The 144,179-nt window shown below is 36.3% G+C and overlaps 1 protein-coding gene across 3 annotated transcripts; it reads left to right on the forward strand.

Annotated features, from left to right (window-relative positions):
• Nucleotides 1-25,490: 25,490 nt before the first annotated feature.
• On the forward strand, nucleotides 25,491-83,288 carry PIWIL4 (piwi like RNA-mediated gene silencing 4). 3 transcript variants are annotated; one of them, XM_031961024.1, is made up of 21 exons: nucleotides 25,491-25,603; nucleotides 26,261-26,353; nucleotides 30,446-30,500; nucleotides 32,456-32,590; nucleotides 33,301-33,515; nucleotides 35,798-35,919; nucleotides 36,971-37,051; nucleotides 39,503-39,700; nucleotides 41,507-41,618; nucleotides 47,892-48,015; nucleotides 54,197-54,314; nucleotides 56,265-56,376; nucleotides 59,946-60,130; nucleotides 63,637-63,709; nucleotides 65,573-65,773; nucleotides 67,804-67,907; nucleotides 71,051-71,121; nucleotides 74,402-74,555; nucleotides 77,260-77,385; nucleotides 78,238-78,385; nucleotides 82,804-83,288. In XM_031961024.1, the coding sequence occupies exons 2-21, from the start codon at nucleotides 26,267-26,269 to the stop codon at nucleotides 82,918-82,920; spliced, it is 2,538 nt and encodes an 845-aa protein (XP_031816884.1). In that variant the 5' UTR covers nucleotides 25,491-25,603; nucleotides 26,261-26,266; the 3' UTR covers nucleotides 82,921-83,288. The 3 variants fall into 3 exon arrangements, with proteins under 3 accessions (XP_031816884.1, XP_031816885.1, XP_023355268.1); XM_031961025.1 differs by having other exon boundaries at nucleotides 25,491-25,582; XM_023499500.2 differs by lacking the exon at nucleotides 25,491-25,603 and adding an exon at nucleotides 25,624-26,054.
• The last annotated feature ends 60,891 nt before the right edge of the window (nucleotides 83,289-144,179 follow it).

Below are 144,179 nucleotides of genomic sequence, written 5' to 3' on the forward strand. Positions count from 1 at the left end.
AAGGTGAGAAATAATAATAATAAAAAATTATTGGGGTTCAGTATAATGAGTGAAAGCAAGTAAAGTTTTCTCAAAAACTCTATGAAAGTAGGCCTAAGTCACATGATCCCTATTCCCAGAGGTCTGCAGAGCAGAAGATCAGGCCTTGGGCCCGGGTTGCAGGAAGTCACAAGGTCTAGGCCTAGAGGTCTCTAAAGGTCAGACCCTAGATCAGCTTCAGGAAGTGACGTGACCCACAGAAAGCAGACAACATTGGTGACCGTTGATCAGTGATGGTTACTTCCTTTTAGTCTATCCAATGAAAAGACTTGGGTCTTTTGCAATTTAACCGGCCTTCCTGCTTCTGGCCTGTCAAGTCAGTCACATGTTGGGAGCTGAGATGCTTCCTGGCTGTGCAGGGACTAAATAAACGCTTCCTCTTTGTGCCTGAAGATGTCTTTGTTTAGTTAATTTAGGGGAGGGGGTCTAGCACCCATCCCACACAATAACTCCTTGGGAATAGGGATCTGGGTTATTTTTAAGTAAGCTTATATGTCACTTGGCACAGTTTTATATATATATCTCTATCTATCTATCTATCTATAGTTAATCAGGAGAACATTAGTGCTTCAAATGCCATGTAGCATTCCTAATAAAAAGCTGTCCATTTGCTCCTTTTGAATAATGTTTTTTGGTGGCTTTCATTTTTTAGAAGTTATGAAGATTAATCTACACATTTTTATCTCAGGTACCACATACTCGATCTTTGATTCAAAAATACTTTTCATTTCCTCCACAATGGGGAAACTTTTAACACTTGGCTGGTTGCCTCCACTCTCTTAAACTCCCCTCCCAGGTTACCATTTTCTGATTAAAATTTTCCACACTTGAGTTCAAAAACTTGGGGTCTAGTTATTCTTGGTGCTCTATTGTTGTCCCTGGCTGTAGTCATCTCTAAAGCCATTGTCTTCCCATGGCTGTCAGCTCTGGGGCTGAAGGAGTTTTATGTTACTTCAATGGAAGAAGTATAGTGTGGGGATTAAAACTGTCCAACCTATAATAAAAGAGATTGAGGCAGAACAAATAGTACTTGATTAAAGTGTTCATGGTCTCCCTAATGAAGTGGACCTCAGATCTTCCTCACAATCTGAGATGGCTCTTCTTCCAATATCTTGTTTTTATATGGTTTGATACCAAAATGTGCAAAAGAGACATGGCAAAAAAACAATCTCATTAATTGATGGACCTTGTTTTTGAGACCAAAAATGATATATTAGCAGGGGAGTCCCAGGTTAGGAGAAGCATGTGGCATCTCCCCTGACTAAGTGGTCGTAAAATGATCACCTGCTCATATTGAACAAGAAACAATGGTTTGGAAGTACAAAGACAAATTGAGGGACTTTCCAAAAGCATCAAGGTATCCCATCCAGGCTGGGTTTGGATATGGAATTTGAATAAAAGAGGATGGAGGTATCTTTGTCAGCATTCTGGTGGTTGTACAAGTGAGCCTCATAACTTGGTAAACAAATAGTAGTTTGAGGCCCACTATAAGAACCTTTTTATTCCTATATGATTTATGTAGAATATCAAACTGATGAATACTTATTGGAATAGAGTAGGGTCCAAATGAATTATTTCTCACAAGTATAACCTTAGATTAAACCATAGAGATGTTTCCATTTGCATTAGTGGGAGGAAAATTCACTTGAAAATACTTTAACACATATTGTTGTGATAAGGGAGCCACCTGTCAGTGGCTGTTGGAGGTCTAACTCCGACCGGGAGAATGATCCCTTCATGTAAGAGGATGAGGATGATAAGGATGATGATGGTACAAGGAGACTGAGAGGCAGTTGCTGTTCTCTGACCTCCCCACTGAGAGGCAGTTGTGGCCTCTCTCCTCTTCCCTCTGCCTCCAGTTTATCTCATTCCCAGTCCACAAGCAACACCTGTGTCAGTAAATGTTGCTTTGCAACTCGTTTAGATGTTCACAGCTGTGGAGGCTCTTGGAGAATTGACCTGCCCCTTAACAACATATAACTATTTTAACTCCCATTTTTTTCAAAATTTATTCATTGTGAGGTGATTCGGGTCAATTCCAAAAGATTTGTATTGGAGAGAACAATCTGTATTCAGAAAGAGGACTTTAGGGACTGAATGTAGACCACAACATAGTATTTTCACCTTTTTTGTTGTTGTTTGCTTGCTTTTTCTTTCTCTTTTTATAAAAATTTTTTGATCTGATTTTTCTTGTGCAGCATGATAAATGTAGAAATATGTTTAAAAGAATTGTACATGTTGAACCTATATTGCATTACTTGCTATCTGGGGGGGGGGGGTTGAATGTTTAAAACTATCTTACCATGTATTTTGAAAATAAAAAGCTATTATTAAAAAAATTATTCATTGAGTCATTTGTCAAAAATAATGAGAAAATTGGATAATGAGTCTCACAGGGAAAGCTTTAGACCTCAAGGTCGAAGATCTTCAAACATTACAAAGTAATTTAACAATTAAAAATGTTATACATTATAACATATATATATAAACATTAGACATTAAAACTTTAACATTATAAAGTATCTTCAAACATTATAAAGTAATTTAACAATTAAAAAACATATATTTGGTGTCCTACCAAAAATTAATTCATTATTTTTTTAGCTTTCTTTTGAATCCATTTTTAATATTTTTGGTTTTTACATCCATCTACATTTCTCAACATACTCTCTCTTCTACTATAGAGCCACCCCTTATAACAAAAGTAAAAGGAAACAAAAAAAAAGAACTCTATTTAGAACAAACCTAAACTGCATGTCAACAAAGTTCAATATCAATAATAATGGCTAACGTCTATATATTGTCTACAACAGGCCAGGAACTGTGCTGAGTACTTTATAAATATTGTCTCATTTGATCCTCACAAAAACCTTTCGAATTAAATGCTATTATTATTCTAATTTTATAGATAAGGAATCTTAAGACAAACAGACTTATCCAGGATCACATAACTAGAAAGTGTTTGGCTCTTGATTTTAACTCAAGTCTTCCTGATTCCTGGACCAGAACTCTGTCTACTGCATCATCCTATCATTTAACCTCTAAACACTAGTTTCCTCATTTGTAAAATGGTGATATTGATAGGACGTACTTTATAGAATTGTGAGGATCAAATGAAATAATACATAAACTATTTTTTCAAATCTTAAAAGCTATATATAAATGTTAGCCATTATGATTAGAGGCAATGTTTTGCATCAATAATCCCCAATCTTTTCAAAGCAGGAAATTGTGTACTCTTACATCTCTTTTTTTGAGGTTGAGATCTCAGCATCGATTTTGGTAATTTCACTATTTTTTCAATTTATGTTGTGGAGTTATTGTATATGTTATTTTTCTTATCCTAGTTAGTTTACTTAACCCCAGTCCCTATAAGTCTTTCCATATTTTTCTCTGCATTTGTTATATTTATCATTTCTTACGACACAGTAGGATTCTATCACTTCATGTGCCACAGTTTGTTTAGTCATTTTCCAATTGATGAGTACCTACTGATCTTATATATATATATATATATATATATATATATATATATATACTATATATATATATATATACATATATATATATGTATATATGTATACATATATATATATGTATATATATATATATAGTTACAAGATAACATATGTGTTGTACATGTCCTCAGCAAGATTATGTTCTATGTAGGACAGTATCACACACACACGTGTGTGTGTGTGTGTGTGTGTATGTGTGTGTTTGTGTGTGTAACTAATGATGAGGGTGAAGTTGACATCTAAAAAAAGTATTCTAAGAAACTTAAATTCAAGGTGAGGGAAAGATACTTGCAGTTGGTGGAGATTAGTGAAGGCTTCTTGGATGGGACAGCTACTGATTTCAGTCTTAAAGAAAGGCAAGTATTCTGAGAGAAAAGAGATGAGGTAATGAATTCCAGTAAAAGGATTAAGGAGATAAGTAAAGATAATTTTTTTCCCCAGAAGTCTGGATATTTTTAATATATTAGTGTATTATATATTATTAATATAATATTGTAGTATATTATGTAAATAATATAATTTAAACATATATCCTAGTAGTTTTATTTTATTCTAGTATTTAAGATTTTTGAAATATTACATATACATATTATATAATTTGATCCTTATAATAAAAGAGAGATATAGGGCTTAGAATTAAAGGGATTTATAGAATCAAAAATTTTTTTTAAGAATAGGGGAAACCCAAACATATTTAGAGGCAGGGGAGAAAGAGCCAGCAGATAGACATTAAATTACTAACTGGCAAAGGAAGGATATAAAGTAAAGAGGTCAAGATAGAGACAGGAATGGATGGGAAAGGCTCTGGTCAGTCTTGGCAATAAAAAGAATAATTTCACCCACTAAAATTGGAGCAAAGAGGGAAAGGATAGAGGAAGATGTTGAAAGGTTTTAAGGTGCATCTTAAATGAGAAATAAAGGAATTTGAGATAGTCTCAATCTTTTCAGTAAAACAGAAAGTGAGCTCATCTGCTGAGAAAAGAAGGAGATGGGAATTAAGTTGGTGGTTAAAAAAAAAGGATTTGGAATACTACTGAAGGAAGTGTGATGGATGGTTAATCAGAGAGGTAGTCTAATGGATTTCCACGCAGCAGTGATATAACCCAATGGAAGGGAAGGAACATGTATGAAGAATGCTTTTGACCAAGGAATATACAGGTTCAGGAAATGCAGGTGTCTATGGCACATATTTTCCCCTACGTAACTCATGCTTCTGACATTTCAGAGCTGCTTTCCTTAGCAGCTGGAGTACTCTGGTTCTGCTATTGACGCTGCTGTGATCTGCTGGGCATTTCATTATTACTACTCCTCTGCTACCATCTGCTGGTCTTTCTTTAATGATTATGTTTCCCTTTCTCCCATAAGAAGGACTGGGGGGTTTTAGTTTGATACTCCCAAAGGACAACTTTTAGAGCTCTTTTATATTGCAGCCATAACTAACCAGATAGTTGGGAAAGAGCATAGATATCTCTGAGATCATCTTTTTGTGACTTTTTGGTGAGTTTTCTTCTCTCATCCTAGGTAGCAAAGTGGACAGAATGTTGGACCTAGAGCCAGAGAAATCCCAGTTCAAATCACACACTTTACTGGCTGGGTGACTTAGGGCAAGTAGTGAGCCTGTCCTTGGGGATGCACTGGATCAGATGTTTTCTTTGTATTTCACAATTCTTAAGATTCTGTAATTTCTCAATGTCCCTCTTTATATCCACAATTTCTGAATTGTCTCAGTTAGTTGGGAGGTCAGACTTTTGACAGCTCTCATCATTCCATGAATAACTGAGAGCCCATAAGGAAATTAAAAAGAGCTTTGTAGCAAACTCTCTCACAATAGCCTATAGAGCCTCCTGATTTTTATTATAATTCTTATTACTTTAATATCTTAAGAAAGGCTCTCTGAGATTGTCTTCAACTCCTTCATTTTAAAAATGAAGAAATAGATCAAATTACTTTTTCAAAGTCAAACACATTGAGAGCAGCAAAGCTGACATTGAAACCTAAATCCTGTGACACCAGATAAAAAGTTCTTTACAACACACAATACTGTTTCACCACTTAATTTCCCTCAGTCTTAGTTTCTTCATCTGTAAAATGGAAAGCACGACAGTGTCATTTATCAAATAAGGTTATTATAAGGATCAAATTATATAATATATATAAACTATTTCAAAAAATTTAAATACTAGAATAAAATAAAACTACTAGGATATATGTTTAAATTATATTATTTACATAATATACTACAATATTATGTTAATAAACATAATACATTAATATATTAAATATATATTTATAAAATAAAATACTAGGATAAAATAAAACTGCCCATATTCAATAAATAGAAATGCATTTAGGCCGCTATAAACAAAAAAGAAAAGAAAAAAAAGAAAAGCATTTGCATCAAAGGCTTCAGACCAATTTCCCTAGTTGTCTTTCTGCAATTATCTATGAGAATTAGATGGGGATTTAGTTTCCACATAGTTATGAAACTTAAATTAGAGAAATGCAGAGAAATGAAACTGAAATCTAAGAAATGAAAGCTAAAGGTTAGGCTGCTGAAGAACAAAGGAAACAATATTTATAGAGGAAGTCATAAATTAGATTAGGAAACATACTATTAGATATAATCAGGGGTGGGAACTCACACTCTTATAGGGGAATTAAGAACTCAGATAAGCTTAACCTTTGTAGTACCCAGCCAATGGCAGAATAAGGGGAGGGAATTGTATGGAAGGGAGAAAGACTAGGAATAAAAAAAATTATGCTTTGGCAATTTAAAAATGTGCCTTCCAGACCTTCAGTCTTATAAGTTCATGAATAAAAATCTTTTCCTTGCTTCATCAGCGAGTCTGTAGAATTCTTGGGTCTTACATTAACCAAGTTACAGAGGAGCAGATTAAAGAACACCATTCTGTTTCTTTACCCCAAATCCTCCAGTGGCAGAAGGAACTGATGATTAAGGCAAAAGTCATGTCCACATGGAAACTTGGATGGAGGACTGGATAAGAATTCCAGCACAAGAGTTGAAGGCAGAGAGGAGTTTTCCTTTACAACCCTCAAACTCATATCCCTATCCAGTATTAGATTTCATTTTGGAGATCTTTGGCTAGCTTTAACAGCTGCTAGTGAAGAGGGGACCCCAAACTCTAAAAATCCTTGAAGGAGAAAAATCTCCTTCAACCCTGCCTCAGTGAGAGACCACCCCAGGGAATCAGATAAAGTGGTTTACCTAGGGGGGCTGGTTGAATCTTGAGCTTGAGAATTCCAACCCTATTCAAATGTAGATCTTCCATTCAATTCAACTCAAGCTGTCCCCATCAAGAGCAATCCCCAGCTCCCACTAAGACATTCAATATAAAAGAGCCAAACTAAAACCCTCTCTTTGCAGAGGTTCCAAACATGTCAGCTCTATGCTTGGAATGTCAAGGAGCCTCTGCCCACTGGAATACTCTTTCCAGTGCCATCCTCTCTTTACCCTCACCTATTTCCCTAACCAGACTTTATCCTTCTCTGTCAGGATTTCTAACCTTAATTCCAATCCCCATAATAAACCTCTTTTATCAATCTAGGTTTTCGGGTCTGTAAATTCTTTTACAGAGAACCTCTGCGCCTCCAGAAGGGAGTTCCCAAAACTCCCTATCCTTGTGCCGAATCCCAAGGGAATGCAGGGGAACAAACCTCTCCTTTTGGTTCCCTGAACCCCAAACCTGCCCCTAGACCTTATCATTTAACTCCCTGACTACCAGAAACCCTAATCTAATTTTGGTTCCCTAAATCTAAACCTTATCACTAGGGTAGTGCAGGAGTCAAGTGTTTGAGCTTCAATTTTCTGTAAAATGGGTATAAGAATATCTGGTTTGCCAATTCCAATTGACCTGAGATGGAAAGTGCCATCCACATCCCAAGAAAGAACCATGGAGACTGAATGTAGATCAAAGTGATGTAATATAGCATTTGAGGTCTCCTGATTTTAGGGGGGGCTTCTGTTCTAACAATAAGTTAGTAATCCTCAGGGACTTCCCACACTCCCAATCTAAGAACAACAATCTGTCTGATTCTGAATAGATCACTCCTCAATTCCTTGCTGACTGATAATCTGGTCAGTGAGAGCCAAATTCCAGAGACCACTCCCTGACCCTTACCCTGGGCTATAGAATTAGCATGTCAGTGCTAGAAAGCTGGATAAATGTATCTCTTTGCTTCTATTGCCTTTGCTAATTTGTTTGTTTGTTTTCTTTTTCTTTTCTTTTTTTATTATTATAGCTTTTTATTTACAAGATATAAGCATGGGTAATTTCTCAGCATTGACAATTGCAAAACCTTTTGTTCCAATTTTTCCCTCCTTCCCCCTACTGTCTCCCCCAGATAGCAGGGTGACCAATACTTGTTAAATATGTTAAAATATATATTAAATACAACATATGTATACATGTCCATACAATTATTTTGCTGTACAAAAAGAATCAGACTTTGAAATAGTGTACAATTAGCCTGTGAAGGAAATCAAAAATGCAGGTGGACAAAAAAGAGAGGGATTGGAAATTCTATGTAGTCGTTCATACTCATTTCCCAGAGTTCTTTTACTGGGTGTAGCTGGTTCAGTTCATTACTGCTCTATTGCAACTGATTTGGCTCATCTCATTGTTGAAGAGGGCTTGGCCCACTTGTAATGGCATTATAATTATAATAACACTTTGCCCTTTGACCAGGAAATGGGTTCAAGCCTGAAAATTCTTTTGAGATATCTCATGACACTGGTCTATGACCCCAAACTTGTGGGGTCCCCTTTCCCAACCTCAACAAAAACATGGTATTTTTACCTTTTATTGTTGTTTATTTGCTTGATTTTTTTTCTTTCTTGTGTTTTTTTTTAATCCCCTTTTGATTTGATTTTTCTTGTGCAGAATGATGAATCCAGAAATGTTTAGTAGAATTGCATATATTTAACCTATATTGAATTGCTTGTTGTTTTGGGGACAAGGAAGAGGGAAAGGAGGGAGAAAAATTTGCAACACAAGGTTTTGCAAAGGTGAATGTTGAAAACTACCTTTTCACATATTTAGAAAAATAAATAAAATATTATATAAAAAAAAAGAATATCTGACCTGCTTCTTTCCCATGATTTGTAGGAAGATGAAATGAGATAAGGAAAGGGCTTTGAAAAGTGTGAGGGACTATATTTCACTATATAGTATTATTCAATCAATTATTATTAAATCATCAAAATTCATTCAAGCAATCAGTAAACATTTCTTAAATGCCTACCACATACCAGGCATTGTGCTAAGCACTGGGGATACAAAAAGAGACAAAAGACATTCACTTTCAAGGAGGAAGTCCAGAAGATCTGAGTTAAAATTGACATCAGATGCTTACTAGCTGTGTGATCTTGGGCAAATCACTTAACCTTTCTTGCCTCATCTGTAAAATGAGCTAGAGAAGGAAATCGAAAAATCACTCCAGTCTTTGTCAAAAAAAAAAAAAAAAAATCCCTAACAGGGTCATGAAGAGTCAGATGTTTCTGAAATGACTGTACAACAAACCCTCAAAAAGTTTATTAATAATTTACTGAAGGGGATAACATACAAATAAATATGTAGAAAGCAAACTGTGTACAGGATAACTAGGAAATAATTAACAGAAGGCACTTAAATTAAAAAGGATTGGCTGAGGCTTCCTGTATGTGGGGCTTACAGGAAGCTAGAGAGGTCAGTAGTCAGAATGAAAGAGATAGAATATTTCAGGCATGGGGCTAGAGGAACATGGAAACTATAACTAATTGATCAGTACAAGGCCATTTTTCAGATAAGACTTATGGGTTGCTTGAGATGTACAACTATGAGAAAACTTAGTTTGGATTTGACTGGGTTTCTGGTTAGAACTGGTTAAGCAGTAGGTCAATGTACAATACAATAAGGTTTTCTTCTAACCCACAATTGAATAAAAGTTTTCTTCCAAGACACAAGTTGGACTAAATAATTAAATAGAAAGGGAACTGAACTAACTCCAGAGTTAAGTCAGCTGATGGAGTCAGTGAGATTCACTCAATTCCTGCAATTAACCATTTTCTGTCCTAATCTCCTCAGTTCCCTCAGTGAAATGAATACTTATTAACTGACTGATTAAAATAGACAATGTTGGATGCTGAGACAGGAAGAACTAGCTTCAATACCTGCCTTTGAAACTAATTAATAGTAATAATAATAGCTAGCAATTATGTAATGCTTTAAGATTTAGAAAATATTTCACATCAATTATCTCCTTTTATTCTTCCAGAAACAGGTTTCTGGATGCACTCACTATTATTATCTCCATCTTACAGATAAAGTGATTGAGATTGAAAGAAGGTATATGAATTGCCCAGAGTGATCAATATTAGAATCCAAATTCCAATTCTAATACTCTTCCCATTGTAATACCTAGTTGTGGGACCAAAGTTATGAGTAGGTGATAACCTCAATAATTGTTAATATATATCTCTGCTAGAAGCAGACATTATTTTAAAAGTAAGTTGCAATCTTATATATGATATTACTTTTAGTGTATCAAAGAGAATCTGCTCTTTGTGCTTTTAGTATCTTGAACACAAGAAAATTACATATATATTTTTGCAAATGTCAATCAATCAAATAATCAATAACCATTTAAAATGCCTGCTTTGAGCCAAACACTGTGCTAATAGCTGGGGATACAAAAATAGGCAAAAGACAGCTCCTGCGCTCAAAGAACTTACAATCTAAGGAGACAGCTTGAAAACAAATATACAAAACAAGCTACAAACAGGAAAAATGGGAACTAATTAACAGGAGGAAGATATTAGAAGGAATTAAGAAGAGTTGGGGAAAAGGAAGTTTACACAGTCACTAAGTGGAGCATAGGAGGGAGAGAATTCAAGGCATGGGGCAAAGACAGAGAAAATACCCAAATACTACTAAGAGATGGAGTGTTTTGTTTGTAGAACAATCAGTCCAGTGTTAATATAGGAAAGAGTACATGTGGAAGTAAGGTATAAGAAAACTGGAAACACTAGGATTTAATTTAAATTTAAAAAATTTTAAATTTAAATTTAAATTAAAAAAAAAAAAAAGACTTTGAATGACAGTATTTCCTATTTGATCACTAGAGTCTGTTGTTTAGGGGGCTAACACCACCAGAGCTGTGCTGCTTAGTGGCTGAAGGATGAATTGGAGGAGGGAAAGGCTTGGGGTGGGCAGACCTACCAGTGGATTATTGCAATAATCCAAGTAGAAGGGCAATGTCAGAGGAGAGAAGGGGCATATTGGAGAGATATTACAATGGTGAAATCGACAGACCTTGGCCATAGATTGGACATGAGGACTGAGAGACAGTGAGGAATCTAGGGTGACTCCTAAAGAACTGGGAGAATGGTGTTGCCCTCAACAGTAACAGAAAAGGTAGGAGGTGGTAAGGTGGGACTTAGGAGGAAAGATAATTGGTTCTGTTTTGGACATACTGAGTTTAAGACGTATAATTGACCTTCATTTTGAGATGTACTAAAGGCAATTGGAGATGTGAGATTGGAAATCAGCAGAAATGCTGGGGTAGAATAGATAGATTTAAGAATCATCACTATAGATGATAATTAATACATGGAAGTCACATGCTATATCTACTGAGTCCTGTAACTAATATAAAATTCCCAAATAGTGTCATGACTCTAGGCCACAAAGCCAATTAGAAGAAGAACCAGGTCAAGAATCCAGACAGAGTAGAGTGAATGAATGAAGTGTTAACCTGGTTCAAATCCTACCTCAGACTGTCCTAGACTGTCCTAGACCACATAACTGTGATCTAGGTAAATCACAACAATCCCTCAGATTTTCCTTATTTGTCAGAAAATGTGTGTAAATTGCCTTGAGTATCTTAAAAACTGTACAAATGCCAGTTAGTATTACTACCATGGAGGTTTTCAATTTTAAAAAATCATTTGATAGTTTCTCTCCCCACCTTCATAATATTTTAGATTATTTATAATAACATAACTAGCTTTTATATTGTGTCTACTATGTGTCAGGCACTGTGTGCTAAATAAACACTTTTACAAATATCTCATTTGATCCTCATAATAACCCTTTTTTAATGCACATCAACATTCAAGGACCCCTTTTATTCAATATCTGAATGCACCCTTACAAAGCCAAGTACCCCTCAGTCTTAGCAAACAGGGATGGAGTGGGATGAGTGAGTCTAGGAATTCCACAACTCAGCTTTGCTCCTCATCATTCCTTAAAAGTCACAGATTTATAGATTCTCAGAGCTGGAAGGAATGACAGGGATCTTCTAATCTTTAATGTTATTCAGTCATTTCAGTCAGTTCAATGCTTCATGACCTTATTTGGGATTTTCTTGGCAAGGATACTGGATTTTATTTTCCAATTCATTTTACAGATGAGGAAACTGAGGCAAGCAAGCATTACACAGCTAAGTGTCTGAAGCCACATTTGAACTAGTCTTCCTGGTTCACTGAACCACCTATCCACCTATCCACTCTATGTTTTAATTTAATTTCCTCATTTTTATGGATGAGAAAACTTGAATTCTCAATAAACAACAAGATTAATCAGATTAATCTTAGTAAAAAGTGACAGACCTAGGGTCATAGAATGAGTTGTAGAGTCATTTACTCAGGTCCAGACTTCCTCACTGCTAAGCTAATGTCTTTATGCTATTCATATTGATTCCCATGATCCTCAGCAACTGACGGAAAGAGCATTAGAAACCTGAGGTCTGGTTTGGTTCTAGATCTGCCACAAATTAGTTGTGTGATATTGAACAGATCACTAAACTTCTATTGTTAGCATTAGATGTTAAAAATCTTCCTCCTCCTTAAAGGGAGAATTGATTGAGAACATCTTTATTTTTTAAAAATAATAATAGCTTTTTATTTTTTTAAATACATGCAAAAATAGTTTTCAACATTCACCCTCACAAAACCTTTTATTCCAAATTTTCTCCTTCCTTCCCCATTTCCCCTAGATAGCAAGTAATCCAATATAGGTCAAACATGTGCAGTTCTTCTAAAAATATTCCTACATTTATCATGCTGTACAAGAAAAAATAGGTCAAAAGAGGAAAAAAATAAAAAAAAAAACAAGCAAGCCAACAACAACAACAAAAAAGGTGAAAATACCATGTTGTGATCGACATTCAGTCTTCATAGTTGTTTTTCTGGATGCAGATGGCTCTCTCCATCACAAGTCTGTTGAAATTGATCTGAATCACCTCATTGTTGAAAAAAGCCAAGTCCATCAAAATTGATCATTGTATACTCTTCTAGTTGCCATATACAATGGTCTCCTGGTTCTGCTCACTTCATTTTGCATCAGTTCATGGAAGTTTCTCCAGGCCTCTCTAAAGTCATCCTGCTGATCATTTCTTACAGAACAATAATATTCCATAATATTCATATACCATCACTTATTCAGCCATTCTCCAACTGATGGGCATCCACTCCGGTTCTAGTTTCTTGCCACTACAAAAAAAGGGCTGTTACAAACATTTTTGCATATGTGGGTTCCTTTCCCTCCTTTAAAAACTCTTTGGGATATAAGCCCAGTAGAAACACTGCTGGATCAAAGGGTATGCACAGTTTGATAGCTCTTTGGGCATAGGAGAACATTTTTTAAAGTCCTTTTTAGTGCTAATATTTTCTATGAGAAAAACTGCACATTTCAAAATTAAAACTTTGTTTTTAAAAAAAGGCAAAAGAGTTAACATCCTATATCTGAGATAACCTGACAATTTGACACTCCATTTGGGTAACTGAATATTTATACATTTAACACAGGAGTCAGAAATGTCACTAAAGGTCAGCTTTAGTTGTCTTTGAACGGGATGATGGATAATTTGCAATTTTTTACCTTCTTCTCCAAGATTTCACTTATTCACAATTTGAAACGGAGAGGGCCTCAAGGAAGAAAGTCTGCGTTGATGTAAGCCCCAAAGATATAAATATGATTGATGTAGAGTTCACAGATGTTTCATCCATTCTTATATATATCTAGGGAATTAATTTTATGTCAGCCAGTACCATAGACAACAAACAAAACAAGTTACCTAAGGGGACATGTCTCTACTTGCAGATCTCCATCAATTTGCACCTTAGTAGCAAGAGTTGTGGTTCTAAAAAAAAAAAAAAAAATTAAAAACCTCTGGGGGACAAGCCAAGTATGAAGCGATTAACCACAGGGCTAACGATCTTGTTTCTGTGGAAAGGGTCCTGGATTTTGGGTGTGGCAACCTTAATTTAATTCAGTTCAACAAATATTTATTTAAAAAAACTACTGTGTGTAACAGTCCTATTCTAAACTCTGGAGATGGATACAAATGGGAAGCAGTTTCTCCTTTCAAGGAGTTTGCATTATATCTTGAAGGGGGAGGATGGAATACAAGTATATACAAATACATTTCATAAAAAGAAAATTTAGGAGGAAGAAGGCATTGATAATTTGTGTTGGGGTAGGGTGAGAGGATCAGGGAAGGCCTGAAGGAAAAAGCAGCACCTGAACTGAGCTTTTATAGAAGACAAGGATTCTGAAAATCAGAGGTGAGCACCGAGTATACAAGAACAAGTAGCAAGAACAACTTATGCAAATACATTGGGATGAGAAATGAATTAGAGAAACTTGGATTTCAAATAGCAGGAATCTAGAGTTCAGTTTTTAGACAGCAAGTGGTATGGAATAAACCTGGAATGGTGGTTGTTATTATTTTGTTGTTTGACCTTCGTTCGTGAAGAAGACCATGAGGTTAGGGAAGTGATACCATGACATGCAAATGAATTGGATTTAAGTGAGGAAGGGCTGTGCAAGGTCACCTGCCTCACTTTCTCATCCAGAACCATCTGGGTCTACTAGCAAAATATAGATCAAGGCGATTACAGATGATCCTGCATGCAATAGGAGACCTTAGCCTTTTAAAATTAAATCAGATTTATTTTAACTCCAGATGAAAGATTTAGTACTCCATCCATTAGGCAATGGGGAGCCACAGAAAGTTTTTGAGCAAAAGAGTTACATAGTTAGATCTGTGCCTAAAAATTATTTTACAATTATGTGGAAAATAGAGTTAGAGACACTATAGGGCTGATAAATATTTACAAGGGAAGGGGAAACCAAACACATTTAAAAATCTAACCTGGATTATTATTAGGATTTTAGCATTTTTCTCCTTCACTTTCTTAAGTCTATACTATCAATAAAAAGCCGTAGTGGTTCTAAGGTATAAACATTCACACTGAACTTTTTACTATAGGCTCTCTCATTGACTCTGGTAAGTCCCTGTTAAGAGCCTGGAAAAGAAAACAATTAGAAAATAGAAATGAGAGCCAATTTGTGATGAAGATTTTGAACTCAACTCTTCCATTTGTACTTTTTATTGCAGATATACTATGTATATTAGTGATGAATAAATTCTATAGTTGCATATCACCTTCTTGTCACATTCTGAGCATTAGATATTTTTCATCCAGCTACTATTTCATATGTGGTTAGTCCAAACTTTGTTTTCCAGGGTTTGTAGAAATCAGAGCCTCTTGAAGACTCTACAAGGTTTCAGAGCTTGATGCAAACAGCACAATATCATCTCCAAAGAGGAGGAGAGAGAGGGTTGCATCATTTAAAAGGAACTGCTTTTCAACTTGGGCTTTGCATTGGCTATTTGGTCAATTTACACATTTATTATCTTTAGTTTTCCCAGAGACAGCTATGTGGTATAGAGATTAGAGTGTTAGACACAAAATCTTGAATTTAAATTTGACCTTAGACTCTTTCTAGGGGTAGGACCCTAGCAAATCACTTCTTAAAGTCTTACTTTTCTCATCTGTAAAAGAGAATAATAATAGGATTTATCTCCCAGGGCTTTTGTGAGGATAAAGTGAAATGATATTTGTAAAGTGCTTTATAAACCTTAAATCAATACATATAATTGTATGTATATATTTTGTTATTATTATTATTAATGATCATATTAAATTGTAAGGCTCTTAGCACATTAAGTGCTTTGTAAATGTTAGCTGCTATCATTATCATCATCATTATTACTATTATTATTATTATTCCTCAAAGTCTTCACAATTGCATTATCACCATCACTGATTTCCTTAAAAAAAAACTTGGTTCAATTCAGCTTCTTTTCCCTTCATTGCTTTCTTTAATGACAAATCTTCTGGCTATTTCCAATCCCTGAAATGGTCTTCCTCTTCTTCTTTGGATGCTGTCTTCTCTGGATTCCTTTAAGTCTTAACTAAAATCTCATCTTCTACAGGAAGCATTTCCTGGCCTTTGTTAATTTTAAGGCCTTCCTTCTTTTAATTATTTCTTATACATTATGTATAAAGCTCATAATCATTTGTTGTCTCCCCCATTCAATTATGAGCTAGTGGAAGGCATGGACTATTTTTTGTCTCTTTTCATATTTCCTTTTTTTTATTAAGTGTTTTATTTTTTCTAGTTATACATGCATATTAACTTTTTAAAATTCACATTTCTTTATGAAATATGTTGGGAAAGAAAAATCAGAATAAAAGGAAAAACCAGGGAAAGAAAAGGAAAAACCAGGGAAAGAAAAAAAAGAAAAAAGAAGTGGACATAGCATGTGTTGATTTACATTCAATCTCTATAGTTCTTTCTCTGGATGTAGATGGCATTTTCTATCCAAAGTTCATTGGGATTGCTTTGAATCTTTTCATATTTTCAATATTTAGGTTAGTAACCTGGAACAAAGTAGGTATTTAATAAGTGTTTACTGACTAACTGGCAATGATGAAGAAACTGAGGCAGATGGGGCTAAGTGACTTGCCTAGAGTCTCAAAGGATTGGACCTCACCTGGACTATCAGTCTTGTACTCTATTCACTGAATTGTCTAACTGCACCAGATTAAAGTTCATGTAAAAATAACAATGAAAAGTCTTTTTTCTGGACTAGCAACATAATATAAATAAAAACAATAGCTCGTTTTAATATAGAACTTTACAATTGATGAAGTAATTTTCTCCTAATGACCCAAGGAGATAAGCAATATTATTTTTATTCCAATTGAGAAGTCTCAGGCTAAACTCAAATAACTTTCTCATGGCCATGTAGCTTCTAAGTGGCAGAAATGTCACTAAAATACGAGTCATAGTAATGATGATAAATGCCACATTTATATAGCATTTTGTAATTTTCCTGGTAGTACAAGTATTCTTATACTACAAATGAGGAAACAGATAAAAGGGCTAAGTCATTGGCCCATATCTCTATTAATAATTATAATTTTAACAATAGCTTACATTGATGTGGCCTTTATAAATGTTTTTACAAATATTACCTCATTATCATTTCATAATAGAAGATTGAGGCAAGGACTGTTAGTGCTATTCGTTCCATTTTGCAAATAAGAAAAATAACTTTTAGAGAGATTAAATTCTCAATTTGTGGTCATGTGGCTATCAAATGCTGAAGTCAGGATTCAGACTCAGTTAAGCTGTCTTTCCAGTATGAGTCCTTGGTGAAAAGGCTTGTCACCTGGGATGCTGAAAAGTGTCAAGCCCATGTCAGAAGAGTTCAGTTGCTGATAAATAGTTGGCACTTCAGATGCTTCTAGACTGTAAGGACTTGAAGGAATAAGGGATAATTAGTCTGGAAAAGAGAAGACTTAGAGATGAAGGAAAGATGGAAAGAATACATCTTAAGGAAAAGAGGCATAATTATGGTTTTCAAATATTTAAGGGTCTTCATATAAAGGAAGGATTTAGATTTATTTTGTTTGCTCCCAGAATAGTGACCTAGAATGGAAGCTACAAAGAGGCAAATTTAGACTTGATGTCCAGGAAAATTTCCTAATAATTAGAATTTTACAAATGGAAAGAGCTGTCACAGGAAATAATAGGTTCACTCTTTGGAGGCTGAATACCCTCTTGTGTATATGATAGTAAGGATTCTTTTTTGAATAGATTGCTTCCAAGGTTCATTTCAATTTTAAAACTCTGTGCTTCCTATACAAAGCTTAGGCTACATACAATACAATCATAAGCCAGACCTCCCATTCACATTACACCACTTAAAAGTCATTTGCCTTAAGAAAACATCAATGATAATTTAATTAAGGAAAAAAAAAACCCTCTTATTTTGGAATGCTTCCTTAGAAGCAAAGCTCTGTTTTAAAACACTATATATTCTTGAAACCTTTGGATTTTGCATCTTGCAAGCAGTGTTAGCAAAGATAAGGAAGCAGTTAAAGACTTATATCTGCAGCTTTCCCATTGCAGGAGGTATATTTTATGACAGGATGAAGAAAAGTGAGAGTTATCATGGAATAATTCTAATCCTAAACTGAATTTTTTCCCCAGGAGTTTTCAGGAACTATTAGATGATTGAGTTCATCTCTTTCATTTTGTAGATGGGGATGGGAAAGAAAAGGAAATAAGTATTTATATAGAACTTATTTTGTACCAGATATTGTGCTAGGGACTTTTTATGGCATCATTTTATTTGATTTAGGTAAGGATAGGATGCTTACTGAAGTTTCTTCCCACTGAGATTTTGTGATTTACTAACAAATAAATCCCAATGAACTCTAGAGAGTGACATTTTCTGGCACTCAAAATGTGCGTATTTATTAAAAAATTATATTAAATTAAATTAAAATCTATTTTTCATTGTGTCTTATTGCATCTTGAGTATTAGGCAGCTGTCTGCTTTGTGTGCATTCATCCTGAGCTCTTCTGATTTGCATGCACATTACTATAGTCATCATGTACCACATAGAGGAGAAGGAAAAGTCACGATTGCAAATAGTCATCATTTCTATTTTTGTCTTGTGGGACACATTTTCTACACCAGAGTTGGATAGATTGGCAATGAAACCCTACTGCAGAGACACACTTAAGCATGTTTTAAGCCTTTATGGTCACACTGAAATGATAAGTCAAGTTGAAAGGAATGTAAAGAATGGAGAAGACAAATTTGATGAGTTGGAGATATAAGCAAACCCATTTCTGGGTGAAATGTAAGTTTGATAGAAGGAAAAAAAATGAGGTATCTTGACCAATTTTTATCTTTTTTGAGGGGGACAATTTCATAATTTTATTAACAAGGCCAACAGGTCATTATTAACAAGGCCATCTCTTTTAGATCAAGGACCAATACTTCATCAAGGATTTCTAACCATAGGACTTATGAAGGGAGACAATGTGAAAGGAAAAATGGAAAAATGGATGGCACTTAACAAAAATCAGAGTGGGCAATTCTCTTTGATAACAGACCAATTTTTATCTTCCCTGTGCTCTTCATTTTGGCATAGGTTTACCATGGTTCTGCATAGCTCCTTTTGAATGAAATGTATTTATTAATGGCTACTGAACAAAATTCCAGAATGGCCATGTTTCCTAGAAATCACTATAATAATGTAACCCTGAACCTCTATAAAGAATTGTATCATGTGACCTTTAGCAAATCAACTAAATTCTTAATACTTCCATTTCCTCATCTGTAGAATGAAAGGGTTGTATTTTGCATAGTGGATAGGGTAGTGGACCGGAAGGCAAGAAGATTTAGTTTCAAATCTCATGATACTTATTAGTCTTGGGTCTGCTGGCAAATCATTTAACTTTTGTGAGTCTTAGTTTTCTCATTTGTCAAATGAGGGTATTGGGTTGGAATCGAGACCTATAATCTATAGTCTGTATACATATAATTTGATAACTTTGAGTCCCTTCCATCTAAATGAATGAATGAAATATCATGTATTAAATATGTATTAACTCCATGCCAGGCCCCATGCTATGATTTAATTATTTTTCTACAAACCTGTGGAACAAGTAGTGCAAGTATTTCTATTTCCATTTTATAGATGAGGAAATTTAGATTTAACATGGGTAAGTTACTTGCTTGACATCCAACAACTAGTGTCTTATCTAGTAGCAGAACTTGAATCCAGATCTTGTGACTCTAAGTGCCATGTTTTTTTGGTTGTTGTTGTTGGTTTTTTTGCTGAGGCAATTGGATTAAATGACTTGCCCAAGGTCACACAGCTAGGAAGCGTTAAGTGTTTGAACTCAGGTGCTCCTGACTTCAGGGCTCTGCCCACTGCACCACCTACCTCCCCCTAAGTCCCATGTTCTAATAGGAGTTCATGTTTTAATATAGACTTTGGTTACAGGAAGGGCATGTGATCTTTTAGGAAGCAGCCCAGCTACCTGCTAGTACAGCTAACCATGTACCCGGACTTGCCAGTCTGTGAAGTGCTTGTCAGTCTGATTGCTGCCTTTCTTTTGATACTTCCTATTCTTCTTTTCCCTTTTAAGATCACTTGGTATCATCATCACCAACAGATTTCACTTCCACTGCATTTGGGAAAGAGCATACAGTTTTATGGATTCAGAACTGTTTGTTGCTGCAAAAGTTCACTCCTTAGTCCAAATCCTAACCATGGTGAGAATCCTGAAGCACAAAGATTCCATAAGAATTCATTTATTGAATAAATGAGTCAATCAAAGAGCATCTATTTTATCCTTATATGCTAGACACTGTATTAGATGCTAGGGACATTAATTAGGGACATTAATGAAAGAAAGAATGAAAACTAAAAAGAATACAAAACACAATGAGAACATGTAAAGTGGCTCTAAGTAGGTTATATCATGTCACTAACAATTGAAGTGCAAGAAGTGGCTTAAATCACTGAGATTTACCTCACTGAGAACATGACTAACTAGAAGAGCCACTGCAAAAGGGCCAGTGGTGAATTAGGAATGAAATATAATAAACTGATGGATAACTTGAATGATATCCAGTAATTATAACTGGTATTTATATATAAGCCTTTAATGTTTAAAGCCTTTTATATGTATTATTTCATTTAAGCCTTGTGGCAACTCTATGAAGTAGGTACAATAAGTAGTATACCTATTTTACAGGCTGGACAATTGAGCTTCAAAAAGCACTTTTTAAAGTGCTTTACCTCAACCATATAGTAAGTACTATATGGGACAGGATATGAAGCCAAATCTTCCTGATTCCAAATTTACCAGTCTATTTTCTATTACACTTCCTCTCCAAAAATTAAATAAGCATTTATGAAGTTCTTTAAAATTCACAAATTGTTTTCTTTTATATTTGAGCTTTTTAGCACCCTTGTGTAGTAGATAGTACAAATGAGGAAACTTTTACATATATGGGAACTAAGTTCAGAGAGATTAACTGACTGTTGCAAGAACTTAAAAAACCTTGAATGGATAGGAAGGCCATCAGCTAGTTAAGGATGTAGGGAAATCAGTGAGGTTAAGGTCAGGGATTTTGCTGCTGGCAGGTATGCATAGTAATGGCATAGATAAAGAATTCTTTTAAAAATAATTGTATTTAGAATAAAATATACTTTATATGATATTTAGAATTTTTCTCAGTCTAGCTTCAGCCTTCCACCATTACAATTCATTTCTGTCATTTAGGTACTTCATTACATTCCAGCTTAAGTGACCTATTTGCTCATCCTGTTAAAAAACATTCCATCTTCTTTCTCCATGTCTTTCTATTGGTTCCCATGCTTGGAATGAATTCCTTTCTAACCTCTGCCTCAAAGAATTCCTGGTTTCCTTCCAGGTTCAGTTTAAAGGTCACCTCCTGTATGAGGTCAATCCTGATTTCCCCCTAGTTGCTAGGGTCCTCTCCCATTCCCAACACACACACACTTCACACATATTTATTTGTGTTCATATTGTTTCCCTTCTGTGAGAACTGGATGAGAATTTAGTTTCCACAGTTACATAAAGAAATCAAAATCTGAGAAATGAAACTGAAATCTAAAAAATAAAACCTAAAGGTTTGGCTGAAATCTAAGGAAATGAAACCCACAGAGGAAAACCATGAATCAGACTGAGAAGCACACTATTAGTAGATGCAGAAGGGAAATATGCAAATCCCAAAATAAGGGATACGGTTGCTGAAATGTGGGGAATGGGAATTGTAATTAGGGGAGGGACTGCCAATATAGTCACTAGATAGGAAGTATGACCAAATAAGGTGGACATCAGTGGGAGATGTAATAGGAGTGGGGGGTGGGGACTTATGCTTAGGTAAGGGAATTAGGTTCTACTGTAACCTCTGTAGTATCCAGCCAATGGAGGAATAAGGGGAAGAACTTGAATTGCATGGGGAGGGGGAACAGAGAATAAAAGGCCATGCTTTTGCACTTCTAGAGTGTAGCTACTAGTTTAAATACCCACTCTTGCATAAAATGAAATCTTCCTTGGACTCATCAGTGAGTCAGTGGAGTTCTTGGTAAGATGCTTGTTTCTTACACCTCTCATAAAAATAAACTCCCTGAGGGCAGGAATTTTTTGTTTTCATCTTTGTATTCCTATGCTATAGCCAAGTATAGCTATAATATAGCATATAGTAATTACTAAATAAATACTTGTTGTTTGACTGAATTTTTTGAGATCATGATTTTCCAGAATGAAAGAATAAAGTCCTTTGAGCATCGCTTAGCTGTTTTGTTCTTCCTCTTAGGTTTATTCATATGCCAATTGGAAAGCATCATGATAGCTAGGGAAGCCTCATCATACCAATTCCCACAGCTTTCTACATTGGAGATGGGCCTTTAGATGGAAGGATTCACCTGCTTGGTGAACATATGCACATCCCAAAATAAGGGATTCGGTTACCAAACCATACTCAGTTCCCATAGTCCTCTCTGGTGTAAGATTCATAGATATAATACTACATAGAAAAAGAGTATAAATTGATTTTAGAGAGTTACACATAAGAAATCCTGTCCTGCTCATTTCACTCAGCATCATCCTGCTGAGCATTTCTTACAGAACAATAATATTTCATAACATTTATATGCCACAATTTATTCGGTCACTCTCCAATTGATGGGTATCCATGCAGTTTCTAGTTTCTTGCCACTCCAACAAGGGCTGCCACAAATATTTTTGCACATGTGGGTCCTTTCCTTTAAGAAATCTTGGGATATAAGCAAGTAAACTTGGACAAAGGGTATGCACAGTTTGATAACTTTAAGATATAATGGAAAACAAAAGTTAGAAAGAAAAACAAAAGAAAGAAAAAGAAAAAAACAAAGAAAGTTAAGAAAAGAAAAGAAAACAAAGAAAGAAAGAAAAGAAAAAAAAAAAAAAAAAAAAAAAAAAAAAAAAGAAAAGAAAAACAAAGAAAGTTAAGAAAGAAAAACAGAAAGAAAGAAAAACAAAGAAAGAAAAAACAAAGAAAGTTAAGAAAAAAGAAAGAAAAACAAAGAAAGAAAAGAAAGAAAGAAAAACAAAGTTAAGAAAGAAAAACAAAGAAAGAAAGAAAAACAAAGAAAGAAAAAAAGAAAGAAAACAAAGAAAGTTAAGAAGAAAGAAAAACAAAGAAAGTTAAGAAAGAAAAAAAAAGAAAGAAAAAGAAAGAAAAACAAAGAAAGTTAAGAAAGAAAGAAAAACAAAGAAAGTTAAGAAAGAAAGAAAAACAAAGTTAAGAAAGAAAGAAAAACAAAGAAAGTTAAAAAAGAAAGAAAAACAAAGAAAGTTAAGAAAGAAAAACAAAGAAAGTTAAGAAAAAAGAAAGAAAAACAAAGAAAGTTAAGAAAGAAAGAAAAACAAAGAAATTAAAGAAAAAGAAAAACAAAGAAAGTTAAGAAAGAAAAACAAAGAAAAAAAAAAGAAAGAAAAACAAAGAAAGTTAAGAAAGAAAGAAAAACAAAGAAAGTTAAGAAAGAAAGAAAAACAAAGAAAGAAAAAACAAAGAAAGTTAAAAAAGAAAGAAAAACAAAGAAAGTTAAGAAAGAAAAACAAGGAAAGAAAAAAGAAAGAAAAACAAAGAAAGTTACAAAAGAAAGAAAACAAAGAAAAGAAAAACAAAGAAAGTTAAGAAAAAGAAAGAAAACAAAGTTAAGAAAGAAAACAAAGAAAGTTAAAAGAGAAAACAAAGAAAGAAAAAAGAAAGAAAAACAAAGAAAGTTAAGAAAGAAAGAAAACAAAGAAAGTTAAGAAAAAAGAAAGAAAAACAAAGAAAGTTAAGAAAGAAAGAAAAACAAAGAAAGTTAAGAAAGAAAGAAAAACAAAGTTAAGAAAGAAAGAAAAACAAAGAAAGTTAAGAAAGAAAAACAAAGAAGGAAAGAAAAACAAAGAAAGAAAAACAAAGAAAGTTAAGAAAAAAGAAAGAAAAACAAAGAAAGTTAAGAAAGAAAGAAAAACAAAGAAAAAAAAAAAAAAAAGAAAAACAAAGAAAGTTAAGAAAGAAAAACAAAGAAAGAAAAAAGAAAGAAAAACAAAGAAAGTTAAGAAAGAAAGAAAAACAAAGAAAGTTAAGAAAGAAAGAAAAACAAAGAAAGAAAAAAAATAAAGAAAGTTAAAAAAGAAAGAAAAACAAAGAAAGTTAAGAAAGAAAAACAAGGAAAGTTAAGAAAGAAAAACAAAGAAAGTTACAAAAGAAAGAAAAACAAAGAAAGAAAAACAAAGAAAGTTAAGAAAAAAAGAAAGAAAAACAAAGAAAGTTAAGAAAGAAAAACAAAGAAAGTTAAAAAAGAAAAACAAAGAAAGAAAAAAAGAAAGAAAAACAAAGAAAGTTAAGAAAGAAAGAAAAACAAAGAAAGTTAAGAAAGAAAGAAAAACAAAGAAAGTTAAGAAAGAAAGAAAAACAAAGAAAGTTAAGAAAGAAAGAAAAACAAAGTTAAGAAAGAAAGAAAAACAAAGAAAGTTAAGAAAAGAAAGAAAAACAAAGTTAAGAAAAAAGAAAGAAAAACAAAGAAAGTTAAGAAAGAAAGAAAAAGAAAGTTAAAAAAGAAAAACAAAGAAAAAAAAAAAGAAAAAAAAACAAAGAAAGTTAAGAAAGAAAAGCAAAGAAAGTTAAAGAAAAACAAAGAAAGAAAAAAGAAAGAAAAACAAAGAAAGTTAAGAAAGAAAGAAAAAAAAACAAAGAAAGTTAAGAAAGAAAAACAAAGAAAGAAAAAGAAAGAAAGTTAAGAAAGAAAAACAAAGTTAAGAAAGAAAAACAAAGAAAGTTAAGAAAAAAAGAAAGAAAAACAAAGAAAGTTAAGAAAGAAAGAAAAACAAAGAAAGAAAAAAGAGAAAAATAAAGTTAAGAAAAAAAGAAAGAAAAACAAAGAAAGTTAAGAAAAAAACAAAGAAAGTTAAGAAAAAAAGAAAGAAAAAGAAAGTTAAGAAAGAAAAACAAAGAAAGTTAAAAAAGAAAAACAGAGAAAAAAAGAAAGAAAAACAAAGAAAGTTAAGAAAAAAAAACAAAGAAAGTTAAAAAAGAAAAACAAAGAAAGTTAAGAAAGAAAAACAAAGAAAGTTAAGAAAGAAAAACAAAGAAAGTTAAGAAAGAAAGAAAGAAAGAAAGAAAGAAAGAAAGAAAGAAAGAAAGAAAGAAAGAAAGAACTGAATGTACAGTCTGAGCATGGCTCTCTTCAATGAGATGATTCAAACCGATTCCAAGCGTTCAGTGATGAGCCATCTCCCCCCAGAGAGAGGATACGCGGACCGCCACATAGCACCCTCACTCTTTCTGTTGTTCGCTTGCACTTTGTTTCCTTTCCCATTTTTTTCTCCTTGATCCAATTTTTCTTGTGCAACAAGATAACTGTATAAACATGTCTACATATATTGGATTAGACAAAACTTTCAACACATTTAACATGTACTGGACTCCCTGCCGTCTGGGGGAGGAAGTGGGGGGAAGAGGGGAAAAGTTGGAACACAAGGTTCTGCAAGGGTCAAAGTTGAAAAATTACCCATGCATGTGTTTTGCAAATAAAAAGCTTTAATTAAAAAAAAAAAGGGATGCACAAGCTAAAGCCTCTGAGCAGGTGCTGGGACGCTCTGGCCGGGAATCGGAGAAAGGCTTCCCGACTGGCGCAGGGCTGGGTGGGGCCGGGCCCCGAGGCTCCCAAGGGGCGGGGTTGGGGTTCGGGGCGGAATCGAGCAGGAGGTGGGGTCTGGCTTGGGCCGGAATCCACGTGAGGCGGAGGAAAGCTGCTCCCAACCCCGCGCCGCTGCCGCTGCGCCTGGAGGAGGACGTTTGAGGTGGCCGCTCTCCCGCCCCGGGTAGGGTCTGCCCACAGCCTTGCTAAGGGATCAGAAGGGCCACCGCGGCTTCCTGCTCCGCTTGGAGGAGCCCTTGGGACTTTGGCGCCTCCGGGAGGGGGTGCGCCCCCACCCTCGCCTGTCCCCCGCCCTTACCAGGCCTGGGTGCGCCCTTGGGCATCCTTTGGCCAAGCTTCCCTGCAGCCCCGTGCGCCCGGCCACAAGTCCCTGGGTAGACTCCCCCTTATCTCCTCTGGGACCACCCCTTCCCCGCTCCCATTTGCGCTCGGCCTCTTTCTCGCCCCCCTCCCCCCAAGCACCTTCCCTTTTTAAATGGCCATAATCATGTATTCTGGGGTCACTGTATTAATTACGCTTTGATGATTTGCCCTTTTTCTACCTTTGCATGCCCAGATGCCCATTTTTCGGGCGAGCAAACAAAGGCCTAGAGAAGCCTGGATGCACGCGGGAGGTGTGTGAGACTCCCTCCCCTCTCCCCCTTTTAGAATCTCTCCCTCCTCTCTGCTTCTCTCCCGTACCCCCTCCCCTTCTTCTCCAGGACAGAGCTTGGAAGCCTCAGTACCGGGCGCCTTTATTCATTGTGGGGTCGTCAGCTCTTAGGAAAAAAAAGCCAGGGTGCCAGATGCAGATCTGACTCCTCATTAAATTGCCTTCCAGACCACCATGACCGGGAGAGCCAGAGTTAAAGCCCGCGGGTCCTGCCGGGGTCAGGAACCCCACCCGCTGGAACCGCCACAGTCTTCCTCCGGGGTCTGTATCAGCTTTATTGGAGATGTGTTTGCTTTCTGACTTTTCCGCCCAGATTTCTCTCCAGAAACTATTCCCTTTTTGATTCCATCTTCCCCTTCCTTTTTACTGATGTATTAACCGTTTTTTAAAGTGCACTAAACCGTCGAGCTAAATTATAAAAAAATTAGTATTCAGGATCCTCATAGCAATCCCACATGGAGAACTAGAGAGGGACCTTAAAAGTCGTCCTGTCCGACAAGATCATTTTGCAGAAGAGGACCTGAGAGGTGCAGGCACTTGATTAGGATCACCCAGTTAGTAAGTGGCAGAACCACTATTTAGAATAGGGACGCTAACTTCTCCAGTTGCAGATCTGGCACTCTTCTTATTACCTCTCCCAATGGGGCTGTCATTACTAAGCTGAAGAATCTGCCTTTTATCTTTGAGCAGGAGTTTTTAACCGTTTTTTGTCATGGGCCTCTTGCAATCTGAAGAAACCCAAAGAGCCCTTCTCAGAGAAAGGGCTTTAAATGCTTAAAATAACATATACAAGAATGCAAAGGATAATCATATTATTGAAACATTTGTGAACTTATTTTTGTATATAAAGCAAAACCTTGTGATGAACATATTGTTTAATTAATAGCTTTTTTATTTCCAAAATACATGCAAAGAAAGCTTTTGCTCTTGCACAATCTTGAGTTCCAAAATTTTCTCCCTTCCTTCTGCCCTCTCCCCTAGATTGCAAGGAATCCAATATAGTTAAACATGTGCATGATTTGTTAATTTTTATTATCTGAATGAAGGAATGCATGTGTTTATTTTAAGGAGTCACTTAGACTAGACAGTGGGGCTTGGATTTTTAGTTTGTGTCTCACAGAGTTTTAATGTTATGTTTAAGTATCAGTTACAAAATATAAGAAAATACAATTATGGGTACTTAGAATTTCAGAGCAGTTGGGTGTGTATTGGAAAGAGTGCTGGGCTTCAAACATTCCCTGGTAGTGTGAATCTGGGCAAATCCTTATTCCCATTTAGCTCAGTTTCCTCATCTGTAAAATGAGATGGAGAAAGAAATGGCAAGCCATTCCAGTATCTTTGCCAAGAAAACCCTAAATGGGGTCATGAAGAATTGGGCAGGACTGAAATAGCATAAAATGATTTATCGGAGTTAGGTCCTGCAGGAGGAGATAGAAAATTCAGATAAAACAACCCTTGTCTCCATAAACCTTATAGGGTGCCGCTTTTACAGTGACTCACACGGCAACTTAATGTTTACAAAGCAATTTTCCTTGCAGTAATTGTCAGACAGATAACAAAAACATAATTATCCCCATCTTGAGATCTAGGGAGTAGAAGGGCCAGAGAGCTGTGTTTTTTTTTCATATATCCTGAAGGCGTCCCAGAGGTTATAGAATAATAATTTTGGAGCTAGAGGAGACTTCAGTGATCATAGAGTTCAAACCCTTCATTTTACAGATGAAGAATACAGATGAACAGCGCTTTTCCCCTTTCTTCCTAATCCTCCCCTCTCTGGAAGCAGAAGAGATTTGCTTATTGCTATAAGCAGTAAGTAATGGATTTGAGATTATAACTGATAGCCTCTTTTAAATCAAATTTTCTGCTTTCCCCACTACAATAGCCCATTTAGTCTAACCCAAATTCAGTAATAATTTTCTACAACTTATCTAGCAGCTAGTCTAAGTTGAAATGCTTTCAGAAATTTGCCTATTGTCCCACAGGTCTCCTTGGCTCATGCTTCTTGACTCCAGTGTACCTTCCTATTCAGTTCTTCACCCCCTTCTTATTCCTTTTTCCCCCTTTCTATGTTAGCAGAGAATCAGCATGGGGTAGAGTGGTGAAAGCCAATCTTGGAATTTCAAAAAGATTTAGTTCAAGTACTAACACAAATAGTGCCTCTTGTGCCTCTGACACATTATCCTGTGATTCTTGGCAAATTTTAGTACTTTAGGAAATTATTATTACTAAGTTGCAGAGAGAAGGTACCAACCTACATTGATAGATGATTGATAGAAGATTGGTAATAACTTGCAGGGAGTTACCTGCTCCAGTGAGATCACATTTCTTATCTTGTCCTTTACATATGTGTGTGTATATGTTTGTGTTTTCACCAAGTCCTATATGAACCCTGAAATCACATCTGCTGAAATGTGAATGTTATCTTAGGTTCATTAAGGACATGTTTAGTCTTCGTGATAACTTTTCCTTGTCCTATTGGTTAAAGTCAGCAAGATCATCTTCCATCATGGAGGTTGGTTATGTTTCCTGTATCCTTTTCTTCTATTTCTTCCCTTTTGGACAAGCCTGGGATCATCTTTCCTCATCTTTTTTTCCCCTTCCCCAATCATTTAACAAATACTAATAACCTGCTGTTTGTTAAGCACTGTGTTAGTTTCTGGGAATACAAATACCAAGAATAAAATAGTCCTTATAGTAAGGAGCTCACATTCTAATGAGAGATAAAGCAGCAAGAACATATATATGTATTGGATTGCTTGCTGTCTAGGGGAGAGATGGGAGAGAAGGGAAGGAGAAAAATTTGGAACACAAGGTTTTTCAAGGGTAAATGCTGAAAACTGTACTACACACACACACACACACACAAGTTAAATTCAAGGTTAGGAGGGAGACCCGGAGCATTTAAGTTCAGGAAAGATGCATTAAGAAGATAGTTTTTGGGCTGCATCTTAAAGGAAGAAAGTGGCTCTAAGAGTTGGAAATAAGGAGAGTGTCCTGTTCTTGAGGCTATTTGTCCTTCCTTTTATTTTTAATTAAATTTTTTTTATTTTCAAAACATATGCATGGATAATTTTTCAACACTGACTCTTACAAAAGCTTACCAGAATTTCCCTTTCTTCTCCCCATATCCCCTTCCCTAGATTTTCCTTCCTTTTTGAAGAGGACCACTGACATCTTGGGGTGGTGGCTTGACTTGTGAGTTGCACTGAAGCAAGACTGAGTTGCACAGTAATCCTCATTCTCCCGAGTCAGACTCTGAGCTGCCCTAGGCCCTGCTTTGGCTGTCTTAATGGGCGCTGAAACAAATTGTTCTCACCCATTCTGTGTGGGAAAGTCTTCTCCTACTTGAGGCATGCAGGAAGGCCAGGACAAAGGCAGAGAGATAAGAGTGTTATGTATAGGGAACAGAAAGAGACAGTTTGGCTGGATGGCAGGCTTTGGAGCTGCAATAATATAAAACTGGTGCTGAAAAGATGGGTTGGGGCCAGATTGTGTAGGGCTTTAAAAGTTAGAGGTGTCTCTGCAATTACGTGGTCAGAGCAAGGCTTAAGGAAATACAGACAGTGGTGGGTCGGGTGGTCAAGAGGAGAAGGGACAGGACCCATTAGGAAGCAGATGGGAGGAGATGGACCAAGGTAGCTGAGGGTGGAGATAAGTGGAAGAATATGAGAGATGTTGTGGAGTTAGAAATAGCAAGAGTTAGCAACTCATTAGATGCTTGGGGTAACACAGAGAGCAAGATGTTGTTGTCTCTCTTTTCCATTTAATACTTTTTATAGTTATTTTTATTTAGGCCATGGCCTTTCTACTAGAAAGCTTTTGGGGGCAAGGCATTGTGTGTTTAGCTTTCTATCTCTCCCAGAATGGTGCTTTGGCTTTTATAAATAGTGGATGAATTAACTGTTGATATTTGTGACTACAAGGACATTGTACTTTGTGGACAAAGTGCCAAAATTTCTTTTTTGTCAAATTCTGCCTCAAATTCTTTTTTTTTTTAAAAGCTTTTTATGTTCAAAACATAAGCATAGATACTTTTCAACATTCATCCTTGCAAAACTCTGTGTTCCAATTTTTTTTCTCTCTCCTCTAGATGGCATATATGTTAAACACTTGAAATTCTTCCATATATATTTCTAGTTATCTTGCTGCACAAGAAAAATCAGATCAAAAAGGGGAAAAAATGAGAAGGAAAACAAAATGCAAGCAAGCAACAACAGAAAAAGTGAAAATGCTATGTTGTGATCCACACTCAGTCCCCATAGTCCTCTCTCTGGGGGCAGATGGCTCTCTCCATCATAAGACCATTGGAACCCTCTATCTCAATTTCTTAAAGAAAGACTTTGTCTGTTTCAGAATCATCCTACTGTGAGAGACAGTGAAGCTTCAATCAGCACCAATCTGGAAACCGGTAGGATTCACATAAATGTTAAGGGGGGTTAGTCAAACCCTTGAGACACTATTTTGAAGCAGTACCCCTACCCTGAATCTGTGAGGAAGTGGGAGCAGACCACTCTTCAGGCAAAAAGCCCCTCTCTAGGATATACATTTAATCTTTTCTCCAGGATTCTCCTGTGGTAGACTAAAACTTTTAGGAGTTTAGGAGTGCCTCTGGCATCCCATAAACCTAGCTTCCCTGCCTTCCTGGCAAAGATGGGCCGACCTTATAAAGTAGTGTTATATATCTAAATTTCTCAAATTTTTGTTTGTTTGAATAAGTTAGATGTTCTTGTATGGTGTGTGGCTATATATAATGCAAGTGTTAGAAACTTAGAAACCTTAGTACCTAAGATTTCCAATCATGGTTAGAGTATTGCCATTATTGGCTACAATGTTCTCCAGGATCTCCTCATTTCACATCAGTTCATTTGGTCTTCCCAGGTTTTTCTGAGTCTATGCCTTTCATCATTTCTTTTAGCACAATAGTATATTCCATGACAATCATATATCACAACTTGTTTGTCCTTTGGTTGATGGGTATTTCCTCAGTTTCTACTTCTTTGCTACCATGAAAAGAGCTGCTATAGATATTTTTTGTACTTAATGGGGCTTTCTCTTTCATTTCCCTGTTTTTCAAGCTAAGGTAGGCTAGAATAAAAATACACTTTGCCTGTTTGACTTACCTAGCAATGTTTGCTACCAACTCTAATTTGGATTTTGGGATCTGCATAAATTCCTATGAATGATCATATCTGGGACAGTGGACATACCCTTTAGTTGTGTGTTTGGGGATAGATTGTCACCAATCTAAGTCAGTTATTTATGTGTGCATGTTAGTCTTCCTGATAGAATGTAAAGTTCTTGAGGAGACACACATTAAATATTTGGCTTTGTACCAGCTCCTAATAAATGCTTAATAAATGCCTACTGGCTGTTAATATGAGAGTATTGTTGCTAATCTCACTTGCTCTCATGGGTAAGGAGATGTGAGGGATAAAATTTACTGGTCTTTCATGAATGGACATATAACAGTGACAAGTTTATTAGTATACCAGACTGAAGCTGGCCACAATCTCTCTTATTCTCCATTTGAAACTGAATCTTGGAGAAAATAACATACGAGTAGAATGCAGGGAAATGAAACAGTTATTTCAACTTTAAATGAGAGAATTAAATTTTTAAATTTTACTGAATTGTGTAAGCAAACATGGCACAGGAAGTTGTAAAATTTGCATTTTAGGCCCAGGGTCTCTCTTGTTTCTCATTTACAGATGACTAAAGATTTTTCAGGTGCTTATGTTTTACTCATTTTCAGACAATTGAAAATGCCTTAGTCAGTAAACATTTATTAAACACAGACACTGTGCTGAGTTTTGGGTAGAGCAAAAAATACTTCAGGTCCTCAAGGAATTTGCAAGCTACTAGAGGAGAAGACAAAAAAAATGCACAGAAAAAGTTATTTACGGGATAAATAGGAAATAATTGGAAGATGGAAGGTGTCAGAATTAAGAAGGTTGGGAAAGGTTTTCTATTGAAGATAAAATTGTAGATGGGATTTCTAGGAAGCCAGGGAGGGCAATAGGCGGAGATAAAGAGATGAGGAGGGAGCAGTCAGAGAAAATGCTCAGAGCCAAGAGATGAAATGTCTCCTTTGTGGAGTAGCCAGGAGGTCTGTATCAAAGGGGAAATGGTGGGGAGTGAGGTGTAAAAAGACTGGAAAGAGAGGTGACAATTCCCAGCAAAGACTTTGGTGAATTCATAGCTTGTTATTAGCAAATGTAGGCAAACTTTATGTGCCACATTGCTATGATCATGAATTTTCTTGGTAAGGGATTTTTTTCCCCATGTGCAGCTCCAAATAACCTGACTAGAGTGAGAACTGGCATTTTAGCACTTTGAAATGAAAATATTTGATTCCCATTTCAGTCAAAGAAGGTGTATCTGCTGGAGATTGGAATGCATGTACTCTTATCCAGAGAAGAGGGAAAACCTGGAATAATTTTCTGGAACTGGGAATCCACACCAGGGAGAAGTTGGCCCATGTCAAAGACTGTAAAACAGGTATAAAGCCTTCATGTAGTGCCCTTTTTTTATTGGTAATTCATTTAATACAAGGGAAGAATTTTTGCGTTACTTACTGCCCCAGACTTCTTCTATCTAAATGCGCGTGCCCACATTGGGTACTTTTCTTTTCTGTAAAATTGGTTTAATTATTGTTAGTTAAAACTTCCGTTACAGAAGGAATTTGTATTTTTTTGAATGTCATAGAGTCCTTTAACAATCTTATGAAGTCTATAACTTCCTTCTCAGCATAGTCTTTAAATACATAAAATATGTAAGATTACACAGGAAACTAATTATGTTGAAGTGTAATTATCATATTATTTAAAGAAATCCCCAGATCCCATGTTGAGAATGTCTACTCGAATAACTGTGGACACATCATTTCTTTTTACTGGGCCTTAATTTCCGATATCTAAAATTACCTTTAGCATTTCTTTGTTCAGAATTCTGTGATTCTACACTTAGTTATTGTATTCTCCTTTTATACATGATTTATTTATCTTCACCTCTCACTTGTTTTATTTTGGTGCATGGAATATAACTCTTGGGGAATGCTTTTTCCTCATTTATGATATTAACTCAGACCCTCTGGTGCTTTCCAGCTGTGGGGGTTCTAAAATTCCTTGGGTGTTAGTAATTCTGTTAAGGGTAAGATGGTTTAATTTTTGTTTAAACAAACACACGCAAATATGTTTCCTTTTTCTCAGGTTCCAGTGGTGCACCGGTGAAACTGGTCACTAACCTCTTTAATCTAGGTTTGCCCAGAGAATGGCATCTCTTCCAGTATCATGTGACATTCAATCCAGAGTTAGCATCCAAGCGACTGAGAATTGCTTTGCTTTACAATCACAATAAATTTCTGAAAAAGACCAAAGTCTTTGATGGTACCATGCTTTTTCTCTCAGAAAGCCTAGAAGAAAAGGTATAGTATGATTCCTTTTTTTTCATCACTGTGTATTGTTATTCATTTCTCAATTGAAAGCATCTAGTTTGAGTTAAAAAAAAAAGAAAATTGTAAATAGTTTTAGACTCATGTATTAGAAACACAAATAGCCTCCTCTTTTTCCCATTTGTGGGGGATTTGTAGTGGAGGGAAGAAGCCAGATGCCTCTTAAGCATACTCCCTTTTTCTTGATTACTTGCTATGTACCTGCCAGCTAAAAACCTTCTTGATTAAAGCCTCACACCCACTTAGCCTTATCTTTTTGTATTTATTTGCTTCAGTTTTATTTGCACAAGGTGTTTTTTGAGGAAAGAACCATATTTTTCTGAAATAAGCATCAAGTTTAATACCCTTAATATATGCTGTTGCTTATTTCTTACTTCTAACAAATTCATGAATTAGTAATTGATCCTTTGTTTAAATATAACAGTCTCAGATTTTACAATTGTCTTCTCCCCAAGACTTTTCTCTGGTTTTTAAAAAAGGAATTGGTAACATTTCTGAGGTATTTATTATGAAAATTCAGTGCCTCAAATGTGATTATATTGCTCATGTTACTTGTTACTTCTAATCTTTTGTTTTTGAAATAAGCAAGCATACTGGAATGGATGTTTAGATATCAGTTTTGGATTTGTCACTTGCTAGCCAGGAGCAGCAACTCACTTATTATTCCTAAGTTTCACCTTAAAAGTATTACTCTTACTACTCAACTCACTGGGTTGTAATGATGTTCAAATAAGAAAGGGTATTTGAAAATGCTTTGCAACTGGAAAGTGTGGTGTAAATCACATTTATTCTTATTACAATTACAGTATATCCTTTATAAAAAGAGAACCTATTTCTAGAGAAAAACTAAAGCAAGGATATTATATTCAGATTTGTAGCACAGTAGACAGAACACTAGTCCTGGAATCAAATCTGTTTTCCATCATTTATTTACTAGCTATGTTGTCCTAGGCAAATCAGTTAGCCTGACTCAGACTCATTTAATTCAACTAATAGTCTCTACTTCACAGGGTTTTTGTGAGGAATAAATGAGATAATATTGTCTTATGAAGTTAGTGCTTCTCTTTGGTACAGTTTAATTTTTAGGGAGTTTGTTATTTAGGTAAGATTTTGTACCTCTTATGCTAAACTGTTAATTCTTTTTCTAAGTCTCCTCCTAGTTTTCATTTCTTTTCTAGTTCTTTTCTCCATTACTCTCATTTCATTTGTAATTTTAAAACTACTGATACTCATTTGTAGTATAATTTTTAAACTGATCCCGTGAGGAAGCTGGGAGCTTTTTTTAGTTTTGCTTATAGATGTTTTAGAGATTTTATTCTTCTGACTTTTATGTCTTAAGTTTTCCCCAAAATTGCTTTTTTTTTTTTTTTTTTTTGCCTAGTCATTCTTTTGCTCATGTACTCCAGACAACCCAGCTTTCTGACCTAGGTTAGAGCTTTGAGGTCTCAATTTGTGATTCCTGCCCTTCTGATAGATCCCCCTGTGCTGCTTTCCAGAGTAAGAGACTGAGTCTATTCTGTTCTAGGTGATCCTGTGCTCAGGTTTTGAGATACTGATTCTGTATTGAAAATCAAGCTGCTTGGCCTAGTGTGGGACCTGGGTATTTGAATATCTCTGGCAGTCTTCCCATTGTTGGTCCATCTCTGAGTTCTGAATTAGTGCTTCCCAGTGCTGGAGGTGGTAGCTGAAGTTAGGTGTGGGGCTGAGTCCCATAGTCAACTCTATGAGCTTCCTATTTAGTTAGTAATTAACTCTGGGTGTTCTGGCTCCATAGAGTCTGTCATCTCCTTTTCCATGGTTCCTGCTGTGGTTACTTGCCTATGGCTCAGATTTGTGATCTTGGGCTGAAAAGATGACCCCAAAATAGTTTGATTTCTGTTTCATTACTTAGTTTGGTGTTCTTCTTAAATAATTTTTGGAGAATTGTTTATTCTATGGGCCAGAGCGTGATTCTCACATCATAAATTCTATATTCTTTTAGAGAGTAGGAAAAATTGGACTGTTTTCTTTCAAGTTGTTTTCTAGGAAAAGGGAGTTACTTTGAACAACAATAAACATCAAAATTTTTTTTACTGATTGCAGTGAATAATGATGGTTATTAATTATAAACCAGCTCTTGAACTTTTAAAACTCCTAACCTCCTTTCAAGTTGCTTTATATTAAATGTGATGACTATATCTTGTTTCTCTTTCTTAAGATAAAATGTAGAATATTAAACATACAATATTTATTAATATATTTTTTTCTTTTCTTAGGTCACAAAATTGTCAAGTGAAACTCAAAAAGGCACTTATATAGCAATCACTATTACATTAATAAGTGAGCTCCCATCAAGTTCTCCTGTGTGCATTCAATTTTTCAATGTGATCTTCAAAAAGTAAGCTTTTTAAAATAGAAATTTCTTTTAGGTTAATGATGCTTGATCCTGAGTTCCTAAAATTAGAAAATAATTTATAGATAACATTCTGAGTAGTATCATCATTTAGAAGTGTTCTTCCACTTGGTGCTGAAATGAAACTAGTGAAATCTTATGTGTTACTGTGCCTTGTTTTCTATCACAGTATGTTGTTGGTACATGTGTTAAATAGTAAATACCTATTATTGGACAAGCACATTGTCTTGAAATATTTGCTGTGTGATCAGCGATCACAGAAAGGTGATCAGAGAAAGGATTGGCAAAGAAATGGGAAATTTTCACATGCTGTATTGTAAGGATTCATTTAGAGCTCTTTCAGGGTTGGGTTATTTAGATTTGCTCATTAGCTCCCTATCAGTCTAAAAGACTCATATTAGAAAAAAAAATCTTATGCCCAAATGAAAAAAAGCAAGAGAGGATCTCCTGACATTACCTGCCACTGTCCAAAGCAGCTTACCAGAATGGTGCTATTTTCAAGTATTTATACCTTAGAAGTCCACAAACTACAAATCAGTCTGGATTTATTATTTTTTTAGTTGTCTATTCTTAAGAAAATGATGGAAAAATGACAACAATCAGATTAAACATGAAAATGTGTCATGCAGTTGGTTGTTAAAACACTTCTCGGCCTATCTCTGATTGTTAATGATAGAAATAATCACTAAGAATTCTGAGCAACTGGGTGGTGCAGTGGAGAGAACCTTAATCCTGGAGTCAGGAAGAATTGAATTCAAGATCCGGTTTCACTTACTAGCTGTGTTACTCTGGGCAAGTCATTCAATCCTATTTGCATTAGTTTCTTTGACTGTAAAATGAGATAAAGAAGGAAATGGCAAATCACTCCATATCTTTGCAACCTGCCCCACAAAAAAACAAAACTAATCCAGATAAGATCACAAAGAGTTGGACAAGACTGAACAAAAGCAGCCGTCTCTGACATAATTGTGGAATGTATATCAAATATGGATGTTTCCTTATAGGAGCTTATTTATTTATTTATTTTTCCTTATAGGATCTTACGAAAGCTGTCTATGTACCAAATTGGACGGAACTTCTATAGCCCTTCAGATCCAGTGGAAATTCCTCAACACAAGTATGTTATTTGAATTTCTTAGTAATTTAAAACTGTTATCATTTAAGCAGCTTGATAAGTACAGTATATCCCCTGAGATTAGAGATGTCCTATCTCGCATGAGATAAAAATGGATTTAAAAAATTTTTGGTTCTTTACCCTGGCAAATTTTTTTTGAACAATACAAAATCTTTGTTACATTAGCATGTGTTCCAGAAGGAATACCGAAAATGAATTTTATTTGTAAGATAAGGAATAACTGAGACAAAATTATCTTTTATTTCTTATTATGTTTAATTTTCCAACTGAAATGAAGTTAAGGGATCCATGAAATTCAAGGTGAATTCATTTCTTAAATAGACCCTAAAGTAGGAAAATTTACATAGCCAATTAAATTAATGAACTATTTTAAGATGACTGAGGAGTTTTAGATAGGTTTTAGTCCTGAATTGAGAGATACAAAGAAGATAATACCTTAAACCTAGTAATAATTTAATTCTTCAACGTTAAGAAAGTAGGGTCTCTGATGTTACTGGGTATATCAATCAATTAGCATTTATTAAACTCTTTATGTCAAGGCTTAGGTATACACACATATATGTACATATATCTATGTCTATCAATTCATCTATTTATCTGTCGTTCCTATCCTCAAGAAACTTAAATTTCATTTATTTTTTTAAAAAACAACTAGATTTTATTTTTTCATTTACCTTCTCCTCTTCCTACTTTGTCCCCTATTCTGCATCTCCCCTTCCCAATTCAACTTGAATTGGAGTTGTGGCTCTGACTGGGAAGAAAAGGATGTGTAGTTAGGTGATGTCTTTTTTTCTCTCCTTTCCTCGAAATTTCCTTTCTTCTCTCCTTTTCTTTCCTTTTCTCTTTCCTCTCCTCTCCCCCTTTTCTCCTCTCTTTTCACCCTCTCTTCAGAATCAGGAAATTTGTGGTTCCTCCTGCCTCAGTATCACTCTCATTTTTAATAGTCTCATCACCCTCCCCATTTGTTTTCCTGTTTAATTCAATATATTTCTACATTTGTCCATCCATGTGTTTGTGTGTGTGTGTGTGTGTGTGTGTGTGTGTGAATGTGAATGTGCCTATATATTCAACCTGCCTTTGTTTCAGTTAACAGTGAGTGAGTGAGGCTGTTACCCATCACTTCTCCCTATTTATATATTTTTCTTTTCACGCATCTGATTTATGAGAAATTGCAAATCCCACCCTTTCTTATTTCTATATTTTCCCTTTTCTTCCTTAACCAAATCCTCAGAAAAGAATCAAACTACGTCTAGGTTTCAGCTGTTCTTTTTTCTTACTGAACAACTTTGGTATTCTTTGAAGTCATAAATATTCTGAAGTAACTTTTATTTCTTCCTCCCCTCTAAGGAAGTTACCACTCCATCATCATACAGCTCCTCCTTATTATTAAAAAAAAATTGCCTTTCTAAGTTCCTCCTGATTTTTGTGTTTGTATTTCAAAGTTTCTTCTAAGCTACTGGAGAGGGTGCTGTATTTAGAGACAGGGAGACCTGAGTTTAAAACTTTCATGATATAATTACTTTTTCTTTGACCATGGGCAAATCACCTCTGTCCCCCTCAGTTTACTCATTTGCAAAATGGGAGTAATCATAATTCCTCCCTTCCAAATTTTGTGTGAATTAGATGAGATAACATATGTAAAGCTCTTTGCAAACCTGAGAGCACTAGAGTTATGCCTTCCACATTGTAACTTTACCAATTGTGGTTTCGATGTATTGTGGGTCAGTATGAGAAATTAAATGGGAATTTTTCTGGAGTTCTGCAAAAGCCGTAGATGACATATGATGGCTAACAGACAATACAGAAAAAGTTTAGAAACTCAGAAATGCATTAAATATATGTATAGTATTGTACAATAACATCCCAAATCTTACAATAAAGTACAATAAAACACCTTGTAAAAGAAAAAGAAAAAAAAATCAGACTTCTTTTCTGGTGTGAATGTGGGACCCTTTTACCCTTCACAATATGTAAGGGATAACTGTAAATGCTAGTACTTATGTCTTTTGACTTATTATTACTTTGTCAGAAGAAATACTCATACTAGTCAGCGGTCAATCAACAAACATTTATTAAATCACCGCTAAGTACCAGGCACTGTGCTGAGCACTGGGTACTACAACATCGTGTGGTATAGAAGTCTTGTTCAGTCATTTTCAGTCCCTCTCTGATCCCATTTGTGATTTTTTCTTGGCAGTTAAAATGGATAGTTTTTCATTTCCTTCTCATTTTACAGATGAGGAAGGTGAGGCAAACAGAGTTAAGTGACTTGCCCAGGGTCACACATTAGTAAATACCTGAAGTCAGATTTGATTGTAAAGATGAGTCTTCCTGGCTCTAGGTCTAGCACTCTATCCACTGAGCTACCTGGTGGAATCTTAATCTAGTACTCATGAATGATTTTTAAACATTTTAATTTCTTTTTTCCATAAGACTGTCCCTGTGGCCTGGATTTGCCATTTCTGTCTCACAGTTTGAAAATAAGCTCATGTTTACTGCCAATGTGATTCACAAAGTCTTACGTAACGAGACAGTTCTTGAATTCATGAGTGGTCTCTATAACAGAAAGGATAAGTCCCACTTCATAGAAACCTGTGAAAAGGAGTTGCTAGGATGTGTTATTCTCACAAGGTAAGAGTACTTCATTCTTTACTTGGTTCGTTTGGCCCATACTCCCAGTGATTAGTAGATGATGATGATGATGATGATGAGATAATGAACGATGATGATATGATGATAATGATAATGATGATGATATGGTGAATGATAATGAAAGGAGTCAGAGAGCTCCTTTAGGTCCAGCATTGTATCTTCTAAGGTGACAGTTCATTAATCTGATAACTTTTCTATGTAGATATACTGGAGAGCCTACAAAGTTAGGCATGATATGTTATCGTTATTCAGTTGTTTTTCAGTCACATTCTATTCTTCATGGCCCCATTTGGGGTTTTTTGGTGAAGATACTGGAATCGTTTGCCATTTCCTTCCTCAGCTCATTTTACAAATGAGGAAACTGAGGCTTCAGTGACTTACCCAGGGTCATACAGCTAATTAATGTCTGAGGCTGTATTTGAACTTGGGTCCTGTGCACACACTCCTTTGCACCTCCTTGCTGTTCCTGGACATGGTATTGCACTTTTGCATATTGATATTACACTCTTGCATCCCCTGCTACTAGGATGTCAGAGGCTTGTTTGAGCTCAGGAGTCTTGAGCAATAATGCACTAGGTTGAGTGCAAATACTAACTTTGGCTTCAGTGAGATGAATTCTCAAAGCTGGGAAACCACCAGTCAGAAACAGAGCAGGTCATGGATCTTGTGCTGACCAATAGTGAAATCAGGACCCTGAGTGACTGCTATACATCCAGACTGGGTGAGATAAGGACACCTGGGTTCCAAAAAATAAGTAAAGTGTATGTGGCTCCCCATTGACTCTGTGATCAAATATTATTTCATTTTTATCTCATGTTTTTAAAGTTTGTATTTTTTTATTAAAGCTTTTTATTTTCAAAACATGCATGGATAATTTTTCAACATTGACCCTGCAAAACCTCATGTTCCAAATTTTCCCTTCCTTCTATTTTTTGCTAAAATTTTACAATGCATTTTATATTATATATTATATAGAAGTTTATGCATATTATTTATAAATAAATATACAAATACTGGGGTGCTTGCTTAAGAATTTTTTGTTGATGGCATCTACTCTGCCATTGACTGTGCATCCCATTAATAAAAAATCTATGAATATATACTACCCCATCTGTATATTTACTAATTTATAAACTTTACTTAGGTGTTATTGTATAACTCACTTTGCCCAATCCAAAACAAAGATGGGAAGAAGTAATTGTAGGGATTTTACTTAATTGTTACTGCTCTAGAATGTAGAACCTGCCCTCTGAAGGGTGCCTGACATAGTCATAAGATGATCAATTGAGGACGAGGTGAGTATGGTTGCTAGTGGGGCAGAATTTTCTCAGTGGCACTTCCCTAGCTATTGCTATGAGTGTCCTGGTATCAATTAAGCTGTAATAACCATGAAGAACTGAGGCAGAAGGGGTTAGTTTGGAATCTTGCACTGAAAAGGGATAAAATAGGCAAGTCTTGAAGGACAAATGGGTAAATGTGCTTGTGTACATCCCATGATGTACACAGAGATAATGCACGAATGGTGGGGTTTGATCCATATTCTCACACTTTAGCTAATTACAAATTTTTTTAGGGTCATGCTACAGTCCTCTGGGCCCCATTTTGGAGCCTGCTAGTCTGGAGAGTTATTTTAGTGGTACATTGAATTGTCTAGGATCATTTGAACTGTATGTCAGAGGCAAAAACTCTGAATCCTATGTCTTTATTTGTTAAATCTTTGCTGTTTCTTGTTCTCTTGGAAAACTAATTTTTTTTTTTTTTAAAAAGATTCTGATCTTCCCCCAGGTACAATAATAGAACTTACCGGATTGATGATATTGATTGGTCTGTGAAGCCGACTGATACTTTTCAGAAACGGGATGGCACCAAAATCACCTATACTGATTATTATAAGCAGGTATGTAAAAATGATGGCCAGGTAACCATTTATTCTACAACTGAATTGAAAGAGAATTCCTTTGCCTTAAATCTACTGAAAGCACAGTGGATATAATACTGGGTCTGGAGTCAAGAAGACTGAGTTCAAATCTGGCCTCAGACACCAGCTGTGGGACCCTGGGCAAGTCACTTACCCTGGTTAGAGGTGTGTTTCCTCATCTATAAAATGAATTGGAATAGGAAATGGGAAACCACTTCAGTATCTTTGCCAAGAAAACCCCAAAGGGGGAGCAATGTTAAAAGTCTGTTGAAAGGTTTCTATCCCTTGATGACTAAATCTTTTCTCCTTAAAATTGATGTGTTTTAAATCAACACATAACTGAAAAATTGCAGGGACAACCCCTTCATGATGGGGTCTGATTCCATGGCCTTGGGAAAAATCTTTCTATGTTTGGCGTCTCAATTTCCTTATCTATAAAATAGAGAGTATTGATAAGGTGTGGTTCATTATGAATAGGCTATAATTACTGCTCTTCTCTCCAGGGAGAGTACCATTTGGAGCATAGAGTATTAGTTGCATTGTCTAATCCAGAGCTGTCAAACTCAGAGGAACCAGACTAAAATGTTTTTGAAAAATGTTTAATAAAATCTATAAATACAGTATAGCATAGAAAATGTTAATTTTTTTAGGTCAAAATGCAGCCTGTAGGGATCTGTTTTATTTGAGCTTGACAGCATTGAAATTCTGGTCCATCTCCTTCATTACAGAAGAGCAAACTGTGTACCCAAAACTCTGGCCTTGGTGGCAGGAAAACCTGAGTTCAAATCCATTCTCAGATACACTATAGCCCTTTGACCATGGTCCACTTACTTAAACTCCATTTGCCTTAGCTTTGTCAATATAAAATGGACCAGGGTTTTTGGGAGGATCAAATCAGATCATGTTTGTAAAAGCATTAAGCATGTTGCTTTCTGATCTGTAAATTGGGGATAGTAATAATTGCTTTAGGATTATTGTGAGGAAAATGTCTAGGAAATCTTTTAAGTATTGTTGAAAATTCATGTCATTATTTCCTACCTCTCAGTCCTCCTGTGAGGATCAAATGAGAAATATTGTAAGATTTTTACCCAGTGCTTGGCATAGTAGGTGTTCTACAAATGCCAACTGCTCTTATGAGGATGATTATAAAAGTGAAGTGATTTGTTTATTTGTTTTTTTATGTCTGGGCTTGTGATTTCATTGGTTTAGGGAACTCATGGTATAGCAGTTTCTGTTGATGCAGATTGGTGACATCAATAACTTACGGTTTTTGGAGAGTTTCCCCTGGGACACTGAGGCAATAGGGTAGAATGGGTGGAATATTAGTCTTGAATTTCAAATCCTGCTTTGGATACTTACTAGCAGTATGATCCTGGGAAAGTCACTTAACCACTCTTCTGACCTCATTTCCTCATATGGAAATTAAAAAGTTTGAACTAGATGTCCTCTAAGGTCTTATCCAACTCTATATAAATCCATGATCTTTAGTGACTTGCCTGAAATCATACAGCTGGAATGTGTCAAAGACATTACTGAAATCCAGAGCTTCTTTATACTTGGGCCAGTCCTCTATGTACAGTTAATAATGGAAAGGTCCAGGACTTGGACTCAGATCTCCTTACTCTAAATCCAGGCACCTTCGCCAGTACCACACTGATTATTTTGCACTCAGTCCTCAAGCTATCAAAAATCTTGAGGCTGAATTTCCTTTGTATTTATTTATTTTTTAACTTTAATGTTTAGAAGAGCTGCAGATGCTGACTATAAAGTAGTTTTGCATTTACATTTCTGCATCAGGATATGTTATACAAGAGAAAATGAGTTCATTGTGTAAGAGTCTTTATATAAAAAAATGCCACTGATTATTCTCAACATTAGGTTCAATCACTAACCCCAAATGAACTTACTGGATTGTTTCTGATTATTAAAAGGCTTTTTTTTTTTTTAATTGAAATTGCTGCTTATTTTCTTAATTAGAGTTATTATTAGTATAACAGTGTCTAGATATCTCACAAATTTTAATTTATAACTTCTCTATGAATAGTATCAAATAAATTACATAAAGAATACATATAGTAAGCAGAACCTTTGGAAGACAATTTTTTTTAACTGTTTTGTTTTTCAGAGAAGAAAGTAAAATTCAGATTTTGGGCATTAATGAGAAATGAGACAGTATATGCAATGCCAGAGAAATTGAGGCAAGGTAGAGATTAGAGAGTTTTTAATATTTTATTTGAGAGGGAGAAATTGTGCTGGGGATGAAACAGGATCCATGTTGCTGAATAAGCAATAAGAGGTGAATAAGTCTCAAAGTATCCAGCAATGTGTGAAGAATTCCAGGGATTCTTTATAGGGCTCCAGCAATCAGGAGAGACAAAGGCGGGACAGGGGAGGGGGAAGAGGTAAAGCACTCCTGAGCTGACCATAAATTTGGTTCTGACAGGTTGGGTGTGAGGACCATAAATTCTTTTTTTTATTATTATTATAGCTTTTTATTTAGAAGTTATATGCATGGGTAACTTTATAGCATTGATAATTGCCAAACCTTTTGTTCCCGTTTTTCCCCTTCTTCCCCCCACCCCCTCCCCCAGATGGCAGGTTGACCTATACATGTTAAATATGTTAAAGTATAAATTAAATACAATATATGTATACATGTCCAAACAGTTATTTTGCTGTACAAAAAGAATCAGACTCTGAAATACTGAACAATTAGCCTGTGAATGAAATCAAAAATGCAGGCGGACAAAATAGAGGGACTGGGAATTCTATGTAATGGTTTTTAGTCATCTCCCAGAGTTCTTTCGCTGGGTGTAGCTGGTTCAGTTCATTGCTGCTCCATTGGAACTGATTTGGTTCCTCTCATTGTTGAAGATGCCCACGTCCATCAGAATTGATCATCATATAGTATTGTTGTTGAAGTATATAATGATCTCCTGAGGACCATAAGTCTTGATAACTTAGGAGAACCTAGGAGCCAGGATGTCTGAAATAGAAGATATGTTTATCTCTCTCAAAATAATTTAACTACAGTTTATGGCTCTATGGAATGCGAATGGTCAGGGCTAGTTATCTCTCTCCTGATTTATATCAGTTCTAATGGTCAGGAAGCAGGGTTGCAACAAGGGGAATTGAGGCTGAACAATTCAGGGAAACTGAAGTACAACAATTTAGAGAAACTGAGGTAGTAACAATTCAGGGAAACTGAGGCAGAACAATTAAAGGAAACTGTGGCATAACATATATATAGTGGTGGGGGTGATGGGGTAGAAAATACCTTGGACTAGGAATCAATTAAATTCAACATATATTGAGTACTTACTCAATATACATATATATTTATTGAGAGTATTTACTCTCTCTCTCTCTCTCTACACACACACACACACACACACACACACACACATATGTGATTTGTTGCTGGGAATACAAAGACAAAAATTAAGTAATCCTTGCCCTTAAGGAGTTTATATTTTTTGGGGAAATAACATGTACATGTAGAAACATGTATGAAATATATACAAAAAAAGTGATGGAATTTGAAGGAGAGGTACAGGCATTAGAAAAGGATTTGTATAGGAAGGGGTATTTGAGCTGACTTTGTAGGAAAAAGTTTTTAAGAAAGGATCAAGTTTCTCAAACTTCAAAAAAAACTTAGCTAGAAGGTGTCATCTGAAGTGGGCTATGAAGGAAGCTATACATCCTAAGAGACAGGGATTGAGGGCCTCCCAAGCTTTAGGGGTATAGTATGTACATAATCCTTAAGCAGTCTGAGTCTCCATTTCCTCTTTGTAGGGTGTAACTCCAGCTAAGTGCTGCAGGGCATAGAGCACTGGGTCTGAACTCTGAAAGACCTGAGTTCAATCTCAGATACTTATTAACTTTGTGATTTACGCAAATCCATTTACTGTAAATGGTATCATGATAGCCAAATAAGATAATGTTTGCGCAGGGCTTAGCACAATGCCTAACATGCAGTAGGTTTTAGATAAATGTCTGTTTTCTTCCCCCTTTCTTGTCTTGCTTTGCAATGTTATCAGTCTTCCAGGTTTATTGTGAGAAATAACAAATTATTTTGTTATGTATAGTAGATTATAAGATCAAAGACTTAGAGCCCTAAGAAAACCATTGAATTCAACCCCTCATTTTACACATGAGGAAATTGAGGACTTGGACATTAAAGGATTTAATCTTATTTAGGAGAGGATTATAGATTTAGAATTTAAAAAGGCTCCAGAGGCCATCTTGTTTAACCTTTTCTTTTTATGTATGAAAAAAAAAAACCTAAGGACTAGAGAAGTGACTTGTTTGGCCTCACATAGCTCCCTTAAAAAACAAAACCAAAAAATCCAACTCTCTTCCCCCTCGGTCTACTTCCTTTATTACAATTAATACCTGTTATTATTGGTCAATCAATCCTATGATATCTTCATTAATCATTAAAAATAGTTGGAATAATTGATTGTCTAGTCCACAATAAGTCCAGTTTATATCTAGCTTAGTGTCTAGATAAGGGGGTGGCAAAAGAATTGTAGAGTGTAGTCTCATAGACTCAAAGAATCACAGGATCTAAAAGTTGGAAAGGACTCCAGAGGCCATCTTATCTGATGTACACCTGAATAAGAACCCCTTCTATGATATTTCTAACTAGTGGTCATTGGACCTTTCCTGGAGGACCTTCAGGGAAAGGAACACTCTTATTACCCAAAGCAATAATTCTGCTTTTGGATAACTCTAAATATCAGGAAGTTTCCCCTCATATTCTGCCTCTTGGCCACAACAATCCATTTGCCTCTTTGACTTTCTGAGAATAAATTTAATCCCTTTTCCCCATAAAAAAAATACTTTAAGGTATTGATCATGTTTTCTTCAAATTCTTTCTTTCTCTAAATTCTTCAGCTGGTGCCATGTTTTCTAGTCCTCTCACCATCTTGGTTGTTTCCTTCTCTGTTCCAGATTGTCTTAGGTTTTACCTGAAATGTGGTGCCCAAAGGGTTCCAGGTGGTTTGATCAGAGCCGAGTACAATGGAAACCTTACTTACCTTCCTTTATGAGAATGGAATAGTACTAGCTTTTTTTGATGGTCATCATACTGCTAACTTATCTTGAACTTGCAGTCCACTAAAACCTTCAGCTCTTTCTCACAAGAAATGATGTCCAGAGATATCTTCCCCATCCTGGGATTAAGAAGTTGATTTTTCAAAGTCGTATGGAACTTTAAATAATTCCATATTAAAATCTACTTTATTATATTTCATCCACAAGTCTAGGTTGATGAGAGCTTTTTATATGTAGACTCTTTTATCTGATAGGTTATTTGTCCCATTCAATTTTGTATCACCTGCTGATATTTGAAAGGCCTATATTGCTTTCCATGTCTTCATATCATTAATTAAAAGTGTTGATTGAGCACCACAGGGCCAAAATGGATACTTGGAATACTTCACTAAAGAGCATCATCTAAGTTGATCAAATCATTAGTGACTTAGCTTTGGGTTCATTTATTCAACTAATACCAATACACTCAACTGTGTTATCATCTAGTAAAATGATACCCAACTGACATAGAAATGGATGCCCACAGGCCACATATTGACTCAGAAAACCATAAATTAATGTAATCTATATTATATTTTCATTTATTTTGTTAAAATTTTTTTCAATTACATTTCAATCTGTTTCCAAGTGCACAAGCAATCAAGCTGAGTTTGATACCTCTGATAGTACTTTATATAGTACTTTAAAACAATCCTTGGAGGAGGGTGCTGTTATTATCCCCATTTTATAGATGAAAAAATTAAGTTTGAGTGAGAAGTGACTTGCCCAGAAACATAGCTAAGAAGGATCTGAGACTATATATAAATTCAAGTCTCCGAGACTATATATAAATTCAAGTCTCCCTAACTTCATGGTCAGTGTTTTATCCACTGCACAATCTTTATCTCTAGTATTCAAGTTCTTAACTCTCCATTTTGTCCATAAGGATTGCACGAAAGATTGTCATATGCTTTGTTGACTTTTAGTTTTACTGAGTCTACAGAATTCTCTTGTATAGCCATCTAGTGAGATTAAGGGTCCTTCTACAAAGAGTTAATGAAATTCAAGATGTCATTGTTGAGGAGTATGTGATAGAGTACACTTGGGCGTTTGAGTGCATATGGTTAGAGTAAATGAGGAGAATGAAGAATGACAAGATGAGTGTCTTATACTCTATAATTCTAAACTTTCCTTTTTTGATCTTGTATTTTATAGCAATATGATATCAGTTTAACTGACCTAAACCAGCCAATGCTTGTTAGTCAGTTGAAAAATAAGCAAATAGATAGTGGTGAAGTACGGATTGCTCATCTGGTTCCTGAGCTCTGCTTTCTCACAGGTAAATTTTTTTTTAAAAGACAATTTGTATTTTTTTTTCATTTATCAGTATTTTTCATTCTGTATTAATTCATTCAAGTTATCCTAGTTTCTCTGATGTTATTTCTTATAGTACAGTAATATTCTATTACATTCATATATTATAACATTTTTAGCCATTCCTCAATTGTTAGTCATCACCCTCAGTTTCCAACTCTTTGCAACCACAAAAAGAGAGACTATAAATGCACCTTTTTCTTGAGTTTCTTTTGGGGTACAGCCTGGGTCAAGGGGAAAACAGAGGTTAATAGATTTGGAGTTTTTTTGGTAGTTTCAAATTATTTTTTAGAATGGCTGAACCAGTAAACTGTTCCACCAGTAATGTGCGCATTTTTTAATTTCTTGTTTGTTAATTATGAATTCAACTTTTTTTACTTTTGTTTTTGATTATAAATTTAAATTTTTCATTTTTAATATCAGTACTTTGCTTTTTATTCATTTAAAATGGCAAATTAACTAATGGCTTATATATTTTATTGATCAAAAAACCTCTCAATAATCTAGCTCCTAGATTTGTTTATTGAACTTTTCATTTCTGCTTTTTTTAATATTTCCTTTGATTTTCAGGATTTCTATTTTGGTATTTAATTTTGAGTTTTAATTTGTTGGATTTTTTTGAGAGTTTTTATTTTTAGTTACATGCCCAATTCATTGATCTAGTCTTTTTCTATTGTTGATGAAAATGTTTACGAATAGGAAATTTCCATAATCATTGCTTTGGCTGCACTCTCCATATTTTGGTAGGTTGTCTTATTGTTATATTTAGTGAAATTGATTGTTTCTATGATTTGTTCTCTGATCAACTCATTCTTTAAGATTAGGTTATTTAGTTTACAATTAATTTTTAGTTTTTGCTTCAAAGATCTTTTCTTGAATAACTTATGTACATAAAAGTTTCATTTAATTTAATTCTGCTTTTCTGAATTTGTGAAGTTTATATGTCATAATAAGTTAGTTTTTTGAAGGTGCCATGCACACATGAGAAATATGTATACTCTTTTATTTCTATTCAAAATTCTTCAGAAAGCTGTTAGAAATAACTTTTCTAAAATTCTGTTCAGACATCATTTTTGAATAACTTTATGTAGATCTAAGAGGGATAAATTGAAGTCCCTTACAATTACAAATTTGCTGTATATTTCTCCTGTAACTAATTTAATGTTTCCTTTAATGATTTAAGTGCCATGCCAGTTAGTGGCATAATTAGTATTTGTTTAGTATTGATATCAGTTGATGATCATTTATTTCAGTAAAATATGTTTTTACAGTTTATCTTTTAATTAGGACTCCTTTTGTTGTTGTTCTTTGTTGTTGTTTTTGAGATCATGGTTGTTAAGCCTGCTTTTTTTTTTAACCTTAGCTGAAGTATAAAAGATTCTACTTCAGCCTCTTATTTTGATTCTGAGTATTTTCTTCTGTTTCATTGCTGCTTTTTTTTTTTTTTTAAACCAATCTATAAATATTTTATTAAGCTTCACCTCTGTGCCATGGCACTGGGCATACATGGACAAAATGAAAACATCTCTGCCCTCAAGGAGTTTATATTTTATAGAGAAACATGTAGTCATGACTAAGAACATATACAATCAATTCAGAGTAAATTTTTCAAGAGGGAGAAGTTGATAAGAATGGGAGAAGTTGCTTGTCTTGAAAGGTGTCCTGTAGAAGGTGACTTTTTAAAAAATAGTAACTTTTTCTTTTCTTTTTAAAAATTATTATTATTCTAGCTTTTTATTGACAAAACATATGTGTGGGTAATTTTTCAACATTGACTCTTGCAAAAACTTCTATTCCAACTTTTCCCCTCCTTCCCTCTATCTCCTCCCTTAGATGGCAGGCAGTCCCAGACATGTTAAACATGTTAAAGTATATATAATTTTTTATTTTCAAAACATATGCAAAGATAGTTTTTCAATATTCACCCTTGCAAAACCTTGTGGTTCAAATTTTTCTTCCTCTCACCCTTTCCCTTAGACACAAGTAATCCAGTATAGGTTGAACATGTGCAATTCTATACATATTTCCACATTTATTGTGCTGTACAAGAAAAATGAGATCAAAAAGGGAAAAAATTGAGAAAGAAAATAAAAAAACAAGCAGACAACAAAAAGGTAAAAATGTTATGTTGTGATCTACATTCAATTCCCATAGTCCTCTCTCTGGGTGTATATAACTCTTTTCACCCCAGGTCTATTACAATTGGTTTGAATCACCTCATTGTTGAAAAGATCCACATACATCAAACTAGATCCCAATCTTCTTGTTGCTGTGTACAGTGTTCTTTTGTTTCTGCTCATTTCACTCAGCATCAGTTCATTTAGGTCTCTCCAGGCCTCTCTGAAATCATGCTGCTGATTGTTTCTTATAAAACAATAATATTCAAAAGCATTCATATACCATAATTTATTCAGCCATTCTCCACCTGATGGACATCCACTCGGTTTCCAGTTTCCTTTCTGTAATGTTCTGGTTTGCTTTCTGGAGGTCTGAAGACCAGCCTTCATTTTAGCAGAATAATTACCACAAGAATAGCCAGGGATAAAGTTCAAATTCTTTGTTGTCTCCTTCACAGTCTGTCTCCTTGCCTGGGGCCCGGCCTAGCTTTCTGGAGGTCTTCAGACAGGCTTTGGTCTCAGTGGGGGAAGCAGGAGGACAAGCCAGCCACCATGAGGCTGATGAAGATGTGTAATGTTTCTTTGAGTTAGAGAGCTTGAGCTCCAGCCTCCAGTCCTCTGTCTTCTCCAAGTCTATCTCTAAGTCTGTCTCTATGTCTGACTCTGACCTCTTAAATACTCTATTACAATTAAATCCATTCATCATACTGAGCATAAACTAATCATTATATCACTAAGGAACCATTATTTGTTGTAAGATTAATCCAGTCATACTGAACTGGAGAACTATTAATCACCATGCTAAACTGGCTAACCATTGTCTTATCAATTCCACTGAGTTAACACCTTGTTGTAAGAATCCTTGTTTCAAGTACATTTCTCCAGAATTCTGGCTCTCCACACCTGCCACTACAAAAAGGGCTGCCACAAACATTTCTGCACATGTGGGTCTCTTTCCCTCCTTTAAGATCTCTTGGGGATACAAGCCCAGTAGAAACACTGCTGAGTCAAAGTATATGCACAGTTTCATAACTCTTTGGGCATAGTTCCAAATTGCTCTCCAGAATAGCTGGATCCATTCAAATGTGTTTCTTTTAAACAATATATCGCTGGATTCTAATTTTTCATTCAGTCTATTCTCTTCTTCCTTTTTATGGGTGAATTCATTCCATTTATAGTCATATTTTATGATTATTAATTGTATAATTCCCTCCATTCTATTATAACTTTCATTCTCTTTTTCCCCCTGCCACCTTTTTAAGAATTTGCTTTGTTTAAGATTAGTCCTTCCCTTTATTACCCCCTTTCCCATGGATCCTTTACCTCTTGTTTTCCTATTGAGTGTATTCTGCTTGGTGTGTGTATTTTTCTCTCTGTTGATCAGTATAGAAGAGAGTGAGATTAAAATCTCATCTGCCCCACTTACCCCATCTCCTTTTTGTATAAACTTTTTCTTGAACATACCAATTATGTTACATAATTTTTTACATTCTTCCAGTCCATATCCCCACCGTGGTGTGTTCTTCCCTTCTTTTTTCATTCTTCTTTTTAGATCATCAAAACAGCAGAACTATTTGGATTTCTTCTATGATCCCTGATGATAGAGGTCTGAGAAGATAGACGTATCATCTAACCCTTTTAGAATATAAATTGTTTATCCTTGTTTAGTCTTTTTTGACTGTTTGCTCATGTTTTCCTTTTTATGCTTCCGTTGACTTCTGTGTTTGTATTTCAAAGTTTCTTTGCGGTTCTGGTATTTTCATCAAGAATGCTTGGAGGTATTTTAATTAAAATCCATTTTTTTCTTTATAGAATTACACTCAATTTTGTTGGGTAAGTTATTATTAGCTATGTCTAAATATTTTGGAATATCATATTTTAAGCTCTTCTCACTTTTATGAGGTGATTGTTAAATTATATGTGAGCCTAATTAGATCTTTAGTACTGAATTCTCACTTTCTGATTGCTTAACATCTTTTATTTATTTATTTTTGTCCCAGAAACTAGATTTTGAAAAGATACCGAGAGTTTTCATTTTGGGAATCTTTTTAAAGGATGATCTGTGGATTCTCTCAGTTTCTACTTTTTTCCTCTGGTTTTAAGAGATCTGAGTAGTTTCCTTTAAGATTTCTTAGAATATTATGTTTAGCATTTTTTTCTTTTGGTCATGAATTTCAGGTAGTCTAATGATTTTTAAGTTTTCTCTTCTACATATGGTTTATTTTTTTTCCTATGAGATTCCTTACATTTTATTCTATTTTTAATGAGGTTTTGACTTTGGTTCAATATTGCATATCTCATAAGGTTATTACCTTCATTTTGGTCAGTTCTAATTTTCATGGAGCTTTTTTCTTGGGTAAGATTGTGTATCACTTATTCTAAGATATTAATTCTCTTTCCAATATCTTCCTCCACATTTCTCAATTTTATCCTCTATCTCTCTCATTTAATTTTCAGAATCATTTTTTTTTAGCTCTTTAAAATTCTTGCTTCATATCTTAAAAGAATTCTGGTTGGACTTGTGTCCAAGTTATGTTTTTCTTTGAGACTTTGATTGTAGATGTTGATATCTCTCTTTTTTGGGGGTGGGGTGGGATTTGTGTCTTGATCATTTCTGTCTTCATAATAGCTCTTTATGGTGGAATTCTTTTTTGTTTGCTCATTCCTCTAGTTTACTAGTATATTATTTATAGTTTATCTGAGATTTATTTTAGGGCCAATCTCTGTACATTTCTGGGGGGGAATATCTGAACTGAGACACTGTTCTTTATATCCTTCTGCTTTGTTTTAGGGTATTATCTTATTCTAGGATTTCAGGTACAACTCAGTCTGAAGACTTACAAGTTTTTATTGTTCCTAAAATGTTGTGTCAAGGTTAAAGTTTGTATACTGAAATCCTGGCCTGAACTCTGTAAATTCATGATCCAGGTTTGGGTTTAAGCTTATGTGCCTATAGATATGTCTCTAGTTGGAAGTTCTGATTAGATGCTGTTGGACCAAGCCACCATCAATAAGTTGAAAAGCTTTTTAGGTTTAGAATGACAGAACTGCAGACTCCCCTTTAGTCTGGGATAATTCTCTTGATTATTTATTTTCAGCTTTCTTTCCAGGCTGGAGGCTAGAACTGAGTCCATGCTCTGTTCTTACTGATTGCTTTTGAACTTGTTCCTGATTTAGTATAAAACCTAGGTTCTGTGATTATTACTTGCCTATCACTTCTGGTTATGGATTCCTTTCTAAGTCTGCCCTTGATCTGCTATATGGAAGTGAGTAGAGTGCTACAAGGTTTATCATTTTGCATCAATTCTTGCATTCTGCACCATCTCAGAGTTCCCTGGGACCTCTTGTCATCCTTGGGAAATACCCTTGACTTTCTTTCAGGTCATATATATTGAAATACTCTGTTTGGAACACCCTTAGCCAAATTCTGATCCCCAGTGTTCAAAGACTTCTCTGAGTCTGTTTCCCTATTTTGACTTGAACAGAAAAATGACTTGTGATTTTTTTTCCCCTAGAATTTTATAAGCAGGACTTAATCCAGTATATTTTATGAATTTTTGTGAGATTTAAGGGTTTTGTTATAGGTACTGGGATACATTTTTTCCTGTTACTTGGTCAACCCAATATCCTCTTGGTGAATTCACTATTCTATTTTTGAATAATACTAATAATAAATGTTTTATATTGAACCAAAAATCTTCATCTTGTGACTTTTCATCCAGTGGTCCTTGTTCTGCTCTCTGGAATTGAGATTATAAACAAGTCTAATCTCCTTTCCATTATTCAGTTCTTCAAATATTTCCACAATATAGCCTTAATAAATATTTGTTGAATGAATTTGCATCAGATTTTGAAAGTTTGAAGAACTTACAATTATGCAATTGTGTATTAAATTCTTGTAGAGTTATCTCATTTGTTAAGCCAACCTTATATTCCAATAAATTGCAAAAATTGTGACTGAGGTGAGGGTTTGGAGTAGTAAAGTTTGTGGTAATTTCTTTCCTTTTTGTGTTCTTTCAAATATAATAGGTTTGAGCAAAAGAGTGACTTCAGATTTCCGCTTGATGAAGGACTTGGCTACAGAAACTCATCTAAACCCTACTCGCAGGCAACAGAGACTGTCTAGACTTGCTGATAACATTCAGAGGTAATTTGTTGTGATACAAAACCTTGGTTGGTATATATTGTTTTCTTTCTCTTCTTCAATCCAGATTCTAAATCTCACATTCTGCAGAAGGGTTGGGTACACTCTTGTACACTTCCTGTTTAACCCTTGCTGTAGAAAAATAGAGAGGTCTCATTCTTGTAGGACTTGGGTACTTGTAAGCATGGACATAAATGCCTGAGCCAAAGTATTGTATGTGGTGATGATGAAATGATTGAAGAGAACAAAGGTTCAATCTTCTGAACATATTGTTTTAATAAGCAATGCACGGCAGTTGCCCCACATAGTGGGACCAGGCCCTTTCCTCAGTTTAGGTCCAGACACAGAATATAGGGAGGAGATCGACTTTTATACTTTAAAAACAATTAATAAAACAAGATCAATTAATGAAAAGGAAACAGTACATTAGATAATCTGATTTTTAATTGGGGGGAAAGATTAGGGACTTTCCAAGTTGGGAGGGGAAGAGTGAATAGGTCCTACTCCCCAAGTATATACATGGAAACAATGATCAGAATGGGGCTAGCTTTCAGAGAAAATTCTGTGCATCAGTCTTTGGATCTGACTGGGTTTCTGATCAGCGTAAATTAGGTTCTTAGTCAAGAGTTAGTTTCCCAGCCATGCAGGATTAGCTTCAGACAGTGCAATAAGATTTTTTTCAAATTCCCACAGTTGATTAAAGTTTTCTTACAACTCAGAATTGGGACTAGATTCATAAATGAATAGAAATTCACCTAGCTCCAGAATCGAGTCACAAGATGGAGTCAGTTCCCACAATTAGCTCCTCATTGTCCTAATCCCCTTGATTTTCTTACTGCTGAATCGTTAGTGATAGTTGGTTATGAGCTAAATCCAAATTAGCAACTCACCATTGATCCTTCACCTGGGCTTCCAGTCTTCCCTTAAAATGTAAAAACCTTTAGCTTAGAAGGAGAGTGACTTTTGTTCCTCTGAATCAACCCCCAAAGCTCTGAAAAGCCTCCATGGCCTCTCTCCCTGGGATGGTTTTTCCTCCTGAGTTCACATCCTGCCTGTGGTACTTACTCCATCTGTGCACTTGGCAGAGCATTTAACCTTCCTGGGACTTAGCCTCCTCCTCTGTAACACTAGGGGAGCGGTCTTTGCGATGTCTGAGTTCCCTTCTGCTCAGCTGTGATCCTGTGAACTTCCTGCCTACAGGGCACATGTGCTTGGCTTCTTGTCCATCTATCTCCGTGACCATTTCATCAACTCTCCCAGAGATTTCTGTGTACATTTGCCTTCCCAAAGAAAAACCCTCACGGGATCCAGCTTTATTGTATTCAGTTACTTTCTGATTATAAATATTTACTAGATTTCACTCCAAATCAGCAAGATCAGATAAACCCACCAAAACTTGCCTCTGTCCACTGGAGTGAACTAGGTCCTATTGCATATAAGTACAATAGTACCTACTATAGAAATATACAATCTACTGTATTATAATAATAATAGTACAGCATTTATATAGGGTTTTAAAGTTTTCCAGGTGTTTTACTAATATTATCACACATTATCTTTACCACAGTTATGGGAAGGAGGGTGCTTTTCTTATGTTCATTTTATAAATAAGGAAACTGACAGAGACAGGCTCAGTGATCTGCCAGTATTACAGAGCATATATTTAAAGCCAGATTTGGACTTGGATATTCCTGATTTTAGGATCTGTGCTCTGTCTATTGTGTGACATAGCTGCCTATGTTTGGAGTTTTGTTTATTTGCTGTACTCTCAGTAGAACAGTTTTAATTGGTGTAGTGGGTATAAAAGGGAATAATGAAATCAATTTTTTAAAAAAGCAGCAGTCTGAGAAATCCAATAAAAATAAGGATTTATTGTCAGTTTTTTTGTTTACTGATTTTCTTCCTCTGAAGATGAATGCATTCATAATTTCATGCAAATTCTCTTCTCCACAGAAACACAGAGGCTCGTTTTGAACTAGAGACTTGGGGACTTCAGTTTGGATGTCAGATGTCTCTGACAGGTCGGGTAGTTCCTTCAGAAAAATTACTAATGCAGGACACTACAGTGAGTGTCATTTTATTTTCATTAAAAAAGAGATTTTTTCATGTATATAATGTGAACCATTAGAGTGACTGGTGGATCACATCCCATTTAATTACCCTGCCTTCTTAACTCTATAATCCCAAAGTCTTCCTCTATCTCCCTTCTGTTAGAGCATTTTTTATTCTCTGTTTCCTCATTTCTCCTGATTTTCTTCAGGGTCCTCTCCAAAATCTTACCTACTATAAAGAAGCCTTTCTTGAATCTCTGTAATGCTATGCTTTCTCTATAAGATAGCCCCTGATTTATTTGCATGTTCTCTCCTCCATTAAACTATGAGTTCTTTGAGAGAAGGGGAAATTTTTTTTTTTTTTGCCTTTCTTTGTATCCCCAGTACTTAGCACAGTGACTGGAACGTAGAATTTATTTAAGAAATGCTAATTTACTTGACAGAAACAAGCATTCATTAAACTCCTACTGTATTCCAGGCATTACAATAAGTGACTGTTAATCTCAATTGAGCCCCACAACTATCCTAGGATGTAGATACTATTATTCTCATTTTATACTTGAAGAAACTGAGACAAACAGGTTTAGTGACTTCCTTAGGGACAGGCAGCTAGTAAGAGTCTGAAACCATATTTGAGCTCAAACCTTTCTTTCTCCAGATCCCACACTCTTATCCATTTTGCCATCTATTTGCCTTGAGATGACTATTTAATCCCTCATATGCAGTAGGAAACTATAGATGCCATTGTGTTATAGTGTGGTACTCCAAGATTTGTTGGGGAATGTTATTTCAAGCCATTATTTAAATATAAGCTCATAGAAAGTCCCTAGCCTCCTATCAATTGACTTTGGATTTAGGCCTCATCTGTCAAATGAAAGGGTTGGATTTGCTCTGTCAGGCTTTTATCTATGTGTTTTCCTAAGAAACTGGAGGGATTTTAAAGGAAGCATCTTAAAGGTCATCTCATCCAATGCTTTTATGTTATAGATGAAAAAACTAAGGTCTAGAAAGAGGAAATTATTTGTATAAAATAAAATACATCATTAGTGTTAAAGCTGGAATTAGAAGTGAAACATTATTATTCTTTGTTCATTATAATTAAAGTAGATAACTCTTGATATTATTGGTAACTTATAAGTTCATTCTGTATTTTAAAAATTAAAACAAACAACCCTAAATAATATGATTAGTGTGCTAGAATGTACAAAATGTAGTCAGACAGATTCAAGTCTCATCTTTACCACTTACAAACTAAGGGATTATAGGTAAACTATTTATTTCTGACCTCAGTTTCCTCAGATATTAAATGGAGATAGTCATTCCTATAATTGCCTATAAGGGGCTATTAGTATGAGATACAGCATGGCCTAGTATTTAGAATGCTGGGGTTGGGGTAAGGAAGCACTGGGTTCAAATTGTACTTCTAAGTAGTTGTATGACCCTGGGCAAGTCATTGAAACTCTGGATACTTCAAGGAGCTCCCTAGATCATAGATCTTATGTTGGAAAGGACCTTAAACACTATCTTGGCCAACTCACTCATTTTACAGATGAGAAAACTGAGGTCCAGAGAGGTTTTGATTCTTGTATAAGGTCACAGAGGTGGTAAGTGGGAGTCAGGATTTGAATTCAGCTTCCCTGGAATCCTACTTCATTGTTCTTTCCACTCTACCACATTGCTTCTTTTCATCTTAGAGAATGGCTATGATCTGGGATGGTGGATGGATATCTCACAATGAAAATTTTCCCACGCTCACATAATCCCAGATCCTTGGAGCATTTGCATATTATATATATAGCACTATATTTAATGATAATACATACATTATCCTTTTAAGTTATTTATTTTTAATATTCACCTTAAAAAATTTGAATTCCAAATTTTCTCTTCCTCCAGTCTCAATATTTGAGAAAACAAATAATATGATGATGATTATACATATGAAGTCATGTAAAACATTCCTATTATGACCATGCTATTTAAAAAAAGGGAAGAAAAGTAAAGTAAAAAACAATGCTTTAGTCTGCATTCAGAGTTATCAGTTCTTTCTCTGGTGGCATATAGCATTCTTTTATTTAGTATTAGCATTTTTCAATATCATGGGGCCTTTGGAGTTGACTCAGATCATTGTGTTGATCACAGTAGCTAAGTCTTTCACAGTTGATCGATTGATAATACATTATAAAGATGTAGGTCGCACAGCAGTGATCCCATAGTTTTGATCATTTTTTTTATTTTTAAGCTTCTAAAGAAAAAATGCAGCTTGGCTAATAAAAATTTTACAAATGGTGTACAAAAGTCTGTTCGGTGAGGTCCCTTTTTCATCTGTTTTCCAGTGAGTGGGCTTATGTGGAAGGGCTGTTGGACTAATCTCAGCTTTGTTGGTGTGTTCCAGGAGCATTTTGTGTTGATGGTTTTGCATAGTTTTTGGTTTTATAGCTTTGCTAATCCTTCGGACTTTTGAAAAGAGAGTGAACCCTTATATCTGGATCTCACCTCTGCTCCCTTTTAAGCTACATAATAAAAGAATCCTAACTTTGCCATCTTCTGTACTGTCCTTCATATTGTTGAAGTAACCTGGAAAATGATGTTTAGCATTTTCTGTCTGAGAATATAATCTTGTCTGTATGCCTGAAATAAAAAGGCCAATCCAGAGGAAGACAACCACAAGAATGAAGAGAATGGGATTCTGGAGTAGTTGAAGGAATTGAGGAGGCAGCATAGTGTATTAGAGGGAAATCTGAATTTGATGTCAGAGGAGCTGGGGTCAAATCCTGGTTCTCCTATTGGCTTATTGTAAAATGAAGGAAATAGGGACTTCCAAGGTCTATTTCAATTTCAGTTCCCTGACACTGCCTATTTAGCCTGGAAAAGGCAAGAATTGTGCGGAACGTGATGGCCGCCTTTGAGTACTGGAAAGATTATTATGACAGAAGACTTGTTCTTATTAGGTTTAGAGATCAGAGGCAAGAGATGGTGGACAGAAGCTACAAAGAGGTTTAGATTTGATGTAAGGAAAAACTTATTAATAGCTTGAGTTTTGCAGAAATTAGTTGGGGGTGCCTCAGAAGGTGGAACTTTGTGTGCTAAATCTCTTTGAGTGGAGGCAGAATGACAGCTGGGTGGCATTTTCATGAAAGAGATTCTTGTTCATCAGTGAGTTGGACTAGATGACCTTTGAAGCCCTTTCCAACTCTAATTCCATGAAATTCTGTCATTCCACTAGCCCTGAGTTTCTGTATAAGTAAAACAAAACAAAGGGGTTAGAATAGATAGTCTTCAAAGTCCCTTCCACATCGGCCATGAGTTACATTAGACAACTCTAAGATTGCTTCCAATCCCATAATTCCATGTAGTCACTTTTCCTAGACCTGGGTTTCCCTATTGCTAAAACAAAGATGTTAGAATAAATGGTTTCCAAAATCTCTTCTACATTAGCCATTCTCTGACTTTCTTTGGTGGCCATTATTAGCCTCTACCAAACATTTCTGCTAAGACCAGAACCTCCTTGGCTGACTCTGTGACTTTTATGACTGTCTTCTGAATAGATTAATTCAGTCATTGCGTTTTCTTTTTTTCTCAGTGTCAGCCCATGTGTGCTGCTGATTGGTCACGGGACATGCGCAACTGCAAGCTATTAGAAGCCCGCCCTTTGAATGACTGGATAATTGTGTGTAGCTACAGAAATGAAGATGCAGCCCAGTGCCTCTTGAGCTGCTTGAGAAGAGTGAGCAGCCCCATGGGATTTCACATTGAGAAGCCCAAAATGTGAGACTATTTAGAGAATTAGCAATGGTCTTTTCTTTCTTTTTTTTTTTTTTCTAAAAGGCATAACTTTCACTCTGGTTTAAATGGGAAACAGTGCCCTCTAATGCACGAATAAAAGGCTTTTTTGTTGGAAGATATTATGTAATATAAACAGAGTTCAAGAAGTGAATTTTGCAAAAAGTAGCATTTAGAAAAAGTTTCTCTTATGATATATTCCAGATTTGATATTTCTAGAAAGCTTTGCTTTTACATATTGCTTTTAAAAAGTGTTTGAAACAGTTTATATATTTTCGTAAACTTAGCAAATTAGTTATTTTTCAGACTTAACAGTAGTAAGGTAGTACAGTAGGAGGATCTGAGTCTAAATATAACCTTAGATACTTGACACTAACTGTGTGATCCTAAGCAGGTCATTTAACCCCAATTGCCTCACATACACACACACACACACACACACACACACACACACAGAATTAGAGACTTCTTTGGACTTATCAGACTGAGTTTAAATTTAATTTAAAAAGAAAAGAGAATTTCTGACCCAAATCTTTATCTAATAGAAAGGGTACCAAGGTTAGAAGACTTGGTTTTGAATCCTGGCTCCGCTGCTTTGTTGTTGCATAATCCTGGACAAGTCACTGCCCTAGCTAGACTTCTGTTTTTTCATGTATGAAATGAAGGTTTTAAACTCAGTGGTTTCTAACATTTCTTCCAGTTTTAAATCTGAACCAATAATTCTCCTTTTTAGTATAGACATAGTTTACTAATGCTCACTAGAATTGTTTTTTTTTTCTTTGTAAAAATACACATGTGCTTTGTAGTTCATTAATCATTTGATGTGCTTATGAAGAGAAGCAGGCATTGTAAGATTCTTTATTTAATAGTCTTTCTCTGCCTTTCCCTTACCCTTTCCTTAGCCTGTCCAGTAAATATATATATTTTTTTCAGAGGCAGAATTGAGTGAATATAAGATTCTGGATCTTAGACCTAAGAAGGGTACTCAAATATTGTAGGAATTAGAGCTGGAAGGGACCCTAGAAAGAGCATTATGTTCAACACATAAATGGGAATTTCTCCTAAATCATTCTTGACAAGTGGCCATCCAGGTTCTGCTTGAGTACTGGCAGTGATTGGGAGATCACTACCTTCCCAAAGTAGCTCATCTCATTGGGGGCTCCTCTCATTGTTATGAAGTTTTCCCTTAGCTAGTTAAAATCTGCTTTTCTGTTATTTCTGCTCATTGCTCTGAACAGAACAAGTTGAATTTTTTTATTGTGATAGCTCCTCAGATATGTTTAGACAAAGTATCCTGTCTGAGCTAAATCTTTTCTTCCTTGGTTTAATCATTTCTGATTTTTTCAGAGGGCCCCCTTCTAGCATAATCTGAAGCTCCACTTATCCCATACTTAGTTTTGTCAGTGTCTTTCCTAAGATGTCAAGTCAGAACTGAGAACTAAGCCTCATGGGGTTTCACCAGGGCAGAGCACTCTGGAACTACTACAGTGTGGTAATGTCTTTATAATCAAAGAGCAAAGCAGAATTGAAAGGAACTTTAGAGATTATCTGTTGCAACCTTTTTATTTTGGAGATGATTACAAGGGCCTGTAGGGGAAAAGGTAACTATTGTTGGAGGAATTAGGAACAGAAACCACATCTCCTAGTGTGCTGGCCATAACTCTCCCATCTTTCAGTCTAGCTAATGCACTATGGAGCTAATTTAGTGGAGTAAACCATACTCAGAACTCGATTAAACTTAGTTAATAATGAATATTGACATAATGGAGCAAGGCTTCTTAATAAACTCAAATGATCCCAAAGCCTCATTTTAGGTAATTGTTTAAAACCTTTTTCATCATAGAGTTTCTGTCTAGAGATGTTAACACATTTGCCTGGCTTGAGTTTCGTTTTCTCTTTTGTCCCTTTCTGAAGTCTGTAGAGAAATAGAGTAACAAAAGGAGCAGAGTCAGGCATAGAGAACAGAATTCATACAGATTGGATAATAAGTCCATGAAAAGTTAAGAAGATTAGATACTGAATGAAGCCTTTTCTTGCTTATAGGTTTTATTGACAGGCTTACTTTTCTAGGTAATGACTGGCTTCTCCTCCTGGGAAGTTATTTATTTTCTTTTCGATTGTTATATATCATCTCCTTTAAAAGGGATTAGGGTTATGAATTTTAAATAGGGGCTAAGTTTACATGTAAGTCATGGAATTGGACATGACAAAGAAATTAAGATTTTTTACATTTGCCACAAACCAAGCTGGCCTGCCCCAAGAACTTAGGACATAATAGTTCTGCCATCTGGTGGCCTACCTAAAAGGCTCCTTGGATTTAAAATGACTCAGTAGCATATAGACATGATCAGCTTCTGCAAAAGACTTAGGATCTTTTTTTTTTTTTGAGCTAAAGGAGACCTGACTGCTCATATAGCCCAATTGTCTCATTTTATAGATAAGAAACTGAGTCCCAAAGAGATATAAGTGACTTGATTGCAGTCACACAAGTATTAATTGGCAGAGCAGAATTCAGATCAAGGTCCTTGACTCTAGAATCTAGAGTCCTGGACTTTTTTTCTCCTGGACCTTTTGACTTCTTCTTGGACGCACTTTGTGCGTAGGAATCATGTTTTATGGATTAGTGCCCTGTGGTACTGATTGTGTTAGTATTACAATTGATTGAATTGATTGATTTGTATTAAACTACCAGAGAGATTTAAGACAACTCCCCAGAGAAAAGAGTTACTTTATTTTATTTTTTAAAAATTTCTCATGGTAAAAGAAGAGATCCTTTAATTGGTATTAAATGAAGTGGAGGATATGAGTTAGGTTTTAGTTAACTTCTCAGAAATTTGTCTATAATAGATACCAGAGAAGGGAACATTTTCCAGATTTTTTTTTTTTCCAAATTCCAGTTCTGCCAGAGACTTTGCTTCAGGCTGTTGATGTTATAATGCCTGTAATTCAAAAAGTTCTGCCCCAACTTAATTTTAAAATTATATTAAATATTAACAATGAGCAACTACATGGTGTGATGGATATCTTCTTGAGTTCAAATTTGGCCTCAGATTCCACTAATTGTATGAACCTGGACAAGTCAAATCCTGCTTGACTGAAACCAAATAACAGCAACGACCAAATAAATAGTAAAAGTCCTTGAACTAAAGACATTTTCTATTTTCGTAGAGACAGAATCACCAGGTTGGTTGGGGGCTTCTGAGGTCTTCCAGGCAAGCCAGTGTCCATCTGACCAAAAGTCTCTTTGAAACTTCCTGACAAGTCACTGAATTTAAAATACAATTTATTTGAAAACATGATTATTGAATATATTAAGTTAATCTAATAATGAAAGTATCCACATGTTATACTTTGAAAGTTTTAATTTGTTTCAGATAAAAATTTTTTTTCACTAAACATTTTTACTTTTTAGGAAAATCTACAAATGGTATTTCTAATGCTATATGACAATAGAAAGTTATGGATCTTAAATATTCATTTTTTTAATGTAGCATAAAAGTACAAGAAAACACAGCAGCATTTGTACGGGCTATACAACAGCATGTAAATCCTGATACACAATTGGTATGTAAAAGCTGATTTAATAAATTATTTATTATTTTTTAATATTTTCTTAATATTTCTATCTTATCCAAAAGAGAGAATTTTAACACACATATTTCTACCCATCCTTGTGCCTGTTGTCACTGGGAACCCCATAGCTATAGTTCCTCTGCACAGCACAGTGGCAAGCGGGAAGCTTAGGCTATAGTCAAAAAATTGCTCATTTCCTGAAATATTAATGCCAGTGGGATTTTCCAGCCATACTTTTAATTTTTTATTTTTGTTTTTTTGAAACGTTTAGGGGGCAGTGGATAGGACATCAGCCCTGAAGTCAGGAGAACCTGAGTTCAAATCTTACTAAAGAGACTTAACACTTCCTAGGTGTATGATCCTGGGCAAGTCACTTAACCCCAATTGCCTCAGCAAAATAAAACAAAATAAAATAAACAAACAATTAAGTAAAGAAATAAATAAATGAAATAATGTTTAGGTTGGCATTTGGATACAGAATGTTCCATATTTTGCCTTTTAAATGCATTACAATTTGATGGAAGTGGATTTGGGGGTCCAAAGGAGGGAGGCAGTGCAGTCATTTCATTCCACAAGGCTCTAGGGGTAGATGGGGGAGAAGATGAAAGAAAATTAATCAGATGGTGGAAGGACCAGGAAGGTGTGCTTCCACAGGGTATAGGCTTGTTCCAAAGTAGGGGAGGAGCATTAAAAACACCAAGCATACTGAAATATCATTCTTCTCACTTTCCACCTGCTTCTCCCATTTGCCTCCAAGGTATTAGAAGCAAGGTGTACTTACAAAAGAGGCCAATTTGACATTGAAATTCCAAGTACTTAAAGCTAATAAACATGGAATGGGATACCTGAAGAGCCCATGAGTTCTCCTTCATTGAAGATTGTCAAATAAAGGAGAGATGACTACTTTCTTTAAGTTTGGGTTGGACTAAGATGCTGAGGTCTCTAGAACACTGAGATTCTGCTTTAGAGAAGGGAGTTAGAGAATAGATGACTGATAAAAGAGTATTTCTGTTATAATTAATCTACATGCAGAAGGGCTAAGAATTTACAAATGTCTATTAAGATTTGATTCCAGGGAATGAAAGCAAAACATTTGAAGCATACTATAGGGATTCCTAATCTGGAGTTTATGAACTTTTAAAAAAAAGTTTGATAACTACATTTCAAATATTCATTTCCTTTATAGCCCTATGTGTTTTAGAATTTAAAAACATTATTCTGAGGAGCCCATAGGCTATACTAGATTGCTCAAGGGGTCCATGACATAAAAAGATTATTATTATTATTATTATTATAGCTGGCATTTATATAGAGCTTTAAGGTTTGCATGTTACAAATATTTTATTCTCAAAATAACTATAGGGTGATGGTTCTGTCCTTATTTAGAGCAGGAATTCTTTTTTTTATTAAATGTTTTTATTTTAAAAATATGCATGGATAATAATTTTAACATTTCACCCTTGGAAAACCTTGTGTTATAAATTTTTTCACTCCCTTTGCCTTCCTTCTTCCCCTAAATGGCAAGTAATTCAATATATGTTAAACATGTGCAATTCTTCTATATATATGAAACAGGAATTCTTAATCTGGAGTTTGCGAATTGTTTAAAAATAGATAACTATTTCAATTAAATTGATTTCCTTTGTATATTATGTACTCAAAAACATTTTATGAGAAAGGTTTATAGACTTCACCAGACTGCTGTGCAATGACCCCTCAAAAATGATCAAGAATCTCTTTTGTAAAATATTAAAAATGTGTTGTATTTGTGGGAATAAAACTCTAGTAGCTAGAAAAAATGACACTTTGAAGCATCAATAATCATTTCATTTGTTTTCTGTTGCTTTTGTTTAGGTAATGTGTGTCCTTCCTTCAACTCAAAAGGACTGCTATGATTCAATTAAAAGGTTTTTGAGCCTGGATTATCCAATCCCAAGCCAGTGTGTTCTAGCTCGAACCCTGAACCGCCATGGAATGATGATGAGCATTGCCACGAAGATTGCCATGCAGGTGGTCTGCAAGCTTGGAGGAGAGTTGTGGGCAGTAGAGATACCGGTGAGGGATCTGCTATGAGGCTTTGTGACTTTGAGGCTGAGTGGGAGAAAAATTCTCCCTCATCCTAGAAATTATTTGGTTCTTTCATCCAGATCAGTCAGAAAGTGAGTCAGACGGATCTGTGAGGTGTCCAACATTGTCCAAAATGCGTCTTACTGTTCTTAGGAAGTTGCCTTGGACACTAAGAGATGAAGTCATTTGTCCAGGCTCATACAGCCACTATGTGTCAGAGGGAGGACGGGAACCCAGCTTTCCCTGATTTTGAAGATAGGTCTCCCACAGGAGGTAAAGGAACAATATGAGGAGTCCATGAAAATTGGTAGGACAGGACTTTAGTTCAGGGGCAAGGGATTGTGGTGGGGAGTGTTGACATAAAATCTTTAGCCACTAGTCAGTCTCATTTTCAAATAGGGTGGCGAGTGGAAGGTATGCCCAGCTTGGCATTGGGCCTAGGTTTGGCTCCTACTTCTGATACCAGCTAGCTAGATAACCCTGAACAAGTCAGTTGTCTTCAGGATTTATCTATTAAGTTTTAGAAAGGTGGTTATTTGCTGTGGGAAGTTCATGTGTTGGTGAAATTCCAGATTCTTCCTATATGTGTGCAATGCCATTCAAAAGAGATATATCCTCGGTGTTCTCACTCTCTCTGCCTCTTTCCTCTTCCTTACCCCCTTCCCTCTTTTCTCTCACTCTCTCTTTGGCTGTCTTTTCTCCTCTTTCTATCTCTCTCTTTTTCTCTTTTCCCTTTCTGTCCCTCCCCTACCTCTCCTTTCCCCCCCTCTTTCTCTCTCGCTTCCTCTTCTTCCTCTCATTTCTCCTTTCCCTTCCTCTTCCCTTTTCTATCTCTTGCCATTTCTCTCTTTCTTCCCCCCCCCCTTCTCTCTTTTCTCTTTCTGACTTCTTCAGCTCCTTCATCTTCTTTATCTGTAGGCCAGTGTGACTCCCAGAACAGTTCTAGCCTCTCTCCTGAGCGCCATCCCACATTAACACCTGTGTATTAGGCATTTCATACTTAGGTGTATCTAACATCTAAGCATCCCAATCCTGGACTCATTACCTTTTCCCAAGCCTATCCCTTTTCCAGATTTCCTTCTTTCTGTAGAGGGCACCAGCATTCTCCCAATCATGCAAATGCTACTCAGCCTTCTTTGAGTTACTTCTCACATTCAGTCACCTGCTAAATCTTGCTATGTTTACCTGCACAACGTCTTTTACTTGGGACTTCTACTCTCTTATCTTATTGTCATCAGACATCACCTGGATTATTTCAGTGGCTCCCTTTCTCTCATCATTTCATTTAGTCATCTTGCCTTCTTGCTGTTGTTATCCACTGCATCCTGTCTTCATTCTCTCTGCCTCTGTTCTGGCCATCCTTCCATGCCTGGAATACTCTGCTTCCTGATTTCTACCTCATTGAATACTTAATTCAAGAGTGAGCGCAAGCACCACCACCTATGTGAAATATTCCTCAGTCCTCCAACTACTGGTGCCCTCCATCTCTAAATTAGTTTGTATTTCCTTAGATTTATTTCAAAGTACTTATATCAGTTCACAAACATTTGTTAAATACTTACTTATTTGTTAAATACTAAATACCTATATATATTGTATACATAGTATAGTTAAATACTAAACTAGGGATACAAGTATAAAGAACAAAATCACTCCTACTTTCATGGAGCTTACATTCTAATATGTATACTGTGTCCTCTGACTGAATGGAAGCTCCTTGAAGACAGGGATTTTAAAATTTTGTCTTTGTATCTCTAGTGTCCACTACAATACCTAGTGCTTAATGTTATTTATTGGTTGATTGATAGATCTCTTCTTTACTACCCTTTAGGCACATTGTTGTTGTTTTTTGCTTAACCTTTTCTGTTTCTTATTGAATAATATATTTTAACCTGATACTCCTAACATCTTATTAGTTGAAAAAATTATTTTCCTTAAACTAAATACTGTTTGAGAGAGAATTGCCCTCATATACTTCATTACTACATTATTGATTTGTGAAAAATGGAATTTCACAGCTCAAGTCGCTTATGGTTGTTGGAATTGATGTCAGCAAAGAAACATGCACCAAGGGATACTCAGCAGTTGGATTTGTAGCCAGCAGCAATTCTAGAATTACCAGGTACATTTTAAGTTACAACCTGCTGAGTAATTATTTGATTAATGTCAAGCACTTATTTGTGCGAAAATACATACTTTCTAAGCAGTGTTTTAAAGTTAACTAGAAGCCAGACTGTTAAGATATAATTTTGAGTCCCTTTGTCTACCTGTTGCAATTCTTCCCTTTTCCTTCTCTTTCCACATTCCCCCTCTTTGCTGAAACCCACCTGCCCTCTCAATTAAAAGAGATTGCTCTCAGATTTTTTTTCCTAACTTGATATATACTTTCCCTTTATATTTATTATCCAATTAATGTAATAGTTACTTCAGTGACAGGGTAATATAATAGATAGAGAACTAGCCAGGCTTGGAGTCCACAAGACTCATATTGAAGTACAACATACTGACTTGGTGACCCTAGGTAAGCCACCTAACCTCTTAGTGCCCTCAGGTAGCTTTGTAAGGTATAGAGAATTTTTAGTTTGCATCAGTAGAGAGAATTTCTATGCAGAAAGTTTCTCAAAGCAATGAAAATCACAGATATAGACCAAAAGGTAACCTGATAAAAATAAGGATTATTTGCATTAATATCTTATCTTCCCCCACTAGATTGCAAGTTCCTTGATGGCAGGGACTGTATTGTTTTTCATTTTTGTATCCCCAGAGTCTACATATAGTAGATGCTTAAGAAATGTTTGTCAGAATGTTTCTTGTTTAAAGTTGATTGGTATAATCAGCTGATGTTGATGAGATCCTGAACAATGTGTTGGACAGAGAGAAAGTAAAGAATTGATTCCTGAGGCAAGCAGGGAAAAGGCGCTGATTAGTTTAGCTCCATGGTCCCACTGTCTGGGGAGGTGGTTCAGTCAGAAATCCAAGTTATATTAAATCCCTGAGGTCTACTCTCTTTAGGGGTCTTGGGCAGGCTCACCTTTCTGTGCTCTGTCAGAAATCCCAACCGTGTCCCTGAGGTTAAATTTTCCCTATAAAAACTACCTGTGGGCTCTGCCATGGCTGCTACCTTCTTTTGGGTCAGTCCGCCATGGCATGCTGCCTGTGGTGTCTTTCTCTTTACCTCTCCCCTATGCCACATGGTACTTTCTAACCCTACCCTGTCTTGTGGAGTCTCTCCTAGCCCCCTTCTCCTCCTTACAGCTAACTGTTAGGTGCTAAGTTCCCTTCAGGATTGAGCCTACCAGCTAAGGACGTGCCCCAACTTCGTGGGGTGCTCCCTTTCTACAGAGAAATTGTGAGTCCACTGAGGCACTGGTCTTCCACTGTATTTCATAATTATCATTCCTATGTCTGTGTATCCCTTCATTTTGTCTGTAGCCCCATTCTCCTAAATAAATCTACCTTGTGTCAAAGAGAATGACGATTGCAAATTTGTCACATATTTATTTTGAACTAGATATTACTATTCTGGCCACATTAATGTGGGTGATGTAGATGGTAGACACTAAAAGCTGGGGTTTGGTCATGTGACAAGTTTACAATGGCCATTTTCTTTAACAAAAGGTAGATTTATTTAGAGGAATGGGGTTGCAGACAAAATGAAGGGATACCATAGACACTGGGAATGGTAAATAGAAATAGAGTTGGGAGAGCATATGGTTAGAAGAGAAAGGAATTTAGAAGAATCTGTTGAAGGAATATGTCTTAGGATCTAAGCCTGCCATTGACAGGCAGGTTAGAGAAATGAGCAAACTAGCCAGAATTAGCTGTAGTAAGGAGAAAGGCACATTAAGGGAAACGTTTTATGGGGGAGAGAGTACCACATAGTGGGCTTAGTCCTAAAGAGAACACAGCAAAGATCTTCATGGTAAGCAGATCTTTTACAGGGGGAAAATAGCCTGGGATGTTTCTCAGGGAGACCAGAGAAGTAAAGGTGAGAAGTTAGAGGGAGGGATCAGGAGCCAGGTGGCAGACTTGCTTAAAGACGTGCCAATCAAGATAGTCTGGGAAAGCTAGCTTCTTAACTTAGGGTAATTAGAAAAGTCTGGGAAAGCTAAGTTCCCATCAAGGTTGTCTCAAAGGTTGTTGTGACCATCTTTGAAATTGCTAACTGCATTGGAGACAGGATGGATGAATTAACAATAGACCCTCACTGCTCATAATTTGTAGAACAGGATTTGGGACTCCATTTGAGCATCTTCTTGAGGCAATAGAGTAAGTTACATCAGTGGCACAGACAGCACTTTTATGTTGAATTCCTGTGCTTTTAGTGGAGTTTCTGTAACCTTGGGGTATAAGCCCAGCAGTAGCACTGCCCCCTTCTCCTCCTTATAGCTAATTCTGTTAGGGTGCTAAGTCCCCTTCAGGATTTAGCCTGCCAGCTAAGGACATACCCCAGGGTTGTAGAGCTAATAAGTATTTGAGGCCAGATTTGAATTTAGGAAGATGAGTCTTCCTGTCTTCAGGTCTGGCACTGTATTTACTGTATCCCCATGCTATTCTACTCTGGGAGTCACTGCTCCTAAGGGATTTACATCAGGTGATATATTGTTGTTTGTCCTTCATTTTTGAAGAGGACTATGACTTCAGGGATGATGCAAGTGAATTGGATTTATGTGAAGGAGGGTTGTGCAAGGTTTTCTTTGTTCTACTCACTTCACTAAGCATCAGTTCATGTAAGTCTCTCCAGGCCTTTTTGAAATCATCCTGCTGGTTGTTTCTTATAGAACAATAATATTTCATAATATCCATCTACCATAACTTATTCAACCACTCCCCAGCTGATGGGCAACCATTCCAGTAAGCCATTTGATTTTTTAAAATTTTATTGATAACATCTGCTCTTATATCATTCTTATTTCTCAGTGTGTTTCTCTCTCTTTAGCTGGAGAGCCATTTTTTTTTTCTGAAAAAGAAAGAAGAAAAAAAGTAGTTCGGCAAAACTAACATAAACATCTGGCTGGAAGTATATGCAGTGTTTCATATTCAATTTCTCCCTCTGCAAAGAGGGAAAGGAAATACATGTTCCAGCTCTCTTTAGCCCTTGCTATTAGTGATCAGTGATTGTTTCATGGTTTTAGGCTAAATCTGGATAGAACTTAAAAGGGGAGCATGAATTTTAGAGTAAGAACCAATTACCAGTTTTGAGAAAATGTTAAATGTTGTAGATTGACTTCTTGAACTTTGCTTTTTCTCTCTTTTTTTTAAAAGATGGTTTTCCCGCTGTATTCTTCAGAACACAAAGACAGATATTGCAGATTGCTTGAAAGTTTGCATGAAAGGTACTGTGAATTGCACAAAGACATTCAGTAGCTATTTGCATTTATAAAACTTAGAGATAGGACAAAACAAAAACTGAAGAAAGTATGAGAATGCAAATCATCAGAATTATGATAGAAATTAGATGAATAGAAAACAAGATGACTTTTTAAGCATTCAATAAAGCCAAAAGTTGATTTTTAAAAGGAAAGCTAATCATTTGATAAATAATTGGGAAATTAAATTTTTAAAAGGAATAGGAAACGTGAATGGCCAATGTTAGAAATGAGAAAATGAATGTAAAAGACATAAAGCGAATAATCTAGACTGGCACACATAGCTTTATTGCTAATCAGTTTGAACTTTTATAAGAGATGCATTAATAGCTACTGAAAATATTAAATATATACATGAACAGAAATGGAAATAGATAATTTAAATATGTTTCCAGAAGAAGAAAGCAAATAGTTAATTGTCAATAAACATTTATTAAGCTTCTCTTAAGTGTGGGGAGAGGGAAGAGAATAAGCATTTATATAGCACTTATTATGTGCCAGGCACTGTGCTAAACAGTTTACAAATATTATCTTTTTGATTCTCATAAGCTCCCTTGTGAGGTAGATATCCCCATTTTAAAGTTGAGGACTTTGAATCACTCATTGTCAGTATGAGAGACACCAAGAAAGCAGGTAGCCAGGTTACCATGGTCAAGTCACTCAAGCTGATCTCTTCATTTGTCCCATCATGTGAGAAAGGTAATAACTTTTAGTGACAACAGGTAAATCTGATGAAAGCTGAGGAGCAGCCATTATCAGCCCCCAAAAATAACTAACCTGGAGGGGTGCTCCAGAATTGTTCAAGATTAGCCCTTTACAGGCATGAAAAGAGATAGGCTTTGGGAATTGGGACTAGCAGTTATGAGTGTTTGGGGATTTCTGGGGTAAAGGTAAGAATTAGGCATAAAGTGGAATTGGGAGGAACAGTGCAGAAAAGCATGGATCCACCTAAAAGGAATAGGGTGGTCAGATGGGTGGTGGATTTAGGAATTGTTAGGTGGGCTTCAGAGCGAGGGCTAGAGGAGAAAACTCATTGATAATATAGAGCAGGGGTCCTCAAACTACAGCCCGTGGGCCAGATGTGGCAGCTGAGGACGATTTTTCCCCTCACCCAGGGCTATGAAGTTTCTTTATTTAAAGGCCCACAAAACAAAGTTTTTGTTTTTACTATAGTCTGGCCCTCCAACAGTCTGAGGGACAGTGAACTGGCCCCCTATTTAAAAAGTTTGAGGACCCCTGATATAGTGGATTGCAGAAGTTTGAAGCAAAGGATTTTGCTGCACATTATATCAACAACCAAAAAGCATATATAAATTGCTACATGCTAAGCCCAAAAGGTAGGAAAAAAGGCAGAGCACCATCCCTACCTTCAAGGGGCTTGCATTCTAATGGAAAAGATCACATATAAATAAATGGCTGCATGCATGATTGACCTTGGAGTTTCTCCCTTCTGAGTAAAGACTATGGGTGAGCAGCAGCAGATGAGTGCTGGGTAAATGTAGTTATTCTTAATGAAGTTATTAGCCTGCCTGTCTGCCTCATGATTTCCCACCTTCCAGGAATGCTGAGCACATTTACTTAGACAACAGTGAGAATGGTGGCAATATTGGGGATTCCTAATGTATGGTAAGTTTTGTATCAAGAAATTCTGTTCTACAGCTACACCTGAATCCTGAAAACTGGCTCAGAGAAGGATGCTATGGCCCCAAGGTTGATTAGGGGAGGGAGATGAGCTTATTAATATGATTCTTCATCATTACTGGAAATAATACTAAGAGCAAGTAGAAGTTAGTGCCACACCTGTGTATACTTGTATCTACCAATAGCAGTACATACATCCTGCAGGTGCTCTTTTTCTATTTTCAAAGGACAAGCAAAACCTAAATGATGTCCCTGTGAAATTGATTAGCAAGAGAGAATATTTTTGTTTAAACATGTTTATGTTTATGTTTTTTATAAAACCTGAATGTGGCCTATAATCAGTGTTATTTTTCAGTTTGTAGCTGTGTATTTTTTCCTTTCAAAGAAATCTCATTATAGGATTTTGGGCCATATGTAGGGGATAGTTAGTATTTGGAATAATATAGAGTTTCCTTGTTTTTTAAACTTAATAGTTGGATTTGTGATTGGCATAATTTATAAGCATATCTTACAATAATCACTAAAAATATCAGGAATGTTTAGGCACAGAAAAGCAAGTGGAATTGACAGATATGTTACAAGTAAGGATAATAGATGAATAGTTTTCCTATCCATGAAATACTAAAAGATCCAGAGGCAGGTCTCCAGCATGGTGAACAGATCTTCTGTTGAAGATTCATGGGAAGATTTATGAAGATCCAAACACAAGCAAGACTGATGCAAAATAAATAAATATGTTGGGCTCATATGTGCACAAAAACAAGGGGAACTGTCATGGATATGATCCTGGGTCCATTTAAATATGATGGATCCATCAAAATGATGAAATATCTATTATGGAGCATTATATGGCACAATACTATTCCAGCTTGTAAGGGTTTCTATCAATGTTTTCTGTTGGCTCTTTGTTACTTTTTTATTGGAATAACTTAGATAATAGTGGGTGACAATGTTTCCAAAATGTTTTACCAATGAAAACAGGGGCCAAACAGAGGAATACTCATATCATTTCTTTGAAGAGCAAAATATTGCAACAAAAGATTATCTTACTAAGAATTTTTACTAAACAGTGTTGACAACTAGAAGTGTTAAAAAATAAACCACAAAAACCATAAATTATTGCAAGTAGAAGTTACAGATAAATTGACATCTTAGGAAGGGAGAAAAATGGATATCAAAATCTTATAAAAGTAAATGTCAAAAACTAATACATAAATTTGAAGAAAAAAAAGGAAAAAAATTAATGTAAAAGTCAGTTAATAAACATTAAGTACCCCAAAAAAGTAAAGAATGTTCCTCAAAATAATTTTTTAAGAGTTTTCCCATTTTTTTTTTTGTTCTGGTAGGAGGTATTTCAATAGTCAGATGCACTGTTTTATATGATAATATCATAGGTGACAACGGCACCTTCCTTTTAGTATTGTTATGAGGATCAAATTGGATAATTGTGGAGTGCTTGACATATAGGAAGTACATTATAAGTGTTAGCTGTCGTTATTACTATTTACCTGAAAAATTAGGAAAAAATGGGAGTATTCTCTTCATCACCTTATAAGAATGAAAATTTGGTAACTTATACTTCTTGGATTGATCTTGTCTTTCACAGGAGCACTTAACAAGTGGTACAGATATAATAATTGCTTTCCATCACGCATCATTGTGTATCGCGATGGTGTTGGGGATGGTATGCTCCAGACAATTGTGGATTATGAGGTTCCACAGCTGCTGAGCAGTTTCAGAGATTCCAATTCTAATTACAGGTAATTAACTGTCTTCTCTCCTTTATCTCACTCAGAACTTTAGAAATTTAGTGTCACATTAAAGGTGACATTTTTTGATGTTTGGTATGAAATTGTATTTGATAAACAACATATGGAAACTGTGTCATTGTGCCTATTCCATGGCAGGTCATATTTTGATTAGATTCCATCACTCTGTGTTAGTTCTTTGGTAGATTTAAGTATGTGGGATTAAGGACATATGTGTGTGTATGTACATACACATACATACAGAGTAATCATAAATCTCTTCCTCTGCCACTTAAAAATGCCCATAGTGAACTAATTCAACTATTCTGGAGAGCAATTTGGAACTAGGACCAAAGAGCTATAAAACTGTGCATATCCTTTGATCTAGTAATAGTACTACTAGATCTAGATCCCAAAGAGTTAAAAAGGGAAAAGAATTTACTTGTATGAAATATTTATGGCAGCTCTTTTTTTTTTATTGTGGTTAAGAATTAGAAGTTGAGGGGATGCCCATCAGTAGCAGAATGACTGAACGAGTTGTGATATATAATTGTGTTGTGCAATATATATTGTGCTATAAGAAATGATAAAGCAGGTGGATTTCAATTAAAATCTGGAAAGATATAAACTGATGCAAAGTGAAGTGACCAATACCAGGAGAACATTGTACACAGGAACAGCAATGTTGTACAGTGATCAACTGAGAATAACTTAGTTTTTCTCAGCAATACAATGATCCAAGATAATCCAAAGGACTCATAATGAAAAATGCTATATCCTCTCCAGAAAAAGAACTGAAAGCTTCTGAATCCAGACTGAAACACTACTTTTCATTTTCTTTCTTTTTTTTTAGTTTTTTTTTTTCACAAAATGACTAACATGGAAATGTTTTACATGATTGCATATGTGTAATTTAACATGTTTACTGTCTCAGCAAAGGAGGAGAGGAGGGAGAGAGATAGAACTTGGAACTCAAAACCTCAAAAATGTTAAAAATTATATTTTCTCATAATAGGGGAAATATTTTAAAAAACACATATTAAAGTTAAAAAATAAAAATACCCACAGCTTTTAGGAATAAAGGTGAAAAAGAGAGCTTGCTTTTAGGGTGGCTCTTGTCTGAGGGAAGAAAACATTTCATTTACAAAAATAGGTATACAGTATTTTTCTGTCAAATAATTTAAAGCACTTCAGAAAGATCATTATCTTTCTAACTCCCCCAGGGAACCCTTGAATTGGGCAAATGTCCAGTAATATCACTTTTGCTTTATATAAAATGTTTCAGTATTTTAAAACTATAGGAGCCATGGCATAGTAGAGTGGGGGAGCCAAAAGACTTGAGTTCATGCGTTGCCTTTGATATATATATGGCTATATGACCGTGGGTAAGCTTTTTAAGTATTCTAGGCAACTTTTTTTTCAAATAATATTTTATTTTTCCAAAAACCTGCAAAGATAGTTTTCAACATTCACCTTTGCAAAACCTTGTATTCCAAGTTTTTCTCCCTCTCTCTCTTCCTCCCTTTCCCCAAGACAGCAAGCAATTCAGGTTAAACATGTGCAGTTTTTCTAAATATATTTCCACATTCATTGTGCTGCACAAGGAAAATCAGAATAAAAGGGAAAAAATGAGAAAGGAAAAAAACAACAAAAAGGTAAAGATACTTTTCTTTAAGCCACATTTAGTCTCCATAATTCTCTCTCTGGATGTGGATGGCACTTTCCATCACAAATCTATTGGAATTGTCTTGGATCATCTTATTGCTGAAAAGAACTAGGTAACTTTTTTATAGCTTTTTATTTACGAGATATATGCATGGGTATTTTTTCAGCATTGACAATTGCAAAACCTTTTGTTCCAATTTTTCCTCTCCTTCCTCCCACCCCTTTCCCCATATGGCAGGTTGACTAATACATGTTAAATATGTTAAAGTCTAAGTTAAATACAATATATGTATACATGTCCCAACAGTTATTTTGCTGTATAAAAAGAATTGAACTTTGAAATAGTGTACAATTAGCCTGTGAAGGAAATCAAAAATGCAGGTGGACAAAAATAGAAGGATTGGGAATTCTATGTAGTAGTTCATAGTCATCTCCCAGAGTTCTTTCGCTGGGTGTAGTTGGTTCAATTCATTACTGCTCTATTGGAATTGATTTGGTTCATTTCATTGCTGAGGATGGCCATGTCCATCAGAATTGATCATCATATAGTATTGTTGTTGAAGTATATCATGATCTCCTGGTCCTGCTCATTTCACTTAGCTGATCAGTTCATGTAAGTCTCTCCAAGCCTCTCTGTATTCATCCTGCTGGTCATTTCTTACAGAACAATAATATTCCATAACATTCATATACCACAATTTATTCAGCCATTCTTCAATTGAGGGGCATCCACTCAGTTTCCAGTTTCTAGCCACTACAAACAGGGCTGCCACAAACATTCTTGCACACACAGGTCCCTTTTCTTTAAGATTTCTTTGGGATATAAGCCCCGTAGTGACACTGCTGGGTCAAAGGGTATACACAGTTTGATAACTTTTTGGAGCTAGGTAACTTTTAAAGAGCATACGTTGCAGAGCAAGATTCCTGTGTAGAAAAAAAAATCATTGGTGCAGTCTCTATTTCCAAAAAGTGTTGTCATTTTAACCACAGAATGTGAAACATAGCACCATTTTAAAATTTTCATTCTTCTCATTTTTTCCATCATTCCAAGTCCCAAAGTGTCAGTGATTGTGGTGAGGAAAACATGCATCCCCAGATTCTTCACTGAAATGAACAGAACCCTGCAAAACCCGCCACTGGGTACTGTGATCGATTCAGAGGCCACACGTCCTGAATGGCAAGTATATATCAGACGATACCTTTCAGATTATATTATGTTTTGGAAATAGTGTTTTGTTCAATGCATCTTTGAGTTCCTTGATATCGATACTCTGTTGCAGTGATATCAGATTGCAGCCTATTCATGTCTGCTCATACAACTACTTATTATCAATCTTGGTATCATTCACATGTTGGAATCAAATGAGATATCATCATCATTATCATAACAATAACTAACACTCATAGAGCACTTACTGTGTACGAGAACTATGCTAAGCACCTGACAATTATTATCTCATTTGGTTTTCACAGCAATCCTAAGAGGAGCTGTTAGTATTATCCTCATGTTACAGATGACATAACTGAGGCAGATAGAAGCTAAGTGATTTCTCCAGAGTTACAAACCAAGAGTTGTCTGAGGCCAAATTTGAACTCAAGCCCTCCTGACTTCAGGCCCAGCTCTATCTATTGCCCCATTGCTATATTTATATAAATGCTAGTTTATTTTTTATTAGAAGTACTTTTCACATTAAACAAAACAAAGTGTTTTGAAAATCTTAAAATACTTTACAAATAGCAATTATCTTTTTTCTTTTTAATTAAAGCTTTTTATTTTCAAAATATATGCGTGTATAATTTTCAACATTCACCCTTGCAAAACCTTGCATTTCAAGTTTTTTTTCCCTCCCTTCCTCCCACCCCTCCCCTAGATGGCAAGTAAACCACTATGTTAAACAAGTGCAATTCTTCTATACATATTTCCATAAATATTATGAATAGCAACTCTTTATTGCCATTCATTAATGTTCTCTCTCCTCCCCATCATTTGCCCCCTTTATCTGCCCTTCATTCTTCTCTTTTCCTGCAGGTATGACTTTTACTTGATCAGCCAGAGTGCTCATCAGGGAACTGTTACTCCAACATATTATAATGTGATCTATGATGATAATGGATTAAAACCAGACCATATGCAGCGCCTGACCTACAAGTTATGTCATCTCTACTACAACTGGCCTGTAAGTGGATAAGCTTTGTCAGGATTTGAGCACTAGTCCTCAGCTTTCCCATTTAAGACTTGCCCAAGCCCTCATTCTGTGGGGAATATATATGTCAAAATGGCTATCTGATGAGGCTTTGGGGGTAGCTAAAGAAAGGGGGGAAAAGAGAAAGGGAAAGACCTGCCCAACTGAAGACAGTTCCAGAGCTTGGCAAGGAGAGATAAGAAGGGATTCCCAAATGATCAATGCAAAGAAATAGAAGAAAACAATAAAATGATAAGATAAAAAGATAAATCTCTTCAAGAAAACTAGAGATATTAAGGGACCATTTCATGCAAAAGGGCATGCTAAAAGACAAAAGCAGTAGGGACATAACAAGTAAGAAAGAATTAAGAGCTGGCAAGAATACATAGAAGAACTATACACTCAGATAACCATGATGGTGTGGTTACTGATCTAGAGCCAGTTATCCTGGCTCGTGAAGTCACGGGGGCTTTAGAAATGTGAGGCTAGTGGAGATGGTGGAATTCCAGCTGAGCCATTAAAGTCCTAGAAGATGCTGCTGCACTCAGTCTGCCAGCCAGTTCAGAAAGCTCAGACGTGCCCAGTGGATTGAAGAAGATCTCTTTGTGTCCCAATCATAAATCAGGGTAAAGCTACAACATCAGATTATCAAATACTTATTTTCATTCCACACATCAACAAAGCTTCTGCAAGCTGGGCTTCAGCAATATGTGAAATGAGAATTTGATGGCAGCCAAGGTTACACCTTTAGAACTTCAGGACTCTGATGTGATCAATCAGCAAAAAAGCAATCAGATGGAAAAAAGGGATTACAGAATCAATCAGCTAAAAAGCAATCAGATGGCAGAAAGAATTCTGGGGAGAATATAGGCTTTTTTAACCCAAACAGAAGGGCTGTGTCCAGTGCAAGCAGCTTCAATATAATTGCTAGGTGATGAGGAGAAATTTCAAAAGTGGTAAATGGAAGGGACTAGAAAGGTTAACTGCTTGGGGAAGAGGGTTTGCTTGTATTTTTACAGATGGAGAAGGAATCAGATGGGTGGCAATGTGCTGTATTTGCCTTGTCCTTTGGAAAGAGACAGAAAAAAGAGAAAAACCTCAGAACAAAGGAGAAGACTTAAAAAACATCTGACACTGAAAGAGCATGGCTGATAATGAGACTGTTAAAGAACTTTAAAACCAGCAGGAATCATTGGATTCCCTGAGATGAAAAATTGTTAAAAAGATTATTGTAGGACTTCAAAACTTGCAGAAATCATTGGATTCCTGGAACATGAAGTAATGGACAATAGATTCCTTTTGGATTATTTCTAGGACTTATGGACATATATAATTCCCATGTTGATTCATATTATTTGTTACATCACTACTAGCCTGTGTTATATTGCTATGTGCTTATGTAATGTATGTAATTATGTGTAATATCTCCCATACTAATGGATTTATGTATACCTGTTTTAAGAGTGAGCCCCTTCAGAAACCCACTAATCTGATTTGATTTCCCATTTCCTTTGGTGTTTTCATCTCCCTTCCTGAGACATCAGGGAGTGCGTGATCACCTCCTTTTGTGGTGTTCTCACCCCTTTTTTGAGCAGTCAGGGAAGGCGTGATCACCTTTTTTGGGGGTTCTCGCTTCCTTGAGAAGTCAGGGAGGTCATGACTACCTATGTTCTAAAAACAAAAGAAAGTGGGAGATGTTATGGGCCAGAACTCTGAACTTGAAACAAAGGATTCTTACAAGGTACTAAGTCAATGGAATTGATAGAGACGATAGTTATCTAATTTAGCAAGGTTCAGTATGATTGATTTAATCCTACAAGGAGATGTTATGGGCCAGAATTGAAACAAGGTACTAAGTGGAATTGAGGAGACAATGGTTAAATCTAGTTTAGTATTGATTTAATCCTACAACAAAATAATGGTTTCCCAGTGACATAATGATTGTTTTATACCGAGTGTGGAGCTTATAAGCAAGAAGCCTCAGCCAGGGAGATTCAGAGAGAGACAAGTGGACAGAAGTTTGGAGGCAGAAGGCTGGAGCACAAGCCCTTGGACTCAGAAATTCATCCCATCTCACACCACCTTGGTGGCAGGCTCTCCTCCTTCGTTTCCCCACTGAAACCAAGACTCCGGAAGGCCTCCAGAAGACTAGTCATGGTCCAAGTGAAGGAGATAGTGAAATGAAGACTTTGAAAGAGATAATAAAGGACTTAGACTTTAACCCCTGGCTGTACTCATGTGGTGATTACTGAACTGAAACGAAAGGTGCTCCCAGAGACCCCAAGAAAACTTCAACAGAGAACATCACATTTTAGAGAGAACACTACAAGAATTACCAGGAGAGCAGGCTTGTTTTCAAAGAAGCAAAGGAATTAGAGACCAAATTGCCAACATATGCTGGATTATGAAGAAAGCAAGGGAATTTCTGAAAAAACATCTACTTTTGTATCATTGACTACACTAAAATCTTTTACTTTTATGGATCACATACAAATGGGGCAAGTCCTCAAAGAAATGGGAATACCGAAGGCCAAGAACTAAACATGGGACTGCTGATTGATTTAAGATTGGAAAAGGAGTATGACAAAGCTATGTTATTGTTACATTCTTTAACTTATATATAAAGTACATCATGCTAAGTGCCACAAATCAGGAGCTGGAATTAAGGTTGCTTGGAGAAATATTGATAATTTCAATTGAAAATGAAGAAAAACTAAGAAGTCCTTTGATGAGGGTGAAAAGGAGAGGGAAAAAGCTGACTTGAACTTAACATCAAAAAACTAAGATCTTGGCAAATGATTTAATCACTTCCTGGCAAATGGAGAAGAAATGAAAGAAGTGTTAGGTTTTATATTCTTAGGCTCAAAAATCACTGCACATGGCAGTTGCAGCCATGAAATTAAGACACTTGCTCCTTGGAAGAAAAGCCATGACAAAAATGGATATCATACTTTAAAAAAAAAAAAATAAAATAAAGGCAGAGAGATCACCTTGCCAGCAAAGGTCCATGTAGTCAAACCTGTGGTTTTCCCCCATAGTTGTGTATGGCTGCGAAAGTTGGGTTGTAAGAAAGCTGAGTGCTGCAGAATTGGCACTTTGGTGCCAGAGAAGACGTTTGAGGGTCCTTGGACACCAAGGAGATTGATTCAGTCAGTACTTAGAGAAATTAATTCTGAAGCTGAAGCTTAAAAACTTTGGCCATGTGATGAGAAGATAAGACTCATTGGAAGAGACCTGGATATTGGGAAACATTGAAAACAAAAGAAAAAGGAGCGGATTAGAGTGGGGAGAGCCGAGTCAAACCAACCAGCGTACATTGCAGTAACCTGGGCACAAGGTGATGAGGGAAAGAATTAGGAGCAGTGTGTAGAAGTTGTAACTAGGCAGATTTATGCTTCATTAACAAAGCTATTCCTTCCCTTCCCCCAAAATAGCCCCCAACTCCTTAACCAGCTATCCAGAAGTGGAATGAGTTGGCTGTTTTTCACTTGGCGCTTTTAAGATGTGATAGATTACTTATTAGAGATTTGTGATAGTGGGGATATTTTCTTCAGCTATGGTTGGATTTGTTGGTATTTGCCATCCCCTTGCATCAGGATGTTTTCTCATTCTGTGTCTCCTTGGAGGAGTAAAGCCAGGGCTGGAGAATGTGGAAATTGCCTGTCTCTGCCCATAAATCTCCAAGGTGGCTGTTTACCTCGGGAGAACACGCCAGAGTGTGTTGTGGGACAAATAAGGGAACAGTGGAGTGGCAGGAGCAGTGAGACGAGGTCCTGTGTAAGGTAGCCAGGTTGTGCAGGGTTGCACCTTGGGTCCATAAGATGGGCCTTCCCATCTTGCTTCAGGTACCTCTAGCTATGTGGCCCTGACAAGCCACTCAGCCTCGGTCTGCCTCAGTTGTCTCAGCAGTAAATGGGTAGGTTGTTGGGAGAGGTAATAAGCCCACAAAATAATGGCACATAATAGGCATAAAAATGGCGCTGCTGCTGATGTGAACTAGGAGGTTGTGGGAACAAAAGAGCTTGGGGTGCGTGTGTGTGTGCTCGTATATGTGCATGTGTGTGCAAGAGATGGCCTGTACTCCCCTCCCAGGTCTTCTTACATCTTGTGTTTGCTCAGGTTTGCTCATTTGCATGGTTGTCAAACAACTCTAACCCAGCACAAAGTCCATCTCCGTTCATGATGCATTCTACACGTTACCTTGTTTTTCAGCATGATATACAGTTTTCTCTTGGCTGAGTTTAGTTATTGTTTAAATCAGGCAGGTCATGATAATTATTAGCAAGGAGAAAAGCCACAAGTAAATTGAATTATATGTGGAATTAGCTGTTAGGAATTTTTTTAGATAGAGTGCAGCTCATAAATTGATACTAAATTAATTGAATGCTTTTTTTTTCCCCTTCTCTTTCCAGGGTTTAATTAAGATCCCAGCACCATGTCAGTATGCTCATAAACTGACCTTTTTGGTGGGACAGAGTATCCACAGAGAACCCAGTATGGAGTTAGCTGACTGTCTTTTCTACCTGTGATGAAAAAACTACATAGCCCCATTGGAAGAACAATTTCAGTTGTGATTCTTTGTGTGGATTTCATCACCCCCATTCCATCAAAGTGATAAGTTCTGTTTAATTTCTGAAGAGAACCCTAGAGCAGAAAGCTGTCATAGAAAGTGTCTTTTTTTTTTTAATTAATGTTTAAAAACTTTATTGTGGTAAAGAGTAGTTCATGCTTCCCATTACCTGTCATGGATGCTGCACAACGTTTTAACATCTCAGCATGGAAGTTTATGGGCAAAATCTATGGGCTTTAATTCCTTAACATTTAAAGAGGGGTTCTTTTTCATATTCTCTTTTTCTAAGTTTTGGTTAAAATAATGTTTAGAAAATAAAAGCTATTGCAAGTATTAATGCTTTCTATTTTTTTATTTTTAGATGACCAGAAACTTCCCACACAACACCTCTCCCCCCAAAAACCAATTAGCTAAGGCTTTGCTTCTTCCTCTGTCCTGAGACTGTCACTTATTCCTTACAATCTTTTATTGTGTTTTCATTTTTTAAAAACTTATGGAATAAAGCAAACATCTGTAACATAATACAATAAAAAAGATGCTTGCACATGAAACTGCAGATCTACTATTCACAACTTACTATTCCTGTCAAACATAGAACAAAATTATCATGTAAATTTCTTTCTTTTCTTTTTTTCTCAATCTCCCTCTTTCCCCCACTTCTTGGGATGTGTGTGTGTGTGTAAAATTGTTCTATATATACTTCCATTTATCATTTCTTTCTCTGAATCAGATAGCATTTTTTTCATATGCCCTTTATAGTTAATTTGGGTATTTATAATAGTCAGAATAACTTATTTGCTCAATGTTGTCCTTAAAACAATACTATATACAGTATTCTCTTGTTTCTGCTCATTTCTCTCTTCATTATTTTGTGCAAGTCTTTCCATGTTTTTCTAAAATCATTGAGCTCATTTCTTATAGCACAATAGTATTTCATCATAATCATATAGCACAGTTTTTTCTTTCCAGTGCAGAACCAAGATTCTTTCCTTCAATTCCAAATACTTACTTAGGCTTCCCTCACTTATTTTCTCTTTTCTTCCTGTTCATTTTGCTTCTCTTCAGTTGATTCACTTACTCAAATTTTCCAAGCTTAATTAAATGGCTTTGTTGGTTGGTTTGTTTTCTCATTCATTCATTTACACTACAAACATATTAAGCACCTACTATATACAAGATATCTTCTAAACCCTGGGAATAGAAAGACAAAAATGAGATACTCCTTTATTTTAAATAATTTACATTATATAGGGAGAGAGGTTAGGAGTTAACTATATCATTCCCATATTTTAAGTGTTTTATTCTTTACTCCCTGTTTGCCAAATTACTTCCCTCTCATTGCCTATAAAACTCTCAAAATCGTGTCTCTCACAAAGAAGAAAGAAAGGTAATTTTTTTTGAAACATGGATTTAAGCATTTCACTCTTGACTTTCTGTCTCCATGGCCAGGTCAAAATGTATTCAGCTGATGGTGTTGATTTTGTGTAATTTTATATGTAAAGAATACATTTATATATAATGTGCCAGGGTAGATGGAGTGCCAATATTGGAATCACAAAGTCCTCAGTCTTAATCTTGCTGCAGCTATGCCCTGGGACATAAACATTTGGAGACTATTTTCTCATCCAAAAAAGGAGGAATACATTAGCCTCAGGACTTGAGACACAAATGAAATCATGTAAATAAAGCACTTTGCAGATCTTAAAGCACTCTGTACATATCAGCTATTATAAGCCCATCCAGATCAATACTTTAAAATCATGCCCTTACTAACACTGAAGCAGGGTCTGATTTTTGATAAGATGGTCCAGAGATATCCATGTAGTCACAGAGGAAAACAAGCAATTAAGCTTTATTTATATTGAGCAAAAGCCAAAAAAAAAAAAAAAAAATTAGTGTATTTTCAATACCACAAAATAACGTGGACAAATAGAAAAACCTATTTTTAAATGACTCCTTTTAGTCCATCTATAAAGTTACACATCATATGTTTATTAAATGATCTCATCATGGGAGTTGGATGATCAGCCTCAAGGAGGTAATTCAGTTTAGTGAAGATTCCTATGTTCCTGCTGTTGCAGGGGGGTAGATGAGGCACTAGGGACACAAAATAGACATTGCTTTTAAGGAGTTAATAATTTGATGACAGTAGGGTTTTTTTGAGGGGAGAGGAGAACTGGTTTGAACCATTGATTTTTTTTTTTCCCTAGGACAGGCAATTCTTGATGTGGAAACTCCCTCTACCCATGCAGATTGGTGACTCATCTGCAACTTATAGTCTTTGGAAATCTGGAGAACTGAAAGATTAAAATACTTGCCTGTGGTCCCATGGCCAGCATGTCAGAGGCAGAATTTGATGTGATTCCCAGATCCCATTATAAACACTCTGTCCCATTACAAACTTATAGACTTCCAATGAATGATTCTTGAAAGCAATAAAATAAAAATCAGAAGACCCAAGTCTGAGTCCAGGGACTCCTACTAACTAGCCTTGTTGCTCTGGACAAGTCATTTAACTTACTGGTTTTCCTATATGTCAAATGGGGCTACTACTACTTCTTGCAGTTTCTACCTCAGGAATTTCATAGGGATCAGGTGACATAATGAATGAGAAGAACCCTATGCAATTAAATCATTACTCTTATATAAGATATTAATCACATTTTATCAAATAATATGATTATTAGTAAATTGATATAATTGAAATAACAATTCTACCTTATTCCCTAGTCTGTAGAATTTATTAATAATACTCAGGGCCAGGCTAATCTTGAGGTAGCATGAGTGATAAACAAAACTGATTTGATTTGTTTGGTACTAAAAACTCTTAGTTCTAGAGATCTCTTCCCATGGCTGTCATGTTGCCTCAGGAGGACCAAGGTGTTAATAGATTGCTAAGGTCAAGAACTGAATTCTAGCTGTGTGATTTGTCTCACAACAATGGACAACTCACTTGATATTTTTCAGCATCAGTTTCCTCATCTAGAAACTGGAAGAATATAGCACCTGCCTTTTAAATTCCTGAACTCAACTCATTATTCATTTGATTTGTCCCAATCTTATTTCTCCTAAATATATGATAACTATAATGGTTAGTCTTTGCCTATGGATTGTTCATTGAACTGAATTTTATAGCATGTACAATAGGCTTTAGCCATTTTGGATTTTTGTTTTTGTGGATAGTTAGGTTGAATTCTTTTGAGTGACTGTAGATTTCATTTGAGATGATGAATAGCATTCCAAATTAATACAATCATAATTTCATCCATAAACATAAATATGAGAAAATGCTATTATTTTTAGCAGGATTTTTTTTAACATTTTAAAATTTCAATAATATTTTATTTTCCCATGTAAAGATATTTATCAACATTCATTTTTGTAAGACCTTGTATTCCAAATTTTTCTCCCTCCCTCACCTCCTTCTTTCCAAGACATTAAACAAGGGGCAGTTGGGTGGCACAGTGAAGAGAGCACCAGCCCTGAAGTCTGGAGGATCTGAATTCAAATCCGGCTTCAGACAAGTAACATTTTCTATCTGCATGACCCTGGGCAAGTCACTTGACCCCAATTGCTTCAGGGAAAAAAAAAAGACATTAAGCAATCTGATATGTTAAAGATGTGCAATTCTTTTAAGCATATTTCATATTTGTCATTGTCAAAACAAACAAACAAAAAGGTGAAAATATTATCCTTCAATCCACACTCAGTCTCTATAATTCTCTGGATGCAGATGGCACTTTCCATCAGAAGTCTATTATAACTGCCTTGAATCATATAGTAGGAATTGTTAATTTTTGTGTGTGTGTGTGTGTGTGTGTCCTGGACACTCTTGGCAATCTGGTGAAGTTTATGGATCTTTTCTTGGAATAATTTTTTAAACAATTGAAGGAAATACTAAATTTAGTTTAGGAGTTAATAAAACTATAGATGTAATTTTTTTTCCCATACAAGTTCAAGGATCCTTTAGGGCTTCTCTTGGACTAGAGGTTAAGAATCTCTGATATTGAGGGATTCTCTCTTCCATTTAAAAAGAAGCTGTACCCTAACTCCTTTATAACAGTGGCAAACAACTTTCGAGAGCATATGTTTTCCTATTTTATGCCTTGTTTTTTAATGATCAGAGGCTGTTACTTATTTTGTTCTACTAAAATATACTTTAAAAAATAGTCAATAAACAATAAATACAGCGATATTTTATATTCCATTTCAGTTAGCTGAATGACAATAAATGTGTTCTATTGTAAAATTTCATTTGTGGGAACTTATCAACTTCACCTATATTTATCAAGGATGCCCTCAATGCATATGGATATTATTCTCATAAAAAGTAAGCATATGTATCAATAAGCATATAGTTAACTAATAGTTTCTTGTTCACTTTTTGGGAGAATAATATTAAGATCTGAGATTTTTTTTTCAGATCTTTTTCCATATTTGGTATGGAAATCTTTAATTTCAAATTGATCCTTCAAAGATTTACATGAATTGATGCTGAATGAAGTGAGAAGTAGAACATTGTACACAGTAACAGCAAGACTATGTGATGATCAGCTATTGATAGATTTAGCTTTTCTCAATAGTACAGTGAGTCAGGACAATTCCAGTAGTCTTGGGTTAGAAAATGCTATCTACAGCCAGAGATAGAGCTATGGAGGCTGAATGTGGATAGAAATATCCTATTTGCATCTTTTTTGTCTGTTTTTTTCTCTTGGTTTTTCTCTTTTATTCTGATTTTTCTTTCACAACATGACTAATGTGGAAATGTTTTAAATGATTATATATATATATATAATTATATATGTTATATATATATATATATATATATATATATATATATATATAAAACCTATGTCATATTGTTTACTGTCTTATGGAAGGGGGAGATAAGAAAGAGAGGAAGAAAAAAAATAGAACTCAAAATTTTACTGAAATGAATGTTGAAAACTATCTTTACATGTAATTGGAAAAATAAAAATACTATTGAAAATTTAAAAATGAAATAAAATAAAAATTGATGTAAGGCAGCTAAGTGGTGTGATGGATAAAACACTGGCTCTGGAGTCAGATGGAGCTGGGTGGAAGTTTGGTTTTAGACACTTACTGTGTGACTCTGGGCAAATCACTTAATCCACATTGCCTCCCCTATCAAAACAGCAAAACAAAAAACCAACAACAATAACAAAAGTGATCCCTCAAAGCCTTCAAAATTATGTTGATTCCAGGTTAGATCTTTTCTGTGTATATTTGGTCTAGCCTGACTACTTTTCCCATTTTCACTTTTCTTCATTGTCATTTCTGCTTCCTCAGGCAGCATGTGCTGAGTCTAAATGTGGTGGATGTCCTCAAGGATGAAAAGAATCTGTTATAAAACTTCTTACAAATCTTTTCCATTTTTCTTCTGTTTGTGGTCTTCCCAAGTCTATTTCACCAGCACTTTCTATCTCTTAGATTATTATGAAGTTGAAATGTATGTAAAAATACTCTGTGAACTCTGAAATGCTCTATAGATCTCTTATTCATGAGTTCATTAGAATCTTTCCAAAGACAGTCACCTGGCTCAGATGAATTTCCTTGGAAATTAAAGCAGTAGTCAGCAGGGTGACAAAGTCATGGTCATGGAACTAGGTATGAAAGATCATGGTGGATGGGAAAGATACTCTAAGGACTGGAGAAGGGCAAATATCATTTCCAATTTCAAAAAAGAAAAGTGTAAAGTCTGTAATTAGAGGCCAGTTATCTTGACTTCAGAACTTGTCAAAATTTTAGAATAAAAATGTGATTACATGAATATGTAGAAAAGAGAATGATGAACATAAAGAGCTGGATGACTCCATATGCCAGATGAGCCTTATTTTTATTTTTGAAAGGAATCCTAAATTAGTGGATTAGGAGTCTACAAAATAGATTTTACTACTTAGCAAAAGTCACCATTTTTTCTTATAAACAGAATGGAGAAATGTGGTCAGGAAGATGATGATAAACTCAGGTGTTCATAGAACATGTTGAATGATCATACTAAGATCAGTCATAATGGCTTAATGTCCACTTGCAAAATGATCACCAGTACAGTGCCATAGGGATCTATGCCTGTCCCTGAATCCAAAAAGATGAATTGTAATAGGCAATATGGATCTTACATTTGAGTTCAAAATACAGCTTCACTATGGGGGAACTGTAGCCAAATGGTAGAAAGAGAACTGGGGGGCTATGGTAGGCTGCAAGTTTAGTGTGTAGAATGAGATATGGGATACAAGACACATGAAAGCTAACATTAGCCTGAATTAAGAGTGACTGGGGATGGGATAGTCCTGCCATAAATTTTCCCAGTCAGACTATAACTGGACTGTTGTGTCTAATTCTGGGCACCACATTTTAAGAAGGATTAAGGACCTCCATAGGAGGGCTACCAGAATATGCATAGGGCCTTAAGTTCATGATATATAAAAATGAATTAAAGGAATTGCTAATATTTAAATTTGAGAAAAGACTAGAGTGACTTAATAGCCATCTTCAAGTATTTGAAAAACTGTACATCACATGAAAGGAGGATTATATTTATCTTATTGATCTGGCCAGGATAGTACTAGGGATGCTGGGGGAGGAGGGACAATGTGTAAAAGGATATGTTTGTGATTATCAAATTCAAAAGTAAACTTGTGTTACTGCTTTGGAAGTATAAGAATGATTCAGGTCCTCATCATTTAAGACCCATGCTGTGCAGTAGATTTGCATTCATGGGAGATCTAGGTGTAAATCTTAGCTCTGCTAATGGCAACATGGGTGGTCTTTGCCAAATCTCCTTTTTCTCTATTTGGCTTTGAGTTTCCTCAAGCATGAAATGAGGATGTTGGATTTAACTGGAGTCCATAAAGTTCTGTGGGTTTTTTAAAAAATATATTTTGATAACTATTTTACTATAATTGATTTCCTTTGTAATTATATGTATTTAATTTAATTTTATTTAATTGAGTGGCAAAGGGAATAGAACACTGGATGCAGAGTCAGAAAGACCTGAATTCATATTTGGCCTCAGACACTGACAAGCTGAGTGACTCTGGGCAAATTATTTTACTTCTGTTTGCCTCAGTTTCTTTATCTGTAAAATGGGAATAATAATAATACCTACCTCCCTAGATGGTTATGAGAATCAAATGAAGTAATAATTGTAAAGCATTTAGTACAGTGCCTGGCATATAGTAAGCACTAAATAAATGTTAGTTATTGTTATTATTAAAATATTATTCAGGGTCTGCTAGGTGGCACAGTGGATAGAGCACCAGCCCTGCAGTCAGGAGGACCCAAGTTCAAATCTGGTCTCAGACACTTAACACTTCCTAGCTGTGTGACCCTGGGCAAGTCACTTAACCCCAATTGCCTCAGCAAAAAAAGCAAAAACAAATATTATTCTAAGAAGGCATCCATAGGCTTCATCAGACTGCAAAACATTCCATGATATAAAGATTAAAAACCTTTGGCCTAATGATCTTTTTTCCCCAGATTTTTTTCTGTTATCTAATCATTATTTTCTAATATATAATACTTTCCCCCCAATTACATGTTAAAACAATTTATAAACTCTTGGGGTTTTTTTTGGTTTAAGTTTTGACTTCCAAATTCTGTCCTTCCTTCTTTTCCTGCCATCCTCCTTCCCTGAGACAGTAAGCAATTACATACAGGTTATGCATATGCAATGATGTTAAAACATTTCCAAAGATCTAATGTTCTTTAAGGTCCTTTTTGTCCCTAAATCTTACATTTAGATAGTGCAATGTTCAGTAGAAATTCTTGAAATTCTAAATATACAATAATGAGTTCCTTCCTGCTTAGAATCTGTGAGCCTCTGAATGCACAGGATGTTGATTTCTTAAAATTTTACCCCACAATGGGCAACACCAGGACTACAGTTTGTGCCAGAGCTCTTACTGGAGCTTCAGTGGCTGCCAAATAGCTATGCAAGTCAAATAATATTCAACCCAGCAAAATCAACAGTGAGACTCAAAGCTGTTGTATGGCCTCCATTAATTAGTTTTTATGCACATAGTTATTTAAAACGAGGGGCAGGGAGACAAAGCTGGAAAGAGCAAATGAGCAGATGTTCTCTCTCAGCTCTGCCCCTGTGAATGTTTTATTCAAAACAAATATAAAAAGTAACCTTTTCTAAATTTCCCTTCTTGGCCTAATTAGTATTTTCTTCATTTATAGCATACTTATTTTGTGTTGTTTTGTAGAAAAGGGAATTTATGTTAGCCAACATCATTTAGGAGAAATCATATAAGGAGTATCGTACTTGAAATAACTTCTAATTGGTTTCCCAGCCTCCATTACTCTCTATCCTCCTGTTTATTCTCTGTACAGCAGCCAACCTTATATGGTTAAGATGTGTCATCTGCCTATTTCTCTATTCAAAATCTTCAGTGGGTCCATATTATTTTCAATATAAAAAACACATTCTTTATCCTGAAATATAAAGCTGTCTGCAGACTATCTCTCCGCTAACTTTCTTTGCTTTTTAAAATTTTTTTTATTATAACTTTTTATTTAAAAGATATATGCATAGGTAATTTTTCAGCATTGACAGTTGCAAATCCTTTTGTTCTAACTGTTCCTCTCCTTCCCCCCATCCCTTCCCCCAGATGGCAGTTGACCAATCCATGTTAAATATGTTAAAGTATAAGCTAAATACAATATATGTATACATGTCTCCATGCAGTTATTTGCTGCACAAGAAGAATCACACTTTGAAATAGTACACTGTGAAGGAAATCAAAAATGCAGGTGGACAAAAATAGAGGGATTGGGAATTCTATGTAGTGGTTCATAGCCATCTCCCAGAATTCTTTCCCTTCTCCGCTAACTTTCAAAACTTCTTTCAACTGCTTTTCTGCCAACACTTTCTGTTCCAGTCAAATCGTACTGCTACGCGTATGTGACAGTTCACATTCCATTTCTTTACCTGTGCACAGGTGTCCTCTCCTCTACCTCTCACATAGGTTGTGACCATACTCCCTCCTCATTTCTACCTGGAGATGAGAATTTCTTCCTTGATATCTAAAAGGCCCCCTCTTCCCTGAGGCCTTTTCTGAACCTTTCCCCATCCCCGTGTTAGCACCCTCTCCATACTGCTTTGCATATTTGCTGTATTTATTTACTTGCCATAATATGCATGGAGGGCAGCTAGGTGATCACTGGGTTGAGTTCCAGAAGGTCTCTTCCTGAGTTTAATTCTGGTCTCAGAAATGTACTATTGTGTGATTTTGAGAAAATCACTTAACTTTGTCTCAGTTTCCTTATTTGTAAAATGAGCCAAGGAAGAAAGTGGCAAATCACTTCAGTGTCTTTGCTAAGAAAATCCCCAATTTTTTCAGTAGTATCCGACTCTTATTGGTGAACCCATTTGGGTTCACCTGACTGCCCGATGTCAGGGAATGTATTATTGCCTTATTTTTGTATCTCCATCACTCAGTATGGTGCCTTGCTTAGCAGACAATTAGCACGTTAGGGCCCCCATGGGCCCCTTGCTTACTGATAAGTAAGGCCCCTTCTGACCAGCAGAAACTCAAGGCCTGATAATGTGGAAATCATGAATAATGAAGAGACAGGGAGGAGAGGGGGTGCAAACTCCATTTATTGCAGCTTTTACCAGCAGTCTTAAACCCTTAGTTACGTCAGTATAGCAAGAGCTCTCTAAGCCAATCCTACTAAAACTACTGGGGACTGTCACACCCATCTCACGTCCATCTCAGACATGCCATGTAGTCAACAGGGGTGAGGCTCCTTCTCCTCAACGCCATCTTGTTCAGCCCTTACAGCAACACCCTCAATTTACCTGAATCCAGTTCCATGTGATTGTCCAAAGATACCTGAGGTTGGTAACCCCTCACAAATCCCCCTCTTTGTTTTTGAAGGCTATGTCTTTGAGCTTCAATGTGGCAAACATGACAGAATCCCAAAGAGTATTCAGAGTACATTTCAGAATTAATATAAAAGCAGTCATAACAAGTAAACATGGAACAAGACTCGTTCCTACTGGAGTGAGCAAACTTTTCACAGCACCCCAGGGGTCTGCTATGTCAAAGAAATCCAAGATCTTGCTGGCTATCACATCAGGCCGCATGTGAGCATCAGCTTCTAAATCAATATCAGACGCCAACTGTGCCAATCTAGATTATTCTGAAGTAACATTATCTGGTATGAGCCCATGTAACTGAGCTCTTATAGGTTCCCATTCCATTTCAGTTTCATTATATTTCTTTGGTGTAAGACAAAAGGTATTATAATTGTCACATTGTAATTTTTGTACTAATTCCAAATAGGCCACATCTTCACTCAACAATTGAGTGGCCTTCTGTAAGGCATGAACAGCACCATAAATCTCCCTATCCACTTTCAACTGTATTCTGAGTCCTTCAGACACATTTTTCACAAGGTCATGTACTTCATGCATTTGCCTAACTGAGTTTTGTGGGTTAGACACAGCCATAGTTAATGCTATGATGAGAGAATTGCTTCAATGAGCAGTGTAATTCCCAATAGCACACATGAAATACATCTTTTTGTTCTAAGCACTAACTGATCTATATGTTTTTCCAATCTACCAAATATCTCATCTCCAGGAATCTGAAACCATGCCCTTGCTTTTACCACAGTCATAGCATATTTTGGCCTTGTTATTATAAAAACTTTCCCAGTAATCTCACGTCCTATACACTGCCAAACTTTACAATTTAACAAGTAAAATTGAATATTCCAGTCTTATACACACTTGTGATTGGTTCCCAATGTGATCCACTAAAAACACATGATCTTTTCCTGAACATATCCATGCTGTAAGAGAGATGTTATTAATATAATCACCATTTTTCACATTCACAGGAATCAGTTGCACTGTCTGTCCCCCTACAGCTAGAATCAATTTATCTAAATCCTTTATTGCTACACCCTTATTGGTGACATATGATTGTCATGAAAAAGCACTTATATGAAAATCAGGTGGATAAAGCGTGGTATTATGATGTGATACAACTGTTTCAGTGGAATCCTTATCTGTAAACATAGCATGATTGATGTGTATCACAATCTTGACATGTCAAAAACCCTGGATACTTATGATAAACAATTAGATTGTGTTTTATACCTATCAAACATAATGAACAGTGTCACATTCAGCCAGTATAGTTAAGAGGGACATCTATCCTGTCAAGTCTCCAAGTCTCGAAATGAACAAACCTCTTGTCTATGCACATTGAAAACTATCTTTGTTGCCATGGTTTGTTTAATTGAAGAGCTGCAGCTTTTTTGAGGAATCTTTGTCTTCTCTGTCGAGGGCCCTATGAAATCTTTGCCGGCAGCCATGATCCTGATTTCCTTATTGGGATCCAACGCTCCTCCATACCTGTGATACACACACATAACCCTTTCCCCAGGTTAGTACAGTGTCTGGACCATGCCATCCTTTATCCTCATTCTGCCACGTGACTTTTTAAGGGTTCATTATAGTTTCCAATTTATCATCATGATAATTTGTTGCATGATCTTATTTTTCGGTCTTTTGTTTCAACTTTAAATTTCATGGCTGAAGACAGCCCTTTATCATCAAATTTCAAATAGTTCAGAGTATAAATTGCTCTTTGTAATTTATTATCAGGAAAAGCCATATATGAAACTCCCCCTTTTTGTTTTTGCAAGTAAGTTTTCAAAGACCAATTAGTTCTTTCCACAATAGCTTGACCCATAGGATTGTGTGGAACTCCTGTAATATGATTGATACCAAATTCAAAACAAAATTCTTGAAACCCTTTTGAAGTATAGGAAGAGCCGTTATCTGTTTTCAAAATCCTGGGAACATCATGGTTAACAAAACAATATAACAAATGTGCTCTAACATCCTTTGAAGCCTCTCCATGCCTACCTGTTCCAGTAATAAATTCTGAAAAAGTATCAACACATACATGAATATATTTCTGCCTCCCAAAAGTAGGAAAATGGGTGACATCCATTTGCCAGATATTACTAGGACCGTCACCTTTTGGATTCTTTGCCTTATATGACAGAAGAGGCATCAAAGGAATACATTGACAACATCTTTTCACTATGCTCTTAGCTTCCTGTCTACCAATACCATAAATGTGTCTTAAAAACCTAGCAGATAAATAGAATTTATCATGGGCATTTTGAGACAAAGTATCAAAAAAGAAAGTTGTAAGAGATTTATCAACAATATCATTGCTTTCAGTAAGGGGACCAGGTAAATTGCTATGTGATCTGATATGCATAATGTGAAATTGAGACCTTCTATTCCTAATGACTAATTGTGCTTCAAGGGTCAATGGAGTTATGGCATCCCCTCTATTGGGTACATATGGTGTTTCTAAGCGTGGAATCAATCCTCCTGTGTATGAACTATCAGTAATAATATTACAAAGCTGATCCAAACATAAGGCTTTGATAACTGCAAAAATCTCATTTTGCTGAGTGGACATAAATGCTGTTTGGTATTCATCCAACCATTGCAATGCAGGGATGTACAAAGCAGCTTTCCTATCCTTGTTGGCATCAGTAAAAATGTTAATTCCCAATAAAGAGGTAGTTGATGCTTTTTCTTCCCCGTGTGCATGGACTTGTGTTATATAGCCTTGCAAATGGAAGGGTAATGCCGTGTTTGAAATTTTGATTTATAATAGATTGCCATTCAACTAACTCAAACATACATTGTTCTATTTGTTGTGAGGTATATTGTATATAAATGGTATCAGGATCTCTTCCTGTTAAAGCATGAACCCTACCATAGCCTTATGAATAGTATTGGCTACCAATACCAAATAAACTTGGCAAGCTCTATTCTTAACTTGTGGTAAATGCACCTACTCTAACATAACTTCCTTTTGATCTATAACACCTGTTGGTTATCCTATAGTAAAAAGTATGGAGACTTCAATATCACTCTGTTCCTGAATCCTTTTTGCCATTTGATTTTGTAATAAACTTTCAATTAATTGAATATGTATTCAATATGCAATGTTGCACTACATCTGGAGTCCCCCTAGGGGAATGTAACTCTCAGAATATCATAAAGAGGTGATTGGTGGTAGTATCCAATCTCAGCCTGATCCATTAAATTTCCCCTACTAATTTTTGAAAATAATTTAAAATAGTCATTTTTTTTCAAATCAAATTTTGGTGCTCTCACATTTATACATGTGTCATATATCTGATAACCCAAATAATTTATGGGAGTATTCCTTTGTATCTTATCCTCTGCAATATCTAATCCACTTTTCCTAAGCTCTGTAACTGTTACTTCCAGTGTATTTTCCAATATATCAGGGCTCAAATGTGCAGCAAATATATCATCCATGTAAGTATGATGTTTGCTTCTAGAAATCACTGCCTAACTGGTTGAATAACTTTATTTACATACCACTGACATATGATGGGACTATTTTTCATCCCCTGAAGTAATACTTTCCACTGATAACTGTGTGAAGGTTCCATTAAATTGATGGAAGGCACAGAAAATGCAAATCTATGTCTGTCTTTTACATTAATAGGAATACTGTAAAAACAGTCTTTGATGTCAATGACTCACAATTTACGATCTTTTGGTGTCATATTAGGTGATGAAAGGCTTGGTTGAAGAGCACCCATAGTGGTCATAGATGCATTTACTGCTTTCAAATCTTACAGATTTACATTGTACATTACAATGTAATGTACTTACAAAGTACAAACTTACAGCATTCTCCATTTTTCTGATGTTTTCTTTATAACAAACACTGGAGAATCCCAAGGACTAAAGGATTCTTCAAAATGTACCAAAAGTAGTTGTTCCTGAATTATGTCATATAAGGCCGTCAACTTTTATTTTGTAAGGACATCAATCCGTGTGGGATCCGAAGACATCCACTCTATTTGTGGAGTATCTATAATGGCCTCACTAGGGGGCCATTTGCAGCCGTGATGAGTGTCATGTTAAGTTGTGACAAAAGATCTCTACCCTATAAGATTATAGGTAAATCTCTCACCACATGAGGCCATATCTCATGTATTTCCTTCAAATATTTCCTTCAAAAAGTATTTCCTTCAAAAGACCACCTCAACGGCCTTAAAGATTCAATTTTGGTTGTATTCCACCTATACCATAAACATCTAGAGGCTCACCTAAAGGCCAAGAACTTTGCCAAAAGGCTAATGGAAACACAGTCCAGTCAGCACCAGTATCAACTAGTCCTGTGTATGGCTTCCCTTCTATCACGATTGTGAGATGGAAATGACTCCCCCTAACTTGTTGAGACCAATATACATGTTGATCCTTTCCTTCTTTACATAAATTAATCCCTTTCTGTCTCAATATGAGCTTAATGGCAACCTTTTGGCCTTTTTCTATATTAATATCTCCACTATTAGTACTAACCACAGGTATGAACAAAACTTGTTTAGAAGGAAATAAATGTGTAAAGGGAATAAGACCTGAAAATTCATTCTCAGGAGCAGTCATCAATAACCCTACGCTGTCATCAGGTATATGAAGTTTATATTGTAAAGGCATCATAGAAGCAGTCAAAGCTGAAACACACTAAAATATCCTGCACTTCGCTGTTCTAGAATTCGGAAGGAGGTCTGAAGGCTGCTAAATTCCGATATTTCTGCCTCAGGCTCACTGTTGGGATGATCCAAGTGGATGTCTCGTGAGACTCCATCTCACTCCTTTGTCCTGGGGCTGGAGGGTCCCCCGCCATCCTGTTTAAGTGCGTTTTCTGACTCCGACACTCTGAGGTCCTCATGGACGTGGTGTCTGTGGTCTAGCCCCACTCCCTCGCCACTCCCTACTTGTTCTATCTGTATGTGAGAACTCTTTCACTCTGAAGTCCTTTTTAAAATGACCTGATTTTTGGCAGCCCTTTTTGTAGTGGCTAGAAACTGGAAACTGAATGGATGTCCATCAGTTGGAGAATGGCTGAATAAATTGTGGTATATGAAAATCATGGAATATTACTGTTCTGTAAGAAATGACCAACAGGATGATTTCAGAAAGGCCTGGAGAGACTTACACGAACTGATGCTGAGTAACATGAGCAGGACCAGGAGATCATTATATACTTCAACAACAATACTATATGATGACCACTTCTGATGGACCTGGCCATCCTCAGCAACGAGATCAACCAAATCATTTCTAATGGAGCAGTAATGAACTGAACCAGCTATGCCCAGAAAAAGAACTCTGGGAGATGACTAAAAACCATTACATAGAATTCCCAATCCCTATATTTATGCCCACCTGCATTTTTGATTTCCTTCACAAGCTAATTGTACAATATTTCAAAGTCTGATTCTTTTTGTACAGCAAAATAACATTTTGGTCATGTATACTTATTGTGTATCTAATTTATATTTTAATGTATTTAACATCTACTGGCCATCCTGCCATCTAGGGGAGGGGGTGGGGGGGTAAGAGGTGAAAAATTGGAACAAGAGGTTTGGCAATTGTTAACGCTGTAAAGTTACCCATGCATATAACCTGTAAATAAAAAGCTATTAAATAAATAAATAAAAAAGAGAGACCAAAAGGAGGAAAATCATGAGGAAAAAAAAGGAAATAAAAAAGCAAACAAAAAGTGAAAAAAAAAATGACCTGATTTTCCACAATTTAGTCTGCAGCATCCCTACCACCCCCAGCCTTCTGATGTGCTCCTGCTTTCCCAACCCCTTCACATCTGTTTCCAGTCCTGTCATATCCCGCTTCCAATCTGTACCCCAGCTATTCCTAAGGACATTTTTTATCACTCTCTACGGTCCCCATAATTCTAGTTACTGCCTCCTGCACAAACATCTACACAAGATTCCTATTCCTTTGTTTCAAAGAAGTCGGCGTTGGTTTTCCTCGTCCTTTTGCTGGAAGTTTATCACAAGCCCCGCAACACCGCGGGCTAGCCTTTCCCGAGTTTCAGTAGCGAAGTTTCATGTGGAGCATCCCCGGAGGAAGCTGCAGGGCCAAGTCATGGTGACTTTGAGCACTCGGGCCGTTATCCGGGGGAAGGGCGAGCGCCACCGCTCTGCGCTCTTCGGATGAGAAATGTAACACAGTCTCCCGGACTACCAACTTCCCGTCCTTAGATGTCAATATAAAAGTCCCCAGTTCCTTTGTTCGGAGCGGAGACTTTGAACCATGCCCCATAACTTCCCTTCTCATTTCTGTTACAGAGCTCGAGGATACAGCAGTGCGCCACCCGTGAGGAACACGGCCATCGCACGGAGCCTGCAGCCCCGGGAAAACCCCCACTCCGGATTCTGCCGACTATCCCGCATAATCCCTTGGATCAGCTTTGGTACCGGAGGATCCCCACTAGGGGGCGCTGTCCCGCCTCCTATAAATGTTTTCGGCTGGTCTCTAAGGAGACCACCAGACAGCTCCCCTTTCTTCTGCGCTCCTGAATGTGGACCGCTAGATGTCTCCCTCTCCCTTCCTAAAAATTTATCCGGGTTTCTTTGTTTCCAAAAACTCTTCCTGTTCCTGGTGGCTCCATGTCTCACCTCCACATTTACATAGTTCCTTTGTTCCCACTATCTTGTTAAGAACATTCTCCCGGCCTAAATCTGTTTTTAGCCGGTCCTTGGAGGGGTTATCACCGGTACACTCCGCCCGGTGACGCGGCTTCCGGTGGAAGACCTCCAGTGAAGGAGACCCGCTGCTCCCTGAGGCGGCTGTAGCCACGAGCAGCCCGAGGCGGGTCCTCCTCAGCGGCTCAGGCCGTTCTCCGCCCACACGTCGGGAGCGCCCCCTACAGACCGCCAAGGACTCGTCATTCCCGCCCAGCGCGGCCGAAGAGCGCCACCTTGCGAGACCCGGCTTGTGTCCGCTGTTAGATACTGTGAGGGAATTACAGGCGTTTTCTTCCGCTGCATAAATTAAAGTTGTATCATTTCGCTAGCGGTGCGCAGTAACTCTCCAGTAAACCTGAGAGTCACGTCGGGTGCGGGGGGGGGGGGGGGGGGGGGGGGGGGGGGAAGGTGGGCGTTCTTCTGCCTCAGTCAGGAGCAAAAACTCAGTCTGACAAATGTACTAAAATATTGTTTAACATCATTAATATTTCTGTGATGATTCAGAATCTTGTGCCTGGAGGGTCCTGAGTGTGGGAATTTTATTATTGTGTCGTTTAACTTGTTTACGTTAATAAACATTTCTCAGTGATGTAATGACAAGTAAATTAGTTTTTTGTTGTTCAGAATCTGTTTTTTTCCCCCCTAGCGAACTAGACCAGTAAGAATACTCATAGTAACCTTTAGGTTATTATTATTATTATTATCATTATTTAGGTCCTTGTTTTAGGAACAGCAAGATGGTAGAGTGGATGGAGCTCCAGAGCTGGGTCATAAAGACCTGAATTCAAAACTAACCTTAGACACTTAGGAACTTGTGACCCTGAGCGTGTCACTTAATTCTGTTTGCCTCAGTTGCTAAATAAGGAACTGGCAAAATACTCAAGTATCTTTGCTGAGAAACCCCAAAAGGAGTCCCAGAGAGTTGAACATGACTGAAACGACTCACCCACCAACAAAGGTACAGTGTTTTAAGGTTTGCTCTGTACTTTATATGCATTTCATAGACAGTCTATTCAGAAATTCTTTATATTGATCTCTTTTCTTAATCACCTTCATTTGTGAAGGTCTGTTCCCCTTTCCCTACAAGCCCTCACTTGTAACAAGACTTTTAAAATGGATAAGAGGCAATTAAACAAAAATAAGATTTTGTTTCCAATAATTTTTGCAATATTCCATCCTCATAGTCCCTTATATTTGCAAATAAGACATTTTTAAAAAGTTATGTTCCAGGGTCAAGCTTGGTAGGTATAATACAGGAAATTGAGGGATTTTTTGTTTTTGTTGGTTGTTTTGTTGTTATTTTTTTCCCCTTAGGCCATAATTCTAATCATTCTGTATATTTTTCCTGGTTCTGTTTACTTAACTCTGCATCAGTTCACAGAAATCTTATCATGCTTTTCTGAATCTTTCCTATTTATCTTTTTTATAGCCCAATAATATTTATTTATTTATTTTTATTATAGCTTTTTATTTACAAGATACATGTATGGGTAATTTTTCAGCGTTGATCTTTGCACAAATAATATTTATAATCAGGTACCATAATTTGTTTATCCATTTCCAAGATAATGAGTATTTGCTTTGTTTCCCCATCTTAGCAACCACAAAAAAGTGGTTATAACTATGTTATTATATCTGGGACTATTCAGACTATGTAAGGGAGTATATGGCTAACAATATATAACTAAGTGGCTCAATGGAATAAGAAGATCAAAGTTCAATTATGGCTTCATATAGTTACCAGCTCTGTGACCTTGGGTATATCAATTAAGTTCTGTTTTCCTCAGTTTCCTCAACTGTAAAATGGGGATGATAATAGCACTGACCTCCCAAGGCTGTTGTGAGGATCAAATGAGATATTTATAAAGCACTTAGTCCAGTGCCTGGCACATAGTAAGCATTATATAAATACTAACTCTTATTATCTCTGAGTCAAAATTCTTTGTAAATTCTTAAATTGATTTTTAGAATCCTAGCTGGGTAAACCTGGGGATGTTACAGTTTCTCTTGGCCTCAGTTTTACCTATAAGACTGAGATGACCTTTGCGTGATGGAGCCGTAAGGAAAGTTAGTAAGAATTTTTTTCCTTGCATAGGATCGCAGATGGGATTTTAAAGCCATAATAATAATAATTAGCTAGCATTTATTAAACAACTGTTAGGTGCAAGGCTCTGTGCTCAATGCAGGGATTCAAAGAAAGGCAAAATAGCAGTCCCTGCTTCCCCAGGAGCTCAGTCTAACAGGGAAGACAACATGCAAACAGCTGTGGCAAGCCCGGAGGTGATAAGAAGGCAGAGAATTCTAGCTCCTAATATGGACTAAGTGCTTTACAAATATCTCATTTGGTCCTCACAACAACCTTGGGAAGTCGGTGCTATTATCATTTCCATTTTATAGTTGAGAAAATCAACGCAAACAGAAGTAAATTGACATTATGGGATTCTATTAGCTAATGCCCAGGATTGGAAAATAGAGTATCTGGGATGAGGAACAGCAAGAAGGCTGGAGTTACTGAATCACAGTAAGTTAAGAGGACAAAGGCATAAGAAAGCTGCTTGTTACATGGTGCTATAGGAGCTCCAGGTCTGGAGTCAGGAAGACTCATCTTTCTGAGTTCACATCTGGCCTCAGACACTTACTACCTGTGTGACCCAGGGCAGATCACTTAACCCTGTTTTCCTCAGTTGCCTCATCAGTGACCTGGAGAAGGAAATGGCGAACCATTCCAGGATCTCTGCCAAGAAAACCCCAAATGGGGTAACAGAGTCAAACAAGAGATAAGAATGTTAGAAAAGTACAAGAAGGCCAAATTATGAAGGACTTTACACAGCAAACAGACATTTTTATATTTGTTCCTGGAAGTGATAGGGAGCCACTGTTGACACAGTCAGATCTATGCTTTAGGAAGATCACTTTCCCAGCTGAATGAAGGATGGACTGACTAGAGAGGCTTGAGTCAGATTAAGCAATAGGTTATCACAATGGTCCAGTTGTGAGTTGGTAAGGGACTATTCTAGCAGGTAATTTCAGTGTCTGAAGAGAGAAAGGAACATAAACAAGAGATACTATAAAGGGAGAAACAACAAGATTTGTCGATTGATTAGATACAATGGCTTGTGAGAGAGAGTGAGGGGTCAAGGATGATACATAGTGACTGGGAGGATGATGCTACCTTCAACAATAAGGAAATTAGGAAAAGATGAGGGCTTGAGGAAAAAGATAATCAGTTCCGTTTAAGACATACTGAGTTTGGGACCAGTGAAAATGGAAAGAATGGGACAAATGTTTGTGTTTAACTTTGGAACATTTTGGAAGGATGTTAATAAGCTAGGTAATTTTTAAAAGGAGGCAACCAAGATATTCAGAAGTCTGAAAACATAAGTAACTGGAGATATTTATCTTGGAGAAAACTTACTTGAGATTATAAGGAGAGTATAGATGCCTTCAGATATCTGAGGTGTTATCAGATGGAAGAGGAATTGGGTTGGTTTAGTGTAGAACCAGAGGATAGGACCAAGATCAATGGATGAATGACAGATTTCAGCTCAATACATGGGTAATTGTTCATATAAGAATTTTAAAAACAGAATGTGCTGCCTTGTTTGACAGTGCTAACACCTAATCTGAGATGTCCTGGAGGATTTACTGCTTTGATTGTGTCTGTTAGCAAAAGAGGATGTTCTGGGGAATGTTTGTCCTGTAGATTTGGGGTAACTTGCCATCTGATTTCTGGCTTAATACCAGTTCTAGAAGGAAAAAAGAACTAGAGACTAGAGACCTTAGTCCCCTGCCTTCACTAGAATGTCCCCAAAGTCCAATGAAATGTAATAGATATGTTGGACTAGAAAATGGGAAATCTGGGTTTTAGTCCTAGTGCAGAGGGCCATTTATTATGTAAACATGAATAAGACACTTTATCTCTTTTAGCCTCCTTCATGTGTAAGATGGGGAAATGATTCCTAATGTATAGTATTGTTATGAGCGTTCAATGAGATAGGGAATATGTAAATTTTATGAGAAATATGAGTCATAATGACTCAAAATAGAAGAGATTATTAGACTACTGAGTCTTACTTTGTAATGTGCTGGACTTGATATCTGGAGAGATAAGTTTATGTCTTATTTGACCATTTACTGTATGACTATGGGCAAGTCCCAAACTCTTAGCCTCAGAGTAAAATTGGGCTAATAACACTTTCATTCTCATTGCAGAATTATTGTGAGAAAGTCCTCTATAAACCTCAAAGCATTATATAAATGTGAGTTATTACTATGAATTGGGAAACACAGGACAACAATATTATTTTCTTTTTCATTTGGTTATGTGATTTTATTGGTGTGGGGAAATATTGACATGGAAATTCCTTCTACAGAGATGGACCAGCTATTCTTCTGTAATTTACAGTCTTAGAGAAGCAATTTTTAACTTTCTAACTCATAGAATCACAGGATTTTGAACTGGAAGGGGAAGTATAGGTCAGTGGAAAGGAAGCTGGAAGTAGAGTCAGATGAATCTTCCTAATTCCAATCCTGGAACTCTATCCACTGTGCAATCCAACTGCCCTTCCTCATCTGAAAATGAGGGAATTTGGTTCAATGACAGTGGAGACTGTTTGACTTCCCAATATACTTTAAAGCATCATGATGTCTCATATCCACAATGGTTTAAATGTGGTTTTTAAAGATTGTGCTTTACCTGGATAGATTGAGCTGCCTGCAACTGTAGTGTTTTCAGGAGGAGTTCAGTCCCCAGGCAGAGGATTCACTTGAGTTGAAACCTGTCAGTAAAGTCAATTCGTTCCATTTATTCAGTAGGAGCTAAAAATTCTCAGTCTAGCTGTCTTCTTGACAATAGAGCCTTATCATGCAACAAACCAGTAAGTCAGAGCAGTAATCAGAAAACAGAACCATTTCACCCCCCCCCCCCAACTGACATAGAAGGGCTAGGGGGCAGCAGGCAACGGAGGGATGGCACTGTGAAACTCAGCCATCAGCTCCTAATTGTATTTAGTCACTGTTGCCTTGGATTTCCAAGCAGATTCATGTTTTCTCAGTAGCACTTGGGAAAAGGTCTCTAAAAAAGCCTTATTTCATTATTTATTAGTCAGGACCAGAGTAGCTTTTGGCTAGATGCTTCTCTTTCCATTCCCAACTTGCTAATTGGTCATGAGGGTATTTCTATTTGACATTTCCCCCTATTTTTAGGTTCTTCTTGGCTCTGAATTTGGATTCTTTCCTTTAATCTCTTGTGACAGCAGAGAGTGCAGTCTGTGGCTGGAGAGCTGAGGCTCAGGTGTGGGAAGATGAAGGTGATCATGAACTATAAAGACCCATAGACCTCAGGATGTCAGCTGTGCCAATTAGCCACATCTCCTGCTTTGCCTTCCAGGGATGCACAAGACCTTTTCCTTCCAGGGATGCACAGGGTCTTTTGCACTGGTTAATCTCCTGGGTGCTGGGAAGGTTTTAGCAGCACTAGTTCTTAGTATTGTTTCTAGTCTGGGATGAACTGGAATTTAAAAGAATTGTAGTCCAGCCAAAGACTAATTCTTCTTTGCTGATAGTCTGCTTTTTTACTATCCTTAGAGCTCTTAGAATCACAGGATTTAGAACTGGAAGGGGCAGTGCAGTTCATGGGAAAGGAAGGTGGAAGTACAGCTAGACAAACTAAATTCAAATCGTGGTTCCACCACTTATTACCTGCATGACATGGTCTCAATTTTCTCACCTGTAAAGTTAGAGAATTGGATTAAATAGTCCCTGAGGTCCCTCCCAGTTTTATTTCTCTAATTCTGTGATGTCATACAAAGCACTTATTTGTTGGTTGAGAAAATCGAGACCTAGGAGAGGAGAAATGGCTTGCCCATTCACACAGAGAGATAGTAATCAATGGGAGATTCAAATGCAGTTCCTTCTAACTCCAAAATCACTCCATTAAGTGTTTATTGAGTGCCCACTATGTTCTACTCTCTGTTCTCTTCTCCCCCCTCAATAGTATTTTTCTTTTCTTTTTTTTTTTTCTGAGGCAATTGGGATTAAGTGACTTGCCCCAGGTCACACAGCCAGGAAGTGTTATAAAAATTCAGATTTGAACTCAGGTCCTCTTGACTTCAGGGCTGATGTTCTAACCACTCACTACACCATCTAGCTGCCCTGTATTTTGTTCTTCTAAATGCATGTAATTTTCAACATTCTTCTTTGTAATACCTTGTGTTCCAAATTTCCTCCCTTCCTCTTATTACCTCCTGCCTCACTAAGACAGCAAGCAATTTGGCATAGGTTAAATATGTATAATCTTTTAAAATATATTTCTTTATTTGTCATGTTGTACAAGAAAAATCAGACCAAAAGGGGAAAAAACCACGGGAGAGAAAAAGCAAACAGACAAACAACAACAAAGGTAAAAATTCCATGTATTGGTCCACATTCAGTCTCCATAATTCGCTCTGAATGTAGATGGCATTTTTATCCCAAATCTTTTGGAGTTGTCTTGGATCATTGCATTGCTGAGAAGAGCCAAGTCCATCACAGTTGATCATCACATAATCTTGTTGTTATTGTATACAATACTTTCTTTTTCTGCTCACTTCACTATCAGTTCATATAAGTCTTTCTAGGCTTTTCTGAAATCAGTCTGCTTATCATTTCTTATAGAACAATAACATTTCATTACATTCATATACCATAACTTATTCAGCCATTCCCCAGCTGATGGGCATTTATTCAATTTCTAATTCCTTGCCCCCAAAAAGTTGTTTTCCTCTCTTTTATGATATGTTTGGGATATAGACCCAATAAAGATACTGCTAGATGAAAGGGTATCCACAGTTCCATAGCCCTTTGGATCATTTTATAATTCCACCAAAAATGCATTAGTGTCCTAGTTTTCCCACATTCCTTTCAACATTTATCATTATCTTTTCCTGTCATCTTATAGGCTCTGCACTGCTCCTCACTGTACTTGTAAACCTACTTATTCTAAACTTTGCAAAAGGTCTATTGGTCTAGTTTACCTCTTTGGACAATGCATTTTCTTTAAAGGATTCCATTTGTTTGTCTGCCTCAGGGAAGAGGAATCTGGAAATGGCTTTTGAGGACTGTTGTATCAGCAATGGGATGGCTTTGTCATAGAACACACTATAGCATAGGCCAGTTCAACTGCTCTCAAATGCAATTCAATTCAACAATAAATATTTGTTGAGTAGACATTTGCAATACCAGTTTCAGGGAGAATGAGGCTGGAAGTTGTCTTGAATTCAAGAAATTCTGATGTTCAGTGGGCTAAGCCAAACAGGAATCTGCATAATTAAGGAATAAATCAGAAATCATCAGAATGAGATTAGGCCCATGAATAGCTACTGCATTTTTAGCCTAGTTGAGACAGGAAATTTTAGTCTTAAAAAATTAAAATAAATATTTGTATCTACTTGGTATGAGTCACTGAGATGAAATGAGACACACTACCTGGCTTTGAAGAGCTTACATTCTAATAATGGAATTTATACTCAGATACTCAATGTTCATAAAGATCTGTGATCTCACTGATTCAGAGCATCCCTCTACAATGCAGAACTCAGACCTCCATTCCTGCTTATCCTGTGCTGCTATTCTTGTTTTTGTCCCTCTATCAATTATCCAAAACCCTGGCAGCTTTTCTCACACATCAGCTCTCCACTGGTTATTTCCTGCTTTCTTTGTATGACCTGCACATTTTCTTATTTTTGCTCATCTTTTTTTTTTTTTTTTTTTTTTTTTTTTGAGGATTTCTGTTGTTTGCTTTTCTTTTGTAAAAAGTAACCAGTTTTAATTCAGGAGAGACCTTGGGAGGAGTCATTTAATCTAATCCTCTCACTTTATTTACAAATGAAGAAACTAAAGTCTAGAAAGAGGTTATTTTTAATAGTATTTTATTTCCCCCAATATATGTAAAAATAGTTTTCGAAATTCATTTTTGTAAAACTTTGCATTCCAGATTTTTCTCCCTTCCTCCTTTATTTCCTTCCTCCCCAAGACAGCAAGCAATCTAAAATAGGTTAAAAATGTGCAATTCTTTTAAACATATTCCCATATTTGTCGTTCTGTGTAAGAAAAATCAGATCAAAAGGGAAAAAAAAGTACAAGAAAGAAAAAAAAAACAAGTAAATAACAAAAAAATGAAAATATTGTGCTTTGATCCACATTCAGTCTCCATAGTTCTCTGGAGGATAAGTCATTTTAGACAGTAAGTAGAAGATTCAGGATTCACACCCAAGTCCCATGACTCCAAATCTGGTTCTTTCCAATGAACCCCACTGCTTCAATATAGGGCAACTTTCCATTGGGGATATTCATTTTCAGTACCTTAAAAGAATGGCATCATTTTATATGTATGAAAAAATCTATTATAAAGCAGAATATGAGAAATTCAAAAGAGAGGTACTAAGAAAATTCTACAAGAATCTGTAGAAATCCTTAACGGGTGGGAAGACAAGAAAGGGCACCCAGGTAACACATGAATTGGGCTCTCGAAGAAAGGAAGGGTTTGAAAGATGTTGCTTGCTGGAAGTAGAGAGTTCTCCTAGGAAGAATGGTATGAGTGAGGGCCAAATTCTTCTGGAGAGGCCATGACTAAATTAGGGGATAGGTGAGCTCAAGTTGAAAATGTAGGTTAGACTCAGATTGTGGAGGGTTTTGAATGGCAGAATAAGGAATTTACACCTTTTTAAAGTCACAACAAAAATTTAAGTTTCAGAATAACATCAAACACAGAATAACCTAGGTTCAATGTGACTCATCAAGCTTTTAACCTCTCTGCACTCTGGACAACTTTCTAAGAGTGACAGACTCTGTACCAACCTGAACTAGTAGCAGGAGCTTCCTCATATGACAGTTACCTATGAAATTATTGGAAGAACCAATGGATCAAAGGCCCAGTCTCTCCCTAATAAGAGCTCCCTGCAAACTTTACCAGTGCAATCCTCACAGCAACATTGTGACTTAGCTAGAGTAGGCAATAGGGAGGGATTTGAGGCTGGCAGTGATAGGATCAGAATGATGAGACTGCCAAAAAAAGCCCAAAAAGTAGTCTTAGGCTCAATTAAAAATGGCACAATATCCCAAAGTGGAGAAATGATTGTTCTGTTATTCTCTTCCTCGTTGAGACTAGTTGCCACATGACACTGATAAACTGGAGGGTGGGTAATCATATTGACAAAGGGGTTTGAGATTATGCCATCCATGGATCTCCCAAATGAATGGGGGATATTTAGCCTGGAGAAAAGTAGACTTAAGGAGGACCCAATAGCTGTTTTCAAATATTTTAAGAGCTATCCCCAGAAGAAGATGCATTAGATTTGTTCTATTCCCTGAGGGCAGAAGTAGGAGCCTGGGAAGCTACAGGAAAAGCATTTTCTAGCATGAGTTAAAGAAAAGCTTCCTAATAAATCCAAGTTAACAGTCCACATTTGTTAAGTTTGTACTAGGACCTATGCTAAGAGCTGATATTATATTGTTGTTCAGCTCTGTCTGACTCTTTGTGAGCCCATTTGGTGTTTTCTTGGGAAAGATACTGAAGTAGTTCACTATTTACTTCTTTATTTCATTTTACAGCTGAGGAAACTGAGGTAAACAGGATTAAGTGACTTGCTTGGGGTCACAAAGCTGGATTTGAACTCAGGAAGATGAGTCTTCCTGATTCCAAGCTTGTCAGCCTATGCACTGTGCTGCCTAACTGAGAAAGGCAAAAATAGGTCCTGCCTTCACAAGAGCTCATAGTCTAATGAAGGAGACCACATGCAAATGGCTGTGTACATATAGCATAAAGGGGAGGTAATCCCAGAGGGAAGGGAGCAAAGGGAGATGCTGGGCCTTCTTGCATTAGGGATTTTCACACATAAACTAGGTTCCTACTGGTTTGACTTGATTTAGAGGAGATTTTGAGATTTCTTCTCATTTCGAGACCCTGTGATTCTGGGAATTCATGGCAGGCAGATGGACAGGCATACTTGGAGTTCAGGAGACAGACTGGGGATATTCAAGAGTAGTTAGTGATGGAAGGAGTGGGAGGTTCAATAATGCTGACCTTGGGCAGCTTTATGCAAGTGTAGAGGCCTGCCAGCACTATTCACCTAAAGGAGATATTGCCTTAGTTTTTAGTGTTTGAGCTAGAAAGGGTTAAGTCTGAACAAAAGAGATAAAGAGGACATCCTTCTCTCTTATTCCAACTCGGCAAATATTTGTTGAACACCTCATGAATTCATGGCATTGTGCTAGGAACTTTTTAAACAAAGAAATGTGTGGATGGGGGGGTATGTGTGCGAAAACTTAGGTTGGAAAGTCAAACTAGTAGGAGCAGAGCCAGCCCTGATCAGAACTGTGAAGAGAAAATTAATCAGTATCTTTGCACCTGCCCTTCTCCCTCTTGATTTCTTGGATTCCTAGATGTCTACAATCTGCTCTTCCTGAACCCTATGTTTTAGAGAACACTCACTGTCACTGTCTCTGTCCCTGTTCTCTGCAATTTCTCTCTCTCTCTCTCTCTCTCTCTCTCTCTCTCTCTCTCTCTCCTTTTCCTCATCTTTTCTTTCCTCCCTTCTGGTGCTTCCTCCTCCACCACTAGGCTCTGGATATAGAAATACACTTTATACATGAAGCATAAAAAGTCATCGATTCTTAATGGTAGTAATTTAGGGATGAGTACCACAGATTTCAATTTACTTTGACTTATAAGGCCTCTCTGGCTACCATTAAAATCATTAGCTAATTTTGGTCATGGCCATTTTAGATTTTTACCTGGAATACATTTATTTCTTTTTTTACAGCACTCAGTGAAAGAAATGACTTCTTCAAAACCAAGAAACAAAGACAGAAAAAAAAATGAGAGATAGACAAGAGAGACAGACAGAGACAGAGAGAATAATTGCTTTTGATTAAACTTACCTAGAAATGCATGAGCTGTGTCCAAGTTGCTTCTGTGGCTGTGTCCCACATCCCCATCTCTATCCTCAGAGGAGACTAGGTGCCAGTCTTTATTAATTGCTTCTGTTGCTATGTGACTAGCTGAGCCCTTCTCCTGGCACAAAAAGATAATACATGTCTTCTGATTTTTTTAGGTTTTTGTTCTTTTTGAGGATAATTTGTTCCATTGTACTCTTCCTTTATGGCTAAGGATCAGCAAGAGGACAAAATGAGCTTACAAATCTATCATTTCTTATGTTTATTTAACATAAAATTATTGATTTCAAAGGAGAAAAGTATATTAAATGTTCAGATGGTCAGATCACTTTGGCTTGGTAGGTTCCCAATAATGAAGCTCCTCAGAGAAAGAAGATTCAGAAAACAGTCTCTGAGCAATAATAGCCTCAACTGTGCCCAGAGCTATGATTTCATTACCTTTGTTCTCATCTATGAAAAATGTCACAGAGAAGAGAAGGGAAAAATGCTGAAGGTCCTGTCTGAGAATGGGCAGAGATCTGGCCCCAGAAGAATCACAGAGAGGTCTGGCATGTCAGAACCACATGGTTGAGATCGGGGAGTTGTGGAGAGTGGGTGGCGGAATAGAGAAATTCAGTTTTCAAAAAGAGAAATCAAACACTTTCATGAAGCAATGATCCAGAGTATTCACTGGGCAGAGAGACACAGATATCATTGGTGTTCTGCTAAGGAAGAGACCCACTGCTTCCATTACCCCGAAAACAGGAAATAGGAAATCAGCAATTTCTCTCCATAAGATGGGGACAGAATCTGCATCCCCCTTAAAGAAGATAACTGCTGTGGGACCTCCGATTTAGAACTGGAATAGACGTTGGAGGTTTTCAGTCCAACTGTCTCATTTTACGGACAGGGATCCAAAGTCACTCAGGCAGTAATTGCAGATCTGGAATTCAGGGACTCCAATGTACAGTAATAGAGATGGAGCACAGTGTTCAGTTTACAATCCCCCCAAATTTCAGACTTCTCTCCATCTTAAAACTGGTTTGTATATTTTATATGAATTTTCCTATTGATCACTTAACACTTAATTGATAACTTAAATCCTATTCCCCAAGTTGAATATAAGGTCTTTGAGGACCTTATTTTTGTTTTTCATGTCCCCAGCACCTAGCACAATGTCTGATGTTGTTCAGTCATTTTCAGTCGTTTCTAACTCCCTGTATCCCATTTGGAGATTTCCTTGGCAAAGATATAGGAGTAGTTTGCCATTTCTTTCTCCAGCTAATTTTACAGGAGAGGAAACCAGGCTAAGTGACTAGCCCAGAGTCACACAGCACTAAGTAAGTGTCTGAGACAGGGTTTGAATTCAGAAAGAGTAGTTGTTCTGACTTCAGGCCCAGCACTCTACATCACCATGCTGCCCAACCTGGCATATTATAGGCACTTAACAAATGCCTATTAAATTGAATTGCTTAAGGTACCCATCTGACTTGTCCTGGCCTTTCACTCATGTAGAATCTCATTCTGACTATTTTGGATAGAATGATTTCAAAGTTCCCTTTCATCTCCAAGATTCTATGATTCTATAATCCATGACCCAGCCACACTTTGCCTTTCCTAGGTCACAAGATAATTATTAGATAGGTGGGAAGTTAGAATAATAATAATAAGCAATTAGCATTCATAGAGTATTTTATGTAAATTATATCATTTGATATAAATATATAATAACTTAAAATACATACATATATGGGTATATATATAAAATATATTATATATATATATAAATATGAAATAACCCTTGGAGATAGGTTTTACTATTATATCCATTTTTTACAGTCAATAGTTACATGATTTATCGAGGGTCACACAATTACTAAGTGTCTGAAGACAGACTTGAATTCAGGATATTATGATTCCAGGCCTGGTACTTTATCCACTACACTACATAGCTACTTCTAGCCTTCATAAGAAGAAAACTACATACCATCACAGATCACTTTAGATAGTATTGCTGACTCTGAGGAAAAAAAAAAAGCAAGCCCAACAACCTTTATTTATCCTTCAGAATGTTCTGAGCGACATTAAAGTATTAATAAGGAAATGCATGAGCATCCCTGGGGAAAATGTCAGTGTCATCAGAAGAGGCTAGCAAGAGCAGAGATGGAATAATGGAACAGAGAATATGCTAATAGCATTAGTGATAGATATATTTTTGCAAGGAGTTAATGAAAGAAACTTGCATAGTGATGGGTACAGTTGACATATAGTGCTAATGAGATAAGAGAATGTGTGACTGGAGGATGCTGGGGACTCCACCCATTGGCTCCTTAACATTGCCATAATTACACAGAGACAGTAAATTATCAGACACAAGGGAAAAAATGTGATTCATTTTGGGACCTAGAAACATGCTAGAAATAGCAGCAAAGAGACACATTCCCTTGGGGAGATCATGGGGGATAGTGTAAAGGAGTTGGTCAGACGACCTGGGTTTAAGCTGTGGATTTGCTATTGATTAGCCATGTGACTTTGGGTGTCATGTAACCTCTCTGTGGGTCTACACTTACAAAATGAGAAGATTGGATCAGCAGATTCCTAAATCCCCTTCTCGACTGTGAAGTGCTATGGAGATTATAGATTCTTTGCAACTAGTTCAAAGCTTGGTTTGGGATAAACCAGTGAACAAAAAGTTTGCATAAACTTTATAGAGGAGTGGAGTAAACTTGGGGAAAAGCAGAAGTCAGTCCAAGATGGGAAAACAGACTCTTGTACTTGAAGGAGACCTTAGACGTCACCCACCCCTTTTTACAGATGAAGAGACTGAGACTAGGATTGGTAAAGTAACTTAAAGTTAGCAGGACAAGAAAATTCACTTCCTCCCCTTCATTTTAGGGATGAGGGACAATGGGTACAAGGTACTACATATATTATCAGGCAAGGTCAGTGTATTATTTGGTATTGATGAATTTTTTTCTCTTTTTATTTTTGTTACAAAGAAATGGATTAATAGGAAGGGAAAGGAGAAGGAAGACATGAAATAAAAGTGAGATAATAAAAGAAAAAAACAAAATTAAATTACTGAATAACCTGAAATTAGGACCAATGTTTCCTGGCTCCTGATTCATGACAGTTCACAGAAACTATTTTTATTCTTGCAGGAAGGAAACCCCATTGTAGCTCTCAACCCTCAGAGTTCAATTATGCTAGTAAATGTTTAACGATTAGCATTCCCCAGAAAAAAGTAATCATGATACATTTTAAGTTTAATATATGTTATTAAAATTTTTTCCACTACTTTCTTTAGTTTAGACAATACACAAAAAACAATAACTTAGGTAAAGCAATAAATCAAACCCTAATTTATAGCACTTGATGATTTGAGTGGTGTAAATGCCCACCCTGAAAGTTTAACAACTGGCTTTCTCTAAGTCAAAATTAGCCCCAGCATACTTGCTCCTCAGGATTCCCCCCCCCCCGGTCTAAACCTGTCCTGTAAATTGTTGGAGCCCTGGAGTAGAATGTTATACCCCTAGTTAAGGTGGACGTGCTACGGGTCACTATGTCTACTGGCTTTCTTTAAAAAAAAAAAGAAAAGAAAAAAAGAAAGAAATCTTCCCCTTTTGGGAAAGGGAGAACAGGATGGTGAGACTCAGTTACTTGAGTCAGACACAAAAATTAGTATACAGACAGTATATAGCTGGAATAAGGCAGAACTGAAGATCCATATACTAGACAAGAGTCAAAAGCCATGAACCGAGCTCAGTCTTCAGCTAACTTTGTGCTCAAGTGAAGGTTGAATTAAAGCACCCCCAAGATTCCTTCCAGCTCTAAGAATCATAAGTCAGGCAACAAACATTATTAAGAACCTATTAAGTGCAGAGTAGTGGGCTATCTTAAGGATATAAATGAGTGAAACTGTTTCTATTTTCTTTCAACTGAAATTCTATTGCACTTCAGATTTCTTTGCAGAATAGCTGGCTAATAATAGTCATCATAATAAATAGGTATTTAGATAATGCTTTAAAGTTTGCCAAGTGCTCTAAATACCTTCTCTCATTTGATCTTCACAATAATCCAATGAGGCAAGCACTAGAGACATTCTTTTATTTACAAAGAAGGAAAACAGCCTCAAAGACACAACCTCTAGGCAGCTATTAGAGAGAACATTGGGGAGTCATGAAGACCTAAATTTAAATCTGGTTTCAGATTTTTACTAATGGTGATCCTGAGCTATTCCCTTAATCTCTGTTTGCTTCAGTGCTCTCAAATGTAAGTAAGATAAGGAATGGGGTAACTAGGTGAGGTTGTGAATAAAGCACCAGTCTGGAATCAGGAAGACTGATATTCGTGTGTTCAAATCTGGCTTCAGACACTAGCTGTATGATCCTAGACAGTTATTTAATCCTGTTTGCCTCAGTTTCCTCATCTGTAAAAATTAACTGGAGAAAGAAATAGTCAATGACTCTGATATCTTTGTCAAGAAAACTCCAAATGAGGTCATGAAGAGGTGGACACAACTGAAATGACAAAATAGGGAACGATAGCAACTGCCTCCCAGAGTTGTTATGATGGTCAAAGGAACTTATATATGTAAAGTGCTTGACACAGTCCTGAAGCATTAGCAGGTGTTTTTATTCCTTTCCCTTGTTAAGTGTCAGACATGGAATTTTCACCCTGGTCCTTCTGTTTTTTGTATTCTATCTCCCTGTGCCAAAGCTGCTTCCAGAGCTCTAGGATGAGGTTGGACTAGAATTGTGGATTACAAATTATTCATTTGAGAAATATTTATTAAACACTTACCTTGTGGAGAGCATGGGTGCCAGGGTCAGGCCTGAAGAATTTGAGATGAATGGAATTAGAGAGACATCAAAGGAACTAATTATTGACTGAGATATCAGCAAGGCATACCTGGCCTGACTGCAGCCCAAAAGGTGGAGCTTTTGTGGCTGAAAGATATGCATAATAAAGGGAGGGATATGGTCTAATGCTTTTTCTGGCTAGCCTTTGTTCTTTCCCTACTTTCATTTGCATGTCAGTCCATAAGGATCTTGGAAAACAGGCTTCAATCAGTCTGAATAGCTCCTGGGTTTTGTTTTTGTTTTGTTTGCTTGGTTTTCTTGGGGACTTGGCATGTAAGAGAAGGAAAAAAGAATTTTTAAACCTAAATCAGATCATTATTTGGGACCACAGTCCTGAAATGATCATTTCTTTTAGTCTGAGGACTTTTCACTGACTTTTGTTTGGCTGTCTGCCTGGCCAGGGACGGTGATTCACAGTCTTCTAGTTACTAAGAGTGGTCCCTTGTCCTTTTCTGGGGGAGGTTTCCTGGTGCCTCAGCACCAGGGGAGGAGGTACCTAAGCAGATGGAAGCAGAGAGCCCAGCAGTTTGCCCCAAAGAGCAGAAGCCCGACAAATTGGTAGCAGAGACCAGTCTGCTTATCAGCAACAGTTCCCAGCAGGAACAGAGAGATTTAATGTTTAATAGAGAATAATATGTTGATATCCCTGGATGATATAAGTCACCTTGGATGCTTGGATTCCTGGCCTGTGCCATTTTATATGTTCAATTACATGTATTGACAATATCTGTGACTTCCATATCAGTACCTCGGGTGTGCATATTCTCCTTTCCCCATGGTGGTATAGTAACCTGTGAGAGAATATACCTCACACATATGTATGAGTTATATCCTTTTTTGACAAAGCTATTAAATTAAATGTCTTTTGTTTTACACTAATATGCTCTCCAGCTGACTGGTAAAAGTAAGCATAGTGGTGGGGGCTTATGAGTTTTAGTGGATACTGACCTGCAGAGAAATTTGAACCTGAAGTAGATTTTCTGGGTGCATACATGTAAAAAGGGAATGATTGGCAGTTGCTACATTTTGTTAAGTGGAACAGGTCCAAATATTCCAAAAGTACCAAGGGCCTCGGGGTTTTTGTGATGCTGGAATTTATTTAGAAGGCAGGAGTTCTAATGTCTGTCTAGTTTAATGATAGGTGACTATAATGGGCAAAGCTGCCTAGAGGAAACACTCTGCTTTCTGGATCATGATACCTTTCAGGTTGTACCTCACAACCTAGAATACCTATGACGAATTCTTGTGGGAGCTCAGGCTTGGACCTATAGAGAATCTTGAGAGAGTCTGTGAGTTAGAATGTAGTCTGGACCAATTCCTTTTCCTTATTTGATTCCTAGAAGAGTCCACTATCTTAGGCTCAGAAACTTAAAAAAAATATGTGTAAAGCGTTTAACATAGCCCTTGATACATAGTAGGGACGATAATGATAATTATTATTCTTCAGGTGGATATCTGAATGACTAAAAGTTGGGATTTTTGCTGGTCTGAGGATCACTTTAGAGCTCTGAGAAATGTCTAGTAATAACTAAAGAGTCTTCTGGCAGTTAAGAACCACACTGTGATTATAACATATAATATACTAAGGTTAATCTGGAGAATAAAATTAAGCATCTATTAATAGTTACAGTCACTTCCCTGTGGTATCCACTTGCAAAATGGAAAATCTAACCTCAGCAAAATACTTAGTCAAATGCAAAACCTTTCTAAATTAGCCTGGGCAAACACACCTGCCAAATGTAAAATTATCCATTAAAAAAAGACTGGCTGACTGCTTCAACAAATCCATGGCATTAGACACTGCACAGGCTCACCAGAGTTGTGGTTATTTGTTGGGTACATTACATGGGCATTGCTTTTATATCAAGAAGATTATTGACTGAGAATGAATTGATATCATTAAGAAACAAGTAGAAATTTCCCTGATCTTTGCCAACAAAACACAATTCATGCTCACATTGCATGTAGAATGCAAGTATAGTGAATCTCACTTTATATATTAAATCTATTCCACTCCTACTATATAAATCCATTTTCAAAAATGGTTGAAAATGGGTTTTGGAAATGCTTGCTTTATTCCATAAATTAAAAATTAAATAAAATTTTAAGAAAGAACACGGAAATGTAGGAAGCAGTAATATTAAATATGCTAGTGAAATCTACTCTTCTGTTCCATTCCATTCAATTCAATCCATTGAGCAATCAAGGAAGAAACATTTATTAATTATCTACTATGTTCCACCAGGGGTCCTCAAACTTTTTAAATAAGGGGCCAGTTCACTGTCTCTCAGATTGTTGGAGGGCCGGACTATAGTAAAAACAAAAATTTTGTTTTGTGGGCCTTTAAATAAAGAAACTTCATAGCATTGGATGAGGGGGATAAACGTCCTCAGCTGCTGTATCTGGCCCGTGGGCCATAGTTTGAGGATCCCTGTTCCAGACACTGTATTAAGTCCTAGGATTCCAAAAAGAGACCAAAGACATTCTCTGTAAGAAACTTACAGTTTATTAATTGAATTGAACATTTATTAAACACCTATATCTACAAGGACATTATACCAGGAGTTGGGGCCGCAAAGATGTAAGTGGCTGTTGGAAGCTAGTTAAACCTTTGTATTAAGGTGACATAAGTGACCACACAATGAAGGGGCTTATAAAAAATATAGGTTTGTTCAGTTTATAAGGTCATACTTGTTGAACACAGGGTAATGATACATGTGGGTTCTGGTTGTAGGTAAAAAGTAAGTTTCCTTTGTCTTCTTTTTACTCAGAATGGTGGTAAATGAAGGGAGTGTGGAGTGGAGAATCAGTCCTCCAGGACCTGTCATTTTGCTCCAAGGCAATCCTGTCTTAGAGAAGGCAGGAATTCGCCTGGATAGAGACTTTTCAGAAAAGCAGGGGAATGCCAGGGATTGCATCACCAATGCAAAGCCTTCTTTTATGCATTCAACAAAGGAACCTTTATGCTCTAAGCCCCCTACATGGCAGAGGCTACCGTCCATCTGCAATCTGTAATTCCCACGAGATTTGTAATCCTTTCTGTTCCTCTAGCTTTAGAACTTCCCCCTTGAAATTCTATCTGCCACTCAGGGCCTTATCCTTCCCTTATAATGTGTACTTATTTGCTTTTCAGTTGTTTTATAGTCGTGTCTGACTCCTTGGTACCCCATTTGAAGTTTTCTTGTCAAAGACATTGGAGTGGTTTACCATTTTCTTCAGGTCATTTTACAGATAAGTAAACTGAGGGTAATAGGCTTAAATGATTTCCCCAGTCAATATCTGATCCTGGATTTGAACTCAGAAAGATGAGTCTTCCTTATTCCAAACCTAATGCTCCATCCACTGTGCTACCTAACTGCCTGAGATAATTTATGTAGGCCTGGCTATAGTCTACCACAAAAGACAGTGGTTAAAAAATTAGTCCCTATTGTTGTGGAGCTTATATATTACTTGGTGGAGATGTAATGTAAAAGTGGATAAATAAATACAATTAGAGAAAGGAGTAAGCACTAACAAATACTATCTTCCCTAGTTGAATTACATTTGAAGAACTGTATCCAATTCTAAAAGTGTCATTTTAGGAAGGATTTAAGCTGAAATGAAGCCAGAGGAGGTGAGTAGGATGGTGAAGGGACTTGAAAACATGTCCTATAAAAAGATTAGTTAAATGAGCTGAGTATGTTCAGTCCAAGAAAAAAACTTAGGGGCAGGAAATAAGGCACGATCATTGTTTTCAAGTATTTGAACAGCTGGCACAAAGAAAGTGGGTTAGGATTGTTTTACTTCATACAAAAGGGCAGGGATGGAACCAGATAGTAGACTTGGTAGACTTCTGCTTGGTGTAAGGAAATACTTTCTAGTAATTAGTTATACCAAAGTGTAAAGGGATGTTTCAAGAGGTGGTGAATTCTCCATCACTGGAGGTCTTAAAGTGTAGGTTGGATGGATATAACAACTTTTACTTATTGGGGATGTTGTGGAAGAGATTCAGGAACTCCCATTATAAACATTTTCTAAGTCTCGTGTTGGATTTTCTCTTTTTTTTCTTTCTGTATTTTGTCCCTTGAGTATCTTATACACTCTTATTCCTTCAACCATCCTTTCTCTGTACATGATTCCCAAATCTGCATATTTGTATCAAAAGTCCCCCCAAAATCAGGACTCCCTCAATAATCCAAATTTAATAGAGGGTATTTAAAGTTAGCATAGTTGTGCAAATAAGGCTCAAGCCTTCATCCAATGAATCCTCTTGATCAACAGTCTAGATAGGAACCATGATCAAGAAATAAAACATTTTATTAGGATAAAAGAGTCAAGGAAATAGCAGAAAGTTATAGAATTTTTTTCATGAAAGGTATTATCTCCTTCAGTCTTCCATGTCAGAAGAGAGAAGGGAGAAGAAGCCAGAAGAAAGAAAGAAAAACATTTCTCAGACTGGAAACTTTCATGATTCCCTTCCTGGCAACCTGCTATGTCTCACTATTTCTTGACTGTCTCTCATAGCTCCACTAACATGGTTCAGTAACTACTGCCATTGCCACCTTCATAGGTACTATCAACTGAAGCTCAATACTTTCTTCTTGCATTCTGCCTCAGATGCTGTTATTAGCCACTTTTCTATTAGGTCATTATTTGCTGTGGCTTCTTTTTCCTCCAGGAGGCAGTGTTATACTCTTTAGTGACATTGATTATGGAAAAGCCTGAGGTAACTTTTTGTTAGAAATCCTTCATGGTACCATTCTGGCTAACACACAAAAAAAAGTCCACTGGGACAATTCTGAAGGCCTTTAACTTTTTTCTTTGATTCTCTACTCATAATCCCACAATAATCCTCATCCTTAGTTGGATGAGGACAAATAATTTCCTTTCAACTCCTCTCATATCCTTGGCATCTAGGACATATGAATGGCCTTAAAGCTTTGATAACTCTAGCAACAGAGGAAGAAGAATCATGAAGATGGTGACTAACCTTTGCTAACTGGAGGTAGTTAAAAAGATGCATTCCCACCGTTGAGGCAAAGGGCTCTGTCCCTTTTATATTTCTAAGCCCAAATTTGCATCTAAACTCAAGTTATAGGAAGCACTTCCAAATACATGCTTACGTCTCTCCCTTTTGACATCACTATATCTTTTTTTAATTATAGCTTTTAATTTACAAGATATATGCATGAGTAATTTCTCAGCATTCACCCTTGCAAAATCTTCTGTTCCAACTTTTCCCCTCCTTGCCCACACCCTCTCCCCTAGATGGCAGGTAGACCAATACATGTTAAATATGTTAACGTTTATGTTAAACACAATATGACATCACTATATCTAAAGTCAGATTCATCATCCTGTATTTCCTCCTCTCCATTAATAGTACCACCAACTCCACGAAGCTATAGAATGTGCAACAGCCACGCTGTAGTAAAACCAGCTTGGAAGGTGGGCTAGATTAAGTTGAGATAACTGACAGACCTCAAACCCCTAAGTGAGTTAGAGAGATGTCTATCCCAAACATGTGAAGACTTTCCCCTTGCAGGGAGAGCAACAATTGTTCCAATGGCCAAGAAGGCTGCTTCCATAGGCACTATGGAGGGCTCAGGGCTTGGTCAGGTACTGAAGATATGAAGGTTATCTACCACATATCAAGTCATCAACAGCTGTCCTGATTTTTGTCTTGCCATTCACTGAGACTAATGACATTGTGCAACTTTGACTAACTTAAATTTAATTCACACGCAAGTCAAATCTTTACCCTGTGATAACATTGGTCTTTTTGAAAAAGGATGGATAACAACTGAATCCACCAGCTACTTTTCCAATTACCAGGCTGCAAAATCTTACAGATATCCTTTTTCTTCTTAGATTCTGACATCTAATCATTTGCCATATTCTATTTAATCTCTGTAGTCTCTCTCAAATTAATCACTTATTCATCCCTCTGACATCACTCTGGTTTAGGCCCTTCCTCTCCACCCCCCATTTGCCTGGAATGATAGATTAATCTGTTTCTTTTTTTCCCAATTACTCCTCCTTCCAATTCACATCACAATGTGAGATTATACTAAAAGCACAACTTTGATCATACCTCTCATTTACTCAGAAAACTTTAGTCATTCCTATTGCCTGTAGAATGAAGTCTGAACCCCCTACTACGTACTGCAGAATTCACAATGCTATAGCCCTAGCATCCCTTTCTAATCTTATTTCCCACTATTCTCAGTTACACTTCAGACTTTTTTCTGGCCAAGCTATTCCTTCCATTTAGAATGCCTTCTTCCTGTCCTCATCACAGCCTAAAAATCTTATTCATCCTTTAGAAGGCTTTGTCTAAATACTGGCTTCTCAATGACATCTTCCCTGAACACTTTTCTCCTTCTCTAAGTTAGAGGTGATCCATCTTTCCTTACTGCTATTCTTGGACTTTGTATCTCTCCTGTAAGTATTTATAACATATAGCTTTGCGTGATAGTTATTTTTACATGTCTTAGCTCCTTAGGAGGTTGTATAAGTATGATTCATCTTTGTAAACTCCATTGTGCCAAGTATAGAGAATCAGCATAGGAGTATTCAATACATTTTAAAAATCAAATTAAGTTAAATTGAGATAATAATTTCCTAGTTTGTTGTATATGGTAAGCATTAAATATATGTTTCTATAAATGTTATAAATATATGTCATTTGGCTTTTATTAAATCCTGGGCTCATATAAATTCATGAAATGTTAGAACTAGAATGTAACTTAAAGGTTATCTAGTCAATTCTTATTTTACAGATAGGGAAACTGAGGCCCAGAAAGGGGAAACGGCTTACTCAAAGTCATACAGCAAGTTAGTGGCACAATGAGAACAAGAAAACAAATCCCCTACTTTATAGACTAGTTCTCCACTACTTTCTTTTTTTCTCAATCGATTTGCTGTCGGATGGGATTATCTAAATTGATCAGTTACATAAAATCAACCTGTTTTTTCCCCCATAAATTGTGTTAGATTAGCTTTTCCTTAAGTGTCGAGACCAAGTCATTGACAAGATCAGGGACCAGTAGGCTCATTTTGATTGGTAAAATCCCCAGCAAAATTTGAATAGGCCATAAATGGCTACATATCGATTGGCTTCTCCTCATACACCATACATAACAAACTGTCTAATAGTTTGTATATTTGTACTCATATTTTCTGTGTATATACTTTAAAGGATTCTAACAATTTGAGGGTTGATGGGTAAAACAGAATATCTCTGTATACCAGTCAGGAGAGATTAAATGACTAGATTGAGAGAATAATAAGATACACAAAGCCAATTTTGATTCCTCCAGCTAGAGATTATTTTTTGCTTCCTCAGGCCACACATGATATTTTGTGATAGTACTTTTGTTATGCAGTTACCATGTTCTAATTTGTGTTATCTCTGTGTGCATTTTACCCTCCTGTTTCAGTATGTATTTCATGAGTGCTGAGGCCAAATATTATTTAATATTTTTTCTCTTCCCCAGGGCCTAGAAGAATGTCCCACAGACAGCAAATTCCTATTAAATATACAGACATGCCTTGTTTTACTTTGCTTTGCTTTATTGTGCTTTGTAGATACTGAAGTGGTTTTTTTTTTTATTGTTCTTTTGTTTTTGCCAATTGAAGGTTTGAAGTAATGTGGTGTCAAGTCATCAGTGTCAATTTTCCAAAAACATGTACTTACGTTGTTTCTTCGTGTCACGTTTTGGTAATTCTTTCAATATTTCCAACTTTTTCCCATTATTATTCTATCTGTTACAATCATCTGTGATTAGTGATCTTTGATGTTATTATTTTTTTGGGCACCACAAACCCCACTCATAGAAGACAGTGAACTGATCAGCAGTTCCCCCTTTATATTCCTCTCTTAGGGTCTCCCTATTCCCTGAATGCAATAATATTGAAAAATATTGTATAAACTTAATTAACTAAACAGTGGCAGGGTTTGAGAAGTTTGACTTCAATTTTGAAAGAAGCTTGACTATGGGTAAAATGTTATCAAACAAGGTCACATGCTACAGAGAAAAAATTTTTTTTGTGAAAGGAAGAATCGATAAATGTAGCAAAATTTATTGTTGTTTTATTTTAAGAAATTGCCATAACCATCCCAACCTTCAGCAGCTACCACCTTAATCAGTCAGCAGCCATTAACATCAGCAAAAAAAAAAAAAAAAAAAAATTATGACTCCCTAAAGACTTAGAAGATGGTTAGCACTTTTTAGCAATGAAGTATTTTTTTTAAAAATTAAGATACATACAGATATCCATTCCATATCACAAGGGTTAGGGGGATGGTACTACCATGATCTGGAAAATCCCCATAAAATTTTTTGGCTCTCCCTTTGTATCAGAGAAGAAGTCTGATTTTTTTTCTTTTTTTCTTTTTTTTTTAATGATATGCTTACTGTACCTTATTGTAAAATTTGGATCAAGGGTTTGGTCATAGGCTTTGTGTTATTGGCTTTCCTGTGTCATTTGTGGCTTCTGCAAAACTTCCCCCAAATTCCCATTTAATTTCTTGTATAAACCTGTGCCATATTGTAACCATGGTGGAGAAAATTGTGATGTAGGAGGGATAACTACACATTTTTTAAAGACATAATATTACTGTACGCTTAATAGCCTAGAGTAGAGTATAAACATGACTTTCTTATGCATTGGGAAAAAATTGTATGATTCATTTTAATATGATATTCACTTTATTGTGGTAGTCTGGAGCCAAATACACAATATCTTTAAGATATGCTTGTACCAGCTCCTTATTAGCTGTGTGAACATGGGTAGGTAAGTAAATCCTGTGGTCTTTCATTTTCCTTACATTTAAAAAAGAAAGTCTTCAAGGATGATTGCTAAGGTTCCTTTCAGCTTTGAATCCTATGATTTTATGTTTCTATGAATTGCTTGCATATACTCTGAGGGCCTAGGATTGACTAATTAGTATGTTGTTTTTACTTATATACCTTACTAGTTGGAGTTAATTGATTTTGGTTTTGCTTACAGATGAGGCTATGTTGCTTTGAGGGTGGCTTTCTGAGTTTCACAGAATGTAGAATATAAGGGGGATTTCTTCCCAAAGACATGGTTATGAGAGCATCTCCCCATATTATCACCCTTTATAGTAAAGTGAAATCAGGGGGCTAATAGCTACTCTACTTTTTTGTGGCCAGAGATAGTTTAAGTATTGTTTTCCTATCATAAAAACTCCTAAGATTTACAACTCAAAAATGATCATCTCATTTTACAAATATGAAAATTGAGGCTCATGAAAGTGATACGACTTGCTTTAAATCACATAATCTCAAAAGGATGTGAATTTTGACTCCTGAGTTCTACAATCTCAGCAAAAGACAAAAAGGGAAGGCTCAGAAGATTGTGCCAAGGACAATATGGCTCAGCTTAAATCCTGTGCAACTTTTTGATGTATGATGTAGTCATACATGAAGTCAGCAGCTTGGAGTCCTGTTCCCTGTATAAGATGATCTCCAGGAGAACACAAGGGGAAGCAGAAAAGGTTACCCACATAACCAGCTTATAAGCTTGGTGTGATACCTGACACCTTAACGGCACTGACTTTCCATATCTACTCTATTGTCAAGTCTTTCTGCCTTCATATCTATCTCTAATCTATAGCACCTTCTATTCATTCACATAGCCACAATTCCGGTGCAGACTATCATTGCCTCACCCTTGGACTACTGCAATGGCTTCTGGCTGGTTTATCTCCTCTAAATGTTTCCCCATCAATCTATTCTTGATTTAGCCCCCAAAAAGGTTTTCTTCAAGCACAGATCTGACTATGCTATTCCACCCTTCCACTCAATAAACTTCAATGGCTTCCTCTTACTCCCAGGATCAAATAAAAAATTTCCTGCTTGGCTTTTAAAACCCTTTACAACCTTGCCCCTTCTTATCTCTCCATTCTCCTTCCACTTTACTTCTTTCTTAGTACTTTAAAATTCTGTAACATTTGTTCATTTTCAGGTTCTCTCAAAATTGTGTTTCCATACAGGTATTAAAGGGTTACTTTTCCCAATGTCTCTCCCACAAACATTCTTTTAATAAATAAAAATGTCCAAATAAGAAGGTGGTACCTTACATGTGTCCCCAGAACTTGGTATTGTGTTTGGTACATAGTAAGCTTTTATTAAATGTTTTTTCATCCATCCATCTACCCATCCATCCTCATCTTTCCATCCACTATCATATACAGACCCATCTGCCTAGCAGAAGACAATGGAACAGTTTAAGTCTAATCCCCCAAACTAGGAGAAATCCTTTACAATGGGTAGAACATTTTCTAGGGCAATTGGATTGCTTCTTCTTCTACCATTGTCCAGAGAGAAGAGAAGGAAGAGGATGGGACTTGTAGGAGGGGATACTGTTCAGAGATTGTAAGGCTGCAGGGTTGGAAGGAAGTAGTATAGATGCTGCCCATGCATGAGAAGATTCTCTTTTATTTTCCTACCCTAAACATTTCTTATTATTGAAAAGATGATTGGAGATGAGAGTTATTGTTCAGTCAATTTTTGGTCATGGCTGACTCTTTGTGACTTCATTTGGGGTTTTCTTGGCAAAGATCCTGGAGTGTTTTTTTCTTTCTATTCCCAGCCTATTTTACATGAGGAAAATGAAGTAATACCCAGGATCACTCAGCTAGTACGCGTCTCACACTGAATTTGAACACAGGAAGATAAGTCTTCCTGACCCCAGATCTGGCACTCTATGCACTGTGCCACCTAACTGCCTGGAGATGAGAGTGACTTTAACAATTCTGTGAGGATGTTATAGCCCAAGAAGTCCCAAAGAATCCTAGTATATGTAGCATTAGTAAGGTCTTAAGTGTTGCATGTGTGGAAGAGAGCCAAAACTTGCCTAAACTACACTTGGGGCAAATTTAGTTAATTGGGGGTTTGGGGAGATGACCTTCTGCCACAGCAATGGGATCCTGAGGATTTTCAAAGGGTATGGTTGTATTCCAGACCTCCAGAGGAGAAGCCTCACACACAATACAAGTTATGGATCTGTGGGAACATGTTTGGAAATGCAGTGGCTATGATGAAAATAATTTTTTTTTTTTCCTGAGGCAATTGGGGTTAAGTCCCTTACCCAAGGTCACACAGCTAGGAAGTGTAAAATATCTGAGGTCAGACTTGAACTCAGGTCCTCCTGACTTCAGGGCTGCTGCACTATCCATCGCACCAACTAGCTGCCCTGATGAGAATATATTTTGAGTACATATAGCATGAGAGTGCAGGTAAATCAGAAGACTATGAGACCTTTACATTACAATCCAATAATTGTTTGATTACTGCATTATGATTGGGAGGTTTGCAACGTGCCTGGGAGTAGAGTATACTTGTGTTAATCAAGCAATGATGAGAACTACAAAATCAGATCCTCCCTAAATGTATGTTATCTGTAGTTTAAACAGCTGATCTTGTCTATGGGTTTCTGTTTTCAAGGCAGAATCTATACTGAATCTCATCATAAAATTCCTGATTCCCATCATCAACCTGCTCCAAGAAAATTTAGATTTTGCCCCTCTCTTCTGGACCGCTTTTTATCCCTTTCTGGTTTGGTTTGCACATCCTTTCCACCTAAACCTATATTTTTTTTTGGCCAGGAAAAAACCTTATACTTGTTTCAGTCTTTGATGTCCAGCAGCCTATGCTCTTTCACTATCATAAGCTCCTCTAGGCACTGAAAATTTCTCCAACTGCATAAACTTCTTCCAGGCATAGACTAGCATTTCTCGAAGTTCTAGTTTTCAATCTCCTCCTCTGCCCTGAGGCAGGACTGTGCATAAAACTTTGCAAATAAGTAGCCATCACATTCACATTTCTAGGTTTACCTATAAGGAAGGACAGTCTCTGGATAACTTCTCTCAATAGCTTGGTTTGATTTTAGCATATGATACTTTTCTTCTTTATCAATAAGCTATGCCTCCTTCTCCAATAAGTTTTATTGATTTTGAGTTAGCCTTGGGGGATGAGATCCTAAATACACCTGAAAGAATAGTGTCAAGACTGTCAAAATTCTGAAATCCTCAGCTGAGGATGGCCGGGAAAGCTGTTGTTTGTTTGTCCTTCATTTTCCGAGAGGATTGATGACAATAGGAAGGTAATGTTTTAATTTGCAAGTGAATTGGATTTAAGTGAAGCAGAGTTGTGTGAAATCATCAGCCTCCCTCTCTCCTCCAGTTATCAGAGTCCAGTGGCAAGATATAGATCCAGATAACTGGCAATGGCCCCAGATGCAGTGGACACTTTAGGTCTTTTTAAGTTGAGCCTTTCTTAGGGGTCAGGAAAGCTAAGGACAACAGAAAGATGGTTTTAAAAAATTGTATTAGGGAAAAGAGGAGGATAAAAGAAAAGAGAGGGCTACTTCTTGAGGTGAATAAAATTTGTACAATTGATGGTAGTGGAAAAGCTCAGCTACTCAATTTTTATTTTATTTCCCTATTCTCAAAGAGAATGATTTCTGGATTCAAGAGAATAGAACCAAAAACAGTCATTTTGATACCAAAAGTAATAAGTTAAATTCAAGTTTGCCAGTTACAGATGAACTACATCCAGGGTACTGAATGAACTTGCAGACATGATTAATTGCTGAACTATTGTCAGTGATCTTTGAAAAGGAAAGAGAACAAGAGAAATACCATGTGTATAGGGAAAGACAAATACTATCCTGTGTTTCAAATGAGAAAAGAGAATGAAATATGCAAAATATAAGCCAAGAGCTTGTATATTTCTGGTAAAATTCTATAATACACAATTAAAAGGATAGTTAGAAAAACATCTAAAACGTCAAATGTGAACCCAAAGAACTTGCTTGGCTTTATCAAGAACAGAAATGATTAGGGCTGATTTATTCACTCCACCTACACTTATGCTCGTAGGTTGAGGTGAGTCCCCAAGATATAAGACTCAGGGTCTTGGCTGATATTCTTGATGAAGGGAAGGTATACATCACAGCTTTAGTGCCTAAGCCCCTACTGGTGTATTTCCCACTTAAACAAATTAGCCAAGATAATACCATTAATTTATAATCATGAAACATTATATAATGCAAAGAAAAAATAATCATAACAATCACTCACCTATAATCCTATATCACATTCTCCAAACAATGGGGAAGAATGGGAACAAATTTATAGAAAAATTAGCAGGAAGCACATGAATAGGGAAAGTCTGAAGGGCTATTCAGATCTTTGATCTTCAGTGTCTTTGATCTTCTTAGGGAACAATTTGAAATACACATCACTGGCTAGGTAGGCCTTCTCTGCTCTCCTGCTAAGTACAGCTACTTCTCTGGTGACTGCTAATCTAGAACTGCTGAAGCAAGTTTAAACCTTTATTGAAAACAGAGACCCTAAGCCTAGGGTCTGCAGAGCTATTCAGTCTTTTTCCTTGGCTGGGTTATGAAACAGCAGTAGCTCTTTCAGCAAAATAGTTCTCCTAACTATGGAATCTGTAATTCAACTCTGCTCACTGATCTCTGAGGGGTTTTAGAGGGTGTCAGGAAAAAATCAAATTAGACACATGTCTGAGAAGTATGTACATTTATAAGTGTCACTAAAGAGTAAGGCAGTTTACATTTAATTTAATTTAATTTAATTTAATTTAAATGTGTACATTTAGGATTTCCATTGCTTCCTTTCCTCTCCACCCTTGCCCTTCCCTCCGCTTTCCTTCATCTTTGTTTTCTATCACTAGTCACAGGCCAGTCCCTGACTGATTCTTACCTCAAAGCAGGGTTTCATTGAATGATTTGACTCATCTCTATCTTAGGAGGAGGAACCTGTATTCACATTTCTGTCATACTATCACATACAGGCAAATTACAACTGTTCCATAGCTATAAAAAAAAATTCTGATTATCAAAGTTTCCTAGCTATCATCCTCAAAATTCTCATATTTGTCATATGCAAATAAGCTGCTGGAAAATAAAACACTGGTCACCTTCACCTTCAATTAAGCCCTTTCTTTCTGAGAAACTACTTTCTGCTCAAATATTAAGGGGCTGCTTTCTCAAACAAATGTCCTATTATCAGCTCCTTTCAATAAATAAAAAATGTCCAATTAAGAAAGGGGAACTTTACAATAAGATTTAGAGCTAGAAGGAAACTTAGAGACCATCTTGCTTTATTTGTTTGTTTTTTTTAAAATATTACCAACTTGACAGACATCAACAAATATGATCACTACTGATCCAACTATTCTGTTGAACAATTTGCAACTACGTCCAAAAGGCTATAAAACTATGTATCCCCTTTGACCCATCTGTATCCCAAAAAGATGAGAGAGAGAGAGAGAGAGAGAGAGAGAAGGATTTATTTGTACAAAAATACTTACAATAGCTCTTTTAGTGGAGGTAAAGAATTGGAAATTGAGGGGATGCCCATCAATTGGGAAATGACTGAATAACTTGTGAATATGATGTGATGGACTACTATTGTGCTATAACAGATGATGAGCAGAATGTTATTAAAAAAAAAAAAAAACCTGGGAAGTCTAGTATGAGCTGCTGCAAGGCAAAGTGAGCACAATCAGGAGAACATTGTGCACAGTAACAGTGTATTGTTAACTATGATCAACTGTGAAAGAATTAGCTACTCTGATCAAAACAGTGATCCAAATCTAAATGATGAAAACCATACACCTCCAGAGAGAGAGATCTAATGAACTTTGAATGGACATTGAAGCATAATTTTAAAAACTTTATTTTTCTTGATTTTTTTTCTGTATATAAATGTATTTTCTTTTGCAACATGGCTAATATGGAAATATATTTTTTATGACTTCACAGATATAATCATATTTCTTGTTTTCTGAAGGCATGAGGAGACGTGGAAGGGAGGGAGAGAATTTGGAACTCAAAAATTTTAAAAATAAATATTAAAAAATTTAAAAAATAAGTTGGAAATATTTAGTAAAATAAACAAAATATATTTAAAACTCAAACCAAATATGATAATTTTCATATGCAGAGGATTGCATATTAAACCATGAAACTTTATTATATACAATTTATTTTTTAAAATGAAATATATTCCTATAGAGACCTGCTTGTTTGTGTCTCCTTTTATTTAAATAAACCCTCTTCCTTGCAACCAATAAATATAACCTGATAAATTAATCAGGTAGCCTAATGGGCTATAAATTGTAGAATAGTTGCTTTTCCATAGGCTGTCTCCTTTGCCGGATATGCACTCAACTCTTAGAATTCCTCACTTTTTTCAGAGCTCTGTTCTAGTAACCATTCCAACAAAAAGATTTTCCTGTCCCTTCTGGCTGCTAATGTTTTCCCAACCCTTAAAATTACTTTGTATATATTGAATATTGACTTATGTGTATGTTTTGCTTTTTGTATAGAGTATAAACTCTTTGAGGACAGGGACTGTTTAGTTGTGGTTTTTGTATATCCAGAGCCTCCTGACCTGTGAAAGGCCCTTAATAAATTCTTTTGGCTAATTATTTTGCATTGATGGAAGGTATTTCTCTACCAGGATCTCTGTGTACTGATGAAATCACAGGTGCAGACTACATCTTCCCAACTCCTCCCCTCCTCAAACAAACAAACTATACTCCCTTCCCCCCAAACAGAAACACCATAACTTGGCAAGAAATGGTATGAAAGAAATCATCATGTTTATGTGTAAGTAGAAAAGGAGTTGATCATGTATTAAGAATGAAAAGGAATTTCTAGATAGCCTTAGAATTATACTGAGACATTGAGATATCTTTTTATTTTTTTGTAAAGAAAATAGGGGAAGGCTTTAAATATTTTGGGGAGACCCCCTTATGGAAAATTTGCAGAAAGATATAGACAAGAATCACATAGGATGGGAAAACTCTCGAGTGACTCCCCTCGTAAATGAAAATGCCCATTCAAGCATATAATTATGGCTAATTATTGATTTGTAAGCTCTGATTGATATTTTCTAGGCTTTGAATTAATCAAATTGCTTATAGACATTACCTCTCAAAGTATAATCAAGCCTTGGCAATCAAGGGAAATAAAAAAATCCCATCTCTCAGGTGTTGGGAAAAGAAAAAAGAAACTCATGATCTCTTTTGCTTTAAGAGAGACATCTTTTTTTCCTCATTTGAAATACCCACTAACTTATGCATGAAATAAGGAGCAAAGCAATTTAATGTCCATTAAAAAAACTCAAATATCTCCCAAATTAATATATTTCCAAATGAATCTTTTACATTTCCAGTCAACCTCTCAAATCTTTACTCTTTGTTGTATACAGAAAAGTCAGCCAGGAAATATGAATTCTACTGATTAAAAAAACCTGCACCAGTGAAAATCCTTTTACCAAGTTAGTTCAGGAGAGACACATCCAATTAAAATGGACAACACTTTCAGAAACCCCAGTCAGGCATTTTATCTCTTCAGCACTTTCTCCAACGAGTCAGTGTTACCTGAGTCAGTTCCTTTCTTCCTATATGAAATTTAGGTCAGTCAGTGCATAATATACAACAACAATGGAGGCTACCCTCTTCTCCTGTTCTCTTCCAATCCCCCTTGTATTCTCTTCCTCCTCCCTCTCCCCTTTTTTTTCTCCCTCCTCCCATGACCATAATGCTGCACTGGCAGACACAAAACCAGACTCCATTTTCTCCCTTTTGACACTTTGGGTGTCCTTGGTCTCTGAGAATGACAGTGACTGTCAAGATCTTTTGTTGGACTTAAGAATATGGCTTTAAAACTCTCTCATCGACTTCCCTATCAATGAAACTACTCCCCCATTTATAGGTGCATAGGATTTTGAACAAGAATGCCCCTTAGAGATCTAGTATATTCTTTCATTTTATGAAGAAAATGATTTGTTTAAGGTTCTTTAGGTAGGAATTTACATATCTGGGATTCAAACTCAGCCCTTCAACTACAAGTGTAGATATCTTTCTAGGCAGTCAGTCAACATGCATTTTTTTTTTTAATTTTCAAAAATTACATGTAAAGACAATTTTTAACATTCATTAAAATTTTTTTAGTTCTACATTTTTCCTTCTCCTTCCTCCTAAAATGGTAAGTATATATATGTATAATATACATATATAAATATATAATCATGCAACATTTTCCCATGTTACTCATCAATGTACTAAGTGTTTACTCTGTGCCAAATGATGCACTAAGTGGTGGAGTTACAAAGAGAAGCAAAGATCCCCTGTCTTTAAGGAACTTACATACTAATGGGGAAGACAATATGTAAATAAATGAATGATACAAAATACATACTGCACTGATGGATGGTAAGCTTAGAGGCTCTAGCAACAGAGAGGGAGAAAGAAACCAAGAAAGGCCTTCTGTGTTTGAACTGAGCTGAAGATGACTTTTGGATGCGCTCTTGAAGGAAGCCAGAAATTCTAAGAGGCCAAGATGAGGAAGGAGAACCTACTGGGCATGGGGGACTACCATCATAAAGGCACATCACTAGGAGATGGAATTCCCCACGTGGAACTGCAATTGGCCATTAGAGCTGGGTTGTACAGTAGAGGAGGGAATAAAATTTAAGAAAACAAAAAAAGTTGGAATGAACCTATGAACTTATAAAGTTCTTTAAATATCAAACAGAATGCTTTATGTTTGATTCGGGGGTAAAAAGTAACTCCTTGAATTTATCAAATAGGAGAGTGGTGGTGAATAGTGTCTGAGCAGGATTTGAACTCAGGAAGATGATTCTTCCTAACTTCAGGCCAGGCACTCTATCAATTGCACCTCCTAGCTGTCCATTCTGTATGTAGACATACAGAAGATGTAGAGAGAAACAGAGAAAGATGAGAGACAGAGAGAGAGAGAGAGAGAGAGAGAGAAGGAGGGAGGGAAAGAGAGAGAGACAGAGAGAGAAGAGAGAAAGAGACAGAGAGAGAGAGAGAGAGAGAGAGAGACAGAGAGACAGAGAGAGACAGAGAGAGAGAGAGAAACAGAGAGAGAGAGGGAGAGACAGAGAGAGACAGAGAGACAAAGAGACAGAGAGAGAGGAAAGGGAGGGAGAGACAGAGATTCCCTAACAACATTCTATGTGAGTCTTATCTATATTTAGTCTATAGGTATCTATGAATATATCTATTTATTTATACACACACACACACACACACACACACACACACGATGGGCAACTAGGAGATGCCAGATAGAGTCAGGAAGACTTCTGAGTTCAAATCTGGCCTCCAATACTCACCAGCTGATCCTGGGTTAGTCACTTAACCTTGTATGCCTCAGTTTACTCATCTGTAAAATGAGCTGGAGAGGGAAATGGCAAACCATGCCAGAATTTCTACCAAGAAAACCTCATGTAGGGTCACAGAGAGTCAGGCATAATAAAAAAATGATTGGGAGAACAATACACATTAGATGATAGATAAATAAATAGATATCCATAGATCAAACATAGATAAACTTTATATACATTATATATATTTACAAATAAAGGAAGCAGTTGCCCTTTACAAAACAAAGTTCTGTCTTAAATTGGAGGGGAAATTGTGTTGAAAACAAATTGGGGAGCAATATATGGATATTTGGGAGGGGTGGTGAGGATCTACCTGAATTATCCTTTGATGACCCCCAAATTCTATCCCCAGCTCTACATTTATTTACCATGTATCAGTGGACATGTTATAACCTCTTTGAGTATCAGTTTATATGTAATGACAAAGTTAGACTAGATGATTTCAATTCACTTGCTGACGCATTCATTCATTAGCAAATATTATTTATTGATCACATTGTTCTAATACTTACCTTTCTTGAGTTCTAACATTTGATGCTATTGATTATTCTTTCTTCCTAGATACTTTCTCCTCACTAGATTTTTGTGACACTATTCTCTCTTGCTTTCTTCTACCTGTCTGACTACTCTCTCATCTAGAAATCTTTACTCCTATCATGTCTTCAAACTCTGGATTTATCCAGGGATGTGCTGGCAAATGTTTAACAATCAATTCTCCCCTTCAAAAAATGTACACAGGACACACATAAGTGTCTGCGTTATTGTTAACATTTTACCCATTACTTCCTTAAGTCTAAACAATCATCAAAACAATAAATCAAGATCTGATTTATAGCATTTTTCAATTTCCCAAGTGTAAACGCTTAAACTGGAAACTTAACAAGTGGCTCTTGAGAGCTGGTTTGAGCTGGATACAACTCCATACTGAGTGTAACCTAGTCCTAGCTCCTTTTCTTTATTTTTCTCAACATTTTCTCACCCGATGACCTCATCAGATCCTATGGGCTTAATTATCATCTCCATGAAGATGACTTTTAAAGTTATATATTCAGCTTAATCTCTACATTGAGTTCTAGTCCTGTACACACTAATTGTATATGAGGTGTTTCAACCTGAATGTCCTTTACACATCCCAAACTCAACATATTCAAAACAGAATTTATTATCCCACCCTACCTTGAAATCTACACTTTCTCAAAACTTCTTTATTTTTGCCAAGGGCACCAAATCCTTCTAGTCACTCACATTCACACAACTTTGGTGTCATATTTGGCTTCTTACTTTAACACATTCCATATATTGCACAAATAATCATATCTTGTATTACTTAGCTTCATAGCATCTCACACATTTATTCCCTTTTCTCTGCTCACACAGATACCTCTCTTGTTCAGTCTCTCATCACTTCTCATCTGAGCCATTTCAGTCTTCTAGAACCGAGTCTAACCCTATTGCAATCTATCTTCTATGTGTCAGCTGAAATGATTTCCTTTTTAACATATTTTTTATTCTGAATTTAAGAAATAAAACAAAACTTTCCATAATGTGGTAGAATAAAAAAAATATGAGCACACATGAAACTGCAAATCTATTATGTACAACTTGCTATTCTTTTAAAAAATATAATAAAGTTATCATGTAACTTTTTTCCTTTTTTCTTCTCCTCTCTTCTGTCCTAGAGATGGCAATCATTAGATACAAATATGTGTGTATATATGTATATGTGTATGTATATATACATACATATTTATATAATTATCCTAAACATACTTCTATTCATTAGTTATTTCTCTGTATGCAGCCCAGTACCCAAAGTGATTTTTTTCCTTTTCTTTCTTTCTTTCCCTCTCTTTCTCTCTCTTTCTTCCTTCTTCTTTTCCTCCCTCCCTCCCTCCCTTTCTTTCTTTCTTTCTTTCTTTCTTTCTTTCTTTCTTCTTTTACTTTCTGAGGCAGTTGGGATTAAGTGACTTGCCCAGGATCACACAGGTAGGATATGTTAAGTGTCTGAAACCAGATTTGAACTTCAGGGCTGATTTTCTATCCACTGTGCCACCTAGCTGCTCCCTCCAAAGTGATTTTCTTGCTTTCTTTTTTTAATTGAAGAATATTTTATTTTTCTAATTACATGTAAAGATAGATTTCAACATTAATTTTTTGTAAGCTTTTGAGTTCCAAATTTTTTTCTCCTGCCCTGTCTTCCCTTCCCCTCTCCCCAAGATAGCAAGAAATCTTGTATATGTATATACATCTTGTATATGTATCTGATAGATATACAGTCATTTTTAACATAATTCCATTTTAGTTATGAAAAATTAGAACAAATGGGGAAAGCCACAAGAAAGAAAAAACAACAACAACAAAAAGAAAAAATAGTATGCTTTGATCTGCCTTCAGTCTTCATAGTTCTCTCTGGCTGTAGCTGACATTTTCCATCTAAGTTTATTGGAATTGTCCAAAATGATTTTCTTAAAATATAAATGTTCTGGGCTGTGACTGACTCAGGTCAGGTCCATAGTAGTTGATAAATTTGATAATAGAATAAAATGATATACTTGCACATTATTCAGCAGTTTATGAGAGTAGATTTATTTAACCATAGCAAGAGAAGATACACAACAAAGATAAGGTTTAGAAAATTCTTTATTCAGTTGAATGAAGCTTTCCTCTCTCTGAATTGCCAATGCGATTTGCCAGCATTAGTGCTCTTTGTGGTTGCTCACTCCCGCAGTCACCAAGAAATGAAGTCAATAGATTGTCCCTTTAATCACCTCCAGCCCATCAAGTCTTGAGGTTAGTTAAGGAAATATGAGACTAACTTCCATGGGGGAAAGGGTTAAGATCTTGTTTCTACCATACCATTGCTCCGTTCAAAAGTTCCCTGTATTTCTAGGAACAGGTATAAACTCCTTTGGCATTTAAAACTACTCATAACCTCACCACAACCTATTTTTCCAGCTTAATCCTTTACTTTTCTCTATATTCTATATGAGTCTGGAAAAACTGGACTTCTTACTGTGGAGCCAGAGGACCCAGGGTTAAATCTTGCCTTTGGTTTTTACTACTCATATAACATTGGACAATCATCTGAGGTTGATTGGGCTTCAGTTTCTTCAATTAGCAAATAAAGGAATTATTCTGGAGAGCCTCTGAGATTCCTTCAACTCTATGTTTAACTCTAGGTCTGTGGTCCTATGATTTTATAATTTCCTATCTTCATGCTTGTACACTGGATGTGAACTCCCCCTCACCTCCTCATTCATTCCTCAAATGCATCCTTGTCTCACTTCTGCCTCTTAGAATCCCTGGTTTCCATCAACACTCAGCTCAGGCACTATCTTCTACATAAACCTTTCTTGATCTGTACAGCTTCTGTGTATACTTCATCCCTAATGTCTAGTTGTATTTATTTTGTATATAATACAGGATAAATAATACATGCATCTGGAAAACCCTGAGCAAGTCACTTAATCCTGTTTGCCTCAGTTTCCTTATCTGTAAAATAAGTTGGAGAAAGAAATAGCAAACCACTTTATCCTTGCCAAAAAAACTCCAACTGATGTCACAAAGAGTCAGACATAACTGAAACAACTGAACAAAAATTTGAGTACACATTGTCTCCCCTAATAGGAATAGGAATATCATCCCCTTTAGTTAAAGACTGTTTTATTTTTATCTTTGTATCACCGATGTTCTAGCCACGTATGTCGCCACATAGTAGGAACTTAAATATTTATTGATTGATGGATTGTCTATGCTTATGTTAGGTGAAAATAAAACAGACCTTGCTCTGAAAGAGCTTACATTCTAAGGTCCCTTCCAGCACTAAAGTTTTATGAATCTGTGTGGGAAATCAATAATCTTTTAATTTTTTTGAAAATGATCCTAAGATCTAAGCTCTTTATGGTTAGTTCTATCTGTTCAATATAGGATTTGTGTGCCATCTATCCATGTCATTGATCAACTGAGAATGAATTTGTTGACTTGTACCTCTGGCTGTCTTGGAGTACATCTAAAACATGTAGAGAGTGGAAGCTCAGAGTTACAGGATTTGGAAAAATGAATGCTCTTTATTGAGCCAGTCTGGGGAAAGTTACACTCGTATATTCTGCCTTATTAAGCTGAGACAGGGATTCTTGCAACACAGATACTTTTTTGCTATGGAGACGACGTTATTTTCTCAAACAGGAAGATGAATTTGTCCACAACCTACCTGATGGTATTGTGAGGTTGGACCAGGGGGAAGGAATGCTGAAAATCATTCTCCAAAACAACTCCCTCTAAAAGGGAAAATAGAAATGTTCATAGTTTATTCATAGCATTAATAGAAAGAGTCCTGAATTTAGTGCCTTACATAGAAGTAGCTAGATTGTATCATGGATCGAGCCCTAGGTCTACAAACACAAAGATCTAAGTTCAAATCCAGTCTCAGACACTTACTATCTATGTGGCCTTGTCTATTTGCCTCAATTTTCTTAATTGTAAAATGGGAACATAATACCACCTACCTTTCAGGCTGTTGTGAGGATATAAGGAGAGAATATTTGTGCCTGGCATATAGTAGGATCTATGCAAATGTAAGCTATTAATATTCATTCCTTAAGTTAAGAAATCTGGGTTTAGTAGTATCATCTCTGCCACTTAATGTTTATGTGATTTTGAAGAAATCACTTAAGTTTTCTGGGATTTAATTTGACAAGCTTTTAAAACAGAACCAATAATAGCTGTCCTGGCTACTTAAAAGAGTCATTTTGAGCCTCAAAAAGAACATAAACTTATAAAAAATGATATACTGAATATATGTTCATAAGAGATCTTAATGCATAAAAAACATGAGACATCTGAGCAACAGGGTAGTAGAAAGCACATAAATTTGAAGACATCAGATTTTAAAAGGACACATACAAAACATTGAAGGAGAGATATAGAGCTATGGATAAATAGACTACTACCATGAATTTGTAGGGTAATTGGGTGGTACAGTGTATAGTGTGCCAGACTTGGGGTCAAGAGACTCATCTTTCTGAGTTGAAAATCAGGCTTAGATCCTTCCCTAGCTAGTCATATAACCTTGTTTGCCTCAGTTTCCTCATATGTACAATGAAATGGAGAAGGAAACAGCAAACCACTCCAGTATTTTTGCCAAGAAAACCCTAAATGGAGTCATTGAGTTGGACCCAACTAAAAGTACTGAACAGAACAACAATAGCAGTATGAAATTGTAAGAATGGTGCTATGAAGGTTAAATCTCTAATGAATAGCCACATGTATTCCTTACATATGTTTTAATATTTTTTCTTCAAATGTAAGCCTATTAAAGTGTAATATTCTTTGACCTAGCAGTATCACTACTAGATCTATTTCCAAAGATGATTAGAGAAAAAGAAAAAGATACTTTATGTTCTATATGTTCTGAATGTTTATAGTAGGTCTCTTTGTGGTGGCAAAGAACTGGAAGTTGTAGGGATGTCCATCAATTGGGGAATGGCTGAAAAGGTTTGGTATATGATTGTGATGGAATACTACTATGCTATAAGAAATGATGAATCCTATGATCTTGGGAAAAGATGGAAAAACTTGCCAAAACTAATGAAGAGTGAGATGAGCGGAATCAAGAAAAATAGCAGGAAATAGTAATGTTGTATTAAGAACTACTTGGAATGAATAACTTTTAAACTATTATAAATATCCAAATTAACTATAAAAACATATGAAGATTCTCTCTTCATCCAGAAAAAGAGCTGACAAATAGAAATATGTATAGAATAATTTTTTGTATGTATGTGTGTATGTATATGTGTATACAATGTGTATATATACTTAAATATTATGTCTAATGGTAGCCATCTCTAGGGTAGGGGTGGGGATGAAAGAAAAAATATTACATAACTTTTGGTATATATTTAAAAGGAAAAGAAAGCTGTATATAATAGATTTGCAGTTTCATGTACAATTGTCTTTTTATTATGCTGTTACAGAAATGCTTGTTTTATTCCATAAATTAAAAATAAAACAACAAATGTGTGTGGTGGGAAACAAGCCCATTCTCCCCACTGATCAGGCAGGTGTGTAGGGGGGAGTTTTATTTAACAGGGATAGCTTTGGTTAGACTCACACTTTAGAAATAATCACTTTGGCATCCTAAGACAAAAAAATCAATTAGGCAGCCATTGCAAATTCCAGGTAAAAGGTGATAAAAACCTGAACTGGGATAGTACTATATATCTGGAGTGAGATAGAAGTGGGAGAGCTGTGGAGAGAGAAATAATGGCAACTGAATAGATATGTGAGGTAGGTAAGAATGAGAAGTCAAGGGCAGCACAGGTTTCAAGCCTAGGTCACCAGAAGGAATGGAAATACCTTTGATAAAAATAGGGAAGTTTGAGAAAGGATGGGAGATTTTTGGTATGTAGGAGGGGAGATAAATAAGCTTTGTTTTGGACGTGTTGAATTTGAACAACATCCAAACAGGCGTTTTATTTAGGGATGGAATTCAGGGTAGAAACTAGGACCTAATATAATCTGGAGTTATCCGCACAGAGAAAATAATTCAACTTATTGAAGCTGATGAGGTCACCAATATAAAGAGAGAATAGAGCCAAAAATCCAGTTTGGGCTATACCTAGAGTTAGGAGGCATGAAATGGATGATGATCCCAAAAAAGGAAACCAAGAAAGGATGATTAGACAGGTAGGAAGAGAACCAAAGAGAAGGGGTAGTGTTATGATAACCTAGGGGTCCTCAAACTTTTTAAATAGGGGGCCAGTTCACTGTCCCTCAGACTGTTGGAGGGTCAGACTATAGTAAAAACAAAACCTTTGTTTTGTGGGCCTTTAAATAAAGAAACTTCATAGCCCTGAGTGAGGGGGATAAATGTCCTTAGCTGCCACATCTGGCCGGTGGGCCGTAGTTTGAGGACCCCTGATGATCCAGGAAAGAGGAAAATCACAGGGATCCCATACAGCAGAAATGTCCAAAAGGATGAGGACTGACAAAATGTTCTTAAATTTGCCAATTAAGAGGACATTGGTAACTTGGGAAAAACAATTTTAGTTGCATAATGAGATCAGAAGTGTTCATTTAGAAAAGCATGAGAATAAAGTACATCTTGAGATCCTTTTCAGATATCTGTATACTAAATGACTAAAGAGTTAAATGGGGAGGCTTGAGAAAAATTCTGCACTAGTCCAATTACTCCCTTTTTCTTGGACAAATTAAAAACTCAGCATCAGCTTTCAGTAGGATTGACTGAGAAAGAATTTCATAGTGAGTCAGGGCTTTGGAGTTGTGAAGTGTCACTTGAGACAGTGCAGGATTCAGAAGTTTCTTTCCAGGCCTTCCAGCTGCCAAATAAGCCTCCCAAGAAAGCCAGGTGTTATTGTAATTAAGGGCCCTCTCATTCCATTTTCAGACAGCAGAACAGAACTACAGAAGTCAAGACATTAGGTTTTCTGGGCCATGTGAGTCATAGGCTGCCAGGTCCCAGCTGTGGGTTTTAACATTGCCTAATTCACAGGCTTTCTCTCCCTTTTCTGGGTTATTCCTATAACCTCTTCAACCTGCTCTCAACTTACAGAGAAGACTACAGCCAAGATAGAAGCTCGAAGAAAGGAGAGTTAAGTTCCAAATGGGAAATAGGCAAAGAGTAGGGGCTGGCAGAAACCTCAAGGTCAAGCCACTGGTGAATGCTTAGATTCATTTTCAGCAGTGCTTGGAATTGCTGAGGCTGTTTATAAAAGCTCCAGAATACTTATCATCATTTTAAAAAGATTTTTTAAGCTCACTATGGCTAAAAACAACAAACAAAAACCAAACAAGTAATGCCCCCGCCCCAAAACAAAACAAAACAAAATAAAAACAACCCTTAGACCTTTCCTTTAGGCAATTTATGTTCTAATAAGGGAAAAAAAAAACCTCAGTGCTTGCTTGAGGGGAGTATTTCAGTCTAAGGAGTCATAACAGTGGCAAGTGACACATGGCTGATGTCCTTTGTGGATTGATAGTGTTAATTTGATTATTCTCCCAGCAAGAGGAGAGAATCTGTGCATCTGTGACCCACTAGACATAGTAAACTCTTGTCAATTAGAATCGCAACAGGTAACCTGTCTTCACTTAATTATCCTTTAAGACCAGATATTATTATATTCAATTATGTTTAATGTGGACTAACATAAGAATTTCACTGTATAATGTTCTTCACCAGATTTAATAATTTACTGTTGGTAATAAATATGCAAACAAAATATATGACATGTACATACCAATCATAAAATAAATCAAAAGATATATATATAATAAAACTTTCTTCTAAATTAACAAAAAATCCAATTGCTTTGGATTTTTTGAATATTTCTCTAAAATTTCGTTCTTTTTACAGTCTTATTATAGTTATATTCTCTCTCTCTTTTTCTCTTTCTCTTTCTCTCTCTCCCTCCCTCCCTCGATCATCCATCTGAGGGAGTCCTACACTATTAATCATTGTTTTGGCTCAGTTGCCTAATAACTCTGATTAAATTCATCATCTGTGTCTTTTAACTAATAATTTTCCCTCTGCCCATTACATTAGATTTTCTTCATGGCATGGTAAATCTCCAACAAGGCAACCTTGTATAGTCAGAATAACATTGTCCTGATATTGAAGAGAATTGGGCTTAAGATTTAGCTCTACAATTAATTTTGCTATATGACTCCGTGATTATGTAGTTTACTTATGCAGTTGATTATTTGAGTTCAAGTGTAGAATTTTACATTTATTTCCATTAAATTTCATTTTATAAGATTTAGTCCATTGTTTTAGCCTATCAAGATTTTTTTTTGGATCCTGACTCTTCTGCCTTTCAAAAGTCATTTAAACAAACTCATATCTGATTAAGAATCCTATCTTGGATTTTTTGTCCTATCAATAAAGATAGGAAATAGCATTTATTAGTGATGGACCTCAGTAAAAATTATGAATTAGGCCATATTCATCTTCAGAGTGACTTACTTTTCCTTCTTCTCTCACTGGTATCAAAGATCCTCCCAGGGATACTTGAATTCCAAGTGGTTAGGGCAGAAGTCACCGTTGAATAAAAAGTATGAATAACTTCTGGTACAATTCAGGTATCATAATAATCTTGTGTTGGTGAGGATAGGACAGAGTTACAATCATGCAATCACAAATCAATGAGTAGTATTGGTCATCTCATTCTCCTCTTGTATCAGTAACCATTTCTACTTTTTTGTTTTCTTTTTGTTTTTATGAAAACTTTTTATTTTCAAAACACACACATAGATAATTTTCAACATTCACTCTTGCAAAAGCTTGTGTTCCAAACTTCTTTTTCCTCATTTCACCTTCCCCTAGATGATATATTATCCAGTGTATGTTAAATGTGAAATTCTTCTATACATATTTCCACAATTATCATGTTGCACAAGAAAAATCAGATCAAAAAGGGAAAAATGAGAAAGAAAACAAGATACAAGCAAACAGCAACAAAAAAAAGTGAAAATACTATGTTGTGATCCACATTTAATCCACATAATCCTCTTTCTGGATGCACATGGCTCTCTCTCCATCACAAAACCATTGGAAATGGACTAAATCTCCTCATTGTTGGAAAGAGCCATGTCCATCAGAATTGATCATCAAATAATTTTGTTGTTGCTATGTGCAATGTTCTCTTGGTTCTGCTCACTTCACTTAGCATCAGTTCATGTAAGTCTCTCCAGGCCTCAGAACTCATTTCCATTCACACATCATGAATGGTTTGTAACCTTAGGCAAAGGACTATTTTCTAAGGCTGAATAAAATCAGAAGGAAAGGAAGAATATTGAAATATCATCAAATCATTGTTCTTTTGTTGAGACAAGCCTACACCTAGAGTTATTGAGACACATAATTCCAGGGTCTTAATAGGTATCTGATATGCCTGTCTTTAAAGATAAGCAGGATTTGACAACTTTTCATAAATAAGGGATAATCTCCTAGTTAGACCTTAGAGGCAAGGGAATGCTGAAGCCAACTCTAACCTCTTCTAATTTGATTGTTTAAATTTTCACTGTGAGAATTTGGGTCTCAGAAATCATAAATTGCTAGAAATCAGAATTCAATTTATTGTTTTATTGATTGTCTAGACTTAGGTAATCATAATGCAAAATAGAGTGTGTGTATATATTTTTTGAAGGAAGAGAAACTTGATTGTTAAACATTGACCAGTAGATCTGTGTATTGCTCTAAACACCTTGTTTGAGGAGTGCAGTAAAAGACTTAGGGAATGAAATATTTATTAGATTGGAGGTCTGGTGATGTAGGCTAATGATAACAATAACAATAATAATTATATTTATCTAATACTTGAAGACTTGCAAAATGTTTTACATCCATTACTCATCTGAGCTTCAGACTCTTCCTGCTTAGAGGTCCTCTAGAAGTCTATTATGAGATAATAGACTTGTCAACTAAACCAATCTTATCATTTTATCTCATAACAGACCCAGAGGGATGAAACAACTTTCCAAGGAGTCATATAGGAAAGTCACTTGTAGAGTTGGGATTAGAACAAGACCTCTTGATTTGCAGGTGAATGATGTTTCAATATCATATTGATAGTATAGATTTGA

This window comes from Sarcophilus harrisii, chromosome 3 (assembly GCF_902635505.1).
Source record: "Sarcophilus harrisii chromosome 3, mSarHar1.11, whole genome shotgun sequence".
Classification (NCBI taxonomy): domain Eukaryota; kingdom Metazoa; phylum Chordata; class Mammalia; order Dasyuromorphia; family Dasyuridae; genus Sarcophilus; species Sarcophilus harrisii.

Bases quoted from the DNA above. Each gene is read 5' to 3' on its own strand.
- PIWIL4 (XM_023499500.2), top strand. From the start codon at position 25,989: ATGCCCAGATGCCCATTTTTCGGGCGAGCAAACAAAGGCCTAGAGAAG. The intron at 35,920-36,970 runs GTAAGCTTTTTA...TTTTCCTTATAG, and splicing joins TTCAATGTGATCTTCAAAAA to GATCTTACGAAAGCTGTCTA. The intron at 60,131-63,636 runs GTGAGACTATTT...TTTTTAATGTAG, and splicing joins CACATTGAGAAGCCCAAAAT to CATAAAAGTACAAGAAAACA.